Source organism: Panthera onca, chromosome A2 (genome assembly GCF_046562875.1).
Source record: "Panthera onca isolate mPanOnc1 chromosome A2, mPanOnc1 haplotype 2, whole genome shotgun sequence".
Lineage (NCBI taxonomy): Eukaryota > Metazoa > Chordata > Mammalia > Carnivora > Felidae > Panthera > Panthera onca.
Genome location: NC_138340.1, coordinates 152908951 through 153052498, shown reverse-complemented (window position 1 = coordinate 153052498; position 143548 = coordinate 152908951). Strand labels below are relative to the sequence as shown.

The 143548-nt window shown below is 39.0% G+C and overlaps 1 long non-coding RNA gene across 2 annotated transcripts; it reads left to right on the top strand.

Moving 5' to 3' along the window:
* Positions 1-25198: 25198 nt before the first annotated feature.
* LOC132679574 (uncharacterized) lies at positions 25199-142839 on the top strand. 2 transcript variants are annotated; one of them, XR_009610229.2, is made up of 4 exons: positions 25199-25227; positions 29031-29061; positions 115175-115387; positions 142166-142839. It is a non-coding gene; the product is annotated as an uncharacterized LOC132679574 (long non-coding RNA). The 2 variants fall into 2 exon arrangements; XR_009610228.2 differs by lacking the exon at positions 25199-25227 and adding an exon at positions 25244-25343.
* The last annotated feature ends 709 nt before the right edge of the window (positions 142840-143548 follow it).

Below are 143548 nucleotides of genomic sequence, written 5' to 3'. Positions count from 1 at the left end.
CAGGGTGCCTGGGTGGCTCAGTTGGTTAAGCGTCTGAGTGTTCACTGCATCTCAGGTCATGATTTCACAGTTTGTGGGTTAAAGCCCCTCATAGGGCTCTGCGCTGGCAGCATGGAGCCTGCTTGGGATTCTTTCTCCCTCTCTCTGCCTGTACCCCACTCTCTCTCTCTCCTTGAAAATAAATAAACAACAAAAAAAGACTAATATACTTCCACATATACCCTACTCCACTTTGACACTCGTCCTCACGGTCCCCATGGTAGTAGTTTGTTGTATATACTTCCAGACCCTTTTTTCTGTATGTGTGTATTCATACATGTGTGTATTGGGAGCTTCAGGTTTGTCACACACACACACACACACACACACACACACACAAACACATGTAAATAAGATTGTGCTATATGTACTGTTTCTGTAACTTGCTCTTTTTACTTTATAGTCTGAAGATCATTTCATATTTTTACACATAAATGTATTTCATTCTTTTCAACAACCATGTAATATAGCAACAGCTCTGTGACATGAACGTTTGTTATTTAGAAAGAGAAAGGAAGAGAGAACCAAATTTATTCTTATTTCCATATGGAGGACGAGTGGTACCCACTACATTCATTAAATGGTTCGTCCATTTCTTCCTAATTTGAAATGCTACCTATCGCTGATACCAGATTTCCATATATGCATGGGTCTGCTTCAGATACTATTTCATTGATTGATTTGTCTATTCCTGAATAGTTTTTAAAAAATGTTTATTTTTGAGACAGAGAGAGAGAGGGAGGGACAGAGAGAAAATCCCAAGTGGGCTCTGTACTGTCAGCTGTGGGGCTCAATGTCATGAATGGACGCTTAACTTATATCTCTATAATATGTATTGCTATTTAAGAGAGTAAGTCCACCTTTCCTTTGATTTGCTTTGCAAATTATTTAGACTGTTCTTGTATGTTTACTACTACATATATATTTTTTCCCACAAGAAAACAAAGTATCTTTATTACCTTCCACGATATATTTAGTTTTGCTTCTCAGAAGAAATTTAATAGGAATATAAATACGTTTTTTTATATAATCATATATATTCTAGTCAAGGTGTATAATGTAAACTTCAAGCAATCAGGGAAATACCACATCACTATCCATATACATTTTACAATCAGGTTATCAAGTTCTATAAAAAATGTAATTGTGATTTTTTAATGAAATTTTGTATTTTGAATAGGAAATACATGGGTCTGATGCAAAATTCAGAGTGTATAAGAGTGTATGTGTGCACACGGGAAAGCAGTCAAAGCAGATAGCACATAGATGCTAATGGCTAGTAGAAAAGTGCTTTATGATCCTTATGTTCTTAGTCTATGTCACAAGCATTAATTCTGTCTTTGGTTTGTACCCTATTTTTCTCTTATTTTTATTATAGTTAATGGTATATATAATTGTATCTCTCTCCCCAACAGAAATGTGAACTTCCCAGGGACAGTGTTTATTTTCACTTCTCTTTGCAGTCTAGCACCAAGAATACAGCCCAAGGTTCTGGGATACCATTAAGGAGAGAGAAAAATTTGATTTTGATATATAGGAAGGTGAACTATATTAAGGCTGGGATCCAGCAGGAGTAGACACTGAAAGCTAAAAACAATCATCATCTAAAATATATAAACAAGGGCGCCTGTGTGATTCAGTCTGTTAAGCGTCTGATTTCAGCTCAGGTCATGATCTCGTGGTCTGTGAGTTCGAGCCCTGCATAGGGATCTGTGCTGCCAGCTCAGAGCCTGAAGCCTGCTTTGGATTCTGTGTCTCCTCTCTCTGCCCTTCCCTCACTCACACATACTCTCTCTCTGTCAAAAGTAAATAAACATTAAGAAAAATAATAATAAAATAAATATATAAACATATCTGCCTGCTAGGAGAGACTTGATATACATTGAGGCAAACCATCCCTGAGTTCCAGGGAAACCTTCATAATTTTCTTTTAGTTGTGCAAATGCAAAGTAAAGAGCTTTTTGGAACGCAGCTGTGGTCTAGGAGCTAAAGTGCTCTTCATAATTCTATGACATTTGTCTTCATACTGCAAAGAATTGTGTATCTGAATACCATGTTTCCTTTAGATTCTCATTTAGAAATATTTGCTTCCTGGATTCCAATTGTCCTATGTAATTACTTCTGCATATTCTTGGGCCATATCTGTAGTTATACTATGCGTACTATTAGTTACCCACAGGAAATCAAAAAGACCCTAAAGACTGCTGAAATAATATGCAAGCCTGGTCATCCCTTCAAGCTGTAGGAAAATTGATCAGGGCACTATGCTGATCTTGGGGCTATTTTGATATAGACTGGATTGTTGATAGCACATGGTTTTATTCAAGATGGAATCCTGGACTCCAATAACACCACTGGTATTGAGTTACTGTATTCTTATATACCTAGCATACTGAAAACACATGAAATATTTCTTGAGTAGATTAAATAAAGTATGTTTAGAGGGATAAAAAAGCAAGACCACATCTGTGGCTGAGGATGGGGATTCCTTTGAATGTAATATGATTTCTAGTCTGCTGGGAAGAAATCTATCCAGGGAGAAGAAATCAGAACATTTGAAATAGGAATGTAGATAAAGGGAAGCTGAATTCTCCTCTGAACTGCAAATAATTTAATGTCTACACTCCAGGCGTCAGTTACGAGAGCTGGATTGTTGTGTTGTGCTGGTTCTCAGCTGGCAAAAATTGATTGCCAAGTTTTTGAGAATCTTGCAAGTTGGTTGTTAGACTGTTTAGAAGCTTAAAATTGGCCCTGGTGGGAGTATTTACACTATGGAAATCTACCAGATAGAAGCAAACATCGAAATGGGCTTCCCTACCCCTAAAGAGCCAGTTGTTAAACATCTACTGGCACGTTACTGATTCCAAGTAAAAGAGACGGACTCAAAGTACACTGGCCACACATCCCTCCTTTGCCTGGGACAATCTCATTGTACTGCAATTTTCCTGATGTAAGTGTTAATAACTCCCCTTTAACTGCTGGAAGTTTCTAGTGTGCACAATAAATATTTGGTGATTCTAGCTGAAGGGAACTCCTCTTATGTAGCAGTAAGCTGACCCTGCAGTCTGGCTTGTGTCCGGGCTTTGTGACTCCTAGTATAAGACGCTAGTTGGGACCTGGTGTATAAGTTTGAGAAACACCAAATACAACTCTCCTCTTGTTTAACAACTTTAATTCATTCCCTTAAACACTGTTGCTAATTCAATTACATTTAAAAAATTTTAAGTTATTTATTTATTTATTTATTTATTTATTTTTATTTTAGAGAGAAAGAGAGAGCACATGTGGGTAGGGGGTAGGGGCAGAGAGAGAGAAGGAGGATCCCAAGCAGGCTCCACGCTCAGCTCAGAGCCAGATGTGGGGCTTGACCCCACGACCCTGAGATGAAATCAAGAGTCGGATGCTCAACCAATGGAGCCACCCAGGACCCCCTAATTTTCATTAATTTTAATGGAAAAAAAATTATGTCTTAAGTCCCAGCCCAAGATCCTATATAATTTTTGCAGAAACATGTACAACTAAATACTACAAACAAATTTGCATAGGTAATAAACAATTTGGAAAAAAAGAACATGATTTGTATATCAAGCATAATGTAACAAAGGTTTAGTGTACTTGCTGAAAGATGAATTAAAAACCTGGTGTTAGGTTGAGGCAGAGGAAGCGAGGGAATCTAAGGACTTTCTGCCAGATATTCAAGATCAGAGTGAGGCGCACTTGATAATAATTTTCTCTTTCTTGAGACAACAGCTAGAAACAGCTTCTTTTGTGGTCACAATCAATTTCCCAGAATATATGACTGATTCAGAATTTTTCTTCATCTTCTCATAATTTGCAAAAATTCTATACCCAATGCGGTGAGCTCTCCTTTAAAAATATTCAAAGCATTTGATTCTTTCTCCCTTTTTATTCTGCTTATCACACCCACCTTTTTTCAATGGTTAGGTTTCTCATTCTTTTGTTCATCTTTCTGTACCATTTCATTTCCACCAATAAATTTGAACACTTTGGAGGCTCATACTGCTTTGTACTCAAGATGCTCTTAAAGATAAAGTTATAAGACAAAACAACCCTTTAGGACAAAATGAAGACCAAACAGAAAAGCACTTCAAAACAGACTGAAGAATCCCTCTCACTTAATGCACATGAAAAACATACACAAGTCTTACACAGTACACAATTCAGATCTGTTCCACATGATACTCTTTAACTAGAAATTGTTGTGTCAAGTGAATTGGTGAGTGGGTCTTTGTTTGAGACGATAATGTCAAAATACTGCTGCTTATAGATATTTGCCTAATGTGTTTGTGTGAAAATATGCCATACTAGAAAAATGGGTTGTTGGAAAAGTGGCATTATGGCTACTGTGGTGAAAAGGTGTATGGACACTATGGGCCAAGATGATAAATACAAAAAATGTAGCCTGATGTGTTGAAATCCCATTCTGAAATCTTTAAGCATTTAGGAAAGTCTTGTTAAATGTTCCAGTCAAGTCTTGGCTATCACCACTAGGAATGGAAGGGAATGTGCATGCCCATGCTTAAAAGGGAAAAACAAGAGAGAAGGAGACTACTTAGAAAACAAGGGAACTAGACATCCTAAAATCTTTTAAAGAGAAGACAGAATGGGTCATATATAAAGGAGTAAGAGTCAGATGGAATCGAACTCCTCAGCAGCCACACAGGAAGCTGGAAGACAACGAGGAAAAGCCTTTAGACTTATACCAAGTCTGAAATTTTTTCTAGATATTCACTTGAATTTTAAAAAAGATAACATCAGTTCATAGCTTTATGATTATATGTATTCCTAATCCCCTCACAAGCCTGAAAAGTAATCTCATAGCATAACGTCTCTGACCTGTTTTTAATGTTATAGTCATAGTAAAGTGTTGCCTGTTACAGACTTTATGACTGGATGCCCTAGAAAGTTGTGAGATCTGCCCCCTTTCATACTTGCCTTTCAAGGAGAATTCATTCTCCTTTTCAGAACTCCAATGTCACTTATTTTGTATTATGATGAATTATCTCCTCATTAGATTGTGAGGGTCAGAAGCTCAGCTTAATCATCTTACCACACCTACTTGTCTAGCAAAGGACCTTGAACATGGTAGGTGCTCGAGAGTTAAGAGTTGAATGCTCCTACACCTGGCGTAATTTTTTATCTTGGAAACCTGTTTAAAAACTTTTCTGTTATTTCAGACTTCCTCCCAATACCACTCCTACCTTACAGAAAAAAGAGAAAAATTTCTCTCAAAACCATGATTTCCTACTGTTTGTTGCATAGGAAAAAAAAATTCATGTTGAAATCCTGATATCCAATCACACTTTGTCCCCTGATGATATTTTCCTTCTTTCACGTTAAATATCAATCTTTAAGAGAAATAACTATTTATTATATTCAATTCATTATTCATCGCTCATAAATATTTAAATTGAATCACTCCAGATGAGATTCGGTAATAAAATATTCAATTTGAAATGTTGCTTTCTATTGGAATAGTTGATTTCAGTACTTTTTAGAGCTTCAAGTGAACTTTTTCCCTAAATCGTACAATGAATGAATCCAGCTTGACCCTCACCTGGTGAGCACCGATTGCTTGGAAATGAAATGGTATATCTATTTAGCTTTTCTTTTCTTTTTTGTTTTTTTAAAGAATTGTTTATTTTGAGAGAGAGAGAGAGAGAGAGAGCACAAGCAAGGGAGGGGCAGAGAGAGAGGGAGCGAGAGAATCTGAAGCTGGCTCCACACTGTCAGCACAGAGCCCAATGTGGGGTTCGAACTCACAAACCATGAGATCATGACCTGAGCCGAAGTTAAGAGTTGGACCCTTAACCAACTGAGCCACCCAGGCACCCCTCCATTTAGCTTTTCTAGACCAAATGACCAAAAGGTGCTATCTGCCATTTTTTTTTAATAAAAGCATATACTATAATAGTATGAGTGCATTAGTGGGAATATAAATCAGTTCAACTTGAAATATATAGCAAATTCTTAATTGCATTTATACATTTGATCCCCAAATTCTACTCTTAAGGCTTTATTTTATGGAAAAGTATGCATAATTTCAAATAATAGTATATGTGCAGTTTTTATTTTTTTATTTATTTATTTTTTATTTTTTTTTATTTTTTAATATATGAAATTTACTGTCAAATTGGTTTCCATACAACACCCAGTGCTCATCCCAAAAGGTGTCCTCCTCAATACCCATCACCCACCCTCCCCTCCCTCCCACCCCCCATCAACCCTCAGTTTGTTCTCAGTTTTTAACAGTCTCTTATGCTTTGGCTCTCTCCCACTCTAACCTCCTTTTTTTTTTTTTTTTTTCCTTCCCCTCCTGCATGGGTTTCTGTTACGTTTCTCAGGATCCACATAAGAGTGAAACCATATGGTATCTGTCTTTCTCTGTATGGCTTATTTCACTTAGCATCACACTCTCCAGTTCCATCCACATTGCTACAAAAGGCCATAATTCATTTTTTCTCATTGCCACGTAGTATTCCATTGTGTATATAAACCACAATTTCTTTATCCATTCATCAGTTGATGGACATTTAGGCTCTTTCCATAATTTGGCTATTGTTGAGAGTGCTGCTATAAACATTGGGGTACAAGTGCCCCTATGCATCAGTACTCCTGTATCCCTTGGATAAATTCCTAGCAGTGCTATTGCTGGGTCATAGGGTAGGTCTATTTTTAATTTTCTGAGGAACCTCCACACTGCTTTCCAGAGCGGCTATATGTGCAGTTTTTAAAAATCATAGCAGTAGTGGGGTGCCTGGGTGGCTCAGTTGGCTAAGTGTCCCACTTCAACTCAGGTCATGATCTTGCACTTCACGAGTTTGAGCCCCATGTTGTTCTCTGCCGACAGCTCAGAGTCGGCTCAGGTCATGATCTCGCGGTCTGTGGGTTCGAGCCCCATGTCGGGCTGTGTGCTGACAGCTCGGAGCCTCGAGCCTGTTTCGGATTCTGTGTCTCCCTCTCTCTCTGCCCCTCCCCTGTTCGTGCTCTGTCTCTCTCTGTCTCAAAAATAAATAAATGTTAAAAAAAATTTTTTAAATAAATAAATAAACATTAAAAAATAAAGATAAAAATAAAAATCATAGCAGTACTTATGATAGCCAAAAAAGTAGAAATAACCCATAAACCAGTACTAAGTTTGCTTAAATAAATTGTATTATAATCCTGTAATGAAATGCTGTGTAGTCTTTAAAGATTCTTTTGTCAACAGGTGAAAAACTCAGTTTCAAAAGACAGAAAGAAAAAGAGGAAGGAGGAAAGAAGGAAGGAAAGACCTGGAAGTCTATACACCAGAGGTCTATATTTCAGTGGTCGTTTCCTGGGTGAAAGTACAGGTGATTTTTATTTTCTTCTAGGCGTTTTTCTGCTTTTCCAAAATTTTAGACACTAATAGTTTTTTTTAAGTTTATTTTTTATTTTTTGAGAGACAGAATGAGAGAGAGAGAGTGCATGCAAGCAGGGAGGGGCAGAAAGAGAGGGGGACAGAGATCTGAAGTGGGCTCTGCGTTGACAGCAAAGAGCCCCATGTGGGTCTTGAACTCAGAAACTACGAGATCATGACCCGGGCCAAAGTTGGACGCATAACCAACTAAGCCACCCAGGCACCCCCACCCCCTTTTTTTTTTACATTGGACCACGGGGTGCCTGGCTGGCTCAGTTGGAAGAGCATGTGACTCTTGATCTCAGGGTCATGAGGTCAGGCCCCACATGGGGTGTAGACATTACTTAAATAAATAAAATTTTAAAAAATCAAGCAACAGATTTTCATAAATAAAAATTCAATACAATCAAGACCATACCCTAATGTAAACTGTGGGCTTTGGGTGATAATGCTATGTCATTGTAGGTTCATCAGTTGTAACAAATGTACCACTCTGGTAGGGAATGTTGATAGTAGGGGAACCTATGCATATGTGAAAGTAGGGGGCACATGGGAAATCTCTGTACCTCCCACCCAATTTTGCTGTGAACTTAAGACTGCTCTAAAAATGAAAGTTTATTAGAATAAATAAAAACAGGTGTGTCTCAGTGGCTCAGTTAGTTAAGCATCCAACTCTTGATTTCGGCTCAGGTCATGATCTCATGGTTCATGGGATCAAGACCTGATATTGGTTCTGTGATGGCAGTGTGGAACTTACTTGGGATTCTGTCTCTCCCTCTCTCCCTCTGCCCCTCCCCTGCTCACAAGCAAGCGTGCTCTCTCTCTCTCAAAATAAATAAATAAAACATTTACAAATAAATAAGTAAGTAAAAATAAACAAATAGGAAATAACAGGGGATGAAGTCAAAGCATTAGTACTGGCGTTGGGTAAACTAATGGATTCGGTAATCTCCCAATTTCGTTAACAATCTCTATCCTGCTTCTCTCTTCTTACTCTCAAAGTTACATCTTCTTTCAAACATTGGAACCATGCATAATTATAAGTTTATATTTTATATAGCTCTTTAAATAATTTATGAAACATCTTATTATTTGAGAGAAATAAAATTGTCTTAAATTTCAGAAAAAGTGATTTAAAGTAGAATTTGGTTGTATGTAAAAATTAAACCACCTTCTGGGAAGTATCTAGCATTTCTGAGAAAATGTTTTAAGCAATTTTCTGATACACTTTGATTAGGTTGTTTAAGCCAGGAGTCCTCACAGAGATGACTGATCTCAGATTTGGAGCAGGAAATGTATAAAATGATCCTAGAACCTCTTGTCCTAACCGAAAAGCAAAGAAACTATGAAAGACTACTGTGGTCACATCACAAGGATACAAAAACCAACTTGAAGAGGCTTGCATTGACCAAAGTGATAATTTGAACATTAAAAAGAAGAGTAATACGGGGCACCTGGGTGGCTCAGTCGGTTGAGCGTCCGACTTCGCTCAGGTCATGATCTTACAGTTTGTGGATTCGAGCCCTGGATTGGGCTCTGTGCTGACAGCTCAGAGCCTGGAGCCTGCTTCAGTTTCTGTGTCTCCCTCTCTCTCTGCTCCTCCCCCACTCACTCTCTGTCTTTCTCTGTCTCTCAAAGATGAATAAATGTTTAAAAAAAAATTTTTTTTATATAAATAAATAAATAAAAAGAAGAGTAATAACCACAACGAATTCTCATCATGGGTGAAAATTCAAGCACTCATAAATAGTCAACATTAAACCACATTGATCATCTTTGGAAGATGCCAGAGAAGCAACTGATTTGCCCACTAACAAAAGTTATCCTACCTTTCCATAAGAACTGTACCTCAGGGAAATCTTGTAGGAAAATTATTCCTTATAGAGGAATTCTAGATTATAAATATAGAAGAATTAATAAAATTACAACATCACTACACATCCCTTAATGAAATAGCACATCTAGGAATGACCATCAATGGCTGTGAAAATCATTAGGTGAAAAGTTGGTGGGAAGCTTAAAATGAAGGGGTCAGACCAACAGCACCAGAAACCAAAGATCAATCTTGACATCACAAAAAGAGAGCATTAAGTATATTACATTCCTCCAGATGTAATAGAGAGTATATATTACCACCAATAAAGTATTAAAAAAACTTTTAATGTTTATTTATTTTTAAGAGAGAGAGTGCAAACAAGGGAGGGGCAGAGAGAGAGAGGGAGATACAGAGTCTGAAGCAGGTTCCAGGCTCCAGGCTCTGAGCTGTCATCACAGAGCCCGAGACGGGGCTCAAGCTCACAAACCATGAGATCATGACCTGGGCTGAAGTTGGACACTTAACCGACTGAACCACCAAAAGCACCCCAAACTATTTTTGTAAAAAAAATTCATATATGAGTACGATCAAGCCCCTATATCTAACTACCACTTTATGGGAAATTCAGAGAATTGAAGAACATTGTGGGGTGGAGGGGAAAAGGAGATGTGACTGGCAAAATTCAGAAAATGGGAAATTCTATACAAACACAAATAACCTGGGTTCTTCAACACCAGCAACAAAATGACCGAGAAAGAGACAGGGAGACTATAGGTTTAACAAGACCTAAGAAATTTATCAACGGTGAGCAATGGGAAGGCCTTGTTTGTATCCTACAGAACAAAACAATTATAAAAACCAAAAGTTTATGAGATGATAGAGGAAGTTTGAACACTGGGTGGGTATTATATTATTCGATGATATTAAGGAAGTATAAAGTGGGGGGGAGAGAGAAGAGATCTTAGAAATACAAACTCAAGTTTCTGTAGGAGTAGAAAATTTCCCTCTATTTCCTTAGGTTCTTCAGTTGGATCTGCAAAATAAACTGACAATAGACAGATAAACAGAACAAAAGGCACATGAATGTATTTGATTAAAATTTTGCACTTTTGAATGAGAGGGCTTCACAGAGAAGAGAAAACCCCAGAGGAAATGGAGGCATTTATACGATTCTGGTAAAAGAGGATAGGTTAAAAGAGAAGTGACAAGGCAAAGCAAAGAGACTTGGAGCTTCAAGAGGTAGAAAATTGTAGCAGGGCAGGTGTATGAGGGAACTACTGGTAAATAGGGCCTAGTTAGCAAGGTTTGTTTGCGTAGACTCTTTCTTGGTGCCCTCTCCTCTCGAGTCCTAAGATTGTTATTCTCTTCCTGGTATGAAAGAGGGAAAACGAGATTTATGGTGTTTTCGGGAAGATAGGGGGGTGGCAGAAAGCTCATCCTGTGTCTGCTTTTACTCCATTGCCTTCAGCTCAAAATAATCATTATGCCAAAAGTGGCATATTGTGGGTGGCATATTCTGATCTCCTGCATATCCACTGGTGAAATCTGGAATTCACTTTATTTTTTGTTAAATGTTTATTTCTTTATTTTGAGAGAGAGGGAGAGAGAGCATGCATGGGGGAGGGGCAAAAGGAGAGAGAGGCAGAGAATCCCAAGCAGGCTCCATGCTGTCAGTGCAGAGCCTGATATAGAGCTGAACCCTGTGAACCCTGAGTTCATGACCTGAGCTGAAATCGAGTTGGCATTTAACTGACTGAGCCACCCAGGCGCCCCTGGAATTCACTTTAAAATAATCCAGTTTGATAGATAGAAAATAAATAAATAAATAAAAATCAATACAGTTTGGGAAGGGGAGTATACAGGAGTATATATAAATGAGCTGGGTTATGCGTCGATACCCTTTGAATCAAGGTGACAGGTACCAGGTAATTACACAAACTCTCTTATTCTGTACAATGAAATGTTTTAAAGTAGAGAGTCTTTCTAAATATTAAATTTTCCCATACAGTTTTGTGGAGAATAACTTGCACATGAGAAGCATAACTTGTGCCTAGACATTTTCCTTCCACTTCGACTAAAAATGTTATCTAGCTACCTATTCTTGTTCAAAGAAGTGTCTATGAAAGAAATCTATGAACTGCCTTTCTTCAAATTCCCTTGAACAAGATAGAAACTAACTTTGACCATGCTGGCAATGAATTGTTGCCTTGGCAATCATTTGAACAACCCTGAGAGATAGGTAAAGTATTAGCTTGACCATTTTTTAGATAAGGAAACTGAGATTCAGAAAAGTTGACTTCCCCAGGGAGAATGAATTCTACTTGAATAATTGGAAGAATGCCTAGTAGAATCCAGGTAATGTAATACTTAGGTGAGTGGTGTTCCTTCTGTATCAACTGCTTCCCCCTACCCTCCCTTCTGTATAAGGCAGAGGAAGGTGTCCATGATTTCAGTCCCCAGAAACCAGAGTCTCTGAACTGTCCTATGTTAGACTCTCTTTTTCTTACCTTGATGCTGTGCATCTGACTTGAGTTACGCCCAGTGAAAGAACAATCTTCCTCTTACTCATTGTGGGGCATTCTGGTATATGGTTGTTGTGGTATCGCATATTGTAATATCACATTACTAGAGCTTTAGTGTGGGTGAGATCACTTCATGCAGGAGAGGCTGTTCTAAGGTCACTCAGTGCTATTCATTTAGGGGAAAATAAATCTTTCAGACAGGAGGTAAAGTGAATATAAAAAACTGTGGTTTGCAAAATATGACATTTCTTCTTTGCCAGACCTCTGATCTTTCTTGAACTCTATGTTTATTTCCTTTGTGTAAGACATTTAGAAAATTTCAATCTGTTTCAACTCTATCTGAGGCTAACCAGAAAAGGCTTTGGTCTACCCTTGCCCCAGAAGGTTAACATGGAAGCAGGGTAATTTTGTCAGGATTAGGGTAATTTTAAGTACAGTCATATGTAAGTTACAACCTAGGAGCACCTGTGTGGCTCAGTCAGTTGAGGTGTTTTTGTTTTGTTTTTTAATGTTTTATTCGTTTTTTGAGAGAGAGAAAGAGACAGAGACAGACAGAGAGACGGAGACAGAGTGCAAGCAGGGGAGGGGCAGAGAGAGAGGGAGACACAGAATCCAAAGCAGGCTCCAGGCACTGAGCTGTCAGCACAGAGCCCCAGTGCCAGGCTCATACTCACCAACCCTAAGACCATGACCAAAGTCAGATGCTTAACCGACTGAGCCATCTTGGTGCCCTACAGTCAGTCAGTTGAGTCCTGACTCTTGATTTCAGCTTGGGTCATAATCCCAGGGTTGTAGAATCAAGCCCCCTGTTGGGCTCTGTGCTGTGCATGGAGCCTGCTTAAGATTCTCTCTCTCCCTCTCTGTCCCTCTACCCATCTTCCCTGCTTGCGCTCTTTCTCTAAAAAGAAGAAGAAGAAGAAGAAGAAGAAGAAGAAGAAGAAGAAGAAGAAGAAGAAGAAGAAGAGGAAACATTACAACTCAAGAGGAAGTTGACACATCATTTAAATTAGCAGCACCAAATTCATTAAGTAGCATATAGGAGAATGAGATGATAAGTGGATTGTGAGTAGATTTTCTCCATGAACTCTATTCTAACTTGTTAAGACTAAGATATGTCATTATTGTAGAAATAACAATAAAAGAACTTTCAGTCCACCAACGAATATTTATTTTCTATTGAAGTCTGACATATGATATCTTATTAGTTTCAGGTGTGCATCATAGTGATTGGATAGCTTTATACATTTTCAAATGATCCCCACAAGAAGCCTGGTTACCACACGGCACCATACAAAGTTATTACAGTATTTTTGACTCTATTTCCTATGTAACAAATATTTATTGTTGCTGGTATCATGTAGGTCAGCACTCTGAAACTAGATCTCTAGAAACTGAAGGGAAACAGAAGCACAGTAATAGACTCATTCGATGTACAAAAGAAAAGGCCAAGAAAGAGTGAGCTTCAGCGAGAAATTGAAAACCACTTCTGCACAAAGCAACCAGATTCTCTTCCAAATTTTAGCACAGTAATTCTGACAAGAGCCTGTTAGACACTGGCAAGTTTGAAGCTGAAGCAATGGGAGAATTAAAACAACTTGGAAGACCTTCAAACGGAGTTAATCAGCAGTTGAAAAGATTAAGCAATTGAGACAAGGAGAGAGAGGAGAGGGGTGGTATAAGAGCCGTAAATCCTCATTTATCACTGCTGAAGTCAATAAGTAATGTCTAAAATTGATCAATGACAAAACAATGGTATAATGGAAATACTAATAGCCACCCTGTATTAAGTATTCATGTGCCAAGCTTAGTCCTAAGTTCTTGACACATAATAATTCACTTACTCTCAATAAGGCTATGAGCTAGAAATTATTATATCTCCTTAAGCATGTTATTTAAATCAAGAAAGGTAGGTAGTAAGAGAAAGAACTAACAGTTAAAATGTGGTTCCCTCTGGAAATGAAACTAAAAGGTAGAGAAGGGTGGGGCAAGGTTCAAGTGTTTCTCATTAAAACTTTTCTGACGAAGGGTTGATGGAGGGGTGGGGGCGAGGGGAAAATGATGGGCATTGAGGAGGGCACTTGTTGGGGTGAGCACTGGGTGTTGTATGCATGCGATGAATCACAGGAATCTACCCCCCAAAACCAAGAGCACACTGTATACACTGTATGTTAGCCAACTTGACAGTAAATTATATTTTTAAAAAACCCAAAAGCTTTTCTGTACTAGGGGCACCTGGCTGACTCAGTTCATAGAGCATGTGACTCTTGATCTCAGGGTTGTGAGTTCAAGTCCCACGTGGGTTTTAAGGCTTACTTTAAAAAAAAAAAAAAAACCCAAACCCCCAGCTTTTTAAAAATTACCCCAGTAGTACATTTTCTTGAAAAAATGTGAACATTTCAGATAAGGCTGAAGGCTAAAATCTGCTATGAATGCCCACCACCAGCTACAGTAACTATTTTAGCAGTTCGGTGTGTACTTATCTAAATATTTTCTTCTGTGTTTAGGTATTTACATATGAACTCGTGAAAGTGTATGGTATTGTTCTTTGTATACCTGATTCCATATATGATATGTATATATTCATACGTATTTTATGGATTGATTGCATCCCCCCAAAAAGATAAGTTGAACTCCTAGGGGTGCCTGGGTGTCTCAGTCAGCTGAGCATCTGACCCTTGATTTCTGCTCAGGTCATGATCTCCTGGTTTGCGAGTTCGAGCCCACTGTGGGGCTCCATAATGACAGCGCTGAAGCCTGCTTGGGATTCTCTCTCTCCTCCTCTGCCCCTCCCACCCTCAAAATAAATTAATTAATTAAAAAAAAAAAAAGATAAATTCAACTCCTAGCTCCCAGTACCTCAGAATGTGAACTTATTTGGAAATAGGATCTTTATAGGTAGGTAATCACAGTCGTTAGGGTGTATCCTAATCCGATATGACTGGTGTCCCTAATAAAAAGGGAAATTTGGACATAGAGACAGATACATACAGAGGGGAAGTGATGTGAAGAGTCAGAGAGGATGTCACGTGAAGACGGAGGGTAGGAGTCATGCTGCCATAGGCAAAAGAACACCTGGGCCACCAAAAGCTGGGGAGAGTATTCCTCTAGGAAGAGAAAGGATTCCCTTATAGTTTTCAAAAGGAGCATGGCTCTGCTGACTCTGATTTTGAACTTTTAGCCCACAGAACCATGAGACAATACCTTTCTGCTATTTTAAGCCACCCAGTTTGTTGTGAAACTGATACACCACTCTGTGTGTCTTTAGGTTTCCTGCTTTTTTACACGCCCCGCCCCCCCGTCCAAAAATAGGTTGGAGATCTATCCAATGGGGGTATTTTTGAGTATGAAGGAGAACAAGTATAAACTGAGACTATCCTGGGTAAGCTGGGATGAATGTCACCTAGTATATATAAAACTACCTACTATTTATCTATCTAGTTATTTATTAAATTATTATTTTCTTCCACGATTTTAGTTAAATTCAAGTAAGTTAACATATAGGATATAGTGTAGTATTGTTTTCAGGAGTAGAATTTAGTGATTCATCACTTACATAAAACACCCAGTGCTCCTCCCAACAAGTGCCCTCCTTAATGCCCATCACCCATTTAGCCCATCGCCCCCCACCCCCTGCCCACCTCCCCTGCAGCAACCCTCAGTTTGTTCTCTATAGTTAAGAGTCTCTCATGGATTTCCTCCCTCTCTGTTTTTATCTTATTTTATTTTTCTTTCCCTTCCCCTATGTTCATCTGTTTTGTTTCTTAAATTCCACATGAGTGAAGTCACATGATATTTGTCTTTCTCCAACTGACTTCTTTCGCTCAGCATAATACACTCTAGTTCCATCCACATCATTGCAAATGGCAAGAGTCATTCTTTTTGATTACTGAGTAATATTCCATTGTATGTATATACCACATCGTCTTTATCCATTCATCAGTCTATGGACATTTGGACTCTTTCCATAATTTGGTTATTGTTGGTAGTGTTGCTATAAACACTGGGGTGCATGTGCCACTTTGAATCAGTATTTTTGTATCCTTTGGATAAATAACTAGTAGTGAAATTGCTGGGTTGTAGGGTGGTTCTATGTTTAATTTTGTGAGGAAACTTAATACTGTTTTCCAGAGTAGCTGCAGCAGTTTGCATTCCCACCAACAGTGTAAGAGGGTTCCCCTTTCTCTGTATCCTCACCAAACATCTGTTGTTGTTTGAGTTGTTAATTTTAACCATTCTGACCGGTATGAGGTGGTATCTCATTGTGGTTTTGATTTCTATTTCCCTGATGATGAGTGATATTCAGCTTTTTTCCCTATGTCTGTTAGCCATTTGTATGTCTTCTTTGGAGAAATGTCTGTACATGTCGTCTGCCCATTTCTTAACTGGATTATTTATTTTTTGGGTGTTGACTTTGATAAGTTCTTTCTGTATTTGGGATACTAGGCCTTTATCTGATGTGTTATTTATAAATATCTCCTCCCATTCCGTAGGTTGTCTTTTTAGTTTTGTTGATTGTTTCCTTGGTTGTGCAGAAGCTTTTTATCTTGATGAAGTCCCAATAGTTCAGTTTTGCTTTTGTTTCCCTTGCCTCTGGAGATGTGTCTAGTAAGAAGTTGCTCTAGGGGTGCTTGGGTGGCTCACTTGGGTGAGTGTCTGACTTCAGCTCAGGTCATGATTTCCCAGCCCGTGGGTTCAAGCCCCGTGTCAGGCTCTGTGCTGACAGCTCAGAGCCTGGAGCTTAATTCAGATTCTGTGTCTCTCTCTCAAAAATAAACATTTAAAAAAATGAAAAAAAAAAAAAAAAAAGGAGTTGCTCCAGCCAAGGTCAAAGAGGTTGCTGCCTGTGTTCATCTCTAGGATTTTAATGGTTTCCTGTCTCACATTTAGGTCTTTCATCCATTTTGAATTTGTTTTTGTGCGTGGCATAAGAAAGTCACCCAGTTTCACTCTTCTGTATATTGCTGCCCAGTTTTCCTAATACCATTTGTTGCAGAGACTGTCTTTTTCCATTGGATATTTTTTCCTGCTTTTTTGCAGATTAGTTCGCCATATAGTTGTGGGTCCATTTCTGGCTTCTCTATTCTGTTCTTTTGATCTGTGTGTCTGTTTCTGTGCCAGTACCATATTGTCATGATGATTACAGCTTTGTAATACAGCTTGAAGTTTGAAATTGTTATATTTCGCACTTCGCTTTTCTTTCTCAACATTACATTGGCTATTTGGGGTCTTTTCTGGTTCAAAACCACCTCCTTTTTAAAAGCTGAGTAATATTGCATAATCTAGCTATGGTTTATTTGGTCATTCTTCATCCGGTGGACAAGTTACTTGCTTCTAACGCTTCATTGTAAAAATGATGCAATGTAGGGGCACCTGGGTGGCTCAGTTGGTTAAGCAGCCGACTTCGGCTCAGGTCATGATCTTGCGGTTCGCAAATTTGAGCCCCACGTCAGGCTGACAGCTCAGAGCCTGGAGCCTGCTTCAGATTCTGTGTTTCTGTCTCTCTCTGCCCCTCCCCTGCTCACGCTCTGTCTCTCTCTCAAAAATAAATTTTTAAAAAATTAAAAAATAAATAAATAAAAATGATGCAATGTTGCCTTTTTATGGGCTTTCCTGCATATGTGTGTTAACCCTTCTCTAGCATGGATACATAGAAGTGAAACTACTGGGTCTTAAGGTAGATGGATTTTCAAATTGCCCTCAAAGTTATTTGACCAGTTTAGTTTTTACTAGCAATGTGGGAGAACATCCATTTTCCTATAACTTCACCAAACCTGATATGGCTATATGGTCAACTTTGTTCTTTTTCTTTTTAAAATTTTTTAAAATGTTTATTTATTTTTGAGAGAGAGAGACACGGCGTGAGTGGGGAAGGGGCAGAGAGGAGACACAGAATCTGAAGCCCAGGCTCCAGGCTGTGAGCTGTCAGTACAGAGCCAGACATGGGGCTCAAACTCACAAACCACGAGATCATGACTGGAGCCAAAGTCAGACCCTTAACCAACTGAGCCACCCAGGTGCCCCCATATGGTCAACTTTGTAATGTTTCAACATTTATTTCCCTGATTACCACTGTGGTTTATCTTCTCATATGTTTATTGACTATTTGTATTTTGTCTCCTATGAATTGTTTGTTCATACCATTTGCTTATTTTCTATTAAGTTGTTTGTCTTTTTCCTTTTGATATAAAGGAATATATATATTCATGTGAACATATTTATATATATACACATATATGAATTTATATATTCTAGCTTATAAACTTTTGTTGGTTATATACAGTGCAAATATTTTCTATCAGTCTATCAATTTCTTTAACTTTGTTTATGGTATTATTTTTTATTGTCCAGAAATTTAAAAATTTCGGTGTAGTCCAATTTATCATTGTATCACCTTTTTGTCCTTAGATTTTTGTATCTTAGTTAAGAAGAACATCTTTCTTACTTTAAGGCTATCAACAAATTATTCTGTATATTTCCTCCATTATTTTTATCATTTTGGTTCCTATTTGATTTTTCAACTGTGAGACTGCATTACATTAATACAGATTTTAAACTTATACACATACAAGTTAAAAAAAAAAATAGGGTTTTGAACTAGTCAGAAAGATGTGGGCTGCAACCAAATTCCACAACTTTCCAGTCACATGACCTTGGGTAGATGAGATAAGCTCATTGGGGTTTTGAAAAATGAATGAAATAAGTATATATGGAAGGAGTTCAATAAATGTTATCACTATTTTTTATTAAAGCTAATCAGTGATGGTTTCGCAACATTGTGAATGTACTTATTGTCCCTGAATTGTATACTTAAAAATGAATGAAATGGTAAATCTTATGTGTGTTTTACCACATTACCAAAATTAACTCAAAGTTAATCAAAGACTATGTATTTAGATATGACTTTTAAAAAGAAAATTGAGTGATTTTAAAAAGAGAAAATAGCATGTGATCTTAGCATTTGAAAGCCTGTGATAATGAATATTTGGAAAGAGAAAAGGAGGGAAAATGTGTAAATATTTAATGAGAACCAACTGATACAAAATTTTAACTAGCTTAAAGAAAATCTTATCAATAGTAAATGGCTTTGGAGAGAAAGATCATTTAAAAATAATATCAATATTAAATTCCACAGCTTACTTTAGGGCCATTATGACAAGAGTTTTTAGTCTTCATTAGATAAAAAGCTAATGGAAGACAACTGGACCCTTCCTTATCTTACAACTTACAGAAAAAATCAACTCAAAATGGATTAAAGACTTAAACATAAAACTCCTAAGAGAAAACACAGAGAAAACACTTCTTGACAACTGTGACCACGATTTCTGGATATGTCACCAATAGCACAGGCAACAAAAGCAAAAACAAATTAAGTAGAATGACATAAAAAAAAAAAAAAAGATTCTGCATGGCCAAGGAAACTACACAAAGAAAAAGAAACTTACAGAACAGGAGAAAATATGTGCAAACCATATATCTGGTAAAGGATTAATATCCAAAATATAGCAAAACAAAACAAAATAATTTTTTAAGTGGACAAAGGAATTGAATAGATATTCCTCTGAAGAAGACATACAGATAGCCAAACATTCTCACATCTCTAATTATCAGGGAAATGCAAATCAAAACCACAATGAGATAGATATTACCTATCTCATCTTGGGATGACTGTTAGCAAAAATATAAAAGATAACAGGTGTTTTTGCGAATGTGGAGAAAAGGGAATCCTTGTACAATGTTGGTAGGAATGTCAGTGGGTGCACCCTCTATGGAAAAGAGTTTAGAATTTCCTCATAACAAAACAAAAACAAAAACCAGTGATGGAAGATAGACCCAGTTGCACTCTATACTGGCTATAGGAGCACACGATAGTATTTGAAGGTATGTATAGCAGAACCCTTAGGGAAAAGGCCTCACATTGAAAGGGGCAACAAAGCCTGGTTTGGCAACAAAGCTGCCAATATGGAAGAGCAGAGACTTTCCTCCATTAGAATTCCTTCTACATAAAGAAGTTTCATTTGCAAAAGATTACACAAAAAGATTTATGATCCTGAAAACAACAACAACAAAACCACAGTAAGGTATCCAAGGCACTTAATTTAACAAGAATAATGAAAAGAGGAAAATAGGATAAAACATAGCCAGATGGACGTTTCTTTCTTTCTTTCTTTCTTTCTTTCTTTCTTTCTTTCTTTCTTCCTCCCTCCCTCCCTCCCTCCCTCCCTCTCTTTCTTTCTTTCTTTCTTTCTTTCTTTCTTTCTTTCTTTCTTAAGGATTTAAATATAATTTGTTGTCAAATTACCTAACATATAGTGTATACAGTGTGCTCTTGGCTTCAGGAGTAGATTCCCATGATTCATCACTTACATACAACACCTAGTGCTCAAGAAAAATCCCAAATACAGAACCTAACCTCACACCTAAAGGAACTAGAAGCAGAGCAGCAAAGAAACCCCAAAGCCAGCAGAAGAAGAGAAATAATAAAGATTAGAGCAGAAATAAACAATATAGAATCCAAAAACAAACAAACAAAACCAGTAGAACAGATCAATGAATCTAAGAGCTAGCTTTTTGAAAGAATAAACAAAATTGATAAACCCTTGGAAAGGAGAGAGAATCCAAATAGATAAAATCATGAATGAAAGAGGAGAGATCACAACCAACACCACAGAAATACAATTATTAGAGAATACTATGAAAAATTATATACCAACAAACTGGACAATATGGAAGAAATGGACAAATTCCTGGATACCCACACACTACCAAAACTCAAAAGGGAAGAAATAGAAAATTTGAACAGACCCATAACCAGTGAAGAAATTGAATTGGTTACCAAAAATCTCCCAACAAATAAGAGTCCTGGGCCAGATGGCTTCCCAGAGGGACTCTACCAGACATTTAAAGCGCAGTTAATACCTATTCTTCTCAAACTGTTCCAAAAAATAGAAACAGAAGGAAAGCTTCCAGACTCATTCTATGAAGCATTACCTTGATTCCCAAACTAGACAAAGACCCCACTAAAAAGGAGAATTACAGGCCAATATCCCTGATGAACATGAATGCAAAAATTCTCAACAAGATACTAGCAAATTGAATTCAACAGTATATTAAAAGAATTATTCACCATGATCAAGTGGGATCCATTCCTGGGCTGTAGGGCTGGTTCAATATTCACAAATCAATCAATGTGATATATCACATTAATAAAAGAAAGCATGAGAACCATATGATCCTGTCCATAGATGCAGAAAAAACATTTGACAAAATACAGCATCCGTTCTTAATAAAAACCCTCAAGAAAGTCAGGCTAGAAGGAACATACCTTAACCTCATAAAAGCCATATATGAAAGGCCCAGCTAATATCTCCTCAATGGGAAAACTGAGAGCTTTCCTCCTGAGATCAGGAACACAACAGGGATGTTCACTCTCACCACTGTTGTTTAACATAGGGTTGGAAGTCCTAGCCTCAGCAATCAGACAACAAAATGAGGTAAAAGGCATCCAAATTGGCAAAGAAGAAGTCAAACTTTCACTTTTCACAGATGATGTGATACTCTACATGGAAAACCTGAAAGACTCCACCAGTTGGACATTTCTAAGTATTTCAGGTCCATGAACATTCCAGAAACACCCTAAGTTAAAGACATTATAATGATAAATAATAAAATTCATTCACTTTGAAGTTTTTTTTCCTCCAACCTCTATGAAGACTCTGAAAAACCATCAAGGGTTTTTGACCATATAACAAGGTAAAATTTAAGTTTTAAGTTATGTTTGATTTGGAGCTTCAGCTTCCCACATTTTGACTTGAAAAATAGACTTACCACAAAGAAAAGCATACCTTTTGTATTGAGAATGATTGAAGGATTTAAAAATATTCATCTGAAGTAGTAATACAGAATGAAACCCCAGAATAACTAAATGTAATACACCCCCCCACACACACACACATACACAAAATAGGATATTATTCAACCATAAAAAAAGAAAGAAATCTTGCCATTTGTGACAACATGGAGGAATTTTGAGGGCATTATCCTAAGTGAGTTAATCAGACAGAGAAAGACAAATACCATACGATCTTACTTGTATGTAAAATCTAAACAAACAAACTGGAAAACAAAACTAAGGTCATAGGTATGGAGAACAGATTTGTGGCTGCCAGAGGTGGGGGGTGGGGGGTAAGGGGTGGGTGAAATGGGTGAAGAGGGTCAAAAGTTAAAAAAATAAGTCATGGGTCTGTAGTGTGCTATACGGTGACTATAGTTAATAATGTTGTATTGCATATTTGAAAGATGTTAACAGAGTAGATCTTAAAAGTTGTCATTATAAGAAAAAAAATTTGTAGCTATCTATGGTGGTGGTTGTTAACTAAACTTATTGTGGTGATCACTTTGCAATATACACAAATGTCAAATAAAAAATTGTCAAATAAGAAAGAACTGACTTAAAAAGAGATGTCCGCTGGTCAGGTGACAAAAGGTACACAAAAAGATGTCCAGGCACTGTTAATAGAATGAATTTAGAACTAACTCCCTATCCCCAGGATCATGGGATCAAGCCCAACATTGGGCTCCTCAATGACTGTGGAGCCTGCTTGAGATTCTCTCACTCTTCCTCTGCCCCTCTCCCTGGCTCACACTCTTTCTCTTTAAAAAAATAAAAAAAAAATACTGCATTTGATATTTAACTTAGAGGATGAAATAAAGGGTTGCTCTTTGTTGAAGCAATTAGATGACTAAACTATTAAAATTAAGAGTTATTTTATGCACCCAAAAGCCTCGAAATATTGAGCAGTTATAAAGTTTTTATAGCTGATGAATAATTAGTGAGGGCTTTATTTCAGTAAGAAATTTTAAAAAATGGCTAACTCTTTTCATTTGTAGCTCTGAAGGAATGCAGAGTACAGAGCATATAATTTATTATACATAATAATCTTATGGACAGCTGGGAAACACAAAACTCATCTAAAAGGGATTGCATTTTTATTCACGTACATGCAATTTACTCAAGAGTGGATTATTTTTTAATTGTATGTGTTTGAAGGAATTTCATTATATCAAAAGAGATGAAACAATAACATATGCCTCGCTCGGCAAGCTTCTAAAAAATACAGCAGACAATAAGATACTGCATTGTCGGCTTACCAGTTCTTTTTTTTTAATGCCCCACAACCATCTGTCCCATATTTTCTAGGACAGACCTGGTTTCAATATCCTTTACAATCATCTCCATAAACTTGTACAACTCTCTGGGAATTCAAATATTTTGAATATTTTGGCAAGTGGGAAATGAATAAATCAAGTTAGTATCCATTAAAACAAAGCATACGTATAACAACAACAAGAAAAGGCAGGAAGTCACAAGTGACAGAGAATGACAGGCTTAAGAAACACCTTGATTGTTTACAGGAGCTCATGCATGCCTGTTAAGTATCTACATATGGTATCATCATAGATCGAGGGGCTATGGCGAATGAGCACAGATCCTATTCAGCACCCCAAATCTCAGGACACACTTTCTCAAATAAACATGGCTCCACCTCTGTTAGTTGCTCCATTTCCGCCCATCTGTTCTGGTTAATTGCTTTTCCTTCCTCATTGTAATTTCCAGTGTCTGGACAGGCTTATCCTGTTTCCTCCGGATGGTGTTTTTGTTTGTAGTCAGTTCCTGACTCTTCTTCCTGTTCCCTTTTATTCACTCTCGTTTCACCTCTCATGGGCACTGTAGACTACTTACACAGAATATGCTAAGCATGATTCCAACAACCATCCTGACATTTTGGTATGATGGCTGGAATATTCTGGTACTTGACTTTAATATCATAGTTGTTTTTGTACCATTACACACACACACCCTGCCCCCCCCCCAAACCCCTACCTTCAGGAAATTGAGAAGAACACGATGGATGGGAGGAGTGGCTAAATGCTTTAAACATATTATGGTACTTAGGTTGTGTGGCTATATACAGACAACAACCGACGAAATTCTTCTTAAAAAGCTATAATACAGGAGAGAGCATTTAGTTCTGTGTTGGTGTTGGGGCGATAGGGTAGGTAGGGTATATTTCTTTGAAATGCCAGCTCTAAAGCTGTGAACTAGAAGAGAAGGAATCAAAGCTGGAGGAGGTCGTTAGCAAAAATCCAATTCACTCACAGGAAAAGGGGGACTCATTTATAGCTATGGGGATGAATGGGAGGAATCACCATAAAAGATCAAGTCCAAATAGGGGATGTTGAAAGACAATTCTCCAAGAGTTTCTGCATTTCTGTACAACCTGCAATGAGGTCACTGATTGCCTTTTGTTCTGAACTGTGTTTTCAGTGATGTTTATTTAGCAATCTACCTTGGAAGATAGAGATAGTGTCGCCTTCAGAGCAAAGGACAAGTTCGCTTGTTGTCTAGTGTAGTAAAAATAATGTTTGCTACTAGAGCAAAGGACACATTTGCTTACAATCTTATAGTGCGTTGTAAAAAAAAAAAAAAAAAGTTCTTGTTTCCTAGTCTCAAGGCATTTTTCCTATAAAAGAACCTACTGCATGCACAGGTGTAAACTGACCCTTGTGTCACTCTATGGGAATTGGAACATGGGGAAATGGTACAAAAATGCTATTATTGTGGCTACTGCACTAGCCATAAGTAGTAAGCTGTCCTTCATTTCCTATCCAGGAGTCTCATATCTTATACCAGCATCCATGAAACTGTGGCTAGCTAGATATCATGTAGGGTAGAATCTCAGATCCTTTAAAGTTCTTGACAGGAACTCAAGCCTAAGTATTAAGATTATGTGGGCATCTGATCCAAGGGAATTGAGGTGTGGGATGGAAATGCCAGATATGAAGCCAGAGGATTTCAGAGTTTTCATTGCCAGCCAAAGAAGAACAGTCCTTAAGTCCAATCCCTCATGGAATGGAACCACGAGACTCTAGGCAAGTGCCAGTTTTCTAACTGGAAATTGACAGTGGCATGTGGTCTTATGGTAACTATGTTGAGAAATCCTAGGTACCCAAGAAATCTGGGTAAGAAGGGGTCAGGTAGCTTTTCAGGCTCCCTCATGGAGAATTCATGGGTTCGCTGTTGTACAGTGCCATAGAAATTCTTGGTATTTCAGTTTGCGAATCCTTCTGATTTATAGCTAAAGACTCTACATGAGTCCTCCATGGTGTCATAGGAGGAGAGTGGAGCAAACTGTAGATTGTTGAGTGCTCATTTTGAATAGCAAGTATGAAACAAGAGCTTATCATCGGACACTAGAGTGGGAGTTGGCAAACTTTTTCTTAAAGGGCCAGATAGTAAATATTTTAGTCTTTGTGAGCCATATGATCTCTGTAGCGCGAATAGAATTCTGCTATTGTAGAGCAGAAGCAGTCATAAACAATACCACTGGGCGTGGCTATATTCTAACACAACTTCACTTGCAGAAATAGAGAGCCGCTGGATTCAGGCTGTGGGTAATAGTTTAACGACTCTTACACTGGAGGACTGTTATATATAGGATGACCTCATTATTGTGTGACCTTAGTAGTGGCTCAGGACCCTGAGTTCAGAAGCGCCCTACACTTGGTATGATGCCCTGCTGTCACTGTCTGAAAATTCTTAATAAGTTTTAAACAAGGGTCTTCATATTTTCATTTTGCAGCGAGCCCAAAGATTATGTTACTGGTACTGGTTATATACAATCTTTTTGCTATCATATCACTATAGCCTGAACAAAATCAAATGAATCTGAAATTTGGAATGTACAATGATGAAATGAGGTCAGATGTAAGATATCAGATGTGTGCCAGAGGTGTCTTAGAGATAAAATGTTTCCCAGTGCGGAAGCAAGTAAAGTAAGAACATGTCTCTTCTCCTATCAATAATAATGGCATATATAAAGAAGGGATGGGTCTGTTTGAAGAATGGCTATTTAGTGATCCATTAGGCAATATAAGAATTCAATGTACATTAGGAGTCTGTTACTGAAACATCAAGCCTAATGCCAACAGGTACGAAAAACATACCACTTCTTGCCCTGATTCTAAGTGACGTAATTTCACTTATGATAGTTTCCTCACACATTTCTCTCTAAGAATTCAGCCTTGAGCTGGTCAGAATAGCCAGTCCTTTTGCTAGTTAAATTTCTCATTGTAGTTAAATACACTGGTACTGTTGTTCACATTTCTGTGTCACTTTAGTGAGCCTTGAACTTTGAGCAACTGGCAAAATTAATTCAAATGAAGACCCACCATGGAAGTGATGACTGCAGCAAGGCAAATAGCATCTTGACAAGCCAGCTGCTAGTTCATATCTTCTTCTTCACCACATACCTTCTTTCAGTTTTCACAGTGGTCTTTATCCAGGCCCTGAGAGTCCATTAAAAACATTCACACAGACAAGTACTATGATTGACTCTTGATCTGGTGATAGTTTGAAAGAAGGGATAGATGGAGATCGACTGGTGGAGTGGGGTGACAAGGGAAAGTAAGAAGAGAAGTGAGAAAGAGATGATCAAAAACATTCCATTATATATATATACTTATATATATATAAGAGTTGCCCTTTCTACTCAGCCAAGTGATTGAGGGTAGAATTACCTCTCATGGACCCTCATCTCACCAAATGATCAGTGGGAAGGCAGAATGGAAGATAATCTTTTTCATATGTGGTGGGTTTGCCCAAGGACAGTTAAGAGTTAGAACAGCACATTTTAATTATGAGGAATGTTTGCTTAAGGATATTTGATTACTATTAAATACATTCCATAAGATCATTGTTTAACTTTAAAAAGAAAGTTTGCTTTCAGTTTTAATAGTTGTAAAATGCTGCTAAAGAAATCAGAAAAATCTACTCAAATCCAAGCTTGGGTAAATGAGATATGGAAAGATAAGATACAAGAAAGACATACCATAAATGAAAACACATTTGCAATTTGTGTGTCTTTTTTTTTTTAGAATATAGGATGACTTTTATAAAAAATCAAAAATTCAAAGGCAATTTAAAATTAAGGTATAAAAACCAAATGGTGATTTATAAGCAGTGATATAGCATAGAGTGAAAGGAGCTATAAATATCTAGAACAAAATAGTTGGTAACGATATTTATGTAAAGCAACTTTCAATACATGCTTTTTTATTACTAAAAAATGTTTTATAGTAGAAGGGTCTAAAAATTGCATATTGATTACCTACACTGTGTAAAGGACTCTTTTAGAGAAATTAGAGCATCCATATTATTTTGTGACATAGTCTTTCCCTCAATCTTGGAATCTAGTTGAAGGAGAAAATGCACACATAAAAACGTAATGAATTTTATAGAATCCTAGACAAATAAAAGTCATTAAAAACCAGTGTGGATGAAATTTTCTTTCTTAAAACATTTTTATGCAAATAAAACTAAATGTAAACAAATTTGAGAAAAACACAAGAAACTGCCTGAAAAGAAAAACTTTTCTTCTACCCTCTTATTTTTGGAACCCTGCAAATTAAGTTAACAAAAGACAGATTAATAGGTCTAAAGGTCCGCAATTTTTATTAATATTTACATGCACAGGAGTTCACAGGAAAGAAATGAAACTCAAAGAAGTGGTCAGACTCAGCAACTCATATACCCTTTTGACAAAAGAAAGAGGTCTTGGGCTTCAAGGGATGACAAGTGGTGGGAAAAGGACTAGTAAATGAATGGTGGAATTAATGGAATATAAGGACTATTTAGTAAGGTCTGTTGATGCAAACCCATCGTGATATTTACTTCCTGTCTTCAATACTAAGAGTCTTCTAGGTGAAGGTTGGGGCCAACCCTCCCTCCCTCAAAGAGAAATTTATGTACTGCTTTCAGGCAGATAAGGGGAAGGTAGAGAACTCTTCCTGCACCTGTTGATTCTCACTTGCCCTCAGTTCAAAATAATCCTCAGGGCAAAGCAGCTTTTATTTTGAGGTGACTCCTTCAGATCAAGACAGCCCATGCTAATGGCCATGTTTAATATTGTGATAGGAATATGGAGAGGACAGATTGCTCTCTGGGCTTCCTAGATACAGAAGACTTCCTTGGGAAGCCATGACGAATTCTATCTCTACTATTACGAAATTGTGAAATGACTTAAATGTTTTTACTGATTACAAAATAATACATGCTGCTCTAAAAGGAAAATCAGGAAAATTTAGAAAGAACAACTCCATCATCCAGAAGATACCATCACTATGAACATTTCCCCACATTACTTTCTTTTTTTAAGTTATTTATTTTTGAGAGAGAGAGAGAGAGACAGATCACAAACGGGGGAGGGGCAGAGAGAGGGAGACACAGAATCTGAAGTAGGCTCCAGGCTCGGAGCTGTCAGCACAGAGCCTGACATGGGGATTGAATCCATGAACTGCCAGATCATGACTAGAGCCGAAGTCAGATGCTTAACTGACAGAACCACCTAGGCACCCCTCCCATGCTACGTTATGACCATTTTTAAAAGTGTATTAAAGAACATGTAGCTGGGACAGCAAAAAAAACAAAACAAAACAAAACAAAACAAAACAAAAACCACTCCTGTTAAAAGTCAAGTCAAATTAGTAAGTATTGGAACATGGAATGGAGAAGGCTACTAAAGCTCGGTCCAGTCTGTGCTTCTTCATGACAAAAAAAAAATGCATAAAATTCATTAATTGCCAAGTCCCTGTTTTAAATAATTGCTGAGAGGAGATAGGCAATTTCTTCCACTCTTTGTTAGAAATGTCTCGTTTATATTTTAAACAGCTTTATTCAGATATAATTCACACACTATACAATTGACCCATGTAAAATATACCAATTCAGTGGTTTTTAGTGCATTTATAGAGTTGTGGAGCCATCACCACAGTCTATAGGTATAGAGCAGTTTTACGAAGCAAAAAAGAAACCTGGTATGTTGGAACAGCCATCAGCCGTTTGCTCCCAATCCTACCAGACCTATGCAGTTACGAATCCACTTTTTGTCTCTCTGGGCTTGTCTATTCTGGACCTTTCATATAAATGGAATTATACATTACATGGTCTCTTATGATGGACTTTTTTTACTTAGCATGATGTTTTCAAAGTTCATCCATATTGTAGCTGTACTTCTTTTCTTCTTATTGATGAATGATATTCCATTGTATGGATGTACCATATTTTCCTTATCCTTTCATCAACTAATATGAATTTGGGTGGTTTTCATTTTTTTTTGGCTATTAAGAATCATGCTGATATGAATACTTGTGGATAAGTTTTTGTGTGAACATATATTTTTCATTTCTCTTGTAGATACCTAAGAGTGAAATTGCTGGGTCATGTGGTAACTCTGTGTATCTCTCATTTCTGTTATAGCCATCCTAGTGGATATGTATGGTTTGATTTGCACTTCCCTGATAGGTAATGATGCTGAGCATCTTTTCAGGTGCTTATTGACCGTTTGTATATGTCCTTTGGAAAAAAATGTCTCTAAGATATTTTGCCTATCTTTAATTAGATTGTCTTTTTTATTATTGAGTCATGAAAGTTTTCTTATATATTCTGGATACAAGGTCTTATCTCATATATGATTTACAAATATATTTTCCCATTCTGTGAGTTATCTTTTCCCTTTCTTGATGTGTCCATTGTAACACAAATATTTTTAGTTTTTTTTAATTTTTTTTTAATGTTTTTATTTATTTTTGAAGGAGAGACAGAGCATGAGCAGGGGAGGAGCAGAGAGAGAGGGAAACATAGAATTTGAAGCAGGCTCCAGGCTCTAAGCTGTCAGCACAGAGCCTGATGCCGGGCTCGAACTCATGAACTGTGAGATCATGACCTGAGCTGAAGTCGGTCGCTTAACCGACTGAGCCACCCAAGCGCCCCGCAAATATTTTTACATTTAGTTTTAAAAAAAAAAATTTACCTATTTTGTTGTTGTTGCTGCTGGAAATTTTGGTGTCATATCTAAAAAGGCTTTGCCAAATCCAAGATCACAAAAATTTATTCCTAGGTTTTCTTCTAACAGTTTTATACTTTTAGCTCTTATATTTAGGCTAACAATCAAGACAGTGTGGTACTGACATAAGGATAGACACGTAGATAAATGGAACGGAACTGAGACTCCAGAAATCAATTTGTAAATTGATGATCAGTTAATTTTCAAAAAGGGTATTAAAATAATCCATTTAGAAAACATAGATTTTTCAATAAATGGTGCTGGGACAACTGGACATTCACACACACTAGAATGAACTTGAACTTCTTTCTCATACCATATAAAAAACTAACACAAAATGAATTATACGCTATTAAAAAATCTTCTATTTTTGTATATGGAAGTGTGTTACAATCCCTTATCATAGACACATTTTTACAACAATAAGTAGAAAGTATACATTTTTGCTACAATAAGTAAAGAGCTTTTTATATAAACCTTTGTTTCACATTTATTCTAATTATTTCTTTGAGGTATATTTCTCAAAATAGGATTGTTGGGTGAAGCAATTTATTTGTTTTTAATACATATTGATAAATTACTAAATCAATTTCAGTGATTGCATAATAGGTTCAATCATTTATCATAATGCATTTACTTGATTAGTTCCCTACACAGCATTTCCTAATACACAATAAATACTAAAGAAATATTTATTGATGAAAAAATGAATTCCACTCCTGTGGAACATTTCAGTTGCTTCCAATTTTTCCCTATGTTTTATAAATAGTATTGAAATGCATATTCTTGCGCATTAATCTTTTTGACACCTCTCATTTTTTTTTTTTTTAAGGATAGATTTCTAGCACTGGAATTTTTTTGTAAAAGAGCACATGAGTCTCTTCCTATGTAATCCTTTCTGAATGAGTTCTATTTTAACTAAAGAATTCTGGAGAAGTTAGGTTTAATATTTTTCCTTTTTTCTCCAGATTATAAGCTTTTGGATTTATCAACTTTATTGTTACCTTAATTTTTTTATTCTTAATTTTATTCTTTTTATTTTTGATCCTTTTGACCTGCTTTAGGTTTCCTTTTGCTATTTTTTTCTGATATTTCAGTTATATGTAGCTCTTAAACTTTTATTTACATTTGCCTTAAAAGAAGTGACCTAAATATATCAAAGATTTACTCTTAGTAGTGAGTCCTATAAGAAAAGAGAATGGTTAAACAGCCATCATCATCATCCTTAGATTAGAAAAGAGAAAAAAAGAATGTTTAGATAAAGATCATCTGAATAATAATTGATAGTCAACTTATTGGATGAATATTTAGTTTCTCAGAAGATATGTTTAATTCCATTAGGTTTATTAGACTTAAACCTAATTTCTTCCTAGAAGATTTATAGAATAGATCTGGCCCGGACAGCTTTGGGAAATTTTTTCTTCATCTTTTTACACTAATAACAAAGTAGCAGAAAGAGAAATTAAGAAAACAATCCCATTTGCAGTTGCATTAACAAGAGTAAGATACCTAGAAATAAACTTAACTAAGGAGGAAGAAGACCTCTACTCTGAAAACTATAAGACATTGATTGAAGAGATTAAAGACAACAAAAACAAATGGAAAGATATACCATGCTCATGGATTGAAAGAATTAATAATCTTAAAATGTCCATGCTACTCAAAGCAATTTAAAGACTCAATGCAATCCCTAATAAAAATACCAATAGTATTTTTCACAGAACTAGAACAAACAATCCTAAAATTTTGTATAGCACCACAAAAGACCCTGAATAGCCCAAGCAATCTTGAGGAAGAACAAAGCTGGACTTACTATTTTTTTCTATCTTCCCAATGAAATTACTCAAAAGAGGAAAAAAATTCTACATGTAACCAAGCAGAAGAAGTCACCTTATAAGAAAATCCATCAGACTGGACTGAGATTTTTCAAGTAACATTTGAAAACATAAAAAATTTCAGAAAATGATTTCCTTTCTGCTCAGTAATTATTTATTGTAAAAGCAATAGGAAGACATACTCTTATGTGGAAGTCCTCTGGAAAGGTCCTCTAGAACCTTTCCTAAAGAAACAAGCAACATAAGCCCAAACATGTTGTAGAATTCACATTCTAAGGGAATGCTATTCTATGCTGTAGGGAAATAAAATTAAATTATATATATATATATATAATATATATATAATACATTATATATATAATATATATGTATATATATAATTATATATATAATATATATATATTTGTTTATATTTATTATATAAATAATTTAAAATAATTATGAGTTCTTGGCAGAGAACTCCTGTAATAAAAGATAGATTAACAAGGAAAAAAGTGAATAGAAGTTTAATAACATATATACTTTACACGATTGATACCCAAAAAAACTGAATAACTCCCCAAGAAGGCCCCAAGACACTACCTTAAATACAATCTCCAAATAAAAAACAAAAGAAAGGTGTTGGGGAAGGCTGGAGGACAGTTCTAGGAAGTTATGAGAAAGGTTGGCTGTGGGGATTTAAGTAGTTCCTTCCCTATTCACAACATTCTTTTGTGATTTAGAGTAGACTTCCTCCTCCTAGGAGAGTGGGAAACACTTACAAATGGAGATTTCATTTATAAATGTATGTCTCCTTTACAAAAGAGTAACTTCTACTCTCTTTTCAGAGTTCCTCTGTGCCTGCATTTTCTCAAAATATTCAGCTCAAAATAATCCTTATGCCAAAGAAGCACATTTTGGAGTGGCTTATCTTGCTAGTATTCAATACAAACCAACTAAATGACATAACCCCAAAATTGGGTGAAGAATCAAAAAGAAAAACGACAGCACATGAATGAGGAAACAGTTATAGGAAATGAGGGGCTGTGTGTAATTAAGGCACTTATCTATAGAACTGGTCTAAATAACTATGAAACAGAAAGTCTTATGATTTTGAAAGAAATGTAAAATGGATGAGGCAGGGATTCTCATAGGTTTCGTCTACTGTTGTAGCCTAAAAACATAGTAAATGCCCAGTAACATTTGTTGAATCAATGAAAAAATGCTACACTGTATGGTGTAATGGTATCTTATTATAATGAACTGGAAAAAAATTTCAAAGCATACTAGCCAAGAAAATAGGAGTGATAAGCATATGTGTATTACTTTTATTATAGATAATTGATAGAGTATTTTCTGTAGTTGGTTCATTGAAGTGGGCTTTTTCCTTCAACAGTGGGGAAGAGTTGTCTCCCCTGATAAAAGATTAGGAGGCACCTGGGTGGCTTAGTTGAGCATCCAACTCTTGATTTCAGCTCAGGTCATGATCCCAGGGTTGTGGGATCAAGCCCCATCAGTGCTTGATCTCTGCTTGAGGTTCTCTCTCTCTCCCTCTGCCTTTTCCCCCTGCTTGCACGTGCTCTCTCTCTCTCTAAAATAAAATTTTTAAAAAGTTAAAAGAGATTAGAATTCTGGTATTAAAAAAATTTCCAGCCTCATCCATATATGCCCAAATGCCCCAATTTCTTAACTCAGGATCTACCTCATTCCCCATCAATGCCCTTGATGAGTGGAAAGATCCAGAGGTATAATTTTTTTTTTAATTTTTTTAACGTTTATTTATTTTTGAGACAGGGAGAGATAGCATGAACGGGGGAGGGTCAGAGAGAGAGGGAAACACAGAATCTGAAACAGGCCCCAGGCTCTGAGCTGTCAGCACAGAGCCTGACGCGGGGCTCGAACTCACGGACTGCAAGATCATGACCTGAGCCGAAGTCGGATGCTTAACCGACTGAGCCACCCAGGCGCCCCCAGAGGTGTAATTATTATAGTTAGATCCTGGCCTTGGTCCTTTGGGAGTGACTTCTGAAGGAGAAGAAGAACTCCTCAAAGCTGTCTTGGAGGCGTTTTAGTTCTCTGTATGTGTTCTTTGTTGCCGATACATAGCTTTTCATTTCTCTATTTTCTGGCATCAAAAGATGCCAAGCGACTAGCTGTGTCAGCACTGAGCCTGCTTCGGATCCTCTGTCCTCCTCTCTCTCTCTGCTTCTTCCCCCATCATGCTCTCTCTGCCATAAAAACAAATAAAAACATTAAAAAAAACAAAGATGCCAAGAGACTCCACTATCTTTATGATCATTATTGTCATCATAATGACTTAAGTACCCAAGCCACTAGATTTCCCAATACCTTCCCCTTCACCTGGAATCATCTTGTTACAAGATAAACCTGAACATATTAAGATTTTTAAACAATGTATTTAACAAAATTGATTAGAAGCCAGCAATTCCAAAGCAGAGGTAGTTAATAGCTCTCCACCCACAGGCAGCAGAGGAAAGACTCAGATAGAGAAAGTGTGGAAGTAAAGAAAGGAAATTGTTTGATTGGTCATGGCTTAAAGCCTACTTGACTGTTTGTGATTGGTTGGCCTTAGTGTTTTGATTTCACAGCGTTAAGGTATTTACGGGTTTAGATTTTGATTTGCTTATGAAGGCCGGTATGGCATTAGAACCACCTCAGTCTAATGTCTTTCTTGTTCAATTAACCCCAAACTTCCACTGATGATAATTTGAGTCATTTTGATACCATAGCATGCAATTAATTACTTGGGTTTTATGCCTGCCACCCCCCACTCTTTTCCATGATAGGGGTGGGACTAGGGGGGAAGCACAGGAGACATTTAGGGTGAGTCACAATCAGCCTGGTCCTAAAAGTGAGCGTCTCCTTAAGTTTTATGCTCCTGGTGCTCCATTCTAGTCCTGGCCCTGCCTCCAACACCGCAGCAAGAAGGTTATCCTTAAATACACAAGTGAATGTCATCTGGAATTCTATTTTGAGGTTATGTTTTGTGGGGTCACTCCCAGCACCAATTAATTCTGTCACTCAGAGTCCCAGGAGGAAACAGATGTCACAGTCAAATTAGGATAATTTGAGAAGGATTTATAAATGGACTCCGCAAATGTGAGGACAAAGTAGAGAGAAACCACAACACCCTGGGAGTCCATTGAGACCTAACCCTGGTGAAGGGAGGGAGTGGTTACTAGGACCTAAAGATAGTCAGGGAGAGTGGAGTGGAGAGGACACCTGACAGGATCTTGAGCTCTGATCAGGTTTTTAGTGACCTTGTGGGGAGGGGCCCACGGCAATAAATGCTCTGACCACTTTTTCTATGTACTGATTTACTGGCAGTTTCCCCACTGGCTGCTCGGTATTGCTCAGCTTCCTGAAGCAGGTGTAGAAAGGGGAAGAGTAGGTGAGCACTGGCAGCTAACTCTATAACAAGTAAAAAAAAAAAAAGAAAAATACAAAGTGACATAAGGAACAGTGGGGTTGTTATATTCGTATCAAATAAAGTTTATAACTCACAAAAAGCCCCACATAACCTTCGTGAACACTTTTTTTGCATCTAATAACATAGCTACAAAACTATGAAAACACATAGTTGCAAGAAATCTAAGGAGAATTCACAGATGGCATATAGTGAGAAGCTTTAATGTTTGGTTTAGAAAAATAAAGTGGGAGGGCTTGATGCAATAGTAACAAGAAAAGCTGAGAAACTTCTCTCTGATTAACTCTAAAACTGGAAAACATATCCCAGAACAGGAGTTGGAGATATCCATAGAAGAGATACAATAAAAATGTAATCACATGTATAAACTGAAATCCAGGCATTGGTCTGGAGAAGTTATGGTATTACAGTTTTAAATTGAGATATTTTTAAATTAGGATTCATGTAACAGGTAAACTCCAGGTAACAGAAAAATCCCAAAACAACAGACTTAAAATTAAGGTTATATTTTTCTTTTTCTTTGTTTGAGTACAGTTGACACACAACATTACATAAGTTTCAGGGATACAACATAGTGATTTGACATGATGCTTTGCTCACCACAGTGGAGCCACCATCTGTCACCATACAATGCCATTGTGACATCATTGACTGTATTCCGTATGCTGTATCTTTTATTTCCATGATGTGTTCATTCCAATACTGGAAACTTGTATCTCCCTCTTCCCTTCACCAGTTCTGCCCATCCCATCACCCTTGTTCCGTCTGGCAACCATCCATTTGTTCTCTGTATGTAGTGGCCTGATTTTGCTTCTGATTGTTTTTTTCATTTGTTTTTAAAAAAAATTTTTTTTAACGTTTATTTATTTTTGAGACAGAGAGAGACAGAGCATGAACGGGGGAAGGTCAGAGAGAGGGAGACACAGAATCTGAAACAGGCTCCAGGCTCTTAGCTGTTAGCACAGAGCCCTACGTGGGGCTCGAACTCACGGACTGTGAGATCATGACCTGAGCCGAAGTCGGCTGCTTAACCGACTGAGCCACCCAGGCGCCCCTCATTTGTTTTTTAGATTCCACGTATGAAATCATATGGCATTTGGCTCTCTCAGTCTGACTTGTTTCCCTGAGCATGATACTCTCTAGGTCCATCCATGTTGTCACAAATGGAAGACCTCATACTTTTTCATGGCTATGTAATATTCCAGTGTGTGTGTATGTGTGTGTGTGTGTGTATCACATCTTTGTGTATGTGTGTGTGTATTTAAATTCCAGTTAGTTAACATACAGTGTAATTCTGTCTCCCTCTCTCTCTGTCCCTCTGCCACTTGCCCTCTGTCTCTCTCTCTAAAATATAAATATTAAAAAATTAAAAAAATAATTTTTAATCCCATTTTCAGGTGTACAATTTAGCGATTCAACATTTATATGCAACACCTGGTTCTCATCACAACAAATCCCCTCCTTAATCCTCATTACTTATTTCACCCATCCCTCCACCCACCTCCCCTCTGGTAATCATCATTTTGTTTTGTTCTCTATAGTCAAGAATCTGTTTCTTGGTTTGTCTCTCTCTTTTTTCCTCTATGATCATTTGCTTTGTTTCTTAAATTCCACATATGAGTGAACTCATATGGTATTGGTCATTCTCTGACTTATTTTGCTTAGCATAATACTCTAGCTCCATTCATGTCATTGCAATGGCAAGATTTCATTCTTTTTGATGGCTGAGTAATATTCTATTGTATGTATGCCACATCTTCTTTATCCATTCATCAGTGGATGGACATTTGGGCTCTTTCCATAATTTGGCTATTGCAGATAACGCTAGTATAAATATCCAGGTGCATGTATCCTTTTGAATTAGGATTTTTGTATCCTTTGGGTAAATACCTGGTAATGCAATTGCTGGGGAGTAGGGTGGTTCTATTTTTAACTTTGTGAGGAACCTCCATGCTGTTTTCTAGAGTGGCTGCACCAGTTTGCATTCTCACCAACAGTGTAACAGAGTTCCCCTTTCTCTACATCCTCACCAACACCTGTTATTTACTATGTTGTTAATTTTAGTCATTCTGACTGGTGTGAAGTGATATATCTTTGATTTGTATTTCCCTGATGATGGTGATGTTGAGCGTCTTTTCATGTGTGTGTGGGCATCTGTATGTCTTCTTTGGAAAAATGTCTATTTGTGGCGTGTCCATTTTGTTAAAGTAGGCTCCATGCCCAGTGTGGAGACCAACGTGGGGCTCAAACTCACAACCCTGAGATCCAGACCTGAGCTGAGATCAAGAGTCAGATGCTCAACCAACTGAGGCACCCAGGCACGCCTCTTCTGTCCATTTTTAAACTGGATTATTTGTATTTAAGATGATGAGTTTTAGGGGCACCTGGATGGCTCAGTCAGTTAAGCATCTGACTTTGGCTCAGGTCATGATCTCATGGTTTGTGAGTTCAAGCTCCGTGTCGGGCTCTGTGCTGACAGCTCAGAGACTGGAGCCTGCTTCAAATTCTGTCTCCCTCTCTCTCTGTCTCTCTGCCACTTGCCCTCTCTCTCTCTCTCTAAAATATAAATATTAAAAAATTAAAAAAATAAAAGGTGGTGAGTTTTATAAGTTCTTTATATATTGGATACTAACTCTGTATCAGATACATCATTTGTAAATATCTTCTCCTGTTCCATAGGTCGCCTTTTAGTTTTGCTGATTGTTTCCTTTGCTGTGCAGAAGGTTTTTATTTTGATGAAGTCCCAATAGTTTATTTTTGCTTTTGTTTCCCTTGCCTCTGGGGTTATATCTAGTAAGATGTTGCTATGGTCAATGTCAAAGAGGTAGCTATCAGTGTACTCCTCTAGGATTTTGATGGTTTCCAGCCTCACATTTAGGTCTTTCATCCATTTTGAATTTATTTTTGTGTATCGTATAAGAAAATGGTCCAGTTTCATTCTTTTACATGTAGCTGCCCAGTTTTCCCAAAACCTTTCATTGAAGGGACTATCTTTTTTTCTGTTGTAAAGTTTTTACTGCTTTGTTGTAGATAAATTGATTATATAGTTGTGGGTCCATTTCTGGGATATCTGTTATGTTCTATTGAAGCATGTGTCTATTTTTGTACCAGTACCATACTGTCTTTTTTTAAAAGTTTTGTTTATTTATTTATTTTGACAGAGAGAGAGAGAGAGAGAGAGAGAGAGAGAGAGAGAGGAGGAGGAGCAGAGAGACAGGGAGAGAGAGAGAGAATCCCAAGCAGTCTCCATACTGCCATTGTGGAGCCCCAAATGAGGCTTGCCCCCATGAACCTTGAGATCATGCCCTGAGTTGAAATCAAGAATCTGATGCTTAACCGATTGAGCTGCCCAGGGTCTCAATACCATACTGTCTTCATCTTTGCTTTTCTTTTTCAAGGTTACTTTGACTATTTGGGGTCTTTTGTGCTTCCATACAAATTTAAAGATTGTTCTAGCTCTGTGAAAACTTCTGGTGATATTTTGACAGGAATTGCATTAAATGTGTAGATTGCTTTGGATAATATAGACATTTTAACAATATTTGTTTTCCCAATCCATGAACATGGAATGTTATTCTATTTCTTTGTTTCTTTAATCAGTATTTTAAAGTTTTCAGAGGACAAATTTTTTACCTCTTCGGTTTCTTTCATCAGTATTTTAAAGATTTCAGAGGACAAATCTTTTACCTCTTTGGTTAGGGTTATTCCTAGGTATGTTATAGTTTTTGGTGCAATTGTAAGTGTGGTTAATTCCTTGATTTCTCTTTGTGCTGCTTCATTATTGGTACATAGAAATGCAACAGATTTCTGTACATTAATTTTATATCCTGCCACTTCACTGAATTTGGGTATCAGTTCTAGCAATTTTTTGGTAGAGTCTTTTGGATTTTCTATATAATATCATGTCATCTGCAAATAGTGAATTTGACTTTTTCCTTGCTGATTTGGATGGCTTTTATTTCTTTTTATTGTTATGATCGCTGAAGCTAGGACTTCCAATCCTATGTTAAATAATAGCAGTGAAGTGGACATCCCTGTCGTGTTCCTGTCCATAGAGGAAAAGCTCTCAATTTTTCCCCATTAAGGATCATACTAGCTGTGGGTTTTTCATATATGGACTTTATGATGTTGAGGTATGTTCCCACTATCCCTGCTGCACTGAGAGGGTTTTTATTAAGAGTGGTGATGGGTATTGAGGAGAGCACCTGTTGGGATGAGCACTGGGTGTTGTATGGAAACCAATTTGACAATAAATTTCATAATAAATAAATATAAATAAATTAAATAAATAAATAAATAAATAACATCTTTAAATTCCAGTTAGTTAACATATGGTGTAATATTAGTTTCAGGTGTACAAATAAATTAAAATAAAAAATCCCAGATAAAAAAAAAGTATGTTGTACTTTGTCAAATGCTTTTCTGCATCTATTGAGAGGATCATATGATTCTTATCCTTTCTTTCATTAATATGGTGTATCACGTTGGTTGATTTGCAAATATTGAACCACCCTTGCAGCCCTGGAATAAATCCCACCTGATCGTGATGAATAATTCTTTTAACGATGTTCATAAATTTTTGAAGTGTTCCTGCTACTGGCCCAACCACTGATCCCAGGCTTGACCCATTTTCTATCTTCAAAAATGTCTTTTATTTCTATTATTTAAGTTCTTTGACTTTTCTCTCACTGAAAAAGAAATGAAGGACATTGTGGCCTTAAATAAAAACGTCCACTTTGTGAAAATGCTCATGTGAGTTCAGTGGGACCATCTATCAAGTACTGCTCAGTGGTTTGGATTGTCCGAGGTTCATATAAATCACAAGGGTAGAAGCGCCTGGTTGGCTGAGTCAGTGAAGCCACCGACACTTAGTTTGGCTCAGGTCATGATCTCACGGTTCGTGGGATTGGGTCCCGCATCGGACTCCACACTGACTCTGGAGCCTGCTTGGGATTCTCTCTCCCTCTTTCTCTGCCCCTCCCCAGCTTGTGTGCATGCTCTCTTTCTCTAAAAAAAAAAAAAAAAAAAAACAAAAACAACAATAACAACAAAAAAAAAAAAGAAAAAGAAAAAGAAAAAAAGGAAAAGGAAAAAAAAACAAATCAAGGATAAAGGCCAGTTTTTCCACATTGAGGCTGCTATTAGTTGCAAGCTTTTCTCATGGCCTTTATTATGTTGAGGTATGTTCCCTCTATTCCTACTTTTTGAGTGTTTTTTTCATGAATGGATGTTAAATTCTGACAAATGCTTTTTCTCCATCTACTGAAAGGGTCATATGGTTTTTATCCTTTCTTTTATTAATGTGATATATCATGTTGATTGATTTGCAAATATTGAACCACACTTGCAGCCCAAGAATAAATCCCACTTGATCATGGCAAATAATTCTTTTAATGTACTATTGGATTTGATTTGCTAGTATTTTATTGAGAATTTTTGCATCCATGTTCATTAGGGATGCTGGCCTGCAGTTGTGCTTGTGTGTGTGTGTGTGTGTGTGTGTGTGTGTGGTTTTTTGGGGTTTTTTTTTAGTGGAGTCTTTATCTGGTTTTGCAATCAGAGTAATGCTGGCCTCATAGAATGAATTTGGAAGTTTTCCTTCCATTTCTGTTTTTTGGAATTGTTTGAGAAGAAGAGGTATTAACTCTTCTTTAAATATTTTGTAGAATTCCCCTGTGAAGCCATCTGGCCCTGGACTTTTGTTTGTTGGGAGATTTTTGATTACTGATTCAATTTCTTTGCTGTTGAGAAATCTCCAGCTAAATTATGGGTCTTCCCTTATAGATTAAGGACTTCTTTTGTCTTGCTTCTTTTAAGATATTTTTCTTTATCACTACATTTTACAAATTTAATTACAATATGTCTTGGTATTGGCTTGCTGTGGTTGATTTTGATTGGTGTTCTCTGTGCCTCCTGGATGTAGATGTCTGTTCCCTTCCCCAGATCAAGGAAGTTTTCAGTTATTATTTCTTCAAATAAATTTTCTTCCCCCTTTTCTCTCTCTTCTTCTAGGACTCCTATAATATGAATGTTATTACATTTGGTGGAGTCACCGAGTTTCCTAGTCTATCTTCATGTTCCATAATTCTTTTTTCTCTCTTTTGTTTGACTTAATTATTTACCATTATTTTGTCCTCTATATAACTTATTCATTCCTCTGCTTCTTCCAGTCTTGCATCCATTGCATCAAGTCTGTTTCCAATTTTAGTAATTGTATTTTTCATTTTGACTGTCTCTTTAACTCTTTTATCTCTATAGTATGGGCCTCCCTGAAGTCTTCCCTTCTTTTCTCAAACCCAGTGAGTATCCTTAGATTATTGCTTTAAAATCTCCATCAGACATTTTTCACTTACATCTCTGGCCATGACCTTATCTTGTTCTTTCGTTTGGGATGAATTCCTCCATCCTGGCATTTTGTATATGTCTCTGTGTGTTAGAAAATCCTGTTATGTTTCCTGCTCCTGATAGTAATGGCTTTATGAAGCAGAGGTCATAAAGTGTCCAGGGTCTGGCACATCAGGGAGTGTCTCTGATGTGTGCTGTGTGCAGTCTGCTGTTGTGTTTTAGCTGCTCTATCCCTCAGGCCAGTTATCTGCAGAAGCATTCCTTGCCTGTAGTGTTTGGTCCTTGGCCAGAATGTATATCACTACATCTTGATCAATTTGTCTATCAATGGACATTTATGTTGCTACTAAATCTTGGCTATTATAAATAATACTGCAATAAACAGAGGTGCACATATTTCAACTGGTGTTTTCATTTTATTTGAGTAAATACCAAGTAGTAGAATTGTTGGATTATATAGTATTACATTTTGAATTTTTGAGGAGCTTCCATACTGTTTTCCATAGTAGCTGTACCAAGTTTATATATATATCATTATCCAAAGGAAGACAGTCTAATGCTGGTACAGTGGCTCTACATAAAACCTTCTGGAATCCAAGTTACTTCCATCTTTCTGCCCCACTGTATCTAAATGGTGGCTTTAAACTCATGGTCAAGGAAATGGAGGCTGCCAATCCATTCATATTCTGGGCAGCAGGATAGAAGAGAGGAAGAATGGACAAAGCAGAACTGTTAATTATATTTTAAGGAAAGCTTTTGTGAGTTGCCATGCAATACTTCTGCTTAAATCCCAGTAGCTAAAACTTAGCCACATTGCCAACATCTAGTTGGGGGGGGGGGGGGGTAGGGGGGTAGGGGAAACAAGAAAAATGCACAGTTCTTTTTCATGTTCTAGTTGGTTATTTGACCAGGTGAAAATCTGAAGAAAAGAACATGAGAGCAGATACTGAAAGACAACCTGCTCTCAGTCTCAGCCATAGCTGGCATGCTTCCTGGGACACAGTGGAGCCTCACTTGGAAAGAAATGTTGATGTTTTTTATGGGTGCATAGACACAAAAAGTTCAAAATGAGAAATTTGGAGTTATATATTCAAGTTCCATTTTCAATTTGACCCATCAACTTGGAAAAGCACGTGGTTAAGATAGTCTAAGACCAAGCCTACATTCTCTTTTTCTCTTGTTGAAGTGACTGTCCCTCACATAGTAACATCAGATAATGTATGTGAGAGTGATTATGCAGTGGGTAACCCAGCTAAAGACTGAGTGTTTTGTTTTTGTTCCTCTTCTTTATTGGGATTGTGCCAGAAACCACTTTGGACTCACTGGAGAGAACCTCTTTTAACTATCAGTGAGCCTTCCTTATCATTTGCCTAAACAATAAGACATAATTTTATTTGAAATAAGAATAACTCATGGCTCCAGTTTACTAGTCAAGAAACCAGTGATTCTTAAGCTTATGTGTGCATAAGAATCAGCCAGAACCCTTGTTAAAATTTCTTTTTCCTGGTCTCCGCTGCCCAGACATTCTTATTCTATAGATATGGGATTAGACCTGGAATCTACATTTTAGCAAGTTTTCAGATAAGTTTGATGTATATGTTTAGAATAGCACTATCCAACAGAAATGTGTTATGAGCTATATGTAATTTAAAATTTTCTAGTATTCACTTAAAAAAAAGTGAAAAGAACTTGGTAAAATGAACTCTGATGATACATATAATTTAACCCATTATATTAAAAAAATTACCATTTCAACATACAATCAATATAAAAATTATTATCAGATATTTTACATTTTTTTGGTGCAAAGTCCTCAGGGTCCAGTGTGTATTTTACACTATGGTACACCTCACTTTGGACCTGCCACATTTCAAATGCTTGATCACCATATCTGGCCATGGTTATTGTATTGGATAGGGCAGGTTTAGAGGATTAGACAGTACTAGATTAAAACCACAGACGTCAGGGGCGCCTGGGTGACTCGGTCGGTTGAGTGTCCGACTTCGGCTCAGGTCATGATCTCGCGGTCCGTGAGTCCAAGCCCCACGTCGGGCTCTGTGCTGACAGCTCAGAGCCTGGAGCCTGTTTCAGGTTCTGTCTCTCTCTCTCTCTCTGACCCTCCCCCGTTCATGCTCTGTCTCTCTCTGTCTCAAAAATGAATAAACGTTAAAAAAAAAAATTTAAAAACCACAGACGTCAGAGACTGCATTTCACTCATAGTAGAGCCTAGCATAATGCCCAGAATATAGGAAGTGTTCAAGAAATTCTGGTTGGTTGGTTAATCATGTTAAAGTTTGGGCTGTAATTACATGAAGCCATGTGCTGTGACTGTGGCTTGGAAAGGAGCTCCAGGGTTTTCTGGGGCGTTCAGAAATCTGCAAGGGGCAGTTAATAGATAATCTTTAGTTTTCTATTCAGAATAACTTCAAAGGCTGATGGGAGAAGAAATTATCTTCAAAGGCTTTAAGAGAGAAAAACAGAACAAGTTAGTAAAACTGGTTGCTAGGACAACCTTCTCAGGATTCAAAGAGGAGAGTCATACATTGTAGACCTGAGCTTAGTACGACTATGATCTCTTCTTTTGTAATATACTCTCCATTTGCTTGGCTCTAAGAAAGAACAATTTTTAAATGGCTATTTAAGAGTATAATTTGGAACCAGAGGGCCATGTAGCTCTAAAAGCGTGTAAGTGCTACACCTGTCAGAAAGGCTAACATTAACAACTCAGGCAACAACAGATGTTGGCAAGGATGAGGAGAAAGAGGATCTCATTTACATTGTTGGTGGGAATGCAAGCTGGTGCAGCCACTCTGGAAAACAGTACGGAGGTTCCTCAAAAAAATAAAAATAGAACTACCCTACAGCCCAACAATTGCACTACTAGGCATTTATTCATGGAATACAGGTGTTTCTAGGGGGCACATGCACCCCTGTGTTTATAGCAGCACTATCAACAATAGCCAAAGTATGGGAAGAGTCCAAATGGCCATGAATGGATAAAGAAGATGTGGTATATATATACAATGGAGTATTACTCGGCAATCAAAAAGAATGAAATCTTGTCATTTGCAACTACGTGGATGGAACTGGAGGGTATTATGCTTAGTGAAATTAATCAGTCAGAGAAAGACAAAAATCATATGAATTCACTCATATGAGGAATTTAAGAGACAAAACAGATGAACATAAGAGAAGGGAAACAAAATAATATAAAAACAGGGAGGGGGACAAAACAGAAGAGACTCATAAATATGGAGAACAAACTGAGGGTTACTGGAGGAGTTGTGGGAGGAGGGATGTGCTAAATGGATAAGGGGCATTAAGGAATCTACTCCTGAAATCATTGTTGCATTATATGCTAACTAATTTGGATGTAATTTTTTTTTCCAATATGAAGTTTATTGTCAAATTGGCTTCCATACAACACCCAGTGCTCATCCCAACAGGTGCCCTCCTCAATACCCATCACCCACCTTCCCCTCCCTCCCACCCCCCATCAACCCTCAGTTTGTTCTCAGTTTTTTTTAAATTTTTAATTAAAAAACATTTTTTTTAACGTTTATTTATTTTTGAAACAGAGAGAGACAGAGCATGAACGGGGGAGGGTCAGAGAGAGAGGGAGGCACAGAATCTGAAACAGGTTCCAGGCTCTGAGCAGTCAGCACAGAGCCGACGCGGGGCTCGAACTCACAGACCGCGGGATCGTGACCTGAGCCGAAGTCAGACGCTTAACTGACTGAGCCACCCAGGCGCCCCTGTTCTCAGTTTTTAAGAATCTCTTATGCTTTGGCTCTCTCCCACTCTAACCTCTTTTTTTTTTCCTTCCCCTCCCCCATGGGTTTCTGTTAAGTTTCTCAGGATCCACATAAGAGTGAAACCATATGGTATCTGTCTTTCTCTGTATGGCTTATTTCACTTAGCATCACACTCTCCAGTTCCATCCATGTTGCTACAAAGGGCCATATTTCATTCTTTCTCATTGCCACGTAGTACTCCATTGTGGATATAAATCACTATTTCTTTATCCATTCATCAGTTGATGGACATTTAGGCTCTTTCCATAACTTGGCTATTGTTGAGAGTGCTGCTATAAACATTGGGGTACAAGTGCCCCTATGCATCAATACTCCTGTATCCCTTGGGTAAATTCCTAGCAGTGCTACTGCTGGGTCATAGGGGAGATCTATTTTTAATTTTCTGAGGAACCTCCACACTGTTTTCCAGAGCGGCTGCACCAATTTGCATTCCTACCAAGAGGGTTCCCCTTTCTCCACATCCTCTCCAGCATCTATAGTCTCCTGATTTGTTCATTTTGGCCACTCTGACTGGCGTGAGGTGATATCTGAGTGTGGTTTTGATTTGTATTTCCCTGATGAGGAGCGACGTTGAGCATCTTTTCATGTGCCTGTTGGCCATCTAGATGTCTTCTTTAGAGAAGTGTCTATTCATGTTTTCTGCCCATTTCTTCACTGGGTTATTTGTTTTTTGGGTGTGGAGTTTGGTGAGCTCTTTATAGATTTTGGATACTAGCCCTTTGTCCGATATGTCATTTGCAAATATCTTTTCCCATTCCGTTGGTTGCCTTTTAGTTTTGTTGGTTGTTTCCTTGCTGTGCAGAAGCTTTTTATCTTCATGAAGTCCCAGTAGTTCACTTTTGCTTTTAATTCCCTTGCCTTTGGGGATGTGTCAAGTAAGAGATTGCTACGGCTGAGGTCAGAGAGGTCTTTTCCTGCTTTCTCCTCTAGGGTTTTGATGGTTTCCTGTCTCACATTCAGGTCCTTTATCCACTTTGAGTTTATTTTTGTGAATGGTGTGAGAAAATGGTCTAGTTTCAATCTTCTGCATGTTGCTATCCAGTTCTCCCAGCACCATTTGTTAAAGAGACTGTCTTTTTTCCATTGGATAGTCTTTCCTGCTTTGTCAAAGATTAGTTGGCCATACGTTTGTGGATCTGGTTCTGGGGTTTCTATTCTATTCCATTGGTCTATGTGTCTGTTTTTGTGCCAATACCATGCTGTCTTGATGATGACAGCTTTGTAGTAGAGGCTAAAGTCTGGAATTGTGATGCCTCCTGCTTTGGTCTTCTTCTTCAAAATTACTTTGGCTATTCGGGGCCTTTTGTGGTTCCATATGCATTTTAGGATTGCTTGTTCTAGTTTCAAGAAGAATGCAGGTGCAATTTTGCTTGGGATTGCATTGAATGTGTAGATAGCTTTGGGTAGTATTGACATTTTGACAATATTTATTCTTCCAACCCATGAGCATGGAATGTTTTTCCATTTCTTTATGTCTTCTTCAATTTCCTTCATAAGCTTTCTATAGTTTTCAGCATAAAGATCTTTTACATCTTTGGTTAGATTTATTCCCAGGTATTTTATGCTTCTTGGTGCAATTGTGAATGGGATCAGTTTCTTTATTTGTCTTTTTGTTGCTTCGTTATTAGTGTATAAGAATGTAACTGATTTCTGTACATTGATTTTGTATCCTGCAACTTTGCTGAATTCATGTATCAGTTCTAGCAGACTTCTGGTGGAGTCTATCGGATTTTCCATGTATAATATCATGTCATCTGCAAAAAGTGAAAGCTTGACTTCCTCTTTGTCAATTTTGATGCCTTTGATTTCCTTTTGTTGTCTGATTGCTGATGCTAGAACTTCCAACACTATGTTAAACAACAGTGGTGAGAGTGGACATCCCTGTCGTGTTCCTGATCTCAGGGAAAAAGCTCTCAGTTTTCCCCCATTGAGGATGATGTTAGCTGTGGGCTTTTCATAAATGGCTTTCATGATGTTTATGTTCCTTCTATCCCGACTTTCTCAAGGGTTTTTATTAAGAAAGTTTGCTGAATTTGTCAAAGGCCTTTTCTGCATCGATTGACAGGATCATATGGTTCTTATCTTTTCTTTTATTAATGTGATGTATCACATTGATTGATTTGCGAATGTTGAACCAGCCCTGCATCCCAGGGATGAATCCCGCTTGATCATGGTGAATAATTTTTTTTATATGCTGTTGAATTCGATTTGCTAGTATCTTATTGAGAATTTTTGCATCCATATTCATCAGGGATATTGGCCTGTAGTTCTCTGGATGTAAATTTAAAAAAATAAAAAATTAAATTAAAACAGAAAAAATAAAAAAAATTAAAAAATAAAAGTGTGTAAGTGCAAGCAGCAAGAATATGGGCTGAATGTTGTTTGGAAAGGGCCACCTGAAGTGAGGCACAATCACTTATAAGACTCCTGTTAAACTATTGGAATGTGCAGTTCAAGAAGAACTTTTAACTCCCAGCTGCAGACAGATCTCACTCATGGGAACCAAGAATGGGGGTCAAAGAAGTTTTTTTCCTTGGGCCTGGACTATCATTAGATTAAGCAGTTTAAGTTTGTCAAGAATGTAATTATTGGTACTTAAGAGATTTTATTTTATACTTATACAGATATTAGTTGGTAATTAATCTTTAAAAAAAAACTTTATGTTTATTTTATATTTGAGAGAGAGAGAGACAGAGCATGAGTGGGGGGTGGGGGGTGGGGCAGAGAGACAGAGACAGAATCTGAAGCAGGTTCCAGGCTCCAAGCTGTGAGCTGTCAGCACAGAGCCTGACATGGGGCTTGAACCCACAAGCTGTAGATCAGGACCTGAGCTGAAGTCGGGGCTTAACTGACTGAGCCTCCCAGGTGCCTCTAATTGAGAATGAATCTTTAAGTTTTTTAATAAATTCTAAATAGCAAACTTTTGTTGAACAATTACTGTATTTGTGGCACTCTGCTAAAGGTTTTCCATGTTTTTAATTCCCAGGGAAAAACATTTTGATCTACATGTTACAGATTTTTTTAAAAAATGAAATTTAGAGATATAAATAACTTGTTCAAGAATTTCTTCTGTAGGAACAGTGTAACTAAGAATCACTTTTATATTGTACTTTGCATTTTTATTTTTTATTTTTTTTTTTATGTTTATTTATTTTTTTTATTTTTTTTTTTTATTTTTATTTTTATTTTTTTTTTTATTTTTTAATATATGAAATTTACTGTCAAATTGGTTTCCATACAACACCCAGTGCACATCCCAAAAGGTGCCCTCCTCAATACCCATCACCCACCCTGCCCTCCCTCCCACCCCCCATCAACCCTCAGTTTGTTCTCAGTTTTTAACAGTCTCTAATGCTTTGGCTCTCTCCCACTCTAACCTCTTTTTTTTTTTTTTTTTTTTTTTTTTTTTTTTTTTTTTTTCCTTCCCCTAACCCATGGGTTTCTGTTATGTTTCTCAGGATCCACATAAGAGTGAAACCATATGGTATCTGTCTTTCTCTGTATGGCTTATTTCACTTAGCATCACACTCTCCAGTTCCATCCATGTTGCTACAAAAGGCCATATTTCATTTTTTCTCATTGCCACGTAGTATTCCATTGTGTATATAAACCACAATTTCTTTATCCATTCATCAGTTGATGGACATTTAGGCTCTTTCCATAATTTGGCTATTGTTGAGAGTGCCGCTATAAACATTGGGGTACAGGTGCCCCTATGCATCAGTACTCCTGTATCCCTTGGATAAATTCCTAGCAGTGCTATTGCTGGGTCATAGGGTAGGTCTATTTTTAATTTTCTGAGGAACCTCCACACTGCTTTCCAGAGCGGCTGCACCAATTTGCATTCCCACCAACAGTGCAAGAGGGTTCCTGTTTCTCCACATCCTCTCCAGCATCTATAGTCTCCTGATTTCTTCATTTTGGCCACTCTGACTGGCGTGAGGTGGTATCTGAGTGTGGTTTTGATTTGTATTTCCCTGATAAGGAGCGACGTTGAACATCTTTTCATGTGCCTGTTGGCCATCCGGATGTCTTCTTTAGAGAAGTGTCTATTCATGTTTTCTGCCCATTTCTTCACTGGGTTATTTGTTTTTCGGGTGTGGAGTTTGATGAGCTCTTTATAGATTTTGGATACTAGCCCTTTGTCCGATGTGTCATTTGCAAATATCTTTTCCCATTCCGTTGGTTGCCTTTTAGTTTTGTTGGTTGTTTCCTTTGCTGTGCAGAAGCTTTTTATCTTCATAAGGTCCCAGTAATTCACTTTTGCTTTTAATTCCCTTGCCTTTGGGGATGTGCCGAGTAAGAGATTGCTACGGCTGAGGTCAGAGAGGTCTTTTCCTGCTTTCTCCTCTAAGGTTTTGATGGTTTCCTGTCTCACATTCAGGTCCTTTATCCATTTTGAGTTTATTTTTGTGAATGGTGTGAGAAAGTGGTCTAGTTTCAACCTTCTGCATGTTGCTGTCCAGTTCTCCCAGCACCATTTGTTGAAGAGACTGTCTTTTTTCCATTGGATGTTCTTTCCTGCTTTGTCAAAGATGAGTTGGCCATACGTTTGTGGGTCTAGTTCTGGGGTTTCTATTCTATTCCATTGGTCTATGTGTCTGTTTTTATGCCAATACCATGCTGTCTTGATGATGACAGCTTTGTAGTAGAGGCTAAAGTCTGGGATTGTGATGCCTCCTGCTTTGGTCTTCTTCTTCAAAATTACTTTGGCTATTCGGGGCCTTTTGTGGTTCCATATGAATTTTAGGATTGCTTGTTCTAGTTTCAAGAAGAATGCTGGTGCAATTTTGATAGGGATTGCATTGAATGTGTAGATAGCTTTGGGTAGTATTGACATTTTGACAATATTTATTCTTCCAATCCATGAGCAGGGAATGTCTTTCCATTTCTTTATATCTTCTTCAATTACCTGCATAAGCTTTCTATAGTTTTCAGCATACAGATCTTTTACATCTTTGGTTAGATTTATTCCTAGGTATTTTATGCTTCTTGGTGCAATTGTGAATGGGATCAGTTTCTTCATTTGTCTTTCTGTTGCTTCATTGTTAGTGTATAAGAATGCAACTGATTTCTGCACATTGATTTTGTATCCTGCAACTTTGCTGAATTCATGTATCAGTTCTAGCAGACTTTTGGTGGAGTCTATCGGATTTTCCATGTATAATATCATGTCATCTGCAAAAAGCGAAAGCTTGACTTCATCTTTGCCAATTTTGATGCCTTTGATTTCCTTTTGTTGTCTGATTGCTGATGCTAGAACTTCTAGCACTATATTAAACAGCAGCGGTGACAGTGGGCATCCCTGTCGTGTTCCTGATCTCAGGGAAAAAGCTCTCAGTTTTTCCCCGTTGAGGATGATGTTAGCTGTGGGCTTTTCATAAATGGCCTTTATGATCTTTAAGTATGTTCCTTCTATCCCGACTTTCTCAAGGGTTTTTATTAAGAAAGGGTGCTGGATTTTGTCAAAGGCCTTTTCTGCATCGATTGACAGGATCATATGGTTCTTCTCTTTTTTTTTGTTAATGTGATGTATCACGTTGATCGATTTGCGAATGTTGAACCAGCCCTGCATCCCAGGAATGAATCCCACTTGATCATGGTGAATAATTCTTTTTATATGCTGTTGAATTCGATTTGCTAGTATCTTATTAAGAATTTTTGCATCCATATTCATCAGGGATATTGGCCTGTAGTTCTCTTTTTTTACTGGGTCTCTGTCTGGTTTAGGAATCAAAGTAATACTGGCTTCATAGAATGAGTCTGGAAGTTTTCCTTCCCTTTCTATTTCTTGGAATAGCTTGAGAAGGATAGGTATTATCTCTGCTTTAAATGTCTGGTAGAACTCCCCTGGGAAGCCATCTGGTCCTGGACTCTTATTTGTTGGGAGATTTTTGATAACCGATTCAATTTCTTCGCTGGTTATGGGTCTGTTCAAGCTTTCTATTTCCTCCTGATTGAGTTTTGGAAGAGTGTGGGTGTTTAGAAATTTGTCCATTTCTTCCAGGTTGTCCAATTTGCTGGCATATAATTTTTCATAGTATTCCCTGATAATTGTTTGTATCTCTGAGGGATTGGTTGTAATCATTCCATTTTCATTCATGATTTTATCTATTTGGGTCATCTCCCTTTTCTTTTTGAGAAGCCTGGCTAGAGGTTTGTCAATTTTGTTTATTTTTTCAAAAAACCAACTCTTGGTTTCGTTGATCTGCTCTACAGTTTTTTTAGATTCTATATTGTTTATTTCTGCTCTGATCTTTATTATTTCTCTTCTTCTGCTGGGTTTAGGCTGCCTTTGCTGTTCTGCTTCTATTTCCTTTAGGTGTGCTGTTAGATTTTGTATTTGGGATTTTTCTTGTTTCTTGAGATAGGCCTGGATTGCAATGTATTTTCCTCTCAGGACTGCCTTCGCTGCATCCCAGAGCGTTTGGATTGTTGTATTTTCATTTTCGTTTGTTTCCATATATGTTTTAATTTCTTCTCTAATTGCCTGGTTGACCCACTCATTCGTTAGTAGGGTGTTCTTTAACCTCCATGCTTTTGGAGGTTTTCCAGACTTTTTCCTGTGGTTGATTTCAAGCTTCATAGCATTGTGGTCTGAAAGTATGCATGGTATAATTTCAATTCTTGTAAACTTATGAAGGGCTGTTTTGTGACCCAGTATATGATCTATCTTGGAGAATGTTCCATGTGCACTCGAGAAGAAAGTATATTCTGTTGCTTTGGGATGCAGAGTTCTAAATATATCTGTCAAGTCCATCTGATCCAATGTATCATTCAGGGCCCTTGTTTCTTTATTGACTGTGTGTCTAGATGATCTATCCATTTCTGTAAGTGGGGTGTTAAAGTCCCCTGCAATGACCACATTCTTATCAATGAGGTTGCTTATGTTTATGAGTAATTGTTTTATATATCTGGGGGCTCGGGTATTTGGCGCATAGACATTTATAATAGTTAGCTCTTCCTGGTGGATAGACCCTGTGATTATTATATAATGCCCTTCTTCATCTCTTGTTACAGCCTTTAATTTAAAGTCTAGTTTGTCTGATATAAGTATGGCTACTCCAGCTTTCTTTTGGCTTCCAGGAGCATGATAAATAGTTCTCCATCCCCTCACTCTCAATCTAAAGGTGTCCTCAGATCTAAAATGAGTCTCTTGTAGACAGCACATAGATGGGTCTTGTTTTTTTATCCATTCTGATACCCTATGTCTTTTAGTTGGCGCATTTAATCCATTTACATTCAGTGTTATTATAGAAAGATATGGGTTTAGAGTCATTGTGATGTCTGTATGTTTTATGCTTGTAGTGATGTCTCTGGTACTTTGTCTCACAGGATCCCCCTTAGGATCTCTTGTAGGGCTGGTTTCGTGGTGACAAATTCCTTCAGTTTTTGTTTGTTTGGGAAGACCTTTATCTCTCCTTCTATTCTAAATGACAGACTTGCTGGATAAAGGATTCTCGGCTGCATATTTTTTCTGTTTAGCACACTGTAGATATCGTGCCAAGCCTTTCTGGCCTGCCAAGTTTCAAAGGAGAGATCAGTCACGAGTCTTATAGGTCTCCCTTTATATGTGAGGGCACGTTTATCCCTTGCTGCTTTCAGAATTTTCTCTTTATCCTTGTATTTTGCCAGTCTCACTATGATATGTCGTGCAGAAGATCGATTCAAGTTACGTCTGAAGGGAGTTCTCTGTGCCTCTTGGATTTCAATGCCTTTTTCCTTCCCCAGTTCAGGGAAGTTCTCAGCTATAATTTGTTCAAGTACCCCTTCAGCACCTTTCCCTCTCTCTTCCTCCTCTGGGATACCAATTATGCGTATATTATTTTTTTTTAGTGTATCACTTAGTTCTCTAATTTTCCCCTCATACTCCTGGATTTTTTTATCCCTCTTTCTTTCAGCTTCCTCTTTCTCCATAACTTTATCTTCTAGTTCACCTATTCTCTCCTCTGCCTCTTCAATCCGAGCCATCGTGGATTCCATTTTGTTTTGCAATTCGTTTAAAGCGTTTTTCAACTCCTCGTGACTGTTCCTTAGTCCCTCGATCTTTGTGGCAAGAGATTCTCTGCTGTCCTGTATACTGTTTTCAAGCCCAGCGATTAATTTTATGACTATTATTCTAAATTCACTTTCTGTTATATTATTTAAATCCTTTTTGATCAGTTCATTAGCTGTTGTTATTTCCTGGAGATTCTTCTGAGGGGAATTCTTCCGTTTGGTCATTTTGGAGAGTCCCTGGCGTGGTGAGGACCTGCAGGGCACTTCCCCTGTGCCCACTGCTGGGGCCACAGTCAGACTGGTGTGTGCCTTCTCTTCCCCTCTCCTAGGGGCGGGATTCACTGTGGGGTGGCGTGTCCCGTCTGGGCTACTTGCACACTGCCAGGCTTGTGTTGCTGGGGATCTGGCGTATTAGCTGGGGTGGGTAGGCAAGGTGCACGGGGGCTGGAGGGGCAGGCTTAGCTCGCTTCTCCTTAGGTGATCCACTTCAGGAGGGGCCCTGTGGCAGCGGGAGGGAGTCAGATCCGCTGCCGGAGGTTTGGCTCCGCAGAAGCACAGAGTTGGGTGTTTGCGCGGAGCGAGCAAGTTCCCTGGCAGGAACCGGTTCCCTTTGGGATTTTGGCTGGGGGATGGGCGGGGGAGATGGCGCTGGCGCCTTTGTTCCCCGCCAAGCTGAGCTCTGCCGTCCGGGGGCTCAGCAGCTCTCCCTCCCTTTGTCCTCCAGCCTTCCCGCTTTCCGAGCAGAGCTGTTAACTTATGACCTCCCAGACGCTAAGTCGCGCTTGCTGTCGGAACACAGTCCATCCGGCCCCTCCGCTTTTGCCAGCCAGACTCGGGGGCTCTGCTTGGCCGGCGAGCCGCCCCTCCGCCCCGGCTCCCTCCCGCCAGTCCGTGGAGCGCGCACCGCCTCGCCGCCCTTCCTACCCTCTTCCGTGGGCCTCTCGTCTGCGCTTGACTCCGGAGACTCCCTTCTGCTAATCCTCTGGCGGTTTTCTGGGTTCTTTAGGCAGGTGTAGGTGGAATCTAAGTGATCGGCAGGACGCGCTGTGAGCCCCGCGTCCTCCTACGCCGCCATCTTCCGGCACTCTCCCTGTACTTTGCATTTTTAGAAAAGATTGCGAATATTTTTCCTCATCGTAGCCTTAATTAAGTGGCAAAATTCAAATTTATAACATGATGGTGGGGTGCCTGAGTGGCTCAGTCTGTTAAGTGTCCAACTCTTGAATGTGGCTCAGGTCATGATCCCAGCATTGTGGGATTGAGCCCCACGTTGGGCTCTGTGCTAAGCGTGGACCCTGCTTAAGATTTTCTCTCTTTCTCTCTTTCTCTTTCTCTGCCCCTCCCCCAATCATGCTCTCTCTCTAAAATTAAAAAAAAGAGAAGAGAAAGAAACATGGTGGTAAATGCATAGGGCCTTTAAAGATCTAAAGATAACAATGGTAGCTTCATGTAATGAAAGTGACATTTGAGGCACAAATTGCCCTAATGATATTAGGAGAAATTGAAATAAGTAGACATTGAAGGCAAATGCAGTGACTAGAAATAAGCTGTCAGAATCCCAGCAGGAAGGAATAGAAAGGCATTTCTACACTAACAAAGGAAGGCAGTGATGGTAATCTTTGGTAACTAGTCTTACTTATCTGATCTCTTTTATTTCCTATAGGCTTTCTATTCTAGGAGAATAATGACTGACTCTTCTACTCCATTCGTTGCCACCTTGGCATTAAATACTGATTCTTTTCCAGCTGGATATGCCTTCCTTGAACTCTGTTGAGAAGGAATAACTGGGCAAAGAACAGACTGATTTTACTCCCTTTTCCTAAACATGAAAGTAATTGACTCATTTTATAAGATAGTGCAGAAAACATTCAGAATTCAGGGAGGTAGATAAAAGTCACAAGGATTTTTCAAAAGAATACTTTTTAACCTAATATTAAGCCACAAACAGAAGTTACCTGTACTTGTTCCACAACTCTCTTTGGTAAGGGCTTGTTTTTATTTTTTAATTAAAAAAGTCTAATAGTGAAGACAACTTTCATTACCTCTCCTGCCCCCACACCCCTGCTCCCTTTGAAGGAAAGACAGGTAAATAGTCAAATTACATATTTAAGACACTGCATACTCTGACTACCTTTGTTGGATTAATGACAGTGATACCCTTTGTGATAGTCAGCTATTCCTGCCATAGTGAAAGGGAATGGAAACTCCAGAAATTTGGGTATTTGCAGGATTGGAAGCCCCAATCTGCAATATAAAATTCAGAGAACCTTTGTGTGACCAATGCCAATAAAAATTTGTCCTCTTGGCAAGGATTAAATCAACAGGGTGACATCACATCATATCCCTTCCTAAAACCTTTTAATGGATTAAGTTAAAGGCAAGTAAATCCTTTTAGTTAGACAAATGGCCTGGAATGGTAGTTGGTGTGTGTGTGGGGGGAGAGCAGGGAGTAAGGGTAGGGATATTAAGAGTGTGGTTCTCCCAGTGGAGCTTGATAAACTTAAGAATGCTCACTTAAGCCCAGCAAAATCATGGGACAAGAAAGCCGAAAAATATAGAAAACCCCAAAAAGTACAGCTAGAAGTATGGGATGGGATTATTTGGTTTTTGTTTGTTTGTTTTTTTTTTTTCATTTAATTGGAACCAAATAGCTAAGAAATTGACTAGAGCTGGTGCCAAAAGACCCACCATCTTAGACTAAAAGATAAGATTGATCAAGTTATAAAATTGTACTTAGCCTCCAACCTTCTATCAGCAGGAAACAGGTTAAGAAAGCAACTTAGTCTCCAAGGAAGTCATATTCTCCAATGATCTTTTCAAATATAGCTGAGGAGCAAAATAGAAAATGAAGGAAATTCTAAAGGGTGGAACCAAGGGTCACAGTAAACCATAGACTATAGAACCTTCTCATGGAGATACTTGATTCTAAAATGGACCAGTGTGCTTAGTGTATCTCCTGCTCATTCCCTTTTTAAATGGGAATATTTTGTGTGTATCCTGTACCTGTTCACCATTGTATATTGTGTTTATAAGTGAGAGGCATTTTATACTTTTAACTCACAAGTGTGATGAATTAGATTATTATTCATCAAATAATTGTTCTTCTCCACCTTTCCCTTGTGGGAGTGTATATTTTCCTGTCCCAATGACTTTGAACAAGGCCTTGCTTTGTGACTTGTGAATGTGTGAACATGTGACTTGCTTTGGCCAATGGAATGTAAATGTATATAATACATGTAAAGGCTTAAAATGTGCATTTGGCTTGTGCTCCTCTGCTCCTATAAACTCACAGAATGAGCTTGTCTCTTGGACCAAGAAAATGTGGAGACACCTGGAACAGAACCGAGTGAAACTTGAGTGAAAACAGAAATGTTTGTTGCTTTAAGCCACTGAGTGTAGGAGTGATTTGTTACACATCATTATTACATTAATAGGTGACTAATTCACCAATTCTTTAGATGAAGAGAAGCTACATCTGGATATGATGTAGAGAAGCCAGATATCATTATAGATATAGGGTCTATCATGATTTGAGCTTGATAATATAATTAGATGAGACTTTTGGGTTGCTAATTTGGGGATGTGGTCAATGTGCTAGAGGAAGAGAGAATTAAGTACTTAGTATACAATGGTAGTCACAAGTGCTATTTGCTCCATGTTGTTTCCTCCCTTCCAGGCATGGAGTATAATTGTATTTTCTGGCCCCTTGTGATTGTGTGGGGTCAAGTAATTAGTACTGACAAATGAATTGTGAGCATGTAATTGCTAATACGAGAACCTTAAGAGCTTTCTTTTCATTTTTGCACAGGGATTGGTATTCCATGTAATGGCTGCTCTATTGGCCTGTGTCCTGAGTGAGGACATTGTTGACATCAAGCAGAGCCTACAAACACTCAATGGAAGTGTAGATAAATATCAATGATTGCTGTGTTAAGTTCACTAGAATTCTGTAGTGGTGTGGGGGTGGTAAAATCATCTTTCCCATCTATTTTTGGATTAAGTGTCTGGATGTGGGATAGATGGGTTGATATTTTCCTAATATACTCAAACTGGTTTTATGACAGCCTATTCACATTCTGCTTGTTCAGTGCCCATGCTCTATTTGTTACTAAATTTTGAATATCATCCTTGTGGCTGGCCAAAAATAATGGAAAGTGCACAGTGCACTAGTCATTTAAATTTTTTTTTAATTCTTGGATTACATTGTTGGTATAGAACCCCAAGAGAAGGCACATGATCTCACATTACCATAATACGAAGTAGAGTAGATAAAACCTGGGCTGAGACTAAGTAAGCTCTACCCTAAAAGCCTATCAAATCAGGAATATTTGATGTGAAGATTCAAATCCAAGTGTTTCCCTATCCCTTTGGAAAACAGTACTGGGAGAAAACATACTTTTCATGCCCAAGTTAAACAGTTCTGGGACTCAATACCCTTTCTGTCCCCAAGCTGAACGGTTCTAGGATAAGGAATACACTCATCTCTTTGCTAACTAATGCTGAAGACAAATAAGAACAACTTAGCCGCTTGCTCCAGGACATACCTTATGAATCAACAAATAAGTATTTCTTAAGATTGAAATATGCAAATCAAGGCTCCCTTGCCTCACTGTACTCACCAGTCCAAAGTTATGCAATAAACTATGCCCAGTCCTCAACAGTTCCCCATCTTGTAAGACCTACATTACACATCACCCAAGTCAGGCACTAAAACCCTAGAAATAGAATTCTGAGACACTGTTGAGATTTTGGCAAGGTCATGTTCTGCCTCATTGCAGTAAGTCTAATAAAATTATTTCCCCTCGATCCAGTAGGGTTTTCTGACAGTTTTTTTAAGGAGTCAACGGACCAAACTGCTTTCGTAAGTGCAAAGTTTCACTAGCATGCGTGAGTATGATGAAATTCTTTTATCAGGGCTAGTGTTAAATATTATTATATGGGGAAATCTTTGCTTATTTGAGAGGGAAAAGTTTGAACACATTTCAAGTTTTAAGTATTCCATCTATCTAATGTGGACCTAAAATTAGGGTCTAGCATCATGTGCTGCCTTGAAATCTAGTGAAATCAGGAGGGCTTTTCACGGACAAAGTGCAAGTTCCTCCAGTCCATTCTGCTCTCAAGGTTAAGGTCGTCTAGCTGAACAATCCTCCTTATCAGAGGGACTGGGTATAATTCCTGCATATCCCCGAGTAGTGGGCTTTAGTTTCCTGACAGTGAGTGGAATTATTCAGAGAAGCCAATCACATCCTTCCACAAGGGAGGCATGTCACCCTCTTGATACCACAAATCCCGGCTTCCTCAGCATCTGGTTGTTCACTGTTCCCAAGTACAAGCCCCATTTGTTCCCTGGTGTGTCTTCCTTCTCCATGCTGTGATTACATGACATTAGGAAACTGCTGTCAATTTCACCTATCCAGGGGCAGGAGTTATGTCTTCAGCCATCTTCATGATCCTGGGGGCAGGAATCTCTCCCTCACCAACTGGGTGAAGAGGATGTGATTAATACGTCAACATTAATTGTGTTCCTACAATGTGTCAAGCAGTATGTCAGCTGTGAGGTCACCATAGTGAACAAAACAGACTTACTCTGCCTTCACAGACCTGATAGATCTGTAAGACAGACACTAAACAAATAGTTGCACAATAATATATAATTAAAATTGTGCTAAATACTATGAAAGAAAACGTAAGGGTGCTTTTGGGAATTGTTTATGTCTTTTGAGCGTTTACCTGTTGGGTTCTTAGTGTTTGTCATGTTGATTTATTTGAGCTAATAGTATAGTTAAGATATAAACCTTTGTCAAATTTCTTGTATGCAGTTTTCTTTGTTTGCAACGTAATTTTTATATTTTAAAATGTAGATGATTTTACTTTTCTGTTGTCAGATTGGTCAATCTTTTTCCTCCTGATTGTTTTTTGTTGCCTTTACTCTTAGAGTTCTTCCCTTCCAGAAATTTGGTGACTATGTATTTATTTAATTTTGTATGTAAGTATTTTTTATTTGAAAAGAAATACATGCATATACGTCATGCAAGAAAAATGTCAAATAATACCAAAGAGCATAGAATGAAAAGTAAGGTTCCTTCCCAACCCAGATCTCCAGACACATCAATGGGTCTCAAGTACTCTTTTAGAATTTTCTATGCACATATGGGCACATACCTTTTAAGCAATGCTAGCTTATTACAAACTGTCTTCTGCCCTTGTTTCTTTTACTTAATGATATACTTAGGACATTTCTAGATTAGGTATGTATGTATACTTGTAGTCCATTTTTAAAAATAGATGCAGTTTTCCACTGAACATCTCAGAATGAACGACTATGCTTCAGTCTATGTTACATATAAGGCTACAGGGAACAGTTTTATAAATATGTCTTTGTATATGTATGTAAGAACATAAATGGTTAAATTTTCAAAACCTAGTTTGCTGGTTGAAGCAGTTGTTTATTAAGAACCCTCTCTATATTAAGAAAATCAGTACTTCGCCAAATAATGTCATAATTATTGCTTCCTGGTTTGTCATTAAAGTTCTTTTGTGTTACTTTGGCCGTACTGAAAATATAAGTGTTTATATAGTCAAATTTAATCAGTCTTTTCCTTTATAGTGTCTGGGATTTGTATCTTGTGTAGATATATATCAAGATTAATTAATTTTTTTTTCTACTACTTTTAGGATTTCATTTTTACATTTAAAGTTTTGATTCATGTAAAGCTTATTTTGGCTAAAAGAATGAGATAAGGAGCCAAGTTAATTTTTTTTCCAGATGGCTTCTCAGCATCTCAACACCATTTATTACAAATCAATTTTACCCTACTATTTGATATGTTGCCTTTATCCTATACTAAATTCCCACATACATTTAGATCTATTTCTATAGCTTATATTTTGTTCTATTGATCTGTTTGTTTATTCTTGCATTGGGACCAAATCTTTTAAATTGCTGTTCTTTATAAAACATCCTATACATTACTTTCTATTCCATCTGGAATCAATTTTGGTAATGATGTCATGTGAGACTCTAAATGCCAAATAAAGTCACGCTGCAGACAGAAAGAAAGAAAGTTAAATAAAATGGAGGCAGTGGGTATATATCTCTCAGCTTGTCTGTAAAATTAGTGCGTGAAAGGTGGGAAAGAGAAAGAATAGCTTGTGACTGTAGCATTTTTGTCATTTTATTGTGAAAAATATATTATGATATTTATTATTATTAACAATATGGTAAATGAATATTTTTACAATATGGTCATTTTGATCACTTTTTCTGTCCCTATAGTCCTTTGAAATTGTTAATACTAAATTTTGCTATCTGAATAAATTATGGAAGACTATCCTTTTATTGCACTACACTACCCTTCTCCCTTTATACTTTTGCCTTTCCTGTTTTTATGATTTTTGTTTAAAAAAAAGATTTAAATGCAAGACAAAATGTTTGAATTTTGCCACAGAGCTCCAAAGAGAAGCAGTACCATGATATAACAAAAATACATGGAGCTGAGCCCAGAATATTTGACCAATAGATTCAACTCGGCTATAATTATAAGCATTAGCTTCCTTTTAGTGAAGTACAAAATGAACTAGAGCTCTAAAGTAAACAGAAGCATTAAGCCTTGGTAGAGGTTTAAAAGTCAGACTACAAAAGAGATCGAATCCTCAATGGGATGGTATTAGGAGATGTTGGTGAGGTGATTAGGTCATGAGGGTGCACTCCCGTGAATGAGATTAGTGCCTTTATAAAAGAGACCACAGAGAGCAATATTGTTCCTTTTGTCCTGTGAAGACATAATAAGAAGACAGTCATCCACAGGGGACTCTCAGCAGACACCAAATCTGCCAGTGCCATGACTGCTTTCCCAGGCTCCTCAACTGTAAGAAGTAAATGTTAAAGCCATTGTATGACATTTCCACTATAACAGCCCGAGCAGACTAAGGGAGAGATGTGGCTGAAACCCCGTTGGAGGCTGGGTGCAGGGATGCAAGAACGTCTGCCTCCGGGGTTCCCAGACAGGCCAGGTTTGGCCACTCACAGCTGACAAAATCCAAAGGCAGAGAGACTAGCGGTGGTGACACAAGACGGGAATTCATCTCAGTGAGCCATCATCTGGAAGACAGCGGACTAGCATCTCAAAGACTGTCTCCAAAATGCCAGAAATACTTCCAAGTGTATATAAGGAAAATGTGGGGCAAAAGTTGGTGAGTGTGTGCAGGTGGGCAGTGAAGATCAAGTCGATTATTGTCTTGGGGTCTGACGTGCGGGGTCTTGCAGACTCAGGGCTGTCCTTGTTGCTTAAGAGAGTAGTTTCAGTTACCATTGCAGGATGTTTCGCCCACAGGGTCTTTTGCCTGAGTTAAGAGGCAAGCTAGAAAGAAGAACCCAGCTAGAAAGAAGAACCCAGCTAGAAAGTCTGAGGTCCACATGTAGGCAGCTGAAGTCCTCTTTCACCAAGACTTCAGTATGAAGACTCTTGTTGCCTGATATAGCTGATCAGTTCTCTTTAAATTATCCGAGGAAAAGTGAAGAAGATTCACAGAGCTGAAATACAATTTCAAGAAATGCTCTATTCTTGCTACTCATTTTCTATCAGATGGAGAATGAAACAAAATTCTTTTGAGTGTTTTTTTTTTTTAACTGTTTCAAGTTTAAAAAGCTCTTCATCCAAATTATACTAGACGTTTGCCTGACTTTTTTTTTCATGTTATAGTATTATCGGGTATGTTTTTTTGTTTCACGTTTTAATCTGACCAGAATTAACTTTTGATTATAGTGTTATGAGGTGAGAGAGAGAGAGATCAAACTTTGTTACTCCAATAGAAAGACATTGTCCCCAACTGTAGATCGAATAATTTATCTTTTCTCCATTTATTTGAGCTGTCACCATTTATCACCCAATTATCATATACATGAGTATTTACATATGCATGGATATGTATCTACTCATTTATATACTCAGTTATCATACAAAGGAGGCTGTTTCTGGATTTTCACTGTGTTGCCATAACACAACTATACATTTCTGTGCCTGTATGATACTGTGTTAGCCACAGCACCTTTGACCTAAGTTTTCAGAAGTTATTGTCTTGTGCCTATTTCTTTCACGTGGGATTTGCCCAGCTTCTTTCAGCTGTAGGCTTATGTCTTTTGCCAAACTTGGGAAGTTTTTGACGGCTATTTCTTTGGCTATTTTTTCAGCCCCTCATTATCTCTCTTTTTCTGGGGATCCATCAGGTAGATCTTTTGTTACTGGCCCATAAGTCCCTCAGGCTCTGTTAATCCCCCCCTCCTGGTCTTTTTTCTTTTTTCTTTTTTTTTTCTGTTGCTCAGTAAGTAAATTCTATGAGCTGGTCTTCTGATTCTGTCTTCTGTCATTTCCCCTCTTCTACTGAGCCCACTCACTGAGTTTTCATGTCAGTCATTGCATTTTTTAGTTTTAGAATTTCCTTTTTTATTTATTTTTGTAATTTCCATTTTTTAAAACCTATTTCTTTGTTGATATTTTCTATTGTGTGTGTGTGTGTCTTTTGTTTTTTGTTGTTTTTTTTTTTCCATGAAAATTTGTAATTGCCTCTAGGAGCATTTTTTATTATGGCTGCTTTAAAATCTTTGTCAGATAATTCCAATATTTGATTCATCTCAGTATTGGCAGTTGATTGTCTTTTCTCATCCAATTTGTGATTTTCCTGGTTCTTGGTATGATGAATGCTTTCTGTTGCATCCCAGGCATTTGGGGTATTGTTAGGAGGCTCTGAAGCCTATTTAAATCTTATATTTTAGCAGGCAATTAAGATGCAGGTCTTGGCTTACTTTTGTGGGCTGTGGTTCCAATGATAATTTAATTTCTAGAGCTCTTACAATGCTATTCTAGTCTGCTTAGTTCACCTGAGGCTGCTGGGGCTCCTGTTGTACCCACTGGTACCTCCTGCTGGGGCCGAATACCCTTCTCTGGTCCTGGTGCTTCTAGGTGGTCAGGAGAGACACCAGCTGGCCCCCAGAGGGAGAACAGTCCCTGGGCTGTCTGGTGCTGGCAGGATCTCCCTCAGGCCCTGCTGGTGCCTTGTACGGGGGTGAGAGATGCCTCCCTGGGCATGCCAGTGCTTCTAGCCTGGAGGTGGAGGATGCTGGGGGCCCATAGAAGGGAGAGTGTTTTCCTACTTCTGCTCTCTGGGCTGCTGGCTTTTGGTAGGTTTCCCGCCTGATCTCTATTGGTGCCTAGGGCAAGGAAGAGCCTACCTCATTTACCTCATGCTCCAGGGGTAGAGGGGAGGCAAAAGTACCCCTACCCGTCTTAGTTTTTACTGGGACTCTTCAACCAAAAGACAGATCGGGGTGGCGGGGTGGCTCAGTGGGTGAAGTGTCCAGCTCTTGGTTTCAGCTCAGGTCATGGTTTCATGGTTTGTAGGATGGAGCCCTGCGTCAGGCTCCACGCTGACAGTGCGGAGCCTGCTTGGGATTCTCTCTCTCCCTCTCTCTCTCTGCCCCTCTCTGCCCTGCACTCTCTGTCTCTCTCAAATAAATAAACATTAAAAAAAAGGATTAACCAGAGAAAAATGGCTTATTAACACATGTATTGCACATCAAGGTGGGAAAAACCTAAACCAAAAGTGAGTTAAAATGGCAGTTAAGAATTTCAGCTTCTATAGCATCTTCAACAAAGCATACATTTGTAGAGAAGGGATACATTTGTAGCATACATACATTTGAAAGCATACATTTGTAGAGAAAGGGGAGCAGCTGTAGTGTTCCAAGGGTGACAAGCTGTGGAAAGGTAAACCTATGGGAGGAAACTAGTGGAGTAAGGTTTGTTTGCAGATTCTTCTGGTTCATCTCTGGGCTGACAGGAGTCTGTCTTCAGTGAAAGAATTAAATCTCCTTTAGGCAGAAAAAGGGGAGCCTTCACTGCCTTTGCTGCTTTTTTAGAGCCTTCAGTTCCAAATAATTTTTATGTCAAAAATGTATATTGTGCAGTGACATAGTGCAGCTTCCTTCAGGGGTACAGGGGTTGTGAAATACACACTCGGGTTGTCTTCTGCCCAAAGTGGGGGAGCAGGGAGGTGCTGGACTGCTTTGCCGTCTCCCTGACAGCCAGCTGCTGCCAGGTGGTCTTGAACAATGGGCAAGATCCCTGCCAAGTGTCTGCCAGGCTGCCCCTTCTCAGATGCTTGGGCCACAGGGAGTGACACAGGTAGACTGAGGGACCTTATGACAAAAAGCTGTCTAGTTCTTTGCCCTTATTCCTATCTCTGTTCTTACTAGGACCTGTACCCCTGCCTTACTGTAGGTCCCCCTTGTAAAGGTCAAGGAGTTAATGTTTTATTTGGAGTCTTCTGGCGTAAGAGATAACATCTAAGGAGTGTCTAGGTGAGGTCTCGTGAATGTTTTTCAAGACCAATGACTCCAAATACCTGGATGCCGAGACCACTGGCTCCAGGGCACAAGTGAGTTATGGAGCACTCATCCTTGTACCACCAGTTCTTGGATGACTGGGAGGACACGTGCACCAGACCAGAATCGCGAATAAAAATCCCAGACCCCAAGCAAGGGGTCTCCTATCCCTGCAGTTTCCCAGATGCTCCATTTGTATCTCTCAGTGTATCTATACATATCGTCAATAAAACTCTGCATTCACCTTCTGCTGGCTCACATTTGATTTACATCTTTCGTGAAGCCAACGACCCTCTCAACTCATCCCATGGGATCCCCTCCAGGTCCTTGGACCTGGCCTGCCTGCATCAGAAGCATGGTGTTCTTGGGGGTTCTTTTTGGTCAATGCCTGTTGGCAATTCCAGATTGTGGTTTCTTCCCTGTGCTCAGTTTGACATGTATGGAAGACAATCAGAAAACTCAGGGAACTCATGGCCTTGTGGTTCTTTCAGTTCTGAGGTCTGTCGGTAGTTTGCCTTCTTTTCTTCATCTTTCAGAATCCACGCTAACAGACTTGACCAAGCTCTGCATGGCTTCCAGCAGACTAAAGCCTTGTCCTTGGGACCACACAGCCTACCCCCACCCCCACCCCCCTTAAGTTCCAGCCTGGAAAAGCTCAAGGCTGCCAAAAGAATGCACTGTTTTTCCTAGCCAAATCCTGGTGATAGGAACCTGTTTTTCCTCTCCATAGAGCATTTGCCTTAGAAAACTCACTATTATAAATTTTTTCTCTGTCTCTTTGTGATGTATATGTACCTTCTACAACGCAGCAATTTCTTTCTCAAGGACTTGGGAGAAATTATTTTGTTTTATTTCTTGAAATGTAATCATCGAAAAGGGTAGGGCCAGTTAGCAGAGTGAGATGTCCTAATCACACCCCTTGACATCCTTCAGGACTTTTTCTTTGGTGTGTTAGTGGTTTTTGAGGGTGAGGAATACAGGAAGGCTCCCTGGGCAGGTCTGGATTGGGGTCCCTCATGAGGTTCCCGTCAGACAATGGCTGGAGTTGGGACAAGCAGAGGGCTAGAGCAGCTGGGGACTGGCCAGGCAACCCTCTCACTTCCGGTTGTCTTGGGGGTCTGAGTCTGTGATCTCTCCCTGGGGCTGGTCTTGGCCCCAAGACAGTTGGACTCTTTACATGGCAGCTGCAGGCTTCAAGGACAAGTATTCCAGGGACCAGGGCAGAGGCCACAATGCCTTTTCTGATCTAGCCTTGAAAGTCAAGTGGCATCCCTTCCATCAAATTCTAAATATAATGTTACAAATGTTCCAAGTGAGTCACACGTCTGCCCAGACTTAGGGGGAGGAAAAGCAGACCCATTTCATAATGGGAAGAGTGTCAAGGTCACATTGTAGATGAGTCTGAGGAATGGGAGATAATGCTGTGACCATTTTTGGGAAATGCAATTTGCCACAATTATCTACTTTTCAAGCATTCTGATTTAATATGCTATAGTCTTTTCTATCTACAAATAGAAATGCTTCTTTGCCCCTACATTTTCTATGGGAACTTCAGATTCCCTCCCTTTTTTGTGAGAGTTTACAAAATGGTAGGCATTTCTCCAGGGCCTATAAAGCTAGGAGAAATAGGCTTTATAAACACTGCTAGAAATCTTTGAGTCTGAGACCTTTTTTTTTATCCAATTCATACTGTGGGCGATGGCCAGAGCACCTTTATTATTAGTTCTCCATTCAAACCCAGGGACTCCAGCCTCCTGAATTTTGTTTCCATTTTAAAAATAAAGCAATAAAAATTGGTAGTGAGATACAAAAATTAATAACATTAATTTTCCTGTCCTTGAAAGTAATTACATGCTCACTGAAGAAAGTTGAGAAAATAGAGATAAGTTAAAAAGAAGAAAATAAAATCAGTGGGACTGAGTTTGAACTTCAAAAAACCTTAATTAAGAATCACAATTTCTTGATAACAGAAAGCATTTTCCCCCCTCTGTAAGGCTATTTAGGGAAAGACAATAATATGCAAAGGTGAGGGGTTTTGTTTTGTTTTGTTTTTAAGGTTTTAAAAATCCGCACCTTCTCCTGCCTTTAATTATCCAGAGAATATCAACAAAGGGAGATGAAGATATTTCCCCCCACAGAGATAAATCACAAGTCCAAGTCTGGATGACTTTCAGGGACTCCTAAGTAGTCTGAGCCTACCTGGAAGGGTGTTAGCATGGAAAATGAGGAAAACGTAGTTTGTGAAGCAGCTCTACTTTGTAGGGAGCCGAATGTTGAGATGCTTGAATTTTTTCCCCCTTCTTAACTGGGTTTGCTTTACGTCTGATGTGATGGACAGACGCCGAGGCTACAGGGCACAGCTGTTGGATCCTCACATAGGATGGAAATCCTGTCTTTGCCCATCTCCTTCTGTTTGTGCCGTTCCCCGGACTCCTTTTATTTTTTAAACTTGGCACTGCAGTTAGTTTTCTCTTCCAGTACTTACTTCTAGACTCAGGTTTAAATTTTTGGCAAGCATATTTTTTTCCAAATCATTTTAGTGTCGTCTGTGACAGAGCTAAATTTATACTGTATGTAATCTCCGTATTTTGACTGACTCAATTTTCTTCATTGATTTTAACACCCAATAGCACAAATTTATAAGCAGTCTTTGTACAGTTACTTCTTACCCAGAGATGCAGTAGAATCCTGAGGATACAAGATTTGAGGCCTTCAGAGATTAAAGAACTTTTCCCCAAATAATTTTCTACTACAATACTCAACTCCATCTACAAATATAACCACTATTGACTTTGGGGTCTATATTTTTTCAATCATTTATTTTTCTGCAATGTTCTTTTTAGATATAAATGGGATTATGTCAAAAATACTACTTTGTAACCTGCACTTTTCCATGTTTTTCAAGTCCATATATATAGACTTCTATAATTTTTAATGGCTCAATAGTAATCCATTATGAGAGTTGATTATGTCATTAATCAACTTACTATAAGACGTTTTGGTAATGTCCAGTTTCTCCCTTTTAGCAAAAATAATGAGAGGAACATATTTTTTAAAAAAGTTTTTACGCAGGGACGCCTGGGTAGCTCAGTTGGTTAAACGTCCAACTTTGGCTCAGGTCATGATTTCACGGTTCGTGAGTTCGAGCCTCACGCTAGGCTCTGTGCTGACAGCTCAGAGCCTGGAGCCTGCTTCAGATTCTGCTCCATCTCTCTCTGTCCCTCCCCCACTCACTCTCTTTCTCTCTCTCTCTCAAAAATAAATAAATATTTTTTTAAATAAAGGTTTTGCACAGCCATTAGGCTTTCCTAAAATAATGTAGAATTTCTGGGTCAAAGCACATGCAAAAATTTAAATTTAAATTTGATTTGTATAGCCAAATGGCCGTCTAAAAAGCTTACAATCTTTGATTTCTCCCATTGGGTTCCCCATGTGTCAACATTATTGCATATTAGTTAAAAAAAACAAAAAACAAAAGACTTGTGAGTTTGATAGAGAAAAAGGCACCCCAAATAAAATCCAGTTCTTACAGGGTTACAGGAACTTGCAAGGTTCTGTGTCTTGCGTGTTCAAACAGTCTTGCATGTCTATGTCTACCTCTTCCATTCCATCTTATACCCTTTGCCACCCTGCTCACTGTGCACCAGCTCTTTCCCACTTTAGGGCCTCCCACATCTTTGCTTCTTCTACATTGAATGTTGAACGCTCATGTCCCATCTTTGAAGTCTCAGTTTTACATTCCTCTGATCTCTTTAAGTTCGATGGGAAGGATGGGTTGGATGGGGGTTAATCTTCACCTATTATAGCAAGGAATCAATAAAGTGTAATTAAAAGTAAATCAAGAAATTTGGCTCCTGTCTGCTCCACATGGACTGCCTTTTCCAAAAGTCTAGTCTGAGTCCACCCTGTAGACTCGGGATTCTGAAAAGTTGCAAGAGAGGACAAGCCCCAAAGCACATGTGCTTTCCAAATCTCTGCTTGCATCCTATTGGTAATGGCCCATTGACCAACCACCAACATGGCCAAGCCTAGATTCAAGGATGGAAATATAGCCTCTACCTCTCAATGGGAAGACCCCCAAAGTCATATTGCAAAGAAGAGTGAAAACAGGGATATGAGAACTTATCGTGGCTGATTTGCAAAACATTTTGCCAACATTGCCATTTTGTAAACAATCTCACACACTACTTTCCTCCCTCTCCTCTTCTTCCTTTTATCCTCCTTGCCTTTCTCTTCTTCCTTTCCCTCCTTCTTTCATTTGCTTCTGGGTATTTCTTTTTAAAATTAAGAGCTTAGAGGGGCACTTGGGTGGCTCAGTCGGTTGGGTGTCTGGCCTCGGCTCAGGTCATGATCTCGCAGTTTGTGGGTTCAAGCCCTGCATTGGGCTCTGTACTGACAGCTCAGAGCCTGGAGCCTGCTTTGGATTCTGTGTCTCATTCTCTCTCTGCCCCTCCCCCACTTGTGCTCTGTCTCTCACTGTCTCTCAAAAATAAATAAACATAAAAAAAATAAAAAGAAAATAAAATTAAGAGTTAGAAAGTTTTGTCTTAATGTGAAATAGTCAGGAGTAGTTTGTCCATTCCCTGTCGGTAGGAATTATGGGAAACACTTATTAGAGCTACTTGAAACAAAACATCAGAAGTTCTTTAGGAGACTGAAAGACTATCATAAATTTACAGAGCCGCCCCTTCTGCCATTTCTGTCTGTTTGGTGGCTAAAATTAAACTTCGAGTAGGGTTGAAGTTGAAGTGGTCACTTTCTGTGAAGACCTCAGATATTCGTTTAAATTATGAGAGTAACAAAGGGGTAACCATCAAGCAACACTGATCTTTAACTAGAAAACAAAAATTTCCATTATGACTTGTTCTGAAGTCATCATTCACAACATTAGTAGGTTCTGGTGGGTTATGTTATGGATATATTTGCCTAGGAAGTTTTCCATTTTGATGTAGTCAGCTATTTCTAAATTAGCATTTCTTAAAACATATTCAGGTCAAAACTAAATATACAATCTTTTTTTGTTGCTTTTGGTAAAAGTCAGTAAGTCTTGGAAAGTCCATATAGAACACTCCCCATTTGAAGATTCATGAGTCTTCTTTAATATTCCACATTAAATTTTGAGATGTCTTGGTATAAATATACCTATTTAACTCTGCTTAACTCAGTGTCTCCCGGACTTATCTGACCATGGAAATCTTTATTTTTCAAGTCACACGTGACAATATTTTTCAGAATACAATTTAGCACTTACTTCCATAAAAGAATGGCCCTTAGACACACAGTATTCCTTCTGCAATGATTGAGAATAGAGACTTAATAATGTCATTACTTATCTGAGGATTGACATCTTTAGAAATATTAGTCATCAGAGTTTGGAACACCTACAAATGAAGAAAAGAATATCTTAATCAGTGTACTGCTTGACAAGAAGTATTTATTTAATGGGGTATTACCATATCCTTTACTAACAAACCAAATAAAGATGTAAAGGAACCAGGTCTTATTGATGAAGCATGGGAAAATAAAATTTCCCCTGAACTAAAAGAGAAAAACATATCTGATTCTTGTTTTCTTCTAAAAATATTTTTTCTCCATGGAGTTGGAAAAATGAAAGAACTAAAGATTTGGAAATAAATGAATTGATATTCTAGAAACCTAGGTCCCTTAAAGCAGATATCCTCATGGCTCATGAGGGTGAGCTCTTTTCATTTAGAATCCCATCCTGTCACATACCAGAAAAGGAATTCTAATCTGGAAAAGTGTAACTATGCATTATGTAGTTCATTGCCATATGCTACTTGGGTGATACCATGATTGAATGGGGTTGGTTCATCAGAGTTAGATAGTCTGCAGCATAACAGCAGCTTCTAACATGTTCTTTGGGGATGAAATTGAGGGAGGAAGATGGGACAGTCATGGGAGACTTTAGTTCATCCAAAGAGGCTTTCTTCAAGGGAGAAGATGAGGAGGGGCCAGGGTAGCAGGCAATAGGTAGCTCTCATAAGATAAGATAAAAAGTAAATAAGATAAAAAGTAAATTAAAAAAATAAGAACAATTTTTATCCATTTAAGGAGAGACTTAAAAATTTATTTCCTAGTGGTTCAGGTAATGAATTCATTCTTCTTGGCCTTGTGTACTTTTTGCAGTCTTTGGATATTAATTGTCTTCCAGATCCTTCTTTTTGTTTATTCTCTTACGACATTTAGATTCATGACTTCAGTGACTATATTCTGAACTACTTATTGTATCAGCAAGAGCTGTTGGCATATTCCTCCTCCAGTATATGAATGATGTCAAAACAAACATCAATTTTTAATTTCCTTAGCATATTTAATATCCATTGATTGCCAAGTATGGGACCCATCAATTTCAGATGATGTATTTCTCATAGAATGACTGAATGGTTCATGATGTGAACATCATTCTATAGTAAAGCTACACAGTCACTGCAGAAGTCTTATTGTTCTAATAGTTGTCTCCTTTGGCCACTTCTGTGTGTGTGTGTGTGTGTGTGTGTGTGTGTGTGTGTGTGTTTGTGTGAAATGAAGTCCTGTTGATAATAAAAGGATATTGTTCCTCTGAGTCCTTCCTTATTTGCAGAATACTAAGAACTATTTCAAATTCTCTACAACTGTTCAGGAAATCTCCAGGGGGTGCCTAGTGTGTACTGTGAATGCAGTCATCCAAGGTGCCATTTCCTGCAATATGTCCTCAGAGACAGATTCTCTGAGTTCTAATATGGTACCCTCCATTTGGTATCCTCTTTCTTTGCTTTCTAGCTGCTGTGGTGATATTCCCTGTTGGTGTTTCTTAATTCAAAACTTAGACTCTTCTGGCTCATTGTTCACATAAAAGTTATGTTCTACACTCCAATATGTTTACAGTACTGAATAGGAGTGTTGTCAGTTAAAGATGGTCTCACATTTCTTTGTTTCTCTTCCCAATGAGTGCTAGAGTCTAATTCTCCTACCCTTGAATCTCGGTCGGCTCTGGTAGTGAGTTGCTAGACCAATAAACGTGACAGAAAGGACATTCTGGGATTTCTGAGTGTACATAAGAAGTTTTGCAATTCCCCAGTGGACATCTTGAAATAATTACTCTGAGGTAAGCCCGCTACTGCAGAAGTCCATCCTAACTGTAACTACCATGCTTTGTGATAGCCCAAGCCAGTCATATGAAGAGGTTCATGGAAAGAGATATTGCTATGCCCCTATTGTCCCATCCATACCAGCCCAGTCACTAGACATGAATGAAGAAGCCATCCTGGTCACTCATCTCCAGCAGACATAACATGAAGAGGAACTGAGGAATCAACTGAGTCAAAACAGAAGCCCCAGACATGTGACCCCATCCCAACTCTCCCTGGCCATTTGAGTCCCCTATTGACTCAGTTACTGTGGAGCAGAGGCAGGCTATTCCCACTTGCTCTGTTCGATTCCCGATCTACAACATCACGAGCATGATAAAAATGATTGTTGCTGTATGTCACTAAGTTTTGGGCAGTTTATTTCTATCTTGGTCCATTCAGTCTGCTCAAACAAAATGCCATAAAATGGGTGGGTGGGTGGGTGGATTATGAACAATGGAAATTTCTTCCTGGCAATTCTGGAAACTGGGAAGTCCAAGATCATAGCGTGAGCAGATTTAGTGTCTGGTGAGAGCCCACGTCCTGGCTCATACACAGCATCTTTTCAATGTAACCACACATGGTGGAAGCGGGAAAAGGAGCTTCCTCTGTCTTTTATAAAGGTGCTATTCCCATACATGAGGGAACTAAATCTCATGACAAGTACCTCTCAAAGGCCTAACTTCCTGATACCATCACCCTGAGGGTTAGAATTTCAACACGTAAATTTTGGGGGAGACACAAACATTCAATCTATAGCAGTTACACAGCAAAAGATGACTGGAACAGGGAGAACATTCGCTTGCCTCCACTTATGCCATCTGATGTTACCAGGGTAATAAGCAGGTTCCCTGTACTCTCATTGCTGTTTAAAGATTTTAGGGGAAACAGCTGTCCCCTGACCTCTGGCATGAGTCACTGGACGGAAGACCAAGAGAAATTTGAGAAGGTATGAGCAGCACACATCCTGTTATATTCAAAATTGTTCAACTAGAAAATCAACCTAAATAATGAGAACAAGGAACAGAAACTCTAAAGAGAAAAAAAAAATCACTTACAAAGAAATGGGAATTAGAATGTCATCAGACTTTTCAGCACCACCATTGAAAGCTTAAGGAAAATAGAATAGCTACAAAATTCTGAAGGAAAATAATTTTCAATCTAGAATTTTACTAGAAACTATCAGAATATCAAAATTTTCTATCGAAATAGAAAAAAAAGTATCTCCTATGTCAACTTTTCTAAGAAAGTACTGAAAGATGCTCTTTAAACACCAAGGAAAAACCAAGATGCAAGAGTCAGGGCAGAAGAGACAAGGGGAAGTCTTAAGATTCTAGCTATGATGCACACCTAAACAATGCCAATCTAGATTTGAGCTCTAGCTCTGGGCTTTAAAAAAAGGGGGGGGGGGGGCTGGTTAACCACATAAAAAATGTACTGAACGTATTTTACAGAACTATAGGAAATTTTAAGAAGATTTTGACAAAGAAAATTAGCAAATTAATTCCAGATGAAATAGAAAATTGTAGAAGACAGAAAATAAACTTTTAATATACCTCTGACTCACCAGGGAGCAGTATACATATAGTCACAGTCATAAGAGGGAAAAAATGAAAATGGGGATAAAAATTATAAAGGGAGGGTCCTTGGGTGGGTCAGTCAGTTGGTTAAGCATCTGACTTCAGCTCAGGTCATGATCTCACGGTTGGTGAGTTTGAGTCCTGCATCTGGTGAGCTCGTGCCCCACTTCTGCTTCCATTGGCAGGCCACTACAGCCTGGCCTCACATTGGGTGAGCTGGAGACCCGCTTCTGGTGAGGTCGAGCCCCACTTCAGGTGAGCCCCACTTCTCTGTCTCTCCCTCTCTCTCTCTGCCCCTCGTTCACTTGCACCCTCTCCCTCTAAAAAAAAAAAAATTATAAAGGAAGGAGGTGGAGGAGGAAAGGGAAGTTGGGAGTGAGTTAAATCTTTATTAAAACATAAGGTCATAGATATTGCTTTAAATGGATAACACAAGAGGTGATATGTCTTTTGTTTAGAAATATGGACATAAATATCAGAAGAAACAGTCAATTGAGTTGAAAGCTTGTTCTATGGAATGGGATGAAGGGAGGAAAACAGAGGGGAACAAGGAAATGCTGAGTTATATATAAACCTTTTAGTAACATTTGAATTTTTAAATTACTTACATGTAATACTTTTATAAATGTGAAAAAATATTTGCCCTAGACCCATGTCTAGATATTAAAAATAAGATAAGAGGTTCTTTTTTTTATGTTTATTTGTTTATTTTGAGAGAGAGAGAGAGAGTGCATGCAAGCAAGGGGAGGGGCAGAGAGTGAGAGAGAATTCCAAGTAGGCTCTGCACTGTCAGTTTGGAGCCTAATGTGGGGCTCAACAGGGGGCTCAGTCTCACAAACCTCAAGATCATGACCTGAGCTGAAATCAAGAATCAGACACTTAACTAACTGAGCCATCCAGGCACCCCCAGATTAGAGGTTTTTAGGAATGAAAATATATACTTTTTTTCTCTCATTAGAAAAGTAGTACGTTTGTTAACAAAATAAAAAATGCAAAAATGCTCAATGAAGAAAATGATTATCATACAGAGATGATCACTATTAATGTCTCATTGTATTCTCTGATATTTTCTGTTTATGTAACATTTAAGGAACCAATTTATTGAATAGGATGAATCTCTTGGAGTCAAAATCCTGCCTATACTATGTTGAGACCTTTTATTTCCTCTGTCCCTTAGTAATACCATGAAAGGCCCTATAACTTTCCTTTCAATTTCAGTTATTAAATTAATTCTAGTGCCAGTAGAAACTTTCATATCATCTTATCATCATTTAAAACAGTATCTTCTTCAGCCTGATTTGGTTTGAGGCTTCAGGCTTTGGTTTGAGGGATGTAGAGAGTGGAGGCAGCATGATCCTCTTTCCCTCTTTTTCTCCTTCCATGTTTCAGTACTTTTTCCTCCCCCATTGGCATTGGGAGGAACTCAGGGGAAAGCACACAGGGCAGGGTGTCCAACTGGGTGTGGATTGCAGTGCTTTTTCTCTTCACTTCACTGTACCTTAGTCAACAGCTGACAGCAGAACGCTTGGCTCTCCTGTGGCCAAAAAAAAAAAAAAAAAAAAAAAATCCTACATGCTTTATATACTGGTATTTTGAGCTAGAACATTTACGTTACCTTTTAAAAATTGCATATCCAGGGCAAGAGCCTGGGTGGTTCAGTCAGTTGAGTGTCCGACTTCAGCTCAGGTCATAATCTCACGGCTCATGAGGTTGAGCCCTGCATGTGGGTCTGTGATGACAGCTCAGAGCCAGGAGGCTGCTTCAGATTCTATCTCCATCTGTCTCTGCCCCTCCCCCACTCGTGCACACACACGCGCGCGCGCACGCACACACACACACACACACTCTCAAATATAAATAAACATGAAAAAAAATTTAATTGAATATCCAAGAAAATATAAACACCTTTTGCAATTTGATGTACTATATCATTCATTTAAAAAATACAGAACCAAACATTTCTTTAACAATGAAATACGTTAAATCATTCCTTTTTTCCTCCATGGACTCTTATTGTCATTCTATGCCTGAATAGAAACAACAATATCCATGGAATTTAGAGTAATGTAATATATTTTCTCTGTAAAGCCTTTTATTGATACTTATTACATATACATAGTCTTTTTTTTCCCCAAAAACTTTGGACAATTTGGCTCTGAATGTTAAAAAAATTTCTCCTTGGGGTGCGTGAGTGGCTCAGTCCATTGAGCTTCTCTGACTCTTGATTTCAGTTCAGGTCATGATCTCATGGTTTGTCAGATTGAGCGCTGCTTCGGACTCTGTGCTGACAGGGCAAAGCCTGTTTGGGATTCTCTCTCTCTCTCCCTCTCTTTCTGCCCCTCCCCTGCTCATGTGCATACACACTCTCTCTCAAAACAAATAAATAAACATCTAAAAAAATTTCTTCTTGATTGGGTTATTTCAACAACCGTAAATTCACAATTAATCAAAGCAACACAAATATTTTACATTTTGATGAATAATAATGAAATATAAAAAATAAAATATTAATGGGAAGGCATCTCTTAATATGATGGATGGTGCTTCCTCCCCAATTACTTCATTTATCAATTGCTACTTATTGCTAGAATGAGAGAAGGTTCGGCATGCACCCTATTCCTATTTTTCATCTTTCTGGAAATAAACACTGAGAAAATGTGATTACATACATATGTAGATGAAATGGAAGGAGCTTTGTTATAGCAATGCCAATCAACTCTTTGGATGCTTTCTGAGTTGTTTTTGAAAAATAATATAGTTATCTTTGCTGAAAATTATTTTTGATAAGGTATCAGCTGGCAAGTCAATTAAATCTCCAATTTTGTTAACGAATAAGAAATCATCTGACTTGCAAAAAGATTGATCTACTTATTGAAGGCATTTATTCCATTACTAGAAAGCTTATCAAAAACACCTTCTTGAGAGTTATCAGTGACTACCTATCTCATGTTACTAACTTAGAGATGCTTAGCTTTGCTGAGTTAAAAGGAAGGGAAACTATGGTAAAAATAAGCCTATAATACTGAAAAATGTGCATTTAAGGATTTTTTTCCTCATAGGCTGTTAATAAATCCAGGTCAAATTAAATAATTTTTTGGTTGTCTAAAATGGTTTCCTTCTACAAAATGAATCTACTGCTGGACACTTGAAAATTATATTACTATCTATAATAAACATTCATATACCGATCACGGATTTAATAATTATTAATTTTTGGCCACATTTGCTTAATTTTTTTAAGTATTTTATGGTAAAATAGAGACATCAAATTACTTCTCCTCCGTGTATTTCATTAGATGTCTCTAAAAATAGAACATTTCCTGCATAATCACAATAACACTGTCACGCCTACAAACTAACAATAACTTCTTAATATATTATAGATAGTGCACAGAGTCCTATCGTGAGTTGATGCCCATATTAAACAATACACCATTGCCTTCACTATTTCTTACTGCATTGTCTTTGTTCTCAGCGTCCTCTCTCTGGGAAATGACACATTTGACAAAATCATAGTTGGAGGAAGGAAAAGGCAAGGTCATTAAACAAATATCGAAGTTATTCCTAGCATTCTGTTTTGCAATATATCTGATGTCAAAGTACAGGGGAAGGAAAAATCTCTTCCTCTACCCATCGTGGGTCCTCCAGCTGGTGCCCTGTACATTGGACTGACAAAGAGAAAAACACACAGAAGTTTGTACACAAGTGTGTCACATATGTAAAACATGGGAGTCCCTGTTTGGTTATAACTTCAGTTTATATTGCTTCTTAGCAAAGGAACAATCAATGTCTACAGAAGTGACAAGAACAAAAGAAAAGGGCCTTGAGTCTCTGAGGACAAACTGTGAAGGCAAATATATGGGAGACTAAGAGTAGATTAAAGCTTGTTAGTAAAGTTTGTTAGGTAGATTCCTCTGGGGCCACTTCTAGATTGATAAGGGTCTAAAGCTGTCTCCTGGGATTAACTTATATCTTTCCTGCTAGATGGGGATGGGGGATGGGGCCACACATTTGTAAATGTATATCCTGCTTTTATTTAAATGAGGGAAGGCAGAGTGGTTTTCTTTTTTTTTTAATATGTGAAATTTATTGTCAAATTGGTTTCCATACAACACCCAGTGCTCATCCCAACAGATGCCCTCCTCAATACCCATCACCCACCCTCCCCTACCTCCCACCCTCCATCAGCCCTCAGTTTGTTCTCAGTTTTTAAGAGTCTCTTATGCTTTGGCTCTCTCCCACTCTAACCTCTTTTTTTTTTTCTTTTCCTTCCCCTCCCCCATGGGTTTCTGTTAAGTTTCTCAGGATCCACATAAGAGTGAAACCATATGGTATCTGTCTTTCTCTGTATGGCTTATTTCACATAGCATAACACTCTCCAGTTCCATCCACGTTGCTACAAAGAGCCATATTTCATTCTTTCTCATTGCCACATAGTATTCCATTGTGTATATAAACCACATCTTCTTTATCCATTCGTCAGTTGATGGACATTTAGGTTCTTTCCATAATTTGGCTATTGTTGAGAGTGCTGCTATAAACATTGGGGTACAAGTGCCCCTATGCATCAGTACTCCTGTATCCCTTGGGTAAATTCCTAGCAGTGCTATTGCTGGGTCATAGGGTAGGTCTATTTTTAATTTTTTGAGGAACCTCCACACTGTTTTCCAGAGCAGCTGCACCAGTTTGCATTCCCACCAGCAGTGCAAGAGGGTTCCTGTTTCTCCACATCCTCTCCAGCATCTATAGTCTCCTGATTTGTTCATTTTGGCCACTCTGACTGGCGTGAGATCTGAGTGTGGTTTTGATTTGTATTTCCCTGATGAGGAGCGACGTTGAGCATCTTTTCATGTGCCTGTTGGCCATCCGGATGTCTTCTTTAGAGAAGTGTCTATTCATGTTTTCTGCCCATTTCTTCATGGATTGTTTTTTGGGTGTGGAGTTTGGTGAGCTCTTTATAGATTTTGGATACTAGCCCTTTGTATGATATGTCATTTGCAAATACCTTTTCCCATTCTGTTGGTTGCCTTTTAGTTTTGGTGACTGTTTCCTTTGCTGTGCAGAAGCTTTTTATCTTCATAAGGTCCCAGTGGTTCATTTTTGCTTTTAATTCCCTTGTCTTTGGGGATGTGTCAAGTAAGAAATTGCTACGGCTGAGGTCAGAGAGGTCTTTTCCTGCTTTCTCCTCTAGGGTTTTGATGGTTTCCTGTCTCACATTCAGGTTCTTTATCCACTTTGAGTTTATTTTTGTGAATGGTGTGAGAAAGTGGTCTAGTTTCAATCTTCTGCATGTTGCTATCCAGTTCTCCCAGCACCATTTGTTAAAGAGACTGTTTTTTTTCCATTGGATGTTCTTTCCTGCTTTGTCAAAGATTAGTTGGCCATACTTTTGTGGCTCTAGTTCTAGGGTTTCTATTCTATTCCATTGGTCTATGTGTCTGTTTTTGTGCCAATACCATGCTGTCTTGATGATTACAGCCTTGTAGGAGAGGCTAAAGTCTGGGATTGTGATGCCTCCTGCTTTGGTCTTCTTCTTCAAAATTACTTTGGCTATTCGGGGCCTTTTGTGGTTCCATATGCATTTTAGGATTGCTTGTTCTAGTTTCGAGAAGAATGCTGGTGCAATTTTGCTTGGGATTGCATTGAATGTGTAGATAGCTTTGGGTAGTATTGACATTTTGACAATATTTATTCTTCCAACCCATGAGCATGGAATGTTTTTCCATTTCATTATATCTTCTTCAATTTTCTTCATAGGCTTTCTATAGTTTTCAGCATACAGATCTTTTACATCTTTGGTTAGATTTATTCCTAGGTATTTTATGCTTCTTGGTGCAATTGTGAATGGGATCAGTTTCTGTATTTGTCTTTCTGTTGCTTCATTATTAGTGTATAAGAATGCAACTGATTTCTGTACATGGATGTTGTATCCTGCAACTTTGCTGAATTCATGTATCAGTTCTAGCAGACTTCTGGTGGAGTCTATCGGATTTTCCATGTATAATATCATGTCATCTGCAAAAAGTGAAAGCTTGACTTCCTCTTTGCCAATTTTGATGCCTTTGATTTCCTTTTGTTGTCTGATTGCTGATGCTAGAACTTCCAACACTATGTTAAACAACAGCAGTGAAAGTGGACATCCCTGTCGTGTTCCTGATCTCAGGGAAAAAGCTCTCAGTTTTCCCCCATTGAGGATGATGTTAGCTGTGGGGTTTTCATAAATGGCTTTCATGATGTTTAAGTATGTTCCTTCTATCCTGACTTTCTCGAGGGTTTTTATTAAGAAAGATGCTGAATTTTGTCAAAGGCCTTTTCTGCATCAATTGACAGGATCGTATGGTTCTTATCTTTTCTTTTATTAATGTGATGTATCACATTGATTGATTTGCAAATGTTGAACCAGCCCTGCATCCCAGGAATGAATCCCACTTGATCATGGTGAATAATTCTTTTTATATGCCGTTGAATTCGATTTGCTAGTATCTTATTGAGAATTTTTGCATCCATATTCATCAGGGATGTTGCCCTGTAGTTCTCTTTTTTTACTGGGTCTCTGTCTGGTTTAGGAATCAAAGTAATACTGGCTTCATAGAATGAGTCTGGAAGTTTTCCTTCCCTTTCTATTTCTTGGAATAGCTTGAGAAGGATAGGTATTATCTCTGCTTTAAACGTCTGGTAGAACTCCCCTGGGAAGCCATCTGGTCCTGGACTCTTATTTGTTGGGAGATTTTTGATAACTGATTGAATTTCTTCGCTGGTTATGGGTCTGTTCAAGCTTTCTATTTCCTCTTAATTGAGTTTTAGAAGTGTGTGGATGTTTAGGAATTTGTCCATTTCTTCCAGGCTGTCCAGTTTGTTGGCATATAGTTTTTCATAGTATTCTCTGATAATTGCTTGTATCTCTGAGGGATTGGTTGTAATAATTCCATTTTCATTCATGATTTTATCTATTTGGGTCATCTCCCTTTTCTTTTTGAGAAGCCTGGCTAGAGGTTTGTCAATTTTGTTTATTTTTTCAAAAACAACTCTTGGTTTCATTGATCTACTCTAGTTTTTTTAGATTCTATATTGTTTATTTCTGCTCTAATCTTTATTATTTCTTTTCTTCTGCTGGGTTTAGGGTGTCTTTGCTATTCTGCTTCTATTTCCTTTAGGTGTGCTGTTAGATTTTGTATTTGGGATTTTTCTTGTTTCTTGAGATAGGCCTGGATTGCAATGTATTTTCCTCTCAGGACTGCCTTTGCTGCATCCCAAAGCGTTTGGATTGTTGTATTTTCATTTTCGTTTGTTTCCATATATTTTTAAATATCTTCCCTAATTGCCTGGTTGACCCATTCATTCTTTAGTGGGGTGTTCTCTAACCTCCATGCCTTTGGAGGTTTTCCAGACTTTTTCCTGTGGTTGATTTCAAGCTTCATAGCATTGTGGTCTGAAAGTATGCATGGTATGATCTTAATTCTTGTATACTTATGAAGGGCTGTTTTGTGACCCAGTATGTGATCTATCTTGGAGAATGTTCCATGTGCACTCAAGAAGAAAGTATATTCTGTTGCTTTGGGGTGCAGAGTTCAAAATATATCTGTCAAGTCCATCTGATCCAATGTATCATTCAGGGCCCTTGTTTCTTTATTGACCGTGTGTCTAGATGATCTATCCATTTCTGTAAGTGGGGTGTTAAAGTCCCCTGCAATTACCACATTCTTATCAGTGAGATTACTTATGTTTGTGAGTAATTGTTTTATATATTTGGGGGCTCCCGTATTTGATGCATAGACATTTATAATTGTTAGCTCTTCCTGATGGATAGACCGTGTAATTATTATATAATGCCCTTCTTCATCTCTTGTTACAGCCTTTAATTTAAAGTCTAGTTTGTCTGATATAAGTATGGCTACTCCAGCTCTCTTTTGACTTCCAATAACATGAGAAATAGTTCTCCATCCCCTCACTTTCAATCTGAAGGTGTCCTCAGGTCTAAAATGTCTCTTGTAGACAGCAAATAGATGGGTCTTGTTTTTTTTTTTTTTTTATCCATCCTGATACCCTATGTCTTTTGGTTGGTGCTTTTAATTCATTTACGTTCAGTGTTATTATAGAAAGATATGGGTTTAGAGTCATTGTCATGTCTGTAGGTTTCATGCTTGTAGCGGTGTCTCTGGTACTTTGTCTCACAGGATCCCCCTTAGGATCTCTTGTAGGCCTGGTTTAGTGGTGATGAATTCCTTCAGTTTTTGTTTGTTTGGGAAGACCTTTATCTCTCCTTCTATTATAAATGACAGATTTGCTGGATAGAGGATTCTCAGCTGGATAGAGGATTTTTTTTTTCTGTTCATCACATTGAAGATTTCCTGCCATTCCTTTCTGGCCTACCAAGTTTCAGTAGAGAGATCCATCACGTGTCTTACTGGTCTCCCTTTATATGTTAGAGCACGTTTATCCCTAGCTGCTTTCAGAATTTTCTCTTTATCCTTGTATTTTGCCATATCACTATGATATGTCATGCAGAAGATCGATTCAAGTTACGTCTGAAGGGAGTTCTCTGTGCCTCTTTTATTTCAATGCCTTTTTCCTTCCCCAGATCAGGGAAGTTCTCAGCTATTATTTCTTCACGTACACCTTCAGCACCTTTCCCTCTCTCTTCCTCCTCTGGAATACCAATTATGCGTAGACTATTTCTCTTTAGTGCATCACTTAGTTCTCTAATTTTCCCCTCATACTCCTGGATTTTTTTATCTCTCTTTTTCTCAGCAGCTTCTTCTTTTTCCATAATTTTATCTTCTAGTTCACCTATTCTCTCCTCTGCCTCTTCAATCTGAGCTGTGGTCGTTTCCATTTTATTTTGCAGCTCATTTATAGCATTTTTTAGCTCCTCCTGGCTGTTCCTTAGTCCCTTGATCTCTGTAGCAATAGATTCTCTGCTCTCCTCTATACTGTCTTCAAGCCCAGCGATTAATTTTATGACTATTATTCTACATTCACTTTCTGTTATATTGTTTAAATCCTTTTTGATCAGTTCGTTAGCTGTTGTTATTTCCTGGAGATTCTTTTGAGGGGAATTCTTCTGTTTTGTCATTTTGGATAGTCCCTAGAGTGGTGCAGAACTGCAGGGCACTTCCCCTGTGCTGTCTTGAATAACTTGCATTGGTGGGCGGAGCCGCAGTCAGACCTGATGTCTGCCCCCAGCCCACCACTGGGGCCACAGTCAGACTGGTGTGTGCCTTCTCTTTCCCTCTCCTAGGGGCGGGATTCACTGTGGGGTGGCATGGCCCATCTGGACTACTTGCACACTGCCAGTCTTGTGGTGCTGGGGATCTGGCGTATTAGCTGGGGTGGATCAGCAAGGTGCACAGGGGTGGGAGGGGCAGGCTCAGTTCGTTTTTCCTTTGGTGATCCGATTCGGGAGGGGCCCTGCAGCACCGGGAGTTAGTCAGACCCGCTACTGGAGGGATGGATCTGCAGAAGCACAGCCTTGGGTGTTTGCGCAGTGCAAGCAAGTTCCCTGACAGGAACTGGTTCCCTTTGGGATTTTGGCTGGGGGATGGGCAAGGGAGATGGCGCTGGCGAGCGCCTTTGTTCCCCGCCAAGCTGAGCTCTGTCATCTGGGGCTCAACAACTCTCCCTCCCGTTGTCCTCCAGCCCTCCTGCTCTCCTAGCAGAGCTGTTAGCTTATAACCTTCCAGATGTTAAGTCCCACTTGCTGTCCGAAAACACTCCGTCCAGCCCCTCCGCTTTTGCCAGCCAGACTTGGGGGCTCTGCTTTGACGGTGGGCTGCCCCTCCAACCCAGCTCCCTCCTGCCAGTCCTTGTAGCGCGCACCGCCTCTGAGCCCTCCGACCCTCTTCCGTATGCCTCTCGTCTACATTTGGCTTTGGAGAATCCGTTCTGCTAGTCTTCTGGCAGTTTTGTGGGTTATTTAGGCAGGTGTGGGTGGAATCTAAGTGATCAGCAGGACTCGGTGAGCCCAGCGTCCTCCTACGCCGCCATCTTCCTCCCAGAGTGCCTTTCTTACATTTACTACTTCTTAATTGCCTTTAGCTCAAAATAATTCTTAAGTCAAGGAGGTGTATTTTCAGGAGGCATGTTCTGGTGTCTTCAAAAGCATCCCAACATGGGTCAAAAAAAACCCCATTTCTAACACCATTTTTCTGCCTTAACAGATATATCTATAAGACCAGAAAAGATTTGAAGCCCTACCATGGATTCATCATGCCATTATTTGTTTATTTTTTAACATTTTTTATTTTTGAGAGAAGGCGTGCGTGCACATGAGGGTGGGAAAGAAGCAGAGAGAGAGTAGGATAGAGGATCCAAAGTGGGATCTGTGCTGACCATGGATGTGGGGCTCGAATTCAGGAACCACAAGAACATGATCTGAGCCAAAGCTGGACGCCTAACCAAATGAGCCAGCCAGGTGCCCCCATCATGCCTTTATTTAAGGAAGCTATACCTACACCAGTATTACAAATTGTGCTTTTGCTAGGTGTTCCATAGGTTTCTAAGCCGCAGCATATTACACCAGTGTGAGATTCAGGTAAGCCTTTCTTTTTGTAAAGTTGGAGAAGGCAGATGGTGAAAAGGAAAGCAGACTGACCTTGCCTGTGGGTGCTTTCTCAGGTATATAGCAGTTTTAGGAAGTAGTACCCAGGGAAACTGAGGATTTGGAGGCCAATTCTGTAGGAGTTTACTAAATGCTCAACAATATATTTGTCTCCTCTAAAGATGAGTTCTGTAGGAAGGTAACTGCCAATGTCTGTTGGGACTACCAAATGTCTGCCTACTTTAGGTTGATGTTTCTCCTTTATGATGTGTGTGAATCACTATTTGTAAGGCAGAAAGCCACACACACTTGTGGCTCCCTCATAATTCTGGAAATTAGTTTGTATGAGCTATCACCTCCTTTCAGTATTTGTGTGTGTGTGTGTGTGTGTGTGTGTGTGTGTGTGTTTGTGTGTGTGTGTGTGTGTAAATATACCTGATAGAAAAAACAAACAAACAAACAAACAAAACACATAGTTTCATCTAGGTGGTCTCTTCACAGACCCAAAGCCCTGTCAATTTCCAGAATGCATGTTTCCTATTTACAATGTTTATTTTCTACATTCCAGTTGTTACATTCACTGTAACACATATATTTTTCAAAATTAATTTTGGCAACATTTCAGTTAAACTCTTTCTAATTTGAAATACTTGATTCATACCTTGCCACTATAATTTTTCATGTCATTTTTAAGATGGAAACTTACCCATTCCTCTCCAAATTATTGTCCTCATTAAATTGTAGAAATATCTTTAAAATATCATACGAATCTTTCTCAATAAGTCATGAAATTTAGCCTCAAAATCATACATTTAGGATGAAACCAAGAAATTATACTGTATTGGAGCTAAGAACAGGTACTGTGAGAGACAGATAGATGTTTATTTAAATACCGCGTCCACCACTAAATAGCTCTGTGAATGCGGGTAAGTGATATGACCTTTTTGAATATTAGTTTCATCCATAGTGTGTAGTTTCAGCCATAGTGTGTAGCTAACCACACACATTAGTTTCAGCCATAGTGTGTAGCCAATCACACATACATCACTTGTTTGTTTGGAGGGTCAAATGAGTACTTAGCATGTAAAGTGCCTAGCACTGTACCTGATGAATACTAAGCACTCTTTAGATGGTAGAAAATAATTATATAACATTGCAGATTCTTGCTCTACCCTACTTTACCTCACTAATAAAATGGTTAAGAACAGGTCATTTCATGACATTCTTGGATCTCTTTTTACTATTTGTTTCCAGTAATAGGAACTCCCTGTTGTATGAAGTTGTACAGCATAAAATTAAATCTGTTAATATCTGAATACTTTTGCCAGAATAAAAGTGTGTTTCTAACAGGTTTTCAGTAGACATTCACATTCTTAGTTGTGGAAACGGATTGTGTTCTTTCCATCGTGATAGCAGAGTCATTCTAGAACTTAATTCTCTTCATTTCTGTTCTATTCTCATTCTGCTACGCTTCAATATCTTTCAGAATGGACAAGATGAAATACTTACCATAAAGGCAATGCATTAAAAAATAAAGTTGCAAAGACGCAAAGAGAAAAGTAGGGTGAATTGTCCTTCCTGCCCGTGGCTACCATTTCATCTTACAGCTCTGTTTTCACAGATATTTTCCTAAAATACCAATTTGACCACTTTCCTGTTTTAAAGCCTTTGATGACCCTTCTGTGCCTGCAGGAGAAAGTCAACTCCCTGGGAAGACTCCAAGGCCTTTCACATGCCAACCTTCTTTTTCAGACTCTACCCAACATCCGAGGTACTGCTTCCGAGAATTCTGGACCTCATGAAAGAATACGTATTCAAAATTGGGGATTGACACCCGACTTAATATGCCCAACCCTCCTGCTTTTCAGGCATTAGATCCCTTTCTGTCTATCCTGAGATTCTCTCAGCCTTTAGGTAATTTGATACATGATTGTGTAAGATGTGAAGGAGACAGACCTATTTCAGAATCTGACCTGAGCATGAAAACTTTCTCCTGAAATTTAGACCTATCATTGCCTCTCTCTAATTACTAAATCTGAAGATGCTTACATAGTTTTCTTGCAATTAATCTTTTATTATCCCTATATCTAATAAAAGGGAAGTGATGAAGGTGAATGGGACAGATATGTGCAGTTTTTCTGGTTTGGTAAATAAAAAATTGAATCTTACAGATTTAGGAAACATACCCTCAAATGTCTTTGCCCTCTCATGGAGCCTGTGCATTTGCTCATGCAGTAGTATTTTCCTGGGAAGACTTCTCCCCTCTTTTCCTGTAGAAATCCTGACAATCTTTCAAATCCTATTCAAGTATAATCTCTTTCACAATAATATCTTGATAATAGTCATCTTCTACCTGTGTGCAATTAATCACAACTTCTTCTGTTTTCTCATAGTGTTTTGATGATACCTCTGTTATATAGCACATAACTTGTGGAATTCACTTTCTAGCTCTGTTCTCATCCATTGCACTAAACAGGAGCTTCTTGAGGGCAAGGACAGAGTTTTTTTCATCTCTATCCCTAAGAGAATTGTTTTTCAGTGCAAGCCAATGGGCAACAATGGAGGTTGTGAAGAGGTTACTTATAGAGGCTGTGGAAGAAAACTGCACACTTAGCTCATGTTACATTGTCTGACACTTAAGAAGGATATGTCAGGAAAGTACACAAAGCCATATTGTGCATGTGCCAAGGCTGTTCACTGGATGAACTGCTAAAGCAAGAAAGCCAGGTTTATCCAGAGATGAGCTATAATCTATACTATAACATCAGCTATGGAACAAATAACCTTCAGCCATCTGCAACCACTGGGACAGCCTGGCCTACACATATCTCTCCCCAAGAGCTCACTAATCCCCAGAAGAGAGCCCAGAGTCTAGGCAAATGACTGTATGAGGCAGAAAGAGACAGTGAAGACTTCGCAGACAGAGTGGATTCCTTTCTCCCTGGACTCTGCCAACATTTGCATCTGTGAATTCGGGTGTGTGGTCACTCTTTTGCTCAAAGAACTGGGATAGTTTGCAGTGCTTGGCAGAATGATTGCTTTATTCTAAGCATTACCACTGGACACACCTGCTTATAAGTCCTCTCTCATCACTATCACATTCATTTTTCTAACCCTTCATAATATAAATTTGTGTACCACAGGAGAATTTTTTTTCTAATACTGGAGGAAAGAAAATGAAACATACCTGTTGTGTGTTAAGGTTCTCCAGAGAAATAGAAACAATAGGATGTGTATACATGAGAGAGAGATTTATTATAAGGAATTGGCTCACATGATTATGGAGGCTGGCAAGTCCAACTACAGTGTGGGCCAGCAGCCCAGAGGTTGAAAAGAGCTGACGGTACAGTTCTGGTCTGAAGGAATTCTGCTGAAGAATTCCCTCTTCCTTGGAAAGGCTGGCCTTACTTGTTTTATTTAGGCCTTCAACTTATTGGATGAGGTCCATCCACATTATGGAGAATAAGATACCTCCTCAAAGTTCATTGATTTAAATGTTAATCTCATCCAAAAGTACCCTCCAAGTTGACATAAAATTGATCACCCCATGCTGAGTACTTATGTGAAAGACCCCTCTAGACTTTTTGTCATTTCATTTGATTTTCTTGACAACACTATGAAATATGTATCTTACTCTCATTTCATCAGTGAGAAATGGAGGCTTACATGGCTTAACTCTCTTACTAAAGAAATAACTACAAGTGTATTGTAGGCTCCATTTATCTGCTTAAAGGTCTGTATTTTCCCCCATAGTGATAATAAGTACAATATATTGAGAGAAATCTTACTATCCTGACACTTTTTACTGTAGGAAAAATATCCTCATTCTTTTATTTTTTGTGGGGAGGAGGGCATTCCCTGTTCTTTGTTTTTTCTCTCTAGAAACCAGGTTGTGGGAAGCAGCAGATATGCAATCTCCCAGCCTCACCATTATATACTGGATTAAATATTGGGACTATTGTGTTATTTAGCTGGTAATTATCCTAAAGTGGCATATAAGATAGAACGCTTTGTGGGCAATCCTTTCTTTTCTGCTTGGGTAGAATTCACTGAGCAATTATCCAAAGGAGTGAGGTCCACAAGCTAGAGATGGGGCAAGTCCTGGAAATCACAGCAATTAGGTATAATCTACATTTCACGTGAATCCATTGTATAATTGCTTGGTTAAACCTTGGCCTTTAGTTTTATATAAAATCTTCCATTACCTTGGGGTGCCTGGGTGGCTCAGTGAACTGTTTGAGTTCAGTTCAGGTCATGATCTCATGGTCTGTAGGTTGGAGCCTCGCCCTGGGCTCTGTGCTGACAGCTCAGAGCCTGGAGCCTGCTTAGGACTCTGTGTCTCCCTATCTCTCTGCCCCTCCACTCCCTTGCTCATGTGTTGTTTTTTCTCCCCCTCTCAAAAATAAATAAATGTAAAAAAAAAAATCTTGCATTACCTTTAGTTTGTTGTAAGCTATTAAGGCCAGTGCCGTGTATTCCAAATGGATCAGTGTTAGAACTACAGCTGCTTGATATTAGCAGCTCAAACTAATGAAAGATTGCCAAGGAGAGGGTAAATCTCAGAGGCTGAGTAGACGTTCATAGCATAATTACACCAAACCACATTGAGGATCAACTTTCACTACCCTATTTGGAACGTTTTCATTTTCTTTTAAAAAGATAGAAGCTTTCTTATATCTTTTATATTACTACACACCTGTTTCACTGTAGCTTGGGAAATAAAAATCCTACCTTTCTGTTCTCATATCATATTGTTGGTCTCAAAAAAATGATCAATGATAGACTTCCAGGGAAGATGACAGAATAGGACAATCTTAAGGTCATCTCATCCCATGTATACACCTAGATAACACCTACATCAGTATAAATACCCCAGAAAATGACCTGAAGACTGGTAGAACAGACTCCACAGCTAAATGTAGAGATGAAGACATATTGAAGAGCGTAGGAAGGGTGGAGACGAGGTTGGGAACTAAATGGACATGCAGGGGTGTCCATGGGAGGAAAGGATGTTGGGGGCACAGGGAGGGGAAAGAAACACACTGACTTTGAAAACCAGAAGGGTGTAATTTTGTGAGTTGTTACAATTGGTGGGATGTAACACTTGGAAATTTAAAACTCAGTGGTATCAGTTTTGGGAACCAGAGGGTGATAGGAAACTGAATCCCTGCCTTAAAGAGACAACATAATAAACAGTCCTGCTGAGATACAGTATAGAAGCAGCAGTTTGAAAAATACCTGGAGTATGCTGGAGGGAGATTTGTTTGCTAATCTCAGCAAGTGCTGGAGGGGAAGAGATCACTGGAAGACTTCTCCATGAACAAAGATGCTGGTGGGCATCATTTCCCGTCCCACCCTCCAGCCTAGATAGGGGACAACTATGGGAACTAGGACAGTGCCAGTAGGCAATATTTGCTCCCTAACTTGCTAACAGTATGCGCCACTCACACATTCTCCTTTAGATGCATCTCCTCCAGCCAAGCCTCAACTCCAGGTCTCCTCCCACAGCAGACTATGTAAACCTTGCAAACACCATGAATTCTGTCCCCATACTCTTCTGTGGATCCATCCCCTACAACACGCATCCTTGTCAGGAGTGTTGGGTGGCTGCAGGCCCCATCTTGCAGCAGACTGGCCCAGACCTTGCTGTCACCATACACCTCACCCCATGTTCTCCTGTGTACACAGCTCCTCTAACACATCCTTGGCTGGATCCCATCCAAAGTGGTGTGACAAGCCTGGCAGGGTGCAAGAAGCCCCAACAGGGTCTAGCACCACTCCAAAGTCATTCTTGCCCCGGGGACATAGAAGATATCCACACACACCAGTTTGACTGTGGGCCCAGCAGTGGGCTGAGGGCAGACATCTCATCTGACTGTAGGCACCAGCCACCAATGAAACATTTTCAGGGGACAACACAGGGAAGGTGCGATGCAGTTTGGTGTTACTGCAACTCTGGAAAATGCCTGGTCTAGCCCACCTCAAGACCAAGGTAGCTCCAAACTGGCCCACTAACAACACAGGAACCAAACTGTCCACAACAGGCAAAGACAGCCATCACAGATGAATAGACTGAAGGCAAAAATGGCTTAGCTGCAGCAGTAGGGTGCATGCAACACACATAGGAGGCACCCTTGAAGTGCCAGGTACTGATGAACAGAGGACGTTAGGCACTACAGGACCTCTTCTTCATAAGGACACTACTTTTAAGAGTGCAATATGTAGCTGACTTTCCTAACACATAGAAACAGACACAGAGAGTTAGACAAAATGAGGAGACAGAGGAATATGTCTCAGATGAAAGAATAGGACAAAAATCACAGTGAGAGAGCTAAACAAAATGGAGATAAGTAATATGCCTGGTAGAGAACTTAAAGTGATGGTCATAGAGATGCTCACTAGATTTGAGAAGTGAGTAGAGGACATCAGTGAGACCCTAAACAAAGATAGAAGACATAAAGAGTTAATCAGAGGTGAAGAACTCAACCACTGCAATTAAAAATAAACTAGAGGGAATAAATAGCAGACTAGAATAAGCAGAACAATCAATGACCTGGAGGAGAAAGTAATGAAAAATATCAAGATGAACAGAAGAGGAAAACATAATAATAATAAATGAAAACAGACTTAGGGAACTCAGCAACACCACCAAGCGTGATAACATTCACATTACAGGGAGTGAGCCCAAGGAGGTCCACATCAAGATACATAGTCATTAAAATGACAAAAAGCAATGATAAAGAGAATGTTAAAAGCAGCAAGTAGAAAGAAAACGGTTACATACAAAGGAAACCTCATAAGGCTACCAGCAAATTTTTCAGTAGAAACTTTGCAGGCCTGAAGGGAGTGGTATGATATAAGTGCTGAAAGGGAAAGATCTGCAGCCAAGAATACTCTATCCAGCAAGGCTGTCATTTAAAATAGAAGGAGAGATAAAGAATTTCCCCAAACAAAATTTAAAGGAATTCATCACAACTAAACCAGCCCTACAAGAAATGCTAAAGATGACACTTTGAGTGGAATGGAAAGATTACAATAAGTAAGAGTAAGAAATGAAGTAAACACAAAGGCAGTAAAATTAAGTATATCTGTAAAAATGGTCAATAATAACTTGTCTCTGCCTTGTAATTTCCCAGGACTCATAGGAATAATAGCATAGACAGCAATAATTTCTACCTCAAATGTGGCTTTTAACTTGTCTATTTTCTTCTTCCTTATACAATTCTGACGGCTAAGCATAGCCTTATAGTCATTTTTAATTCGTGTCATTAGAATATCATTAGATTTGTGAAAACAAAGTCATGCATAGACATAAGAAATTTGCATCATCATTCCAATGTCTTTTAAATACCTAAAAATGTTCTCTTATCAGATGAAATGACATGGAAAATCATTCAGAATGGAATAAAATATTAGACTAGGTTAGTTGAATCCAAGCAAGTTTACATTAGCAATGTTGGTGGAAGCTACAGACAAATCTGACCTTGTGATTAGGTAATGTAAGTAAGTGAATCTTGGGGCCAGGGCTGTAGATTACCCCATCCAAATGACATATGTTTAAGTGTCTGTTGACTTAGATGGGGTGTCTGGGTAGCTCAGTTGGTTGGGTGTCTGACTCTTGATTTTGGCTTAGGTCATGATCCCAGGGTCATGGGATTGATTTCCGTGTCAGGCTCCATACTCAGCATGGAGTCTGCTTAAGATTCTCTCTTTCCCCCTCTGCCCTTCACCCTGACATGTTTGTATGCAGTCTCTCTCTCTCTCTCTCTCTAAAAAAAAAAAATTAAATTAAAAAAAGTTTCTGTTGATTTAGAGACTGTAGGAAGGAATTCAAAATGCAATCTAGAATGTGGGCAAATTTGCCCAATATTTGCAGCTTTGCATCTCCTGTTCCAATTAAATATCTGGTTGATATACAATCTCAGCCAGGCATGATGATAATACCAATGGTATATCTCATTAGTGTGTACAGAGTTGCCCATTTATATTTAGAATTAAATACAGAGGGAGTAAAGTAAATTGAACCAGTACTATCAATATTTTTGTTTTAAGTTTAGAAACTATCTGTACATATGCAGCATTTTAATAATTTATTTGGTATTTTAGAGAGTAATTTGGTACACTAGCCTTGGGATTACACTTTAAAATGTGTAAATGAAAAAAAAAAGAGAGAGAGACAAACCAGAAAACTCTATAGTTAAGAGTTAAAAACTATAACTTATAGTTTAACTATATAGTTTGTTCTCTGTTAACTATAGAGAACAAACATGATTGCTGGAGGGGAGGTGGGTGGGGGGATGGGTGAAATAGCTGATAGGGATTAAGGAGGGCACTTGTTGTGATGAGCACTGAATGTTGTATGTAAGTGAAGCACTAAATTCTACACCTGAAACTAGTATTACATTGTATGTTAACTAAATGGAACTTAAATAAAAACTTGAAGAAAAAAAAAGAAAGAATAAAGAAACTGTGTTAAATGAGCAATTTCTTAGTATATTTAATATAACTTAAAGATTCACATTTCAAATATATAAAAATTTACAATATTGAATTTATAGATTATAGGTATGCTTTGAAAGCTTGTTTTTATTAGATGCTTAAAACACTTAAAATGGAAATGGAATATATTGAATGTATGAAAACAGCTTAAATGATTACAATATTAACTAAGTACTTAAAAAATCCTTAATTGTTGAACTTTGTGGATTTATAAATAGTATAATAAGGTTTAAAAACTTAAGTCTATGAAAGAGGTAAGTTTTGAATTTGCAAATGTAATAAAAAAAAATTCTGAACTAAAAGCCAAATTGACCCCTGGAATAATTTTTTCACAAAAAGCTACCTTCAAAGACTTCAAAGCTACCTTCATACTGACTTTTTATTAAAGATATTAGTCTCATCTTTTCATAGAACACAGTTTCCCTAACATGTTGTTAGGATGATGAACATTAAGATTATCTTTTTCTCACTCTTTTATTTTGAAACCTGACCTTTGGCTTCCTTCAAAATCTCTATTTCTGGGCTTTGGGTATGAACATGGCTATTTAAGTCACATACTCACCCTTTTAATACTAAAAATAATACAAAAGCAATGGGAGAATAAAACCAACCCTGCAAATTCCATTTTTAGTGAAACTCTGAGACATAAAAAATCTGCATACTCCAAAATACAAGTAAAGCTTTCAAAATCAATTGAGTTTGGCAGTAGCCTCAGGAAAGAAAATGAAGAAGTGGAATGAATTTCAAAACAGCCCAGTGGGGGCAGACCTTAGAATGTTCCAGCAATAACACTGTCTTGATGCTGAGAGGCCTGCTCAGAAGTACAAATACTGCAAACTTCTTTAGTAATGAGTGAAACAGCTGGGGGCAATAGGCCTGTTGGTAGAAGGCTTCCTGGAACCAGGTTCATTAGGGAGCAGAACAACTGAGAGTCAATAGCCACCATATTTATATGAAGCAATGGTCTCTGAGGTGACAGTGGAATGGTGAATTGGGTTATCAATAATCGACACAGTAAGTTATTGGGGTGGTATCTTCAAGGTAACATGGCAGGAAAGCATGTAAACCAAAGATTTTATATCCAATCATATTGTTTTTCAAACCTAAAAGAAGATGGTTTAACATGCAATACTTCAAGAAATACTATGGCTGTCGAATTTTCTTAGGGAAACTTACAGAGGATAAATTTTAACCATCCAACATGTGATTGAGGAAAATGTAAAAAATGAACTTGCAAGGAACATTGAATATATTCAACTCTAGAACTGAAACTAAAAGAAATATGAAAGGTAGAATTATAGATAAGAATGTAAATAGTATACACCCTGAAAATACAGTTATAAAAAAATAGGTGGGGAAGGGAATGGGGTAGAATAAATTCTGAGGTAGAGTAAGTTCAGTAATTACCTTATATATGTTCACTAGGAGTCAGTGCATATATTGGGACACCTTGGTGGCTAGTTGGCTAAACGTCCGACTTTGGCTCAGGTCATGATCTCGTGGTTCATGGGTTCAAGCCCCATGTAGGACTCTGTGCTGACAGCTCAGAGCCTGAAGCCTGCTTCGGATTGTGTGTGTGTCTCTCTCTCTCTGACCCTCCCCCACTCACTCTCTGTCTCTCTCTCTCTTTCAAAATAAATAACATTAAAAAAAAAGAAATCAGGACATATAATTTAAGACTGACAAATCAAATAATATAATTATAAGCATTTTAAATAGCAGATATGCTAAAAAGATAACATTGACTAGTATTGGAAGTAGAGAAGAGATGGGAAAGAAAAAAGAAAAAAAACAGCAGTAAGTCATTATTTCTCATTTTAGTACACTAATTGAACAAGAAAAAGCAATTATGATGTATACTCAAAACTAAAAGGATAAGATAAATGTTTAAAGTGAGAATATAAATAGGTGGTCAACTTCATTACTTATGAGAGAAATGCAAATTTAAATCATTATGCAATGCAACTACATACTCACAAGAATGGTTAAAATGAACAAGGCAATGCCTATTTTAGGCAATACCTAAAATTGGTGAGGCTGGAGAGTGATTAGAACTCTCATCATTGTTGGTGGGAATGTAAACTGGCACAGCCACTTTGGCAAAACCTGCAGCATATACTAATGTGCACAGAAGCACCTCTGTGATTTAGCATTTGCACTCTTGGATACATATACCCAAGAGAAATGCATGGTCTGCTCCCCAGATGAAACCTATAAGGATGTTTATAGCAGCACGATTCAAGACCAAACCTGGAAACTACTCAAACATTCATGACCCATAGAACGGTTATATGGCATATTCTCTTCAACACCAAACTACACAGCAACTAGAATGAACAACTTACAAGTAGACACGACAATGACAAATCTTATAGGGATAAGTTTGAGCCAAGGAAGTCCCACATAAAAAAGTACAAACTGTATTTTTCTATTTATATGAAATATAAAATAAGATTAAAGGGATAATCTTGACAGAGTGGTAACTGCAAAAAGACAAATCAAGGACTCCTGGGGTGTCGCTCATGTTTGATTCTTGATAATTAAACGGGAGTGTGTTCACTTGAAAGTTCATCAGGCTTAGGATTTTGTACTTTTCCGGGTATGTATGTTACACTTCATTAACAAATATAACAACAAAATAGAAGGAATTTAATGCAGTAAATTGACTATGCAGGTGATAGAGGAGTTAAAAACTCATCAAACTCTGGCAACTCAGAGATCAGCAGCAACATAAAGCAACTACCCCTCCAAAGCTGGAGGAACAAAGGTGACGTTTTTGGAGTCCAGTTATGAACTTCAGTCCCCTTCCTGTGTCTGGCCAGCTGAGTCCAGTTTTATCAGGAATCCTATCAGGTCAGTTCAGTAAGACTCCCCTCACCCTTGATATCTGATCAAATTCCTCATGCCTCACCCTTGATATCTAAGTCCTTGGTCTGACTTTAGCAAAAATCCTGTTAGTCCAGTTGAACAAGAATTCCCCCTACTCTTGATTCTAATCAAGTTCCTTTTAGTACTTTTCCATTCACTGACCCCTTCACTCTGCTTGTTGGCTCTAAATGTCCAGCTATCTTTGCTGTATTTGGAGTTGAGCTCAGTTTTTTACTGAAGTCTCTCTCCCCTACTGCAGTAGCTTGAATAAAATGTGTCCTGCTATTTTATACACATGTCTGGTGTATAGTTTTCTATACTATACTCTATGGACGGGGGTCTTCCTATAAAAGTAGAAACTGTAGCAGCCATGTTTGGAGACCCAGAAGAAATGAAGCCATGGCCAGAGCTGCCTGCAGTAGGTAGAGAGAGCTGTAGAAGAGGAACAAAAATCTTTCTCCTACCTATCTTAGGTCTTCCAGCTGTGCTCCCTCACCTTTTTAAGGATTTTATTTTTAAGTAATCTGTACACCCAACATGGGGCTTGAATTTGCAACTCCAAGATCAAGAGTCGCATGCTCTACAGACTTAGCCAGCAAGGCATCCCCAGTTGGGGCCTCTTAAATTAGACTGGCCAGGGGTGCCTGGGTGGCTCAGTTGGTTAAGCATCTGACTTTGGCTCAGGTCATGATCTCACAATTTGTGCCTTGTTTTAGGCTTTTCTTGTGTTTGCTGGTTTCTAATGGCCTTTAGCTCAACATAACTCATATGCCAAAGAGTCAGCATGTCTGGACTTCTCTGCTGCTGCTCTGGGCATATAGGTCTGCCTGCCTGTGCCCTAGTTGTGGACTGGGGGCTGGAACGGCCTGGGGCTTTAGTATGTTTGCTGCTACAGGCAAATCTGATTTTGTGGTGCTCAGATTGTGAAGGAGTGTGATTGCTGCTGCTGTTAACAGATTGGACCATCTGCTGGTGCCCGATTGTAGAGCAGGGGCTGGCATGGTTGGGACTTTGTTACTATTGGTCTGGGATGAGTGGACGACCCACCAGTATCTAGATGCTGGAGTAGGGGATGGGGCTCCCCACTAGGTCTCTGTTGGGCTTTGCCTTTCCTGGTCCTTTGGAGCTCTTTTGGGACAACACCCATTGGTGCTCCTGGGTTTTAGGTCTCTCTGATACTTAGTCTGGGGTATATATGAGATTAAAACAACAACACAGTGAATTTACTGTGTTGTCATTCCTCAAGTCCTGAGGTCCTCCTTGATGAGGTTTTAGGGTGATGGTGGGGTTCATGGGGTTCAGAGCTGATGGCCAAGGAAGAATTCTTGAAGATGTCTTTGGTGCAAAAAAAGGTGATTTATTAAAGCAGGGACAGGACCCATGGGCAGGAAGAGTTGCACTGCAAGTGTGGGGGGTGACAGTTTTATGGAGTCTGGGGAGATAAAAATCAAGAGGGAGTTTCCAAAGAGACTTTCACATGCTAAAGACTTACTGAAGGCCTAGCTATTATCAAGCTAAGATTGTTTTTCCCTCTAGCAAAACATTAACAGTAAGACTGTAGGGAGTTCTCTGGTGCCTGGGTGGCTCAGTTGGTTAAGCCGCTGACTTCAGTTTAACCATTTGTTTCCTTTGTCCCCAGACAGCCAGGAGTGTCTGAGGAATGTCACATACACCCTACCTGGGTGTGGGGTGGGGTGTGGGGTGTGTGGTGTGTGTGTGTTAGCTTGTATTTTGCCCTCAGCCTGTCCCATGCTCTGCTCCCTCATCACTCCTTATCTGGTCTACCTTCTACAAAGTTTTCAGTGTTTTTATCCTTGTATAATTTCTAGGTAATTAGATGTATTTAAAGAAGAGCAAAAGTGAATCTCTACCATTTTGTTCTGGAACCAGAAACACAATTCTTATTTTGAACTGTTATGCCCAGAATTCGTGATCCCCAAAGACCACCAGGGAGCTGAGTCCGATGCAAAAGCAAAAGAGCCTTTATTCGAGCTAGCTCGAGCTCAATCCCCTACCTGCACCGACGCAGCGGTGAGATACGAGGGAGAGAGAGTGAGTTTCAAAAGCACAAAGGTTTTATTGGGGCCTAGGGGCAGTTGGTGAGGTAATGGCTGTGGCCTCAGCCGATTGGCTGGGGAAGGGTCGGAGTCCTGTTACGCAGGTCACTGGGCATATTTTGATCAGGAAGTTTGAACTGGTGAGCGGGAGGTTACTCAAGGGGAGGAGGCGTGGTCTAGGTGAAGGACACAGAACAAGATGGAGTTGGCCGGCGTAGGCCCGCCCTTTCATTCCCCCCTTGTCATGTAGCTTACAGACCCAATCATGGGACCGGCTGCATTTATAGTGACAAGGGGAACAGAGTTTGGAGGTTTACGCAAAGTTCTGGGAACCAAGTGTCCCTGGGGTGGCTCTGGGAGGTCTGATTAAATATTGTCCCCAAGCTGGTGTCTGTGATCTGCCAGGTGATGTTTTGGGGGGCATGGGGACTCCCGGCAGCATGAGCAATGACATGCAGAGTTAACAGAGTTACCAATATTAGGTGGGTGAGCTTGAGTGGGTTGTGTTGGTCCTGATTGACGGCTCATTGCTTGACAAAGTCCTTCCGGGTCGAGGAGGGGTCCGCTGGCCGAACGTGGGTGTGATGGACCCAGGTCGCGATGCCGTCTACTTTGAGAGCAGTGGGGGTTGTCAGAACCACGATGTAGGGTCCTTTCCAGAATGGCTCAAGGGTCTCTCAGTGGTGCCTCTAGACGTAGACCCAGTCTCCCGGCCTGTACTGATGAGGTGTCAGGGTCGGGCCAGCCTCGCAGATGACATGGAGGCACGGCCAAATGTCCTCGTGTGCCCTCTGGAGCCCTCTCAAGGAAAGAAAAAGTTCTTGATCTTTAAACTCAGCAATAAGTTCAGCTCAAAGGCTGGGAATAACAGGGGGTGGCCTGCCAAACATGATCTCGTAGGGAGTAAAACCCAGAGTGTAAGCAGTGTTTCTAACCCAGTAAAGGGCGTACGGTAGGAGAGTCACCCAGTCCCCGCCAGTCTCCATGGTTAATTTGGTAAGGGTCTCTTTTAGGGTTCTATTCATTCTTTCTACCTGTCCTGAGCTCTGGGGCCTATAAGCACAATGTAATTTCCAGTTTGCCCCCACCACCTTGGCTACTGCCTGTGTTACCTGTGAGATAAAAGCTGGTCCACTGTCTGATCCTACCATGGCAGGAAAACCATACCTGGGTAAGATGTCTTCTAGTAGTTTCTTAGCCACCGTTTGAGCCGTTTCATGCTTGGTTGGGTATGCCTCCACCCAGCCAGAGAAAGTGTCTGTAAATACTAAAAGATATTTATAACCATACTTTCCTGGTTTGACTTCAGTGAAGTCGACTTCCCATTGGGCTCCCAGTCTGGTGCCTCTGAGCCTGGTTCCTTTTTTATTTGATGTGGCTCTCGCGTTGGTGAGTTGGCAGGTCTTGCAGGCAGATACAACTTGCTCTATTTTGGTGTCCTGTTGGTGGATCTTGATTCTGGCATGTCGGATTAAGTCTTTTAATTTTCGGGCCCCCATGTGAGTAGACCGATGCATGTGCTCTAATATTGAGACTTTGAGCCGGTCTGGCAGCACGAGCTCCTTGTTAGGTGTATACCACCATCCCTTTATCTCCTGGGCCATGGGGAGTTTCTTGATCCGCTGTAACTCCTCCTGGGAGTATTTGGGCTGGTCTGGTAAAACTGGGTCTCCCGGGTCCGGTAGTTGTATGGTCATGGTGGGGACTGAAGTAAGGGCTACTGCCTTGGCTGCCTGGTCAGCCTTTCGATTACCTCTAGCTACTGGGTTATCAGCTTTTTGGTGCCCTTGGCAGTGGATAATGGCTAGCTTGGCAGGAAGCCATAAGACCGTAAGCAGGTTAAGTGTCTCCTGCTTATTTTTTATAGTCCGTCTTTCTGCCATCAGTAACCCCCTCTCCTGATAGATTGCCCCATGAAAAGGAGCTGTGGCAAATGCATAACGGCTGTCTGTGTAGATGTTAAGCCGTTTTCCAGCTCCCAGCATCAGTGCCTTGGTGAGGGCTATGAGCTCTGCTCGCTGGGCTGACGTTCCGGAGGGTAGAGCCTCCGCCCATACGGTGTCCATTTCGGTGACCACCGCTGCACCCGCATACCTGTGTCCATCTCGCACAAAGCTGCTGCCATCAGTGAACCAAGTAGCCTCGGCATCAGGGAGGGGCCGGCCGGTCAGGTCCGTCTGGAATCCATGTACTTGTTCCAAGATTCCCACACAGTCATGTAGTGGAGCACCCAGGTCCTCGTGTAGTGCCTCGTCAAAGATGGTGGGTGAATTTTTGAATCCCTGAGGTAGCCGTGTCCAGGTGAGTTGCCCACTGTAGCCCTCCTTCGGATCATGCCACTCGAAGGTGAACAAGGGTTGGCTCTGGGGTGCCAGCGGCAGACTGAAGAAGGCATCCTTTAAATCTAGTACAGTATACCAGACCCTGGAGGGCGCCAAGGAGCTCAAGAGAGTATATGGGTTGGGAACAGTTGGGTGTATGTCTGCGACCCTCTTATTTACTTCCCGAAGGTCTTGTACCGGTCGGTAGTCATTTGTGTGAGGCTTTTTGACCGGCAGTAGGCGGGGTGTTCCAGGCAGACTGACAAGGAACTAGTACCCCTAGGCTTCGTAGTCTCTGGATGTGTGGCTGGATCCCTTTCCGGGCCTCCTGAGACATGGGGTATTGTTTGATCCTTACCGGACTCTCTCCTGGCTTGAGCTCTACCAGGACCGGGGTCCTGTGAGCGGCTAGTCCTATCCCCCCCGTCTCTGCCCAAACCACGGGGAATTCTTGAAGCCATCTGTCTATATTATCCTCTCTCGGGAGCACCTCCTAGTGGAGGCGGTATTCATCCTCCAGTTTCATGGTCAGGACCTGGATGGGGTGGCCCTTGCCATCTGTGACCTGAGGCCCCCCTTGTCTGAAAGTTATCTGAGCTCCAATCTTGGTCAGTAAGTCCCATCCTAACAGCGGGTAGGGGCATTCTGGTATTACCATAAAGGAGTGGGATACCCGGCCCCTTCCCAAATCTACTGTTCTTCAGGTAGTCCATGAATGCTGGCTCATACCAGTTGCCCCTTGTACCCAGGGCTTCTTGCTGGCTAGTTTTCCTTGTGGGGTGTGGAGGACCGAATGTTGTGCTCCAGTGTCGACAAGGAAGTCAACAGGGGTCCCCTCCACTTTAAGAGTTACCCTGGGTTCGGGGAGAGGGTCTGAACCCCGACTCCCCTAATCACTTAGTTCATCTAGCTCTAGGACTTTTACTCGATCAGTCTTGCTTCCCTTCCCACCTGCCCTTTTTGGACAATCTCGGGCCCAATGTCCTATCTCCTTGCAGTATGTGCACTAATCCTTCTGCAGCCTCTGCTTCCCCCCCCCCCCCCCCCTTCGTGGTTCCTTAACCTTTTCTTGCGTCGTCTGCCAGCTGCTGGAGACGGCGGTCTCGTTCCTCGGGGGAGTCAGCAGTGGTAGCTAGTAGTATTCTGGCCAGGTCTCGAGTCTGCTTACTGCTGGTAGCCACCATGGCACGAGCCTGCTTGTCCTCAGGAGACTCCCGGTTATTATATACCTTTTCGGCTACCACCAGTAAGTCCTGCAGACTTTTTTTCTCCTAGTCTATCTATTTTCTGTAATTTTCTCCTAATGTCTATGGCTGATTGGTTTACAAAGGCCATGATAACAGCTGCCTTGCTTTCCGGAGCCTCTGGATCCATGGGGGTATAGGTACGGAATGCCTCCATGATCCGTTGTAAAAAGGCAGCCATCTTTTCCCTGTTGTACATTTCCTACCTTGGCCAAATTGGTTGGCTTTCTAGCAGCCATTCGGAGACCCCCCATTAGAGTCTGGCGGTAGACCCAGAGCCTCTCCTTACCTTCTGCCATGTTGAAATCCCACTGGGGCCGAGTTAAGGGGAAGGAAGCATCTATCTGAGCCTGGTTGGTGGTGGGATTCCCGTCTGCACCCGGAACTAGTTTTCGGGCCCATTGAGGATTCTTTCTCTTTCTTCAGTCGTGAACAGGACCTGCAAAAGCCGCTGGCAATCGTCCCACGTGGGCTGATGGGTAAAAAGAACAGAGTCTAATAAATCAATAAGCCCTGCCGGTTTCTCAGAAAACTTAGGATTCTGAGCTTTCCAATTGTAGAGGTCACTAGTGGCGAAAGTCCAATAGTGATGGGGCTGATTCCCCTCCGCGTCTGGGGGTCCGGTGGCTCGCAGGGGCAGAATAGTGGAGTCGGTGGCGGAGGCGGATTGCTCCCTCTGAGCCCTTTGTCTGGTAAAGGGCGGACTTCCCACTGGAACGTTTCCACCTCCCGCTCTCGGAACAGCGTCTGCCTCCCCCGGAGGGGGAGGATGATGTTCTTCCGGCATCCTAGAGGGGTTATACGGGGGAGGGAAATTAATTCTTCTTCAGTACCACCCTGTAAGACAGGGTAGAGGGGTGCTGAAGGCTGGATAAGACTTTTCTTGTTTTCCTTCTTTGTCCCCTGCAAAGCAAGAATGGGTTTGGCTCCGGAGGGAGCGGGGCTAGGAAGGCCTTAAGCCAAGAGGGTGGGTAGAGGGGTAGTCTGAGTCTGTCCCATAACGTCTGTCCAATAAGTCCACAGAACAAAACAGAGAAACAAAAACAGACAAACAGAGGGCCCCTAGAAAGTCTTCCAACTCCATGGAAGCAAAACTGAAAGCTAGCTTAGACTTTTGAGGGGATTCCACGTCCCTCCAAAACAGATGAGGGGATTCCACGTCCCTCCAGAAGGGAGAATTGGAACGTCTTCCGAAACTCCCAGCCCGTGGTCCTCCTGTGTGTCCACTTAGACCACGTCGGGCACTACCAGAATTCCAGAAATGAGCTCACACAGAAAAGACAGAACAAACAGACAGACACTAACCGTGGCCAGTCAGGCTCTCCGGGTCGGGGGTCCCTCGGGGGTCTTGGGGATCCCGGATGAGCCCCCAAATGTTATGCCCAGAATTCGTGATCCCCAAAGACTACCAGGGAGCCGAGTCCGATGCAAAAGCAAAAGAGCCTTTATTCGAGCTAGCTCGAGCTCAATCCCCTACCTGCACCGATTCAGTGGTGAGATACCAGGGAGAGAGACTGAGTTTCAAAAGCACAAAGGTTTTATTGGGGCCTAGGGGCAGTTGGTGAGGTAATGGCTGTGGCCTCAGCTGATTGGCTGGGGAAGGGTCGTGGCCTCGGCCGATTGGCTGGGGAATGGTTGGAGTCCTGTTACGCAGGTCGCTGGGCGTGTTTTGATCAGGAAGTTTGAACAGGTGAGCGGGAAGTTACTCAAGGGGAGGAGGCGTGGTCTAGGTGAAGGACACAGAACAAGATGGAGTTGGCCGGCATAGGCCCGCCCTTTCAGAACATATATGGAAGTATTTTAAACATTAGATCAAATCCGGCAATATATAAATTATATGTTAGGTATAATCCCAAGAATGTAGTGTTGTTAAAAAAAATTTTTTTTATTACGTTTCTTTATTTTTGAGAGGCAGAAAGAAACAGAGTGCGAGTAGGAGAGGGGCAGAGAGAGAGGGAGACACAGAATCCGAAGCAGGCTCCAGGCTCTGAGCTGTCCACACAAAGCCCAATGAGGGGCCCGAATTCACTTACCGTGAGATGGACGCTCAACCGCTCAACTGACTGAGCCACCCAGACGCCCCAGTGTTGTTTTAATGTTAGAAAATCAACTGATGTGATTCACCTGCTAATAAATTCAAAGAGAAAAATCACAATCTTATCAATACAGACAGATTTGCTAAAATGTAACAATCCTTCAGTATACAAATAATTATCAAACTAGAATTTACTTATCCTGAAAAAACTCTATTAAAGAACCTAGAACAGTCGTATTTAATAAATACTGAAAAATTTCCCATCGAAGTCAAGACAAAACAAAGAGGCATACACTCAGTACTTTTATTAAATACTGACAGTTCTAGTCAGCAAAATGGGCAAGACAAAGAAGTAAGAGGCATAGGGATAAGAGATTAAGATAGAATATTATTCCTTGGAGGGGCGCCTGGGTGGCTCAGTCCGTTAAGCGTCCGACTTCGGCTCAGGTCATGATCTCGCGGTCCGTGAGTTCGAGCCCCATGTCCAGCTCTGTGCTGACCGCTCAGACCCTGGAGCCTGTTTCGGATTCTGTGTCTCCCTCTCTCTCTGACCCTCCCCCATTCATGCTCTGTCTCTCTCTGTCTCAAAAATAAATAAACATTAAAAAATTAAAAAAAAAAGAATATTATTCCTTGGAGACCATCTAATTGTATATATGGAAGTTTTTAAATCTACAAAGAAAATGTTAGGACTATTAATAGAATTTATCAATATTGCTGAATACAAAATCAATATCTAAAAATTAAGTATATTTCTGTATAATAAGAAAAATCAGAAAACAAATTTTGAAAAAGGATACCTTGTCATATAAAAGCATCACAATATATGATGAGCCTGGGAAAATAATCTAACAAAAGATGTGCAAGAACTCCATGGGTATGATTATAAAATTTTTTTGAAGGATTGAAGGACATTAAAGAAACCTATTTGAATGAAGTTATGTGTCATGTTCATGATTTAAAATACTTAATAATGCAAGACTATACTTTCAGGGATCATTCCGATAGTTTGTAAAATACTTAATATTGCAAAAAGTTCAATTTTTCCCAAATTGATCTGTAAATTCAATGTAATGAGTGTATATATTGACAGTATAAACATGGAAGGGATATGAACAGCTAGGGTTATTTTGAAGAAGAACTAAAATTGGAAGTCTTATTCTGTCATCAGATATCATTACTTATTAAAAAATTATGGTCATTGTGATAAGGTGGTGTTACTCCAATGGTAGAGAACTTGAAAAATGAGACAGAATTGAAAACACAGAAGCAAGAGTGCCTGGGTGGCTCAGTTGGTTAAGCATCCGACTTCGGCTCAGGTCATGATCTCACAGTTCGTGGGCCCGATCCCCACATCGGGCTCTGTGCTGATAACTCAGAGCCTGGAGCCTGCTTAGGATTCTGTGTCTCCCTCTCTCTCTGCCTCTCCCCCACTCGCACTCTGTCTCTGTCTTACTCTTTCTCAAAAATAAACATAAAAAAAAAAATAAACAAACCCAGAAGCAGATTCCTGCATATATAAACACTTGATTTATGAGAAACTTGGCACTGCAGAATTGGTCTGTTAAATAAATAGTACTGAAACAATTGGATATCCATAAAAAAATGAAATAAAATTGAATCCCTACATGGCACCATACCAAAATTTAATTGTAGGAGGATTATCGACCCAAATTTGACAAGCAAAACTGGAAAGCTTTTAGAAGGTAATGTAAAAGCAAATCTTCATGATCTCAGCATTGGGAAAGTTTTCTTAAACAGGAAACACTGACCATTAATGTTAAAATTGATAAATTAAGCTACATTAAAATGAAGACCTTCTGATAATCAAAAACACTATAAAGACAGTAAAAAGAAAAAAAAAGACAGAGAATTAGATAAAATATTTGAAGACTTATAACTGGCAAAAGAACTGTACCTTGAAGGTATAATGGCCTCCTATGAATTAACAAGGAAAAAACAAGTTAATTAAAAATGGGTTCATATTTGGACAATTCCTTTACAAAAAAGAAATGCAAATGATCAATGAACACATGAAAAGATGTCATCTCATTATTAGAAAAACACAAGTTAAAACCACAGAGAGATATTGTTGTATATACACTAGATTGCAAACAGAAAATCTGGCAATAATATGTTGACTGAGAAAGTGGACCAATTAGAACCTTCATACACTATTGATGAGAATGTAATTTCAAATAACCACTTTGGAAAACCGATTTGCATTGCCTAGTCAAGTTTAAGGTGCACATATCCATTGACTCAGCAATTTCACTCTTCCATATATACCCTAGAGAAGTGTGTGCACATGTGTACTAGTATACATAAATAACAATGTTCATAATGGTAGAGAACATAATGGCCTGTAAACTGGAAACAACCCGAATGCTTATTCATTGTATACTCATACAATGAAAGTGAATTACAGCCACAGGAAAAGTGGGTGAATCTTATAAACATAATGCTGAGCAAAAGAAGCAAGACACTATTGAATACAAAGAGACTGTTTCCATTTAAGTAAAGTACAAAATCAGTTAACACTAAACTATGGATGTTGGGATGGTTACTGTGGTAGGCATAATAATGTCCCCTTCCCCCAAAGGTGTTCACAATCTAATCTCAGGATCTGTGAATATGTTACTTTATATGGAAAAGGGACTATGCAGAAGTTATTAAGATTATAGACCTTGAAACAGATGAAATGACCCTGAATTATTCTGGTGGACTCAGTGTAATCACAAGTGTCCTTTACAGCAAGAATTAAGAGTGAGAGAAGATGTGACATGGAAGAAGGGTCGGAGAGACACTACATTACTTATTTTGAAGATGGAGAAAGGGAGCCACAGCCAAGGAATTTGGGTAGCTTCTAGAAGCTGAAAAAAAAAAAAAAAAAACACAAGGAAATGAATTCTCCCTTAGAAACTCCAGAAAGAAACACAGCCCTGCTGACACCTTGATTTTAGCCTGGCAAGACTGGTGTTGAACTTATAACTTACAGAATGCTAAAATAATAAATGTGTATCGTTTCAAGCTCCCAAGTTTGAACAGTAGTAATAGGAAACAAATGCAGGTATATACGTGGTAAAATTATAAATAAAGATAAGAAAATGGCTGCCATAAGTCATGATAGAGATCACTTCTGAGAGGGTTGTTGAAAGGGTGATGTGAATAGGAAAGGGCCCATGGAAGATGAGGTGGGGGTGCTGGCAATGTTGTCTTTCTTAACCTGAGTTGTTAGTTGCCTGGGACTTTGCTTTCTAACTATTCTTTATACTTTATACATTTATATCTTGTGCCCTTTTACATCTTTGGGTTATGCATCACTTTTTTTTCTTTTCTTTTTTTTTTTTTGGAAAGGCAAAAATAGTTCTCTACCTTCACAGGTAAGAGATAAGCTTCTTTTAAAAAGAAAATGATTTCTGATGTGGAAAATATTGAGGACAGTTCCCAGGGGACAACTGAGAAGCCAGACATTATTATCATTCTCTACGCTTCTAGGGAAAAGGATAAGTGAAGGCCATCAATCAGTTTACCCAAATGGGCTTCTAGGCTTCTTGGATATCCATTGCTGCTCAGTGTTTCTTGTTCTGTAAGCCATCTAGCTAGTATTTCAGCATATATAGGGTTGATGCCGCCATCTGGCTAAACAGAGCTCAGAACGGTCCTATTCCCACTTCTTTAAAAAAGGTTTTGGCTGGTCCTTGTGATTGCAACCCATTTTCACTTTAAACAGATTCCAGTTTGTGAGATGCTTAGTTTACATAATGGTCTGCATCAGTAGTTAAAATTCACTCATTCATTCCAATAATCTTTTCTTTGGTATCCTCTGGGTTCCAGGTACCATGCTAAGCTCTGGGATATAGAGACAAATAAATAATAGTACTTTGCTCATGGGAATTATTTAGCCATAGGGAAAGGTGTAAATAGATAAATGTCCATGTGAAAATTACCCCATGAGCAAGATGCTATGGGGACACAGGAAGAAGTGACTAATGTTTCCAGGGAGATTAAGAAAGCCTTCCTGTAGGAGATAAACGGAGCTAAAAATCAGTGTGGGTTGAGTAAGAAGACTTAGTAGGGAAGAAGTTGTCTCAGGCAAAGGGAGAGCTTGTGACAAATCAGTGATGTAAGAAGGATCATGGCCTATTCAGGGACCTGCTTTAATTCTGTTGGCCAGATGGGACTGAAAGAACTGGAGGAGACCACAGAATACAGGTACAGAGTCTGGGCATCATGTTAGAAATCAAGGTGTCAGTGACAAAACACTAGCCACTAGGGCATACTGGTTAGAAGGAAAAGCTGGGAGCATATGATCAGAATCTAAAGTCAACAGTAGGGATGTTGCCAAGCAAATATATATAAATATTAGAGTCATATAACCAGTTAGACACAGAGCCTTTTCCTCAGTGGTGATTTTCTAGCTATTTATGTAGCTCCCTTTACTTTTCCTTAGTTTATTCACTCAATAAATATTGATGGAATGCTTTGTATACATTAGGCAGTAGACAGTGGGTATACAGTGGTGAATGAAGCATTGAAAGTATACTACGGGACCTCGCTATTCATTTTGTACAGCTGTGGGAGTTGCCACTCAGCAGAAAAAGCTAGTGATGGGTTTGAGCCCTGAGGATGGGATAGGTGTGCCACATCAGCTACTTCTCTGGTCCAGACCATACCATTTCTTGCTTGACTGCTATTCTCTCTGCTTCTCCTCTTGTCTGGCCCCCTAACAAGAGTAATTTTTTTTTTCCAGCCATTGAGTTAAGCCCCATTATTTCTCTGCTCAAAACCCTCTTTACAGTGCTCTCAGAAGGTCTTACATAAATTTAGAACCCCCTCACTTTTCTGACTTCATCAGTCACTTTGCTTCAGTGGTTAGCAACTTTCTAGGTGCAGATCAGATCCCATTATTTTCCTGCTTGCAGTTTTTGATCACTTACTATAACATACTATGAGTCAGCTTGGGCTGCCATAACAAAGTACCATAGACTGGGTGGCTGAAATGTATTTTCAGCAGAAATTTTATTTCTCACCATTCTGGAGGCTAGAATTCCCAGATCAAGGTGCTAGTTGATTCAGTTCCTGGTCAAAGCCCTCTTCCTGGCTTGCAGATAGCTGCTTTCTTGTGAAGTCTTCACATGGTCTTTCCTCTGTAGAGTGGAGAGGAAGAGGGAGAGATCTCTTTCTGGTCTTAGAAGACCATCAGTTCTATTGGATTATGGTCCCACCCTTAGACCTCATTTACCCTTACTTACCTTTAATGACTCTAGCTCCAAATACAGTCACATTGACGATTAGAGTTTTGACATATGAATTTGGAGGGGGACACAATTTAGTCCCTAGCATGTGCAGAATAAAATCGAGCCTTGAAGCCTGGGAGCCTTGCACTATCTGGTTCCTGCTTGCATCTCCAATCCTATATCTTATCTCTCCCTCACTGTTATACAGGGCTATAACACTAGGTATACTGGAGAAATTCATGGCACACTCTAGAACTGTCACCAAGAAGACACTGTACCTGCATTTATTCAATTCAGATCTTCCTCTTAAGGAGTCCACTCACAGTGATAACATCTGATGCCTCCAATCACACTCTAAGGCCAACCTGTCCTCAGACACAGGCTGAATCTGTTATGGCATGGTGGTGCTTTCTGTCCTTGGCAGTTATTCCTGCTAAATGTACAAGTAAGCCAGTGAATGCCTGGCCAACAGAAGGGTCTCCCGGGAATGACAAATAATTTCAACAGTGCCCTATATTCCAGTAGGGATTACATATCAAGAGCCATAAAAATACTCATGCACTCTGACCCACTTTGGTAATTCCAAAACTGGGGTTTTGTCTCAGAGGAGTGATTTAAAATAAGAAATAGAGCTATATGTATGAAGATGTTGATAGCACATAATTTGAAACTGCCAAAAATGAAAGAGTGTTAAACTATAAATACCCTAATTTTAAGGAATAGAGAAATGCATATAAATTAGAAAATATTAATATGTTGGAATATTTTAGTTATTAGAAACATGACTGTCATGAAATGCCTGGAAAACACTTTTGAAACAAGTTTAGGTAAATAAAAAAAAAAATAGAGCTCAAAATTAACCTACATTATAATTCAACTGTATATACATTCAAAATGACAATAATTGGTACTAGCTGCAATTTCTTGAGTGTTTCTTTACTAGATGCTATTCTAAGCACCTTACCTCATCTTTTATCCTTCCAAAAATCTTTCAAAATAAACATTATTGTCTCTAAAAAACAAATAAGAGGCTCAGAGAACTGAGTTTAATTTAATAAGCAAGTAGGAGAATAGATTTTGAATCCTGATTTGTTTGACTTAAAATCATATGCATTCCCTTCCCTAAGGGTACTTTTCCAAATTTGGAAAGGACAAACAAGGAAAAAACAAGAACATGAAGAATCTCATTGTCACATAAAGGTAGCATGATTAAAAGACAAAATTTTATTTTTATATTTCATTATATTTTTATTACATTTTGAAATTTACTTAATTCTTTTTGTAAAAGGAACCCAATATGCAGTCTGGGTCCTCACTCAAAATAGTAAGAGTGATATGTACGAATTGCCTGAAACATGCCAGGTTCAATGCGTGTTCTCCTCAGCTCCATTTACATTTGAATTCACATAACCAGTGACCAAGAGTAATAAGTTGTAGGCATTATTGTAGGAGTACAAGCCTTCTTCTGAAGACAAACCAGACTATAGCTCTAAGTTCTGTCAGGGAAGCTTTCAACAGAGACATTCTCTGAGGATTTTTTTCTACATATCAAGCCAGAAGAAGGAAGGATTACTCACTCCTCTTCAGACCAACAGAAGAGGGCTTCAGCAGGATTATTTGGAAACATTAGGGGTCTCTACAAGAACAGGAAAAGGACATTTCCCTCCTCTGCTGGATGACTAATGAGCTGCAAAAACTCCTGGACCCATCTTAGTGAGGCCTGGTGTACAGATTTGCGAGGAAGTTCTTAGGAGAGCTTGGTATGTGTGCCCTGGAATCTGGGAGCATCCATGAACCTAGAAACTGGTGCTTCTTTCTCTACTGGAGAACAGAAGGCAATGGGGAGCTGCCTACATATCTACCATCGTGCACTGCAAGTTTACATCTGTTTTCCTTAGGTTAAATGGACATCAAAGAACGCTAACTGGATTCTTGGTGATCTTATAAGTAGCCTGTCCCAGAGGGATGCCTGCTAAGGTGAAGGGACCCTGTGAGTCCCACCACTATGGGCAATTCCTGAGGGGGAGTGACATTATAAGAGTATAGGCAGACGGCATGTTGCCCATGTCAGGGTCTGAGCAGAGCCTCTTAAAGAATTCATGAATGCTGGCATCCCCAGAGCAAGAAAATCAAGGGAGAACATGTCAGAAGCCAAAATACCTTCTACAACCCAGCCTTGAAAGTCATATGTCATCATTTATACAATATCCTTATAAAAGTCAGCTGTATTTTATGTGGTAGGGGATTGCACATGTGTGTGAATACCAGGAGATGAGAATCATTGAAGGGAGAGATAGTGTTAAGACAGAGCTAAAATCCAAAGAGGAGAGAGGCTTTGAATAGGACATATGATTGAACATGTAATTTAGACCATAGTGGACTTTTTAATACCCTAAAGTGAGTATACATATGAAAATGGACTTATAACTGGAAAAACTATGGGAATAATTGCAACTTGTGTTAGGTCATTTTCTAAGACTAGAAGTAGTAGCACTTTGACATTTGCCTCCTGAATATGTGTGGAATCTCCCCCAGGTATCACAGTAACTTTATCTAACGTATAAACGACCTGGTCATGCTCATGGTAATGGTATAATATTTGCTACTAAGTTATGCAATTACAGTGTTTCTAGGCTTCATATGGGATGAGGCTACAGTCTTCTAAAGTTCAGCACCAGTAAATAAAAAGAGAAAATGGAAATCCTCTTGTCTGGATTGGGACCTCTCTATTATGTGGTGATTGCCTGGATGTGCAGCGTGGGGTATTCAGGACAAGAAGGCCTTATGAGCCCTGAGAACTAGTTTTAAAAAATAAATAATTAAAGGGAGGACCATCCCAAGGCCAAGAGTTAGCAGCAAAGTAGGAAGTTAAGAATTCAGTTGGCTAAGCCTATTGTAGGTTTTCACCTGTAGGCTAGATGATTCCTTAGCTCCTAGCTTGTGCATGTGGTTATATTTCCTTTGGAATCTTGATCCTCTTTTCTGCAAGCCTCAGGAACATGTGCACTCCAAGGAAATAGGCTTTTACATTATTAAACACTTAACATCACTAACCAAAGAAGAAAGCAGGGATATTTGCCTTACATTTGTGTAACTACAGGAAATACATTAGCAAATATATTTGGCTCCACCTCAGAGGTGAGTCAAGATTCGACATTTCTCATGTTTCTTGGGCTCCCATTCTATGTAAGCTACCATTTTCCTTCAAGGAATTCTTGGATAGGTCCTGCAGCTTCCCTTTTGGTCTTCAGAGTCCAACTGGCAGAAATCCGGAAGGGCCCTTTTAAAACACATCCAGGCCAAGTCACCACTTTGCTCAAAAACCTCCAATGGACTTCCTTCTTCCTTAGTAAAATTTTATCTTTAAAGTACCATTATTTGATCCAGAAATCCATATACCCAAAAGATTTGAAAGTAAAAACTTAAATATTTATACATCCATGTTAATAGCAGCCTTATTCATAATAGCCAGAAAGTGGAAGCAACCAAGTAACCTTTGGCATATGAATGGGTAAACAAAATGTGCAATACACATATAACAAAAATAGTATTCAGCCTTAAAAAAAAAGGGAAATCCAAAGAAAAGGGGGGGGGGAAGGGTGGTGCCTGGGTGGCTCAATCAGTTAAGTGTCCAAGTCTTGATTTTGACTCAGGTCATGATCTCATGGTTTGTGAGATCAAACCTCTCTGATGGGCTCTATGCTGACAGTGCAGAGCCTGCTTGGGATTCTCTCTCTCCCTCTCTCCCTGCCGCTCCCTTGCTCATGCACACACACACTGTCTCAAAATAAAAAAATAAACGTAAAAGAAAAGAAGGGAAATTCTGACATATGCTATAGCATGTATAGACTTTTAAGACATTATGCTAGGTGAAATTAACTAGTCAAAAAAGGAAAATAAATAACCATTCTCTAGCCAGAAAACAAAGTTCCTTCTTACCAAGTACCTCACTACATAAGCCTCTATCAACAGCTTCCAAGAAGCCAATGGTTTGAAGATAATATTTTGTTAACATGTGACTTGTATGGTTGCAATGTCTCCCCAATGTTCAGGAATATGTAAAACTTGGAAATTGGGCAGAAAGCTGTTTGCATGATATTTTAATGTATGACAAACCCACTGAAGGGTCCTCAGGCTCTTAGAATATAATGCAGGTTGACTTGGAAACTCTTTTTATAATTCTATCAAATTATAGGTTAACTTATAGAAAACTGATGAGGTGAAATATTATTCTTTGTGTTCACAGAAAAGATTACCCTACAGGTTTGGGTTCATTGCCTTGTAGTTCATTAATCAATTTTGTTTCCAATTTGACAATTTTATGTTTAGAATTCCTTCTTTCACTTACTAATCCACTTTCTCATATTCTCCCAGAACCTGCATTGTTACCCAGCTGGTTTCCTCATTAATGAATTGATTAAAACATTGATATGGGTTTATTATTTATATAAAAGTGTGTTTATAGCATCTTTTTCTAATACATAAATGTTTATTCATATTTCTTCAAAGATCTATCTTAGATTTCTTTAGGCATAGCTTTTTATTATATATCACAAAAGGGAAATATAAGTGAAAGCAATGAGTTAAGAAGTTTCCAGATCCTCCTTCTAGTCACAGGATAACTCTTCTAATACACTTTCCAGCTCAGAGACATCAATGTTTGTGTTTTTCCACAGGTAATGATGATGTAACATTTTGTTTTTTCTAATGTTACTTGTTTTGAGAGAGAGTAAGAGCGAGAGCATGGAGAGAGAGGCAGAGAGAGAAGGTGAGAGAGAATCCCAAGCAGGCTCCATGCTGACGTGGGGCTCAAACCCATGAACTGTGAGATCATGACCTGAGCCAAAATCAAGGGTCAGATGCTTAACTGACTGAGTCACCCAGTCCCCCCACCACTTTAAAAAAATTTTTTTTTTTATGTGTATGACAGTGGTGATGTAACATTTTTTAATACTATGGTCCTGAATTCAGTCATCTTCAAAATACTGCAATTCGGCAAGTTTTGATGCTTGCATTTTTTTCGTTTTGCTTGTGATCAGTAATTCTTCTTCAAGTAGTTTAGTAATGAAGTATAATACAGCTTTATCTACAAGATCTTTTCTTAGGTCCTATAAAACATTACATTATTGCTTTGCTAGACAATGTGGAATTGTCATTTTGTTTATTTCTCCAAGGAAAATATTTACTTTGTTACCATTGAATTTATGTCTTCCTCTTTCATTTTTGTGCATTTCTCCATATACATTAACTTTGTGTATCTAATAGCTTTATTGGGGATTAATTAACATACACAAACCCCCATATGTTTAAGTTGTATAATCTGGAAAGATTTGACCATATGTATACCCATGAAACCATCACCAGAATCAAGATAATGAGTGTAGGGGCACCTGGGTGGCTTAGTCAGTAAAGAATCTCACTATTGACTTTGGCTCAGGTCATCATCTCACGGTTGGTGGAATGGAGCCCTGCATTGGGCTCTACATTGACAGCATGGAGTCCACTTGGGATTCTCTCTCCCCCTCTCTCTCTGCCCCTACCCTGTCTATGCTCTCTCTCTCTCTCTTAAAATAAATAAACTTTAAAAAAAAAAGATAATGAATGTATTCATCACCCCCCAAAGTTTCTGTGATGTGTTTATCACATTTTGAGCATTATATTTTGACACTAATATGAAGAAGCTTTCAATGTAAATTGTAAATAAATAATGAGTAAACTGTAAAAGAAATTTCCTAACTACAGTCTTAAAGAGGGAAGAAGGATCTTGTATTAGTTTCCTTGTTGCTGCTGTAACAAATTACCACTAACTTAGTGGCTTAAAACAACAGAACTTATTTTCTTACATTCTGGAAGACAGAGGTTCAAAATCAGTTTCACCAACCTAAAGTCAAGGTGTTGGCAGAGCTGTTGGAGCCTCTAAAGGGAGAATCTCTTTCCTTGCCTTTGCCAGCTTCTAGTGACTACCTATATTCTTTGACTTGTGGCCCTTTCCTCTCCACGGCAAGCTCTGTTCTACCATCATGTCACTTTCTCTCTGACTCTGACTCTCCTGCTTCCTTCTTAGAATGATAACTGTGATTACGTTGGACCTACACTGATAATTCAGGATAATCTTCCTAACTCAAGATCTTGAACTCAATCACATCTGCTAAGTCCTTTTTTTGATGTAAGATAATGTTCACAGGTTCTGGGGATTAGTATGTGGAAATATTTGGGGGGAGGGTGCATTATTCAGTTTACCACAGATCTCAAGGAGTTAGTTGAGTACATCTGTATCCCCTACTGCCCATTCTGCATGTAGGAACACTCCCTCAACATTCTACTGGCCAGACTTCTATTGGGCTTATGGGAACCCTAAAAAGTCTCCAAGAGTACAAGAGGCAAAGCTTTTCTGTCCTAGTAGGGATGCTCCAGTTGGTGACTAGTTCTGGAGGTATAGATGTTGACAGCAAGAAGTTTCTTCCCCAATGGAAGACTCAACGCTACTTCTGGGTAAAGCTGGTAACGTGTGTCCTTGTAGTGATATTTCTCTTGGCATGCTCCATGATCACTCCACTAACTCTCTTTTCCCTTCTTCTTCATCCACTTCTCTCTATCCCCCTCATCACCTGTGAGTCTTGTAGGGTGCTGCCCACTCATTCTTTGTTCTCAAGATAAAAGTTCCTTGCACATTTTTTCTTTCTTAATAGCTCTCAGGAAGAGCCTAAATCTTTAGCATGAAAAATACACTTCCTTTTCCGTAAGGGCAGGGAAGGGAAACGAAGGGCAGGGAAGATTCTAGCAATTTGTATAATCCATCCAAGAGAAGAAGAGAGGTTTCCCTTCCATCCTGGAGAACGGTTCTGAATGATTCTATTAAAGAAAACAAAAAAGCAAAGCAAATATTTTGCATACTTAAAAACAATGGAACAATTGTAAGTGCAGTCTTGAAAACTCACACAGGAGGGAACATAATGAAAGATGTTTTCTGGTGACTCTTAAATCATGTTAAAAATAGAAGTGCAGAGGGGGAAATTCTACTGGTATGTTTCTAACATTTGAATAGCATCAGATCAGGATGAGCCCCAACTTTATTTCCAGTGTTCTGGTCCTACATATCCAACACCTTATGGAGATTTCCACTTGTATTCATTGTAAGGGTTAATTCTTTTTTTCTTTTTTCTTTTTTCCTTTTTTTTTTTCTGGAGGGATGCAGCTTCCACCCCACTCTCCTATCTTTGGAGTGTCTCCTTGAAAGCATAATAAGCTTCATGAGAGGCCCTTATCTTTGGGATTTATAATGCAAGATCAGGGCCTTGTGATACTTGGAGCTGTGAAAACCTACCTCCAAAATTGATTCAGAAAACTCTCAGGAGGGAAAAGGAGACAATCACAGGTACATCCATTTATCTCCTAAGGAGGTAAGAGACTTTTTCATTGTTCTTTCTTCTTCTGTGCTGTATAAAATTATGTAATTTTCAAACTAGACTATAGTCATGAAAATTATACTCATTTTCATGTTACCTTCTATGTGCATAATTCTGATCATGCTTACTCAGTAATAAATTGCTTCTCTGTCTCTTGTATCTTGATACTGTTAAAGTAAAAAGATTGGGTCCAGGTGGAGTCACTCATGCTAAGCCCCATGTCAGCAAACCAAAACTTAACTAAGTTTCTATGCTGGCTTTCCCGGAAATGGAAGGCCCAGATCAACCAATCAGCGTGTGCCTGCTCCACACAAGTTACCTGACCAGGCTCCAAGCCTTCCCTTTGCTTCATATGAGGGGAGTAACTCTGCTTTAGTCAATCAGCAAACTCCCAGTGCAATTTCCTTGTTCCTGTTCACTTTGATCTGTAAAAATCTCTGTGTTTAGTTCTCCAGAGCCCCTTTCTATTTGCTAGGTTGAAAGCTATTCAACTCATGAATGCTGAATAAAGCCAATACAATCTTTAAAATTTAGTCAGTAGAATTATGTTCTTTAACAGTATAGAGAGCTGTTTGTTGGTAGGTGTTGAGGAGGAAATTTTTTTTCTCTATTCTTTCAGGTTCTGGTTCTTTTGGCTGATGTATACATTAAGTTGACATAAGACAGGTTGATAGGAGAAAAACAAATTTAATTATGTATATATGGGAGCTGCCTAAGAAGATAAGATCCATAGGCAGTTAGGCAATTGAGGCTTACCGACCAGCCATTCTGAGCTAAGGAGAAAGGGGTAGGAGTCTGTGGCTCCAAAGGGGAGGAAGACAGCTCACAGGAAGATGGGAAGAACAAATGTTTGATAAACAAATGCTTGCCATGCCATTTACAGACAATGGGACACAGACAAGAGTTTGGTCTCCAGGCCTGCTGAGCTTCCCCCCAGCTTTCCACACCAGCCCCATATTCTTTGTAGTTATCTCTGGTAATAGCTCTCTTCCTGGACCAGGCCGTTTATCTAAATTCTTTTAAGCAGTTAAGGGGGAGGTAAAGCTCTTTCTAATTCTCTTGGGCCTTGATTGACTTCAACTCAAAGTCATCCACATGCCAAAGTGGCACATTTTGGTGTAGCTCATTCTGAACCCCTCCATGGGATTGTTCAATTTCCTCAAAGAGTGTTGTCGAACATTTCAAACTCAATGTGCTCAAACCAGAATTTACCAATTTCCCACTTCCTCCACCCCAAACTTCCTCTTACTCAGACTTCCTCTTAGGCTTAAAAATAACACAGTCTGATAGAGGTTTTAAAAGACTTCCTGAATCACCTCACACTGCAGCCAGCGGTCTTTCCATGCTTTCTTCCTCTTCCTCCATCACCTCTTCTCCTTTCTCTTCCTTCTATTTCTTCTTAATGAAGTAAATTAGCCTGATTGTTCTGCTTGTAAAAATGCCATGTACCTATTGTGACAAATTCAAACAGAATAGACAAATTTTTTTTAAGTAAAAGTTGAGTGAAATCTCCTGGGTAAAATTTTTGATACATTTTGCTGGTATTTTGGTACATACAGAGAAGGTTCCCAGAGTATAAATCTACTTGCTTTACTCCTTGAATTGAAGCCCTTTAACACCTTTTCATTTCTCTTTGGATAAAATTCACACCCTCTACACTGAGCTCTTGCCCTTCATTACTTCTCTATTCTGTTCTCTTGCAAGACACCCGGTGCCCCATTGCCCCCACCCAGCTAAGACTTCCCCGTAGTTACTCACACACTCTGCATCTGCCTCAGTCCTTCTAATACCCAGCTTTCCCTGTGGACTGAGAACTAGGAGGGTAGGCAGAGAGTCTTGCTTGCCTTGGAATCCCAGCACCTAGCCCACAGTGAGGTACATAAGAGGCACAATCAATATTTTTGAATCAGTGCATGAGAGAGCTTTTTTTTTCTAGATAACCCATTCAACAGACATTTAAGTGTCAACTGGATGGCAGATTATATCCTGTTATTATCAAGATAAAAGATCCATAAGTCAAGGCTCTCCTCCTCAAGGTTTTCAGAATGTTCTGCTGGTCTTTTAGACAGAAATGTCTCTAAACTAGAGAATGACGGTTCTTTTTTTTTTTTCTTTTTTCAAAAAAAAATTTTTTTACATTTATTTATTTTTGGGAGAGAGAGAGAGAGCAAGGAGGGGCAGAGGAGGGGCAGAGAGAGAGGGAGACACAGAATCTGTAGTAGACTCCAAGCTCTGAGTTGTCAGCACAGAGCCTGATGCGGGGCTCAAATCCATGAACCATGAGATCATGACCTGAGCTGAAGTTGGATGCTTAACCAACTGAGCCACCCAGGAGCCCCAAGAGTGAATGACAGTTCCATGGGCTGTGTCAGCTTGATACCAATACCCTTTAAAGATATCACCTGTAGCTGTAATTCTGGGATTCTAAACACTCTTATGATCTGTTATTTTGTCTACTATCCATTTCAAGATAAATTAGTGCAACAAGGCTATCCTCCCAATTCTTTTTTATTGTGGTAAAATATATATAACATACCCCCTGTAACCATTTTAAGTGTACAATTTAGTGGCATTAATTACATTCTCAATGTTGTGCAACCACCACCACCATCTATTTCCAAAACTTTTTCATCAGCGCAAACAGAAACTCTGCATCCATTAAGCAAGAACTCCCCACTCTCCTTCCCTTCAGCCCCTGGTAACCTCTAATCTACTTTCTATCTTTGTGAATTTCCCTGTTCTAGCAATTTCACATAAGTGGAATCATACAATAAATATTGTATGTCCTTTGCTGTCTGGCTTATTTCAATCAGCATAATGTTTTCAAGGTTGCAATGAGCCTTTTTATTTTCATTTTTACTCTTTCTTTTTTTTTAATATGGGGGGAAATGTTTAATATGGGGGAAAATGCTACCTGTTTAGAAATAAATCAGAGAAACAATGTTTTCTATTTTTATTTTTGCTTGAATATCTTTCATAACAAGGAATAAATGCTTATAAACCCTACTCATTTTTTCTCCTCCTTCCTTTGGAGAAAATGTAACATTTTCGCACATTTATGGTATATTTTTTCTTCAGGGGCCTTAATCTATCCCCCATTCCCACTTCACAATTTTTCCCTGCTCCTGTGGATGTTTGCTGACACTAACCAGAGTAATAAGGGTTCTTAACCATAGGCTGATGGAACAGGTGTCATTATTCATTAGGTATCCTGTTTCTTTTCCCCAAATCTAGGAATAGAATATATTGAAGTTGGGGCTGAGAGAAAATTTTGGATTGTCTGCTGTTCATTGCCCTCTAGTTGCATTTCATGTTCAGTCATAATTTTTCTATCAGTGGCCAAAGCCAAGATTGTGACCATCTCTTCAGGTTCTTCAGTTCCTTCTAAGTGTTTTATTATCAGCTTTCTTAAGCATGGCCACAGCTGGCTGGCACAGAAATGACTAAGATCCTTCCTGCTCTTTCTTCTTAGCCGGCTGGCATTGGCCTCTGCCTTAACTCTTTATCTCTTTTGGCAATACCAACAAAATAAAAATAGTGATAGTTGTGTAGGAGAGGAAAAATAATTTCTTCTGTACTCTTCATTATTTTTGACTGAGATCTTCCCATCCTGTACTAAAGGATGGATTAGCAGGAGAAAAACAAACACATTTAGTAACATATATACAGTAAAACCTTGGTTTGCAAGCATAATTCATCCCAGAAACATGCTTATAATCCAAAGCACTTGTGTATCAAAGTGTATTTTCCCATAAGAAATAATGGAAACTCAGATGATTTGTTTCACAACCCACAAATATTAATGTAAAAATGATTACAACACTGTAATATAATACAAAATCATAAGGAAAATACAAAACATAAAGAAAAATAAACAAATTAACCTGCACTTGCCTTTGAAAACCTTCGTGGCCAGTGTAAGGGAAACAAGAGAGAGGAGGGTTACTATGAAGGAGGATGTTCACTATCACTAACAGAATCACTGCTACCTATTGGCTCGATGGAATCTTTTTCTTTTCCTGCAACTTTAGCAAGGAACCTATCCAATGACCCTTGTTCTTGCCTCCTTTTGAGGATTTTGCAGAAATGTGTCATTGCATTTTCATTAAACAGATTCATAGCTCGCATTGCTACAGTCTTATTCAGGTGGTGTTTTGTACAAAATTTTGCACTGTTTCCCACATTTTACACATCTCCCTAATCTCATTTGAAGTGAGGGATCCCTCTGCATTTTCCTCTCCTCTTCTGCAGACAAGACTGCAGATGATAGGCAGATGTAGACTTCTTATAAAATCTTGCAATTTCCACTACTTGTGTACCTCATTCATACTTCTCGATAATTTCCTTCTTAACTTCCACTGTAATCATCTCCTTCTTCTTACCACCTTTCTTTTCAACCTTTTCTACAAACCTTTTGCTTTATTTTACTTCATTGTATATGCTCGTATCAATGTTGACTACAGTATAGTATTAATAAACTCTTGTCATATACTGTATTTAATGTAACTGGCAATAAGGCAGCAGAAGAAGAGGTCTCTATCTGTAGGCAGCCTGACATACAATGAAGCAAACAAAGCATTTTAAGCTTTCTCTTGTATGGAAAAGCAAAGGACTATCCATAGGTGCTTTGAAGTGACAAAAAATACACAAGTGCCAGTTCTGGACACCTTCCAATGTTCTGAAAAATCACTGATTTCTGCCAAACACCGTGGCCTAAGACCAAGCATCTGAGCATAGGAGATGATCACCCACAATCCTGCACAGAGAGAGAGAGTGAGAGAGGGAGAGAGAGAGAGAGAAAGAAAGAGAAAGAAAGAGAACCATTCTTTCATTTGTGATCATGTGATGTTCGGCATCACATGTACTACTCGTATTTCAAGACAATTGCTTGCTTATTAAGTTAAAATTTATTAGAAATATTTCTTTGTCTTGCAGAACACTCACAGAACAAATTAATCACAATCCAAGGTTTTACTGTACTTCACATATACATGGGAAATAGCTAGGAAAACTGATTAAGAGTTCCCACAATTGGCCAAGCCACCTCCTTAAATACCATCTTCAGCTGAAGACAAAAGGAAGATGTTGGGGGGGGGCAATCTAGTTATGAGAAATTTCCAGGAAAGCACAGTGAAAAAAGACTAAGGTTTGTTGTGCAGATTTAAGTGGGTGCCTCCTCCATTGACAAGATTCTCTTGTGATTTAGAATCATCCTTCTCTTCTTGGTACAGAGAGACATGTACAAGGAGAGATTTCCTTTATATTACCTTTTGGGTAAATTTTACTATTTTTTGATTCTCCTCTGTCTGCCTTTTCTCAAAAATAATCAGTTCAAAAAATCCATATGCCTAAGAGGCATATTTTGGGGTGACATATTCTGCTACCCTTCATTTGGCTTTATAATGTTTTACATTTTCAGTGTGATTTCCTATGAAGTTGGGGAGGAACAATATTTCCATCTACCCTTTCAGGTTCTGTAGCTAGGGCACAGGGGTGAACAAGCACCTGCCTCTGGAGATCCCAAACAGACCAGGTTCAGCCACTGCCACTGACAAAATCCAAAGGCAGAGAAATGACGGGTGGTGAATCAAGGAATTTATTTCAGGGAGGCCAACAATGAGAAGACAACAGACTAGTGTTTCAAAGACTATTTCCAAAGTACTGAAAATACGTCAAGACCTATATAAGAAAAAATATAGCAAAGGTGAGTGTGTTCATGCAGGTGGGCAGTGAAAGTCAAATAGATCATGGTCTTTGAGTCGATCATGGGCAGGGTCTTGCCGGCTCAGGGAAATCCTTAGGCTTTGGGGGTAGTTTCAGTTCCTGTGGTTGGGGGAGGGGTGCTTTGCCCTCAGGGTCTTCTGCCTAGTCCAAGAGAGGAGCTGGAAAGAAGACCACAACTAGAAAGTCTGGGGTCAAGGGGTGCCTGGATGGCTCATTCGGTTGGGCGTCCGACTTCAGCTCAGGTCACGATCTCACGGTCCAGGAGTTCGAGCCCCGCGTGGGGCTCTGGGCTGATGGCTCAGAGCCTGGAGCCTGCTTCAGATTCTGTGATTCCCTCTCTCTCTGCCCCTCCCCCGTTCATGCTCTGTCTCTCTCTGTCTCAAAAATAAATAAACGTTAAAAAAAATTTAAAAAAAAAGTCTGGGGTCGAAATGATGGCAGTGAAAGTCCTCTTTCAGTTCTGTGATTACTCTAAGAATTAAACTGACATTAAACAGGACAGATTAAACAGGATAAAAAACCAATTAAAAATTTTTATTAAATTTACTTATTTATTCTGAGGGAGACAGAGAAAAGTGTGAGTGGGGGACGAGACAGAGAGAAAGGGAGAATCTCAAGCAGTCTTCCCACTGTCAGCACAGAGCCTGATGTGGTGGGGCTCAAACTCAAGAAACTGTGAGATCATGACCCAGGCCAGAATCAAGAGTTGGGTGCTCAGCCAACTGAGCCACCCAGGCATCCCAAAAACTCAATTTTAATCATATACATACACACTGGAGCTCCACAAAGATAAGCCACCACCAAAGGTGGCCAGGTGATGGAGACTTATATACATACCATCCTGAACTAAGAAAAGGGATATAAGTTTGGGGCTTGTAGGGGGGGGGGGGGGGAGGAAATTCACAGGAAGGTGAGAGAAGAAAATGTATGGTAAAGGAAGTATGCTCTGTCAGGTAGCTAAGTCTCAAAGGTGAAAAACTTATTTCTGCTAATACCTTTCTTCCTGGTACCCAGAGAAAGACACCTTTACAAATGGAGATTCCCTTTATAAATGGAGATTTCCTTTACAAATATAAACTCCCCCTACAAAAGATAACTTCTCTGTTTTCAGAGCTTCTCCAGTGTCTGCTTTTTTTTTTTTTCCTCAAAATATTTAACTCAAAATAATCCTTATGACAAAGAAGCACATTTTGGGGTGGCATACTCTGGTACTCTTTGATATGCATCTATTTTCTCCTGAAAACAATCTTACAAAGGAGGCAGGGTTGGGTTTATCTTTCTCTCTTTACAATGAAGAGATTTAAAATATAGAAAATCTAGGTTGATCTGCACCAATGCACGCAGCTAGTAAGTGGCAGACCAAAAACTGTGACTATGATTTGTGATTGGCTTTGAAGGCCCTGTCTCAGTTAGACAAAGAGACCACTCAATAAATATTTGTTGAATGAATGAATGATATGCTTGCGTTTGCTCTTGCCTGACTGACCATGCTGCTGGCAGGCTCTACAAAAAGCCAGCTGTTTCTTAGAGTAAGCAGAGCTTTCCCACCCTGACTTCCTTCCCAGGGTCTTAGTAATGCTGTAATTCAGACACACTTTTAGATGAATAGTTTACCTTTCCAAGCAGCAGAATATCCTTCATTTATAAAAATTCTCAGAAAATTGTTATAGGAGAATAACATGTGAGAAAGTGGAGGTCTTGGTTCACGATTCATTCATGAAACACTTGTAATTAAGAGCATATACCCGACACATTAGACTAGGAAGGAGGAGAAGGGCTAAGGGAGTTGAGTGTGGGCCAAAAGGAGAAAATATTTTCACAATTAAATGGAAGAAGGCTACTCATGGATCTATGGTAACAGCAGAATTATGAACTGAAGAGTGTGATAAACTTTGCACCTGAGATCCACAAAGAAAAAAACATCTTCTATATTTCTTTCCCTCTTATCCCCCATGCAATAACGGAAGGGAAAACAAAAAACAAAAAAACCTAAGCCCAGCTAAAAAGATGTTGTTTTTGAATTTCACTTTTATTTTGTAAGTAGCATCCTTTTGGAGAAGTGCAGTTTCTGAAGAGAGAATTCCTTACAGAGCTGCAGTCCTAAAATGCAAGCCATTTCTGCCAGTTGCTGGCAGATCTTTTCTGCCACCTGGGGAGTTGCTCTCAATTGTATTGACTTTCTGTGACCTTCTTTTATCATGCAAACCAAGGCAGTCTAATTGACTGAGCTGGGTCCTCCCCAGTCCCCAGCAGATGGTCATTATAGCAAGTGAATGGTAGGATTACTGTTGGGCTCTGGCTCTCCCTACCTTGAACCAGTAAACAGGTTCAAGGTCCCAAGCTTAGACCGATATTTGCAATGGCTGATATTCTGTCATTCTTTCTGGAATGGATTTCTATTTTGAAAGCTTTACATTTTCCAAATCACAGGTGAAGACTGATCCAAAATATTATATACGACTTGGTCTAAATTCTTAAATCATTTACATGTAGCAGTAAGGACAAAATGGTATTTCAACATTAGTCATGAAAGAAAACAGAAAACAAACTTCAAAAAATCCTTATTTTGAAAGCTTTTATGAAAAACCATTTTTAATACAGATAACATGTTTGCAAATGCTAAGATACTGGGAAAAAAAGGGAAAACAGAAATCCCAAGGGGAAAAAAAAATCTGTTTTAGAATCACAACACCCAGAGACAAGATACATAACCCTTGGTTGGATTATATTTCTTTCCAATTTCTTATCTTTACACTTGTACTTTTACTAAATTAGAACTCACTAAATATTCACTTTTTATTTTTGCTTTATTTCACAGCATATTATGAATCATTAGCATGTTTCATATTACTAACAACTTCACTGAGCTGTTTTCGAGTACTGCTTTATGGTTTGTCAGGTGGATAGGCCATTAAAAATATGAAGTTATTAAGTATTAAAAGAAACTTTCCCACAGACAATGTACTGATACAGTAGGCTTTTATTCAGCGTTTCATGAATTGGACTGCATCTAATCTAGCAGATAGAAAGGAGCCACAAGAGCTGCACAAGGCAAGAGATTTTTTTTTAAAGTTTATTTATTTTGAGAGAGAGAGAACATGAATGTGAATGGGGGAGGGTCAGAGAGAGAGGTAGACAGAGAGTACCGAGCAGGCTCCATGCGCAGTGCAGAGCCTGATGCAGGGTTTCACATCACAACCATGAGGTCTTGACCTGATCTGAAATCAAGAGTGCTCAATGGACTGAGCCACCCAGGTGTGCCGGCAAGAGCTTTTTATAGCCTCGAATGAACAGGAATGAGGGATACTTCTGGATACTGTTAAGGACATTTTTTTCTTAAATATTTATTTATTTTTGAGACAGAGAGAGAGAGACAGAGCACAAGTGGGGGAGTGGTAGGGAGAAAGGGAGACACAGAATCCAAAGCAGGCTCCAGGCTCTGAGCTGTCAGCACAGAGCCTGACACGGGGCTCAAACTCACCAGCTCTGAGATCATGACCTGAACGGGAGCGACCTGAGTCGGACGCTTAACTGACTGCACCTGGATACCGTTAAGGACTTTACTTGGAGTTTGATGATGGTACATGTTAATTTGGTCTAACTTCAACTAAACACTTATGGCTTTGGTTTTCACTCTTTTATTAATTTTTTAAAAAATGGATATAAGTACTGTGAGAAGTAAGGGAGATAATTCATTTTCAGAAATAGCAAATAAAAGCTGTGCTGTCTATTTAACAATAGGTTTACAACCTATTGGAAATATTTATAACCGCCCCCCCCCCCCCCCCCCACACACACACAGTGGAGTCCTAAACCCTTAGACACTTCACTTCCTGGTTCTTCTTCCCCTCTCCATTTCGTGGGCTTATTTTCCACAGGCTTTACAATGAGTATGTACCAAGGAACTGAAGTCTCTACATCACCTCAAAGAATGTACATTTGTTCCATTCAGACTACTTGTTGCCTTACATGAGCATAGGAGACTTCCAGGTAAGGCTGTAATGTCCCGTAGTACTCAGTCAATGAGGAATCAGGGGAGGGACTTAATGCTAGGAGATAAATTGCCTGCTGTAACTGCCCCGTGTGCTAGTCCATGAGGCACAGGCTCTTGCAAGAACGTTGATTAGAGCCTCACTTCACTGTGCTCTGAGTCTGCATGTCCCTCTTTTGATTGGGGCAGTGGGATTATTTCTCACAACTACAGAGAACCATATCTCTGTATGGTTCCTATTGGTCCCTGTCTTTGTATCCATTACTCAGAATTAACCAATGCCAACCTTTTGTCATTTGTCTCCAAAAATTTTAATGAAAGAAATGGGTTTTTACAGAGATAGTTGAGTTCTACTTTATTTTCCCCCACATTTCCTCATCACAAATCTGATGTAGAGTCAATCCATGTTTTTACACTTTCTGTAGATATATAGTTTATGATTTAAAAATTATATAATTGTTGGGAAACCTGGGTGGCCCAGTTGGCCGAGCTTCTGACTTCAGCTCAGGTGATGATCCCATGGTTCGGGCCCCACATTGGGCTCACTGCTGTCAGCTTGTCAGCACAGACCCTGCTTCGGATCCGCTGTCCTCTCTCTCTGCCACTCCCCCACTTGTGGTCTCTCAAAAATAAATAAATATTTTAAAAATTATATAATTGTATCATACTATGTATATGATTCTGCAACCTGCATCTCTGACTCAGCATTATCTTTTGAAATCTACTGATAGCACATAGATTGTTTCATTGAAATGAATGAAACAATACTAGTAGTATACTAGTCTACTCTATAAATATGCACAATTTATATATCCATCTTCCAACTGATAGAAAATAAGTTGCTTGAAAGTTGTTTTCCTTGTTATGAATAATAGAGCATATTTAAGTCTCCTAGTATGCATGTGCTAGAGATAGTACAAAAGTGAAATTCCTAGGTCATCGGGCATCCTAATATCAATTTAAAAATTATTACTACAGTAATTTCAAAAACAGGTTCTAGCACTTTGTAAGTTTCCTGTTCTTCCCATCCTTGTAAACATTTATTATAAGACTTTTTAGTTTTTGTCAATCTGATAAAAAATATCTCTGTATGTTTCATTTTGCACATCCTGGATTACCAACAAGGTTGAAGATCGTTCTATATGTTTGTCTTAAAAAAAGTACAGAACTTATAATGTGATTGTGTCTTTTTTGTTTTCATTGATTTGTTCTTATTATATTTTGAATACTAATGCTTTATGGCTTATCTTAAAACAGGGCTTATGACATTAATTTTGTTTGGAAGTTTCAATCTTGATGTACCAAAATTTATACATTTTTTTCTTTATGATCTATCTCTGTTTTTTATTTTATTTATTGATCGATTGACTGATTGAGAGAGAGAGAGAGTGGGAGACAGGGCAGAACGTGACAAAGGGAGAGAATCCCAAGCAGGCTCCACACTGTCAGCACCTGACACAGCACTTGAACTCAGGAACCTTGAGATCATGACCTGAGTCAAAATCAAGATTTGGATGCTTAACCAACTGAGCCACCCTGGTTCCTTATGATCTTTGGTTTTTTGTTTTGTTTTGCTTTTAACTTTTTAAATGTTTATTTATTTACTTTTGAGAGAAAGAGAGCACGCAAGCAAGAGAGAGACAGAGAGAGAGGGAGACACAGAATCTGAAACAGGCTCCAGACTCTGAGCTGTCAGCATAGAGCCCAACGCAGGGCTCAAACTCACAAACTGAGATCATGACCTGAACTGAGATCAGACACTTAACCAACTGAGCCACCAAGCACCCCCATTTTTTTTAATGTTTATTTTATTTTTGAGAGACAGAGAGAGAGAGAGAGAGAGAGAGAGAGAGAGACTGAGCACAAGCAGGACAGGGGCAGAGAGGGAGGGAGGCACAGAATCTCAGGCAGGCTCCAGGCTCTGAGCTGTCAGAACAGAGTTGGACACGGGGCTCGAACTTACAAACCACTAGATCATGACCTGAGCTGAAGTTGGACGCTTAACTGGCTGAGCCACACAGGTGCCCTCTCTGTTTTTTAAAACTGTATTTTGTTGTTAAGAAATTCTTTATTACTCCAAAGATATAAACATATTCTCCTATGTTTTCTTCTGAAATTATTAATTACTTTTACAATTAAGGCCATAATTCTTTTGGAGTTTTTATCCTCCCGCTGATATGAAAGGAAAATATTTTAATGTTTCCCATTTGGCAATCCAGTTGACGCAGGATCGTTTGTTGACACGTCCACTATTTTTCTTGTTATTTGTATTGATATCTCTTTAGCATATAAAGGCCTCATATATGATTGGTCTTTTATATATTTTATATATTTATTGGTCCCTATATCATACTATGCTTATTTATATGACTCTATAGTAGCCCACATTTTAGTTTCCAGGATTATTTCAGACTCTTATTCTTGTATATGATTTACAAAACCATTGATATTGCCTTCTATTCCTACTTTGCTGAGCTTTTATCGTGAATGAATATTGAGTTTTACTGAGTGCTTTCATCTCAAACTATTGAAAAGATTATATTGACTTCTTCATTTTCAAATCTAACATGGTAAACTATATTGGTAGTTTTATGTTGACCATCCTTGCATTGATGATACTTTACCCGAATCTGATACATTGTTTTATACATACACACACCATATTTATATTATACATACAGTCAGTTCTCATTATTCATGGTAGTTATGGCCTATATAGTTGGTATAGACACTGAATAAGTGAATATTGAATCATTCCTAGAGGAACTACAGTTAGGTTCCTGCAGGACTCTGGACACATTTTAGTCAACCCATCAATATATAATCTTGTTTTATATGTATTTTTGTCTAAAGACACCTTATTTAATATATATTATTGATTCATTAGTGCTGAATACATGGCCAAATAAAGATTATCTAGCATACCAATTGTTCTTGTATGGCACATCACAATCTTTTGTGCCAACAGAGCTAGATAGTACTTTAGCACTAGGCTTGGGGATCATTTTAAGCATCAAAATCACCAAAAAGATTACAGAAATGTGAAAAATGTGACACTAAGATGACAAAAAGTATATTGGTTTACTGCAAAAGAGCTAAAGCAGAAGGCAGAATATTGCCATGCTTAACTTCACCTGAGAACCTGTGAGACATACAACTCAAATTTTTTGCAACTCTGCGCATTTCTGTGAATGATCATGAAAGCACTTTGAGTATTGATTTTGGGATTACAAATAGATTTTGACAAGTAGGTGGATTCATAACTATGGAATCTGCAAATAATGTAGATTGAATATAGTATAGAATTTGATGTTATTTATTTATTTATTTATTTATTTATTTATTTATTTAATGTTTATTCATTTTTGAGAGAGAGACAGAGCACAAGCAGGGGAGGGACACAGAGAGAGGGAGGCACAGAATCCAAAGTAGGCTTCAGGCTCTGAGCTGTCAGCACAGAGTCCCATGTGGGGCTTGAACTCAGGAGCTGCAAGATCATGACCTGAGCTGGAGTCAGATGCTTAACTGACTGAGACACCCAGGTGTCCCTGATTTTCTTTTCAAATCATTATGTATGTATTTTTTTTGTCTAAAAATATGTATGAAATTATCTTTTTTTTTTCCCTTGTGGTTGAATTCTACCACACTATGAACGAATTTGGTCAATTTTTAGAAGTATTTCATTATAGGCTAAAAATAATAACTAAGTACAATAACTACCCCTAAACTGGATACTCTTAGGGGAAAAAATGTTATAAAGGATATTATTAGGTCAACTGACAAAATTTGAATATAGACAGTTGATTAGAGTATCAATATAAGAATTTATAAAGTTGGTAACTGTATGGTAGTAATATGTAGAATATTCCTATGTTTAGGCAATACATATTGAGGTATTTAAGGGTTAATGACCACAATGTGTGTAATTACCTTCAAATGATTTAGGAAAAAATTTACACACACCTATACACAGAAAATGATCAAAGAAATGGGTAAAATGTAAATAGTAGGTGAATCTGAGTAAAGGCTATATACATGTTCTTTGAAATATTTCTATTTTTTCATATTTAACTTCTGTATATTTAAAATTATTTCCAAATAAAAAGTTTTAAAAAGTGTTTTAGGATTCTCAAAAATAATGTGCATTTTCTATTGTTCCGGTGCAGTATTTTATATGTATTAGATTGAATCTTCTTAGCTTTGTCATTCACATCCAAACCCTTAATAACAGTCCTCTTGGTGTGCTTCATCCATCAGATTCAGAGAATTACAAAACAAAAAACAAAAAAAAAACGGGGCATCTGGGTGGGTCAGTTGGTTGAGCATCTGACTTCGCTTCAGGTCATGATCTCACAGCTCAGCTCCTGGGTTCGAGCCCCACATCAGGCTCTGTGCTGACAGCTCAGAGCCTGGACCCTGCTTGGGATTCTGTGTCTTCCTCTCTCTTTGCTCTTCCCCCACTCATGCTTTGTCTCTCTGTCTGTCTGTCTCTCTCTCTCAACAATAAATACATGTTAAAAAAAAGGAACCCCAATAGCTTTGCATTGTCTGAGTTCCTAGTTAGGTTTTGCTTTATACATTTTGAAAATATATTGCTGATAAGGGAGTGTGGGGCAAGCTGAGGGCAAAACACAGGCTGGTACACCACCTCCCACTCCCCTGGTGGAATATGTGTGATATTCCTTGGACACTCCTGGCTACCCAAGACCAAAGGAAAGGGCTTTAACGGCTTGCCATGGTAATGTGGGAAACTAAGGCAAATGAAAAATTAAATTCCCTTACTGCCCTAAATTCCCATTGACAAATCCTTGAAACTGGCAGAGTGACCCCCTCCAGGAGCTCAGCTGCCAGGATGATGACACCTTGCTACAGGCAAAAGAGAATCTTAGCCTAACATTATCCCAACCTTGAGAATCCTATAGTCTACTTCCTTTATCTCAACTGCCCTAAGATACATGCTGGCAATCACACTCCAAGCTTATGGCCCCATGATATACATCTGAAGGGTCTCATGACTGAGGTTGTATTAAATGGTAATAAATGGTATTTCTCTAGCAACAGCTAGCCCTTCAAGGTTCTAGAAAACTTGCTTCCAAAATTCCTTAGAGACTTACTCTATCCCAGACTCCTTACCAACCTGAGGGTATATAATGAGTTACCCGTCATGACCCCATGCAGCTTCCTGCCCCTGGGTCATGTCCCCATGCTTCAATAAAGTCATCTTTTTTACACCAAAGATATCTTCAAGAATTATTTCTTGGCTGTTGGCTTTGGATCACCCCATCATCACCCCAGAACTTCATCATTGCTAAGAACATCATTATTTTTCTCTTTATTGTCAACTTTTATGTAATTTTACCTACTATAAAAACAAAAAACAAGTAACACCCATTGGCCAAATCTGCAATAAGTTGTATAGCAAAGTAAGTAATGATAACAGTACATCATAACTTAAGGAATAAAGAATCCATGAGTCCATGCTCATATAAATAAATAATCAAATAAATAAGAGAGAAGGGCAAGGTCATCTTCACATTGGAATGTCAACTAATAAATGTAGTTGACTAGAAAATGGTCATTTGAGAGCCACCACAGAATTATTTTAGGGAAAAATCATTAAAACTAAAGTGAATGGGTGAGTTTGATGACAAACAGGACATTGACATAATCTCAAAGAATCTCTCTATAAGTACATATTAATTACAAAGAGAAAATAGTAACTTCTTAGTGGAGAGACAGAGACCATCTTGACCATGTGATCACATTAAATTCATTAGGAATGGGATAAATCAATATTTTGCCATCTAAATCATGAAACATCTCCAATTTATACTTGGATAGGCATATCCATTCCATGATATTTTCCCCTGGGTTATGCCCATAAATCCATAGATTCCTGGTTTGTTTACCATAAGCAAGCCAACCAACCAGATTCATCCTGTTAAAAGCATTCCAAAGATAAGGCTTTCTCTGTTAACAAATACCTTTAACTCTTTTTCTAGGAGGTATTCATTAGTATTTTCACAAGGAGATTAGGCCTAGACATCTGCCTTATTTCTGCCCCCACCTTCTTTTCCCATAATAAAAGGAGAGGAAAAAACCTGCTTCACCCTTTTTTGCCATAGACAATACAAATACGTACACGTATTCTCCTCTATGATTTCACTGCTGGTGTCCCTCATTGAATAGAAATCCTTGGTCTTGATATAATTGTGTTCATCAATAGTTGGCTCTATGGTTTGTATTTCTGAACTGTTTAGGAAATTGCTCCCCAGCTCAGGTTGCAATGATATTCTCCTTTATATTCTTCTCTCAACTTTGTTGGATAATGTTTCTAAATCTTCCTGTCAGAGTTGGAGCAGCCCTCCCGATCTAGCTTCCTGCACGCGGCCCTGGTCCAGCTCTCCGTGCACAGGATGTGGGCTATGCTGTCCTTCCTGAGCAGGTGTTCTCCCTCTAGGCCCAGCATTTAAAGTTCTACTGGCTCCAAGAACTCTGTGAGCCATTTTGGTTCAGCGTCCTCGTGCTCTTAGACTTCAAGTTCACTCTCTTTTTGGCACTTTAGGTTTTTGCCTTTAACTTGGCTATGCTTTTCCCCTCTCCCTATTTTTTTTTTTTTTTTTAAGAAAAATTGTTGCAGCCTTTCTACATATGCAGTCTTGGTGATAGGCAATCTTTCCAGGTAAACCTTGCCTTCTATATTGATTAAGCAGTTATAATTTTTTTTACCCTTGTAACATCATAGGAAAGAAAACAGATACCTCCTGGGGTAAAGAAACTGGGGGAGAATAACAGAAATATCTTAGGAATTTTATCAATGTGATTTGTGATGTGACTTTTCCTCAATGGATCTCCCCCAATATTCAGGAAAATGTTCTCTTTTCTTCAGCGTCTTTCACCAATTGCCTGAACTTGGATTTGGGTAAGAACAGAAGCTCTTCATAGAATTCATTCAGGTTACAATTTGAGGTTCACATTCCACTTTTTAAAAATTTAAGTTTATTTATTTATTTTGAGAGAGGTTGGGGAGCGGCAGAGAGACAGGAGAGAGAGAATCCCAAGCAGGCTCCACACTGTCAGCTCAGAGCCGATGCCAGGCTTGAACTCACGAACTGTGAGCTCATGACCTGAGCTGAAATGAAGACTTGGATGCCTAACTGAGTGAGCCATGCAGGTGCCCCCCACTTCTTTTAGTAGCTGTGTGACCTTGGACAAATTACGTAACTTCTCAGAGCCTCAGTTTCCTTATCTCTCCCATCAGGGTATGCACCACACAGATTTTGGGGTTAAATGAAGGTCATGGACATGTCCTTCTCCCCCCTCACCCCCTAGCTGAGGAAAAGCAGAAGAGTCGGATGGAAAAATTTCAGGGAGGGTCTGATTTGTTACTAACTTGCATTGCAGTATTGTCGGACCCAACCTACCAGTTTCGCCATATAAAAACCAGTCGCTAAGATTCTTTCCAAATTAAAAAGTCCATGAGTTAAGGTTTTATCATTGTATTTAAAAGACTGACAAGTCTCCTGTGTAGTTCATTTTTTATTCGCCAATATTTATATTCATAAGTTTACTGAAATGAGAGAAGGGATTTGCTTTACGAGTTAAATATCTCACAAGGTAGCATATAAGTTCTCTGCCTTATCCCTATACACAGGTATGTTGCAAGAGGTATGTCAAGTAATTTGCTCCTCAGATTAGGAATTGAAGTGATAAGTACAATGGAAGGGGAAAAGAAAGCCAGGAGGGGGGATCAGAAATGCTGAAGAGTTGTTTGGGTGAGCACGGAGGCATTGACTAAAGTCTGCTTTTACTGTGTTTGGAAGTTTATTTCAACATTTAGTCCCTAAAAAACAACATTGGGACTAATTAATATCTTCTGGTTTTAATTTGCCCAATTTGATGATCACGTGAGAGTCCTGGTAACCAGCAGAAACCAGTTTTTCTTTCTAGCTCCAAATGACAAAGAACCGAGTGAGATAGAATGGATGAGTCTCTGTCTGTGTGTATTTTTACTCTTTTACAAGGTCATCGATCTTCAATGAGATTCGCTTTCCTACAAGCAATCTAAATTGATCCATGGTTATTGGGAAATAACAGACTATTCTTAAATAACTGTGAACAGGAGGTTCAAAAGTAGCTCCTGTTGGAAACAGTTGCAGAATGTTCAAGAAATATGCACATGCACACACACAAAGAGGCCTCTCCCAGCAATGGAGGAGCAGTCAGACCACATCACTGCAGAAGGCCATCGATCATATTTATTACACTGCAGACAGCAGCGATTTTAAGTGAGGCTGGGTTTCCCGAATGAATTCCAATAATTCAAGTTATGATTCCTAAACTGTGTCTCAGACTAATTCAATATTACTTATGTGCCCTCCCCCCCAAAAAAAGTTTAAATCATTAGTCTTTATAATATGGGTCAAAGAACTGGATTTTATTACCTTAATCATTAATAAAGACATTACAAACCATTTGGTGATTCTTAAAAAATAAAAGAATGAGAGAAATTGCACAAACCGTAGGAACAGCATCCTGATGGCATAAACGATCAAGTGCTTTTTGTTTATTTGTTTGACATCAGAAACAGATATACTTTGGAGTATACTTCAAACACTGAAGAACACATTTTTTTTTCGAGTTTTTCCTTTTTTTTTCAAAATGGAAATGATTTATTGCTTTGTGGATTATAAAAGTAACTAATGTCATGAAAAAGAAAAGAATACAGGTATATTGGAGGGAGGTGGGTGGGGGATGGGCTAGATGGGTGATGTGGTTAAAGAAGGCACTTGTGTTTGGCACTGGGTCACTAAATTCTACTTGTGAAACCAATATTATTCTGTATGTTAACTAAGTAGAATTTAAATAAAAATTTGTAAGAAAAAAATTTAAAAAAAAAGGATACAAGATACATAAAGTCAAATTTTCCCCAGATAACACTTTTTTTGGATTTTTAATACACAGCTTTTTGCCCATCCATCCATCTAGCCATTCATCCATCCATCCATCCATTGATGAATCTTTCCATATTGAAAAATAGAGAGGTAGGAGAAGGCGGGACAGAGGGGGTTCCTGTTCCCATGGAGTGGAAGATTTATACTTTTCATGTAACCAGGGCACTTCTCAGGATCCCCTGTGAGCAAAGAAAGGCAGCCCCCACTGTGGGGTGTTCAGAGCTGTGTGCTGGGAGTTTGGGTTTCCATGTCCTCTTTTCAGTCTGGTTTTTAACTAATGCGCGACCTCATTATAAAATGTATGTTCTATGAATGTTATTACACCTTCAGTTAGATACTGCTCCATAACTGTGTTTTGAGAAAACAATCAATTCTTTTAAAAAATATTTTATTTTGAGTAAGCTCAACACCCAACATGGGGCTTGAACTCACTGTCCCTGAGATCAAGAATCATATGCTCTATGAACCAGCCAGGCATCTTGGGATCATTAATTTTCTTAAATAATTTTTTAATTTAAAAAATATTTATTTATTATTTATTTATTTATTTATTTATGTAATCTCTGACCCAACATGGGGTTTGAACTCACAACCTCAAGATCAAGAGTCACATGCTCTTCTGACTGAGCCAGCCAGGCCCTCATTAATTTTTAACGAAAGCTGATTTTTATTTACAGGATTGTCCAACTGGTGGGTGCTCTGAAATATTCTACCCAATTAAAGGAAAAAAACCCTCATAATGACCACTCAATTAGCCTCCTTCAAGCTCAGCTTAAAACACTTGATGTTTTTGAGGAATAGAGGTGAAACATGCTTCTGTGGGTTCTGAGAAAATGCTTCAAAAAATTGATCACGTCCTGTCATTGATAAGATGATAATGGCATTAGGATTACTAACACAGACAAGAGTTTGGGAGTGGTTGTCTATGCAGGCTGAATTTCAAAGATGTGGTTTTCAGGAATACAGGGGGTTTTGTACAGAGCTGAATGAACCTTCCACAGTCTAAAAGCCCATCTTTGGGAAACAAATATCTGGTTGCCATGGAGACACTCAAGGTGGATGAAGGATGGATTAATCAAAATACAGTAAATCCTTTTTACGAGCTTCCTAAGAAATCTAGTGTGATGTGAACCCTCTGGTCTGTCTTCTCCTGTTCTTCCCTCCATCACACAGGAAATCCACTATGGACGTAAAATGACACACATTTATTGTACTGAGTTCTATGTACATACTCGTGAATGACACCCTCTCCTGCTTGAAAGGCATCGCCATACAAGCACAAGTGCTTCTCAAACATTTATGTTTTAAAATAGTTTTTGAAATTTAAGGAAAAAAATGTATCTTATTCTCTCTACAACAAAAAGAAAAGAGACTGGTTAGAAACAGCCTCTGAAAATTGTGACTATTTATTAACTGAGCTGTGTTCTCTGGGAAATAAAGAATATGAAATAATTTGTATTGAGATAGAAGCAGCATCCACCTTGAGTAAAAAAAGACCCCTGATCTGATCATTTCAACCATTAAATCTAGTTCAAAGCAAGTTACCTTAATCTAAATATTAAATAAATAAATGAATGAATGTGAATAAATTATTAAGCTGAATAAATGAAGTGAATAAATTAATTAAGTGGCTATTCCCTTCCTTCCCAACAAACTGACAGGTCAAATTAATCAAAATAGTTAATCCAGTTGTGGGAGACATTTCTAGGAGCCTGCAGTAAATCATTCTTGGGCAGCCAATTCGATTTTAACCCCTGGTCTTGAATAGCCACTGCATCAAGTTGATTGGATGAGCTATAGCACATAGAATCAAGCCGATGTAAGTAGGATTTGGACACCCTCCAAGAACAGAAAAAGGCTCACAGGGAGGATGTCAGTTACTGTAGGCACGGGGCCTACAGGAAGTCCAGAGGGACCCAATAGAGTGCACAGGCAGGGAGGTTTTCCACATCAGCACTCTGGGTCTGAGACTCTGTGCGTTCTCCCAGACTGAAAGGCGGACAAAGGGATGCAAACTGCAAAGGAATTTAGCAAAGGGCGAAACCGTGATTCTCAGCTGGGGACGATTTAGTCATGACTGGGGGTAGGGAGGGCTGGGAGCAAGGACTACTGGCATCTAGTGAGTAGAAGCCAGAGACGCTGCTGAACATCCTCCAGTGCACGGGACAGCCTCCTGGGGGGCGGAAAAAGTCAGTAGTGCTGAAGTTAAGAATCCTGCAGCAGAAGAAATAGTTAACAGATTCTAAGTAGCACTTGAGAAGGAGCACCGATTCATGGATTTACAAGGGCAGAAGAGCAGGGCTGAACTGAGCAATAAAGTAATCAGCTCTGGCTTGGAATTTGAGGACCTGGAACGCGAGCTAAGCCTTGCTGTTTATTATTACCTATAACATGTCAGCCTCCTTGAGGCCCATTTATTTCATCTGTTAAATGGTTACAGTAATATCGACCTATCTTCTAGCACTGAGTGAGATAGGAGATGTGAAAGCACGGAATAACAGTCAGTGTTCAAGAAATAATGACTGGAAACAAACAAGCCCGTTTATCTTATCTTTATTTTTTTTTAATTATTATTATTTATTTTACTTTTTTATTTTTTTTTGAGTTTATTTTGACAGAGACAGAGAGAGCACAAGTGGGGGAGGGTCAGAGAGAGAGGCAGAGAGAGAATCCCAAGCAGGCTCTGCACTGGCAGCGTGGGGCTTGAACCCAAAAACCATGAGATCATGACCTGAGCCGAAATCAAGAGATGGATGCTCAACTGACTGAGCCACCCAGGTGTCCTTATTATTCTTTATTTTAATTTTAATTTCATTTAATTTAATTTTGAGGCAAGATGAGTCAGTTTTGACCAATGGTGACAAAAGGACAAAAATATTTAAAAGTCATTACTTACTTTGGATCTTAATGTTTTGTAGGGGAGGAAAAAGTTTTCTTCAACCCTTTTAGGGTCCCTGGCTAGGTCTGAAAATTAAACTGACCTAAAACAGATTAACAGGAGAAACACATATACGTTTCATTGAATTTTTACATGTACATGGGAGCCTTCACAAGAGAATAAAGACCCAAAGCAGTGACCAGAGTAGGGAGCTTTAAACCTCTCAAAGAAATAATGAATCTATGAAGAACTGACAAGACAGAGAGGTTTGGGCTAGGGGTGGTCAATGGTGAAGAAGTAACTAGGAAGATAAGGGTTAGTTTAACAAGGTTTATTTATCAGATTTCTTAGCCCCCAGTTCCGTCTCTAGTGATAAAAATGTCTCCCTCCTTCTGGTACTGGGAGGGGACCTTTCACATAGGAGATTTATGACCTGTTTCAGGGAAAATGGGGGGAGAGGGGGAGGTCACATTGACCTTCTTGCTTCTGCTGCTTTCTCAGACTCCTTCAGGGTAAGATATCCAATATGACAAGGTGCCATATTTGGGGGTGGCATGTCTTGAACCCTAGCAGCAAGAAATACCTTTTTTTTTTTTTTAACTTAGAGGCTGCTGGGTGTGAGGCTGCAACATGGTAGGAGGCTGTATTTCTTTGCACTAGGAAAAAGAAAGATGGGGAACATACGTGTGGAGGGCCAGTGAGAAAGCTAGACGGGAGCACAGGGTGTGCGGATTTACCAGGATCTCAAAAAAGATGATTTGCTGTGGAGGTGCGTTGTAACCCTCTCCTCTGTCTCACCACAAAATCATCGGCGAAGTCTTCCTTCCTCCTTTGTGATTTGCGGGTTAGAATTTGGTTTTTTGGTTTTGGTTTTTTTGTTTGTTTGCTTTGTTTTTTGATACAACAAGGGCTGAATCCTGCTTCAGTGTGAATATACAGGGCTGTCACTAGTCCATGTTAAGAAAAATTATCCCGGGGCGCCTAGGTGGCTCATTGGGTTGGGTGGTGGACTTTGGCTCAGGTCATGATCTCACAGCTTGTGAGTTTGAGCCCCCTATCAGGCTCTGTGCCGACAGCTCAGCGCCTGGATCCTGTTTCGGATTCTCTGTCTCCCTCTCTCTCTGCCCCTCCCCAACTCATGCTCTGTCTGTCTGTCTCTCTCTCTCTCTCTCTCTCTCTCTCTCTGTCTCTGTCTCTCTCAAATAAACATTAAAACCATTAAAAAAATAAGAAATATTAAAAAAAAGAAAAATTATCCCAAACTTGGAAATAAGTCAAAAGGTGATTAATGTCATGCTAAGAACATTTTCAAACAAGCCCACCTAAGGATCATCTGACTCTGGGAACTTAAGCTTGTTCATACAATTCATTATCACCCAGAGATTTTATAATTCTGAATGCTGATTTGGGACCAAGATTTTTTTTGGTTGTTTAGTAGGAAGGATAAACCCAAAGGTTATGGTTTTTTTTACCCTGTAAGATTTTAACCACTGTATACCTTTGTCTAAATGAGTAATTTTATTTCAGCATGACTTTTCTCCACATTTATTGTAAAAACCCCAGTTTCTTAAATTCTCCATTGAACTGTTTTTGTCATCCTGCTAGTTCCTTTATTAATAGGTTTAATATACTTGATATGGACTTATTATCTATTTATACAAAAATTATGTTTTTAACATTTTGAGAGTGTGCTTTGGTACCCATATGCAGCCTTTGTGTGAATTAGGAAAAAAGTGTCCCTTCCTTGAATACAGTTAGTTTTCTTTTCCTCCAGTACAATTTTTGAAAGATAGTATATTATTTATGTTTTAATAATAAAATTAACAGCAAGCCTGAGGTCATTCTACATAAATTCTACAAATTAAATTATTGAACACACAATAAAGGAAGTACACATTTTTAATCATAAAAATAACTCACTAGAATACTTAAGAAATGAGTAGGATTTAATCATTAGTGATAAAATAGTTTTATGTCTTACTTTCACAGAGATAAAATTCTTTATGACAGTTTCACTGCCTATTGGCTTTAGAGTCTTGTTTTCTAAAGAAATGAACAGTTTTTCTCATGACATTGTATACCTTTAATAAATTTTATTTTCACAAAGCGATAAAATTGCCCATTGGCAATTGCTACTACAAGGTGAAATTTATCCTGGGAGCTACAGAACATTATTGGGAATGTGTCACGTAAATCATTGTTGCAAATACGTTGTGATACTTCAACTGGAGTATTCTAAAGTGGAGATTTTAGAAATCACCTTAGGATTTTAGTTCCCTACGCATGGAATCCCCATCACTATCATTTCCCGTACTTTTCCGCCAGACAATATCACCTATTAGTCAATAGCTCCCGTTCATTGCAATTTTTTTGAGTTACCCATGCCATTTGTAACACTGAGAGGCCACTATATTCTTTCAGCATTTTAAGACTTTCCTTTGAAGACGATAGTGTTATAGCTGGTTTTAAAAAAAAGAAAATTGAATTTAGAATCGAATTTTGGTTTTTTTTGTTTTGTTTTAAATTTTTTTAATGTTTATTTATTTCTGAGACAGAGAGAGACAGAGCATGAGTGGGGAAGGGGCAGAGAGAGACACACAAGAATCAGAAGCAGGCTCCAGGCTCTGAGCTGTCAGCACAGAGCCCGATGTGGGGCTCGAACTCACAAACCATGAGATCATGACCTGAGCTGAAGTTGGTCGCTTAACTGACTGAGCCACCCAGAAGCCCCTAGAATTGAGATTTGGATGGTAGATGGGATTCTAAGTTGAGTCAACACTTTCTACTCCTTTTTTGGTACTGCCTCTACTGGGAGACTTGCCGTCAATGTCAAGAGATTCTGCCATTTGTTCAGGATCAATATATTTTTCATAAATGCGATTGCTCTGACTTCAAAAAATGTATAATTCCTTTGATGTTTTCAAGTATATTGTGTATAGTGATTTTTTTTTTCCTGTGTCATTTTGCATTTAACATCAATTTTTACCCAGGCTATTATGCCACATTGGTACTGAGCAAATAAGTGTAAAACTGGTTATTTTCAAGACCAACGTCTATTTGTGTTGCAGAAATATGTAACAATTAATGTCACAAGAATTTCTAACAGAGCATGGCCTTCTTCCCTGAAGTGAGATTCTAGTGTCATGATAGCTTCAGCTTGACTTTCTTCTCATTTTTTCAAAAATGGCTTCAAATTTCTCTTTCCTAAAATTACTTTCAATAAAGTTCAACACAGATGACAAAAAAGGTTTTGCACATTTTATATCAGGTTTAAACAAAACAAGGAATATAGTATGTTTTATAAATTTTTATTTTTAGGATTTGCTGCTGCAATCCCTTATGTTTTCCATGTGTACTTGTGGTGTTGTCATGTCCCCTAGTCATTTGAATTATTTTATCTAGATTGTAGTTTTTGTTACACCTGTCAGAATGGCTAACATTAACAACTCAGGCAACAACAGATGTTGGTGAGGATGCGGAGAAAGAGGATCTCTTTTGCACTGTTGGTGGGAATGCAAACTGGTGCAGCCACTCTGGAAAACAGTATGGAGGTTCCCCAAAAAACTAAAAATAGAACTACCCTACAACCCAGCAATTGCACTACTAGGCATTTATCCAAGGGATACAGGTATGCTGTTTTGAAGGGACACATGCACCCCCATGTTTATAGCAGCACTATCCACAATAGCCAAAGTATGGAAAGAGCCCAAATGTCCATCGATGGATGAATGAATAAAGAAGATGTGGTATATATATATATATATATATATATATATATATATATATATAATGGAGTATTACTCGGCAATCAAAAAGAATGAAATCTTGCCATTTGCAACTACGTGGATAGAACTGGAGGGCATTATGCTAAATGAAATTAGTCAGAGAAAGACAAATATATGACTTCACTCATATGAGGACTTTAAGAGACAAAACAGATGAACATAAGGAAGGGAAACAAAAATAATATAAAAACAGGGAGGAGGACAAGGCATAAGAGACTCATAAATATGGAGAACAAACAGAGGGTTACTGGAGGGGGTGTGGGAGGAGGGATGGGCTAAATGGGTAAGGGGCATTAAGGAACCTACTCCTGAAATCATTGTTGCACTATAGGCTAACTAATTTCGATGTAAATTTAAAAAATAAAATTAAAAAAAACAAAAAAAAAATAGATTGTAGTTTTTGTATACCTTGTGCTGAGAATTGATATTATCTATGTCAACATAACTTAACTGTTTTTCTCCAAGAAATTCTCTCTCAGGAAAATAAGATTGCAACCCAATAAATAACTAACTTTATCATGTGCTTCAGGAAATTCTGCAAACTGATTTATCAAGGCAAACAGTTGCTTCATTGTGGCAAACAGCTAGTCTTATCAAAAAAACTGTGTGCTCACCTGCACAAACACCTTGCTTATCAGCACAAGAGTTTGCTTATCCAGACTTGTTTTAAGACCCACTGTGTCCACCAATCCTGAAGTACTACATCACAAACTTTGGCCAATCTTCACCTATTCCCTGCCTTGAAGGACTTGCCTTAAGTTACCTGAGCCCAGACCCTAAAGCTTTCCTCTACTGAGACACTAAGACTCTGTTAAGATGGCGCTCTCCCTTGCTGCCTTAAGCCTAACACACTTGACTTTGCTTGACCAACAGGTTATTCTGGAAGTTTTTGTAGGTAGTCAGCAATCAACATAAGTAAGAGTACATATAGTCTTTTCTACTCACGTCATTACTGAATAAATGCCCACAAAATATTCACCTACAGACATGTTTGCCTTTTTGGAATTTGAAAATCTGGTAGTAATTACTATCTCTTCTACATAGATTATATTAGAAGTTGTATCTAAAGGGGTACCTTTAGAGAAAGGGGTACCTGGGTGGCTCAATCGGTTAAGTGTCTGACTTTGGCTCAAGTGTCTGTTTTCAGCTCAGAAGATGATCTCACACTTGTGGGATCGAGTCCCACATCAGGCTCTATGCTGACAGCTCAGAGCCTGGAGCCTGCTTCAGATTCTGTGTCTCCCTCTCTCTTGGCCCCTCCCCCGCTCATGCTCTGTCGCTCTCTCTTTCAAAAATAAATAAACATTACAAAAAATTTTAAATAGGTGAGAAATATTTAGCACTTCTTACCTAACCAAATAACATGTGTGTGCTGCTGAGGCTTGTATTCTAAGAAAATGTTCTACCTTCAATGTTATTATTTGTTATGGTTCCTACCAGATGACGAAAATTCCATTATTATGCTGATAAAGTTCTTGGATGATCTGAATACTAGCACTGCTGCACAAAAGATGAATCCTCTCCCTGTCATGAAAATGGACCTGAAGCTCTTGCCCCTCCCAATGCCCAACCTAAAGCAAAAGCTTTGAAGGCCAAGAAAGTGGTGCTGAAAGGCATCCAGTCACACATGAAAAAAAGAAGATCCTCAAGTCACCTACCTTCCAACTACCCAAGACACTGCATCTTTGAATGCAGCCCAAATATCCTCAAAGAGCACCCCCAGGAGAAGCAAGGTTGACCGGTATGCCATCATCAAGCACTATCAAGTTCCACCCCGCCCCCTGACCCCCGACTCCTGAGTCAGCCATGAATAAAATAGAAAACAACAGGGGCGCCTGGGTGGCTCAGTCAGTTGAGTGTCCGACTCCGGCTCAGGTCATGATCTTGCGGTCCATGAGTTCGAGCCCCGCGTCGGGCTCTGTGCTGACAGCTCAGAGCCTGGAGCCTGCTTCAGATTCTGTGTCCCCCTCTCTCTCTGCCCCTCCCCTGCTCATGCTCTCTCTCTGTCAAAAATAAAATAAACATTAAAAAAATTTTTAAAAAAATAGAAAACAACAATACACTTGTGTCTATTGTGGACATCAAGACCAACAAGCACCAGATCAAATACGCTGTGAAGACAATCTATGACATTGATGTGGCCAAGGTCAACACCCTGATCAGGCCCAATGGAGAGAAGAAGGTATATGTTCGACTGGCTCCTGACAACGATGCTCTGGGTTTTGCCAACAAAATTGAGCATGTGAAATTCAAACTGAATTCAAACTGGATTCAAACTGAACCCAGTTGGCTAAATCAAAATATAAGTTTTCACCATAAAAAAAAAAGAATCAACTCTATTGTGTTTAACAATGGCACATGATATTTGATCTTACTTTCCAATAGTTTGTTTTGTACTATTAATAATATAGCTATATGTTAGAATCAGAGGTCAATTTTAAATGCTTAACACTATTGTTATGCATTTAATTTTCTTCATGTTTACTAAAAGCATGTGATAAGTGCTGCCAATCTTTGTACTATTGTCAATCTCCAGTTGATTCTTTTCTTCTCCCAAAGACAAAATACAAAGTCTTTTGAAGTAAAAAGTTTTAGCACTTTTTTTTTGTCATTTGGAAGAATTTGTGTGTAATGTTCCTCAAAACTTGTTATCTACAACGTGAGGTGGATAATTATCAACTAGTCCTCTGAATATTGAAGTTATATGGATGTGTACTTGCATTCATACAAAATACATTAAGTTTAATGGGGCCTTTGGGTTTTTTCCTCTTCTAGTTTAAGTGGAAATTCATTTCTTATGATTGTCACAGAGATAGAAGGTAA